Source organism: Myripristis murdjan, chromosome 10, assembly GCF_902150065.1.
Source record: "Myripristis murdjan chromosome 10, fMyrMur1.1, whole genome shotgun sequence".
Lineage (NCBI taxonomy): Eukaryota > Metazoa > Chordata > Actinopteri > Holocentriformes > Holocentridae > Myripristis > Myripristis murdjan.
Window position 1 is genome coordinate 14686283 of NC_043989.1, and position 113732 is coordinate 14800014.

At 42.5% G+C, this 113732-nt stretch overlaps 7 protein-coding genes and 1 non-coding gene across 12 annotated transcripts; 2 read left to right on the top strand and 6 right to left on the bottom strand.

The window, feature by feature from the left end:
* The first annotated feature begins 571 nt into the window (after positions 1–571).
* Positions 572–8447, top strand: foxo4 (forkhead box O4). The gene is made up of 3 exons (XM_030062044.1): positions 572–2688; positions 3071–4633; positions 4838–8447. Exons 1-2 carry the CDS (start codon positions 2257–2259, stop codon positions 4601–4603), a joined length of 1965 nt encoding a protein of 654 aa, XP_029917904.1. The 5' UTR covers positions 572–2256; the 3' UTR covers positions 4604–4633; positions 4838–8447.
* A 1013-nt stretch (positions 8448–9460) lies between these two features.
* sesn4 (sestrin 4) lies at positions 9461–23710 on the bottom strand. The gene is made up of 9 exons (XM_030062045.1): positions 23517–23710; positions 15527–15724; positions 15070–15252; positions 14647–14892; positions 13906–14020; positions 13557–13681; positions 12660–12826; positions 11940–12084; positions 9461–11758 (listed from the first exon to the last, which is right to left on the bottom strand). The coding sequence occupies exons 1-9, from the start codon at positions 23580–23582 to the stop codon at positions 11669–11671; spliced, it is 1335 nt and encodes a 444-aa protein (XP_029917905.1). The 5' UTR covers positions 23583–23710; the 3' UTR covers positions 9461–11668.
* Positions 23711–26880: 3170 nt separating this feature from the next.
* On the bottom strand, positions 26881–34423 carry zgc:92907 (UDP-N-acetylglucosamine transferase subunit ALG13 homolog). Its single transcript, XM_030062707.1, has 4 exons — positions 34267–34423; positions 33155–33317; positions 30325–30463; positions 26881–30212 (listed from the first exon to the last, which is right to left on the bottom strand). The coding sequence occupies exons 1-4, from the start codon at positions 34345–34347 to the stop codon at positions 30101–30103; spliced, it is 495 nt and encodes a 164-aa protein (XP_029918567.1). The 5' UTR covers positions 34348–34423; the 3' UTR covers positions 26881–30100.
* A 747-nt stretch (positions 34424–35170) lies between these two features.
* rap2c (RAP2C, member of RAS oncogene family) lies at positions 35171–39487 on the bottom strand. The gene is made up of 3 exons (XM_030062706.1): positions 38390–39487; positions 37283–37568; positions 35171–36641 (listed from the first exon to the last, which is right to left on the bottom strand). Exons 1-2 carry the CDS (start codon positions 38660–38662, stop codon positions 37290–37292), a joined length of 552 nt encoding a protein of 183 aa, XP_029918566.1. The 5' UTR covers positions 38663–39487; the 3' UTR covers positions 35171–36641; positions 37283–37289.
* Positions 39488–40865: 1378 nt separating this feature from the next.
* On the bottom strand, positions 40866–70904 carry mbnl3 (muscleblind-like splicing regulator 3). Of its 2 annotated transcripts, XM_030062704.1 has the most exons (9): positions 70628–70904; positions 63460–64630; positions 56432–56596; positions 55325–55528; positions 54992–55231; positions 53499–53652; positions 51225–51335; positions 48290–48384; positions 40866–46866 (listed from the first exon to the last, which is right to left on the bottom strand). In XM_030062704.1, exons 2-9 carry the CDS (start codon positions 63631–63633, stop codon positions 46864–46866), a joined length of 1146 nt encoding a protein of 381 aa, XP_029918564.1. In that variant the 5' UTR covers positions 63634–64630; positions 70628–70904; the 3' UTR covers positions 40866–46863. The 2 variants fall into 2 exon arrangements, with proteins under 2 accessions (XP_029918564.1, XP_029918565.1); XM_030062705.1 differs by lacking the exon at positions 51225–51335.
* Positions 70905–72592: 1688 nt separating this feature from the next.
* On the bottom strand, positions 72593–75653 carry hs6st2 (heparan sulfate 6-O-sulfotransferase 2). Of its 4 annotated transcripts, XM_030062757.1 has the most exons (3): positions 75405–75653; positions 74615–75264; positions 72593–74054 (listed from the first exon to the last, which is right to left on the bottom strand). In XM_030062757.1, exons 2-3 carry the CDS (start codon positions 75208–75210, stop codon positions 73226–73228), a joined length of 1425 nt encoding a protein of 474 aa, XP_029918617.1. In that variant the 5' UTR covers positions 75211–75264; positions 75405–75653; the 3' UTR covers positions 72593–73225. The 4 variants fall into 4 exon arrangements, with proteins under 4 accessions (XP_029918617.1, XP_029918618.1, XP_029918620.1 ...); XM_030062758.1 differs by having other exon boundaries at positions 72593–74051; positions 74615–75653; XM_030062760.1 differs by having other exon boundaries at positions 72593–74051; positions 74630–75652.
* A 162-nt stretch (positions 75654–75815) lies between these two features.
* trnaf-gaa (transfer RNA phenylalanine (anticodon GAA)) lies at positions 75816–75888 on the top strand. The gene has a single exon. It is a non-coding gene; the product is annotated as a tRNA-Phe (tRNA).
* A 5523-nt stretch (positions 75889–81411) lies between these two features.
* gpc4 (glypican 4) lies at positions 81412–113426 on the bottom strand. The gene is made up of 9 exons (XM_030062284.1): positions 112600–113426; positions 93335–93493; positions 87218–87615; positions 86459–86624; positions 85427–85557; positions 85182–85328; positions 84781–84905; positions 84020–84192; positions 81412–83930 (listed from the first exon to the last, which is right to left on the bottom strand). The coding sequence occupies exons 1-9, from the start codon at positions 112754–112756 to the stop codon at positions 83704–83706; spliced, it is 1683 nt and encodes a 560-aa protein (XP_029918144.1). The 5' UTR covers positions 112757–113426; the 3' UTR covers positions 81412–83703.
* Positions 113427–113732: the final 306 nt, after the last annotated feature.

The window sequence follows — 113732 nt, forward strand, 5'->3', positions numbered from 1 at the left end:
TTCTGACGGCTTATTAATAGCAGTGTCCATCTATCCATATTCACCAAATTAAAGTTATATACATACATATGTCAAATACTGATGATCTTCAGGGCTTATAGGTCGATTTCCATCCATCAGACACTATTATGAAAAATAAAAGCTATGCAGAGCAGTAGTAGAAGTAATAATAGGGTACTAATAAAACACGAAAGGGTAGTAATAGTAATAGGGTAGTAATAAAACACAAGGTTAACCAAGTTTTCTAAAAGAAAAGAAAAGAGAAGTACCCAGAGGGGATTTCTGACCCAGGGCTTGTGTGCTGTGTGGTTGGTAATTTACACTTCTCTGGTGCCGTGATCTAACAGTCAATCATTAGTTTCAATGCCCTGGATCGACCCGGACGCTTTAGGAAACTGTTACATAACACACACGCCGGCCGAGGTGCTGCTGGCCGGCGCTCAGTCCGCCTTAAACTGGAAAAGAGTAACAAGTTTCCCTTGACTCCCCGCTTGTTTACGCCTGTGCTGTCACATGACTAACTCCATTTCCCAGAACCCCCTGGCGCGCAGGCGCAGAGCGCGTCGTCTGACAGTGGTAAACAGACGTCAGAAGGGAGTCTTCGCTTCGAGTCAAAACAAAACAAAACAAAACAAACAAAACAAAAAAGATACTGGATGTATGGCTGTTTGGAAATCCGCCATGTCAGGAAGTTGTACGAAACATACGACTAATTAAAAGCGGATACTTAAAGGAAATTATCGGAGCCTTTTTACGGACTTTTTCCAAGGATTTTTAAACTCTGAAATAGCTGGAGCTCAACCAGCTAGCGTTAGGTGGCTACCGTGGTGTTTTCAAAGTGCGGCGAGTGGAGCCGACAGGGCTGAGAGACGTCTGAACTTCACCCAACACGGAGCAAATCGCCTTGTGGTCGGATTGCCGAGGCCACGGGGCGAAGATCGGTCCAACTCCGGGCCGGGCCGAGGGGATTTTCTCCCCGCATCGAGCATCGTGCGCCGCGGCGGAGTGTCGAGAAACATGGCAGATGGTGACATGCGCCTGCCCACAATGTGGCGGAGCGTACAAACCTGAGCCAGAAAACCACGGACTTCTCCCCTACAGTTTCGCCTCTTCTCTCCGTTTTGTTAACTCGGACGTAATCAAACAGTTTGAAGCATTTCCCCCCCTCGCCGTTTTGCCGGGTCGGTGGCCTGAGTTTACTTTTGGTTGTTTAGTTTAAGCAGCTAATGCGCGTAGGCCGGAGAGACGGCGGCCAGCGCACCACCAGTACTGTTTTTATACTTTTCCACAGTTGGCGAACAAAACCGCTGCTCAGATAATCAGTCGTGGTACAGTTTTTACACGCGAAACTTGATGTAGTTTGGCTTTGAGGCTGTTTTTAACTCGTTTGTGGGGATATTTAAGTGGAAAGGGGTTAGTTTTTTAGCATGTGGAGACTCTAGACAGCACGTTGTTTACAAGTGGAGACGGGAGGCTCTCCTAAGAAGCTCTTTTGTAACAGTGACCCACTGCGGCAGCTAAGCTAATCCGTGCTTGTTGGCTTCATAGCTTTACAGTGGGGGGAAAAGGTATGTTTTAAAATCAAGAAAACGAATTGGGCTAATATATATTTGACGAGTACGGTACAAAAAATAGTTTTGTAACTTTTGAATTTGCGCGTAAATGATTGGATAATTTTTGAGAAGCATTTTCCCCCTCTCATTTGATTTTTAAATATTTTTTCCCCACACACCGGTTTAAAATCCATTAACATATTTAGATTGGGTGATTAAAAAAGGCGTGATTGTAATATATTTAGTTCAGTGATTTATCAGGTGAATCAAAAGTTGTAATAGTGTGGCTGTAATTTGCAGATCCAGATGTTTTGCTGTTCTCTCTCCACTTTGCCTCACTGTGTTTTTTTTTTTATTCAAACAAAGAAATTGTCATGCCAGCCCTCCTTTATTCTATGTAAATCGGAAGGTTTATGATAGTTACTATTAAGGAGATTATTTGGGTTCCCTAATCTCCAATCTCAGGATTAACTGAAGCTATTGGTGTATCCAGATTATTGTGTCTCTTTTCTACTATTTACCCCCCATAGTGGATGAAACATATTGTTTTTGTGTCAGGAAGTTAGTGGACTCACAACATTGGCACTGGCTCCGTCTGGATCCACTTTGCTTATTATTCCTTTTAACGTTAAATGTGTTAAGTGATACCAGTTTGTGTTTGGAGAGTCCAGTTTTGGGGTTTTTCACTCACCAGCCTCTCGCCATGGAGGAATCATCGGTACCCCCGATTGACCCAGATTTTGAGCCGCAGAGCAGACCTCGGTCGTGCACATGGCCCCTACCGAGACCCGACATCTCAGCTGTCAAAGCGGAGGGTGCAGACGGCTCGGAGTCCGCCGCCGGGACCCCGCCCGCCGACGAGGACAAGCAGGAGCCACAGCAAATCATATCCGAGCCTGAGAAAGTTGCGGCGTCCGAGGGCGGAGTCGTGGCCGGAGTGGGCGGCGCAACGCCCCGAAAAGGATCATCTAGGCGTAATGCATGGGGTAACCAGTCCTACGCTGATCTGATTAGTCAGGCGATAGAAAACTCGCCTGAGAAGCGCCTCACCTTGGCGCAGATCTATGACTGGATGGTGAAAACGGTGCCTTACTTCAAAGACAAAGGGGACAGCAACAGCTCTGCAGGGTGGAAGGTAAAGGAGAAGGGATGATGTCACTAAGGTCACAACTCTTCTGATATAAAACATCTCACTGTCACTACATCATGTTAGTTATTATGGGATAGAAGTAAAGAAAGTGAACAGAACCTTGCCCTTATGCATAATCCTGACTCTAATGTGAGGAAGGCAGCACTGTAAGTCATTGTTGTACCCATTCACAGCAACTTATCCTGTGAAATGATTAATTATAGCCATCTCATGCTTATTTTGTGATTGAATAGTTGAAGAGAACTTGTGCACTCCTCAATTATATTCACTAAGTTTGACTAGCTGTCATTAATTTGTTAATAACACAGTGTTGATGTGAAACCCATTTATAGTCTACATTGCCTTTTTTTCCTCACACTCTTTTCAGAATTCAATCCGCCACAATTTATCACTCCACAACAAGTTCCTGAGGGTTCATAACGAGTCTACTGGCAAGAGCTCATGGTGGATGCTCAACCCAGAGGGCGGCAAGACCGGGAAAGCCCCCCGCCGCCGGGCCGCCTCCATGGACAACAGCAGCAAACTGCTGAAGAGTCGGATGAGGGCCAAGCAGACCAAGAAGCAGGCGAGTGCAGCAGGCCTGGGGGGCGCTGGTGGGGCGCTGCAGGGTGACGGCAGCACAGGATCAGGAGGTGCAGACAGCCCTAACTCATCCCAGCAGTTTCCTAAATGGGGGGTCAACAGCAGCAGTCCCTCGTCCCGTGGCAGTCTGGATGACCCCGACATGTGGACCAGCTTCCGCCCACGAACAAGCTCAAACGCCAGTACGTTGAGTGGTCGTCTGTCGCCCATCGCAACCGGCCAGGAAGAGGAGGACGACCTGCCTGAGGAGGGGCTGCTGAGTAGCTACTCCACTGGCAGCTTGCCCCCCACCCTCACCGAAACCCTCATGGAGGAGTTGGATCTGATTGATGGGCTGACGCTGATGACTGGACAGCAAGGAGGGGCCAGTCCCAGCACGGCCCCCCCAGCACCCCCTACTCCGCTGCCCTCTGCCTCAACTCTGCTGCCCCGAGGTTCCAGCTTCCCCTCCTTCCGCCAGCTACAGCCATCCAACCTGCAGCCGCCCACACAGACCGGGACCCAGTCCTCCGTCTCGCAGTGTGGCCCCAACAACACCAAGCCGTCAAACTTCGGCAACTCTCTCTTCAACCCCATGTCCGGCTCAGGCTCCTGTGGGAGCGGCCACTATGGCACCCATGTACCCTCCAGCCTGGAGGCGCTGCTCACCTCTGACTCCCCTCCTCCCAGTGATGTCATGATGACCCAGGTGGACCCTCTCATGCCCAGTCCTGGAGGGGTGGGCTTGATGGGCCTGGGCACAGCTATGGTGGCCGGGAGGCCCAAACCTAACCAGCTGATGTTGGGTAAGGGGCTTGAGCCGAACACGGTGGCACCCATGGCGCTGCAGACGCAAATGCAGCCACCGCAGCAGCACCACCTTCACCACCAGCAGCAGCCACAGCAGCAGCAACAACAACAACAACAACCACAACATCAGCATCACTCTCAGATGGGGCTGGGGATGATCCTCTCAGGCATGACCCAGGACCCCCCACAACTCTCAACCATCAAAACCCAGCATACCCAGGTGCCAGCTGTGGGTCCTCCTCATCACGGGGGCTCCATCGCCTCAGCCAATCCCAGCGGGAACCTGCAGGGCATGGGCCAGTTCGGAGCTCCATCCTGCTTCCTACCCAGTCAAGACCGGCTGCCCACAGACCTGGATATAGACATGTTCACCGAAAACCTGGATTGTGACGTGGACTACATCATCAACAGTGACCTCATGGAAGACGGCATCGACTTCAACTTTGACCCCATACTGCCTGGAAGCCAAGGCTACACCGGCCCACCGGCCACCACACAAAGCTCTGCCCACAACTGGGTGCCCAGCTAAGTTCTCAGCGAACCAGGCAAAGTTAGCCAGGTACATTCATTATCCTCAGGCTCTCTCATCAGAAAAAAACAACAAACAAAGCATGCACAGCAGTACACAGGGAATAGGCCAAGCTGATTGTTATAGTCTGATTGTTATAGTCACTCTCAACTTTGCCAATTTAGTACATTATCTGGATTTATTATTTAGTCAACAATGACATTGTTGATTGCCTTTTGTCATTTTGTCTTGCAGGAACCGATCTCCAATCAAGATAACCTCACAAAACGACAGAAACGAACTAGATAAACTGGTGCATTCCTCCTCCCTACCGGCTGAAGATATATTTTCAAAGATTTCCGTTCCTGTTGGATTTTAAAGACAAAACCAGACCTCACCCACATCGTGTGCCAAGACATGCAGAAGACAGGGAGGGGACTTAGGCTACTCTACACAGTTTTCTCCTTTTTTTAACACTTGCAACTTTTTGGCTGCTGGCCCCATTTTTTCTTTATTTTAATCTTGACAGATGTTTTTGAGAAATGTGTGCCGAAATGTTTTAGAGTGAAAAGACAAATCACAGCTAAGAACTATTTGCTGCGAATTAATATTACAGTTAAGTTACACCAAAATAGCTTTAGGGTGGATATGGTACCTCTGCTCTTGATGGTATTGGAAGCCTCGATGGATTGTGCATTTTTGGACAAATGGCCAATTTTCCATCGAACTTCGATTTGTGAACTCTTCGCCTTGCATGAAATGCCAGGCCTTCAGAAAGCCGTCAAGATTAAGGTGTAAACTTTCCTCCTCTGCCCTGTCCCCGGTGGAGAGAACTTAAAAAAGGGGGCTGTTGAAAACATTTGTGGTATCGGCTTCTGACTTTGTCGTGACGTGGAGGATAAAGACTGTGGATGATACTGAGGTTGCAGATGCTTGATTGAACATTGGCTGCACATTTTGACCTTACGTGTACTTGGATGATTCATATGATTTCATTCTCCTTTAGAGTGAGAGAGAGGATACAAGTTAATGCATTTTTTTTCTCCAATGAAATTTGGTGATTGATTTAACAGTAAGTGGGTATGTGTTTGCAGTTTGGCATTTTTGACTTCAATCCAGTGTGTTTAAAGCGATAGGTAGATGTCAGTTAGAGGGACTTTATTTTTTAATCCCTGATGTGCAGTTAAACTAACAAAATGAAGAAATGTGATTTGTGAATTTACACACAGGGCATTCAAGGATGAACTTATTTGCCAACATGTGATTGGTTGGCCAAGTATTAATATTGTCTTAGACAGCAGTATGCCTCCACTGTTAAATGGTCCACCGGATGTGTTTCCATATTTTTTTTTTTCCTTGCAGCTTCTGTGCATTTTCAAAGCACTTAGCGTTTCCTGTCATGTGGCTCGCACACGGGGACCCGGAATAGGAGACTACATCCAAGTTAGGTTGTACCATTTCATTAAAAGAGAATTTTTTTTTTTTAAAGCAGAATACATGTTATGTACACATTGCACATAAACATGGCACGCTATGCAGATTTGTCAGGAGAACTAAATGAAATCTTGAAGGAAATTTAAAAATCACTTCTTGAAGGTTTTTGCTATTTAACGTTTTCCTGATAATTGTGGTGTCCCTTTAATTCAGGGGCACGGGGGCTTCATGTGAGAAAATCCTCTCACACATTACACTTTGTTATACAGTACTAACAGTCCTTTTCGAGAAATTAATACAATGTGTGAGAAGTAAAAAAAATATATATATTTGATTATAGTTTTAATATACAATTTAGATGGAGGTAATAAATGAAATAATACATATGAATATATTACTAATCAGAAGCAAAGGTTTTCTTTTTTTTTTTTTTACATTGGCGTAAGCAATTTCAGATCATTTTTAACGGTAATTTTCTATACTTTTATTTTTGTAAAGGATGAGATGCATGTAGATTTTTTACATAACCAAAGGAACACTAATATTTGCATGGCAGTTAGGGAGCGCTTGGGCCTGACACAGTATCTCGGTGTAGATAAGCTTTGCAAAACAAACAAACAAACAAACAAAAGATGCCTGTTTCGAGGAAATCTGACGTCGGAAGACACGGCTGATGAGGCAAAGTGCATCCATACTTGACCAGTTTGAACTTAGATTCCCTACAAGAACTGCCTCTTTAAGTGTTTTTTTTTTTTCCTTTTTCTTGTTTGCATAAATGAATCCAAGTAAAAATCAGCTTGAAATGTGGCGGCACAGAGCATCCCGTGTTCCCCGCCTGTCAACATGCCGAATTCTCATCTCAAATAATAATAATAATGAAAAAAAAAACAAACAAACTGAATGCAACAATTAACTCTCAGGGTCACTCAAAAGAGTAAACAACAGGAAAACAATTGTGTACAGGAGCAATCAAGATGATACTTGTGAGAGTAGCGAGAATATTTATTTTACTTTTATTTTCTGTGTTGAGACAGACTGGAAACCAGCACCCCGTCTCGTTCTGTTTTCCTGGAGACATTAACTCTTTAATTGTTGACGCAGAAGAGTTGATCCAAATTGGACTTCCATTTTTATAGCGAAAAGTGCAAGTGCGCTCTAGCACATTTCTATCAGTTACTAGCCTGTCCCTTGAGATTGATTGACTGCCAATATTGAACACTATAGCATGTCTCTCTGTAGCAAAACGGACTTCAAGTTTTAACCCCCCTCCTCCTTCCCGTTTTACTTAAATGTTGTGTTTTGTGTTAGCCTAAAGTTGGTATTTAATTATTGTTCATAAGTGGTGAAGGTCAGGTAAACTTTTTACTTTTTTTTTTTTTTTTCGTTTGTGGATCAGAATTTCAAACCGAAATGAATCCCTACAGTTATTAAACTTCTATATTCATCATTTCACTGTAGCTATATGAATATGTTAGCCTCTAATTTGTACAAAGCACTCTTTCCCAACTGTTTTTTTTTTCTTTTCTTTTTTCTGGTGCTAGATGTCATCTGTGGCATATCACATGTATGCCGTGAGGCAATTGGGTGCGTATTTGCATAGAAATCAGGGCCTTTTAAATCTGTATACAGCACAAGGGTCTTGATTTGGTATTAAGGTAATAGCACACAATCAATCCCTCTCTATTTTTATATATTATATAATCCCCAACCTTTTCACTTAAGGAGTAGATTTGGGAGAGAAATGAATGATCAGTTTGTTTCTTATCCCATGAAATCATGATAAGGAGATAATGATATAATCATTTTAGAATGTTTTATATGCAGAAAACCCCCAGTTTTTATATACTTTAGCTAAAGGCCGGCCATTTGGGATCGTTTCCTCCTTTTTTTGAGTATCAGCTGTTCCTATTAACGTCTGATAGGAAAGACTGCACCTTAAATTGGGAGTGGTGGTTGATTTAACATTGTGGATGGATGTGCATCACTGTAGTATTGGCCAGGCCAGGCCTTGATGTCTGCATAGCGCACTCTACTACTGCCTCCTAAGCAGGCAGCTGTGGTGTTATTCCCCTTGTATCTCCCCTTTATATAATTACAGCTGTCTTTATATTCTTTTTCCTCAGTTTCCTTCATCTTCTTATAAAGTAGCATTTAGTCACTGTATGTTTCTTATTTTGAAATTAAATTTGCCCCATTTGATACAGTATTTTAGTATTTTGGAAAGGGTTGTTTTCTACTTTTACTTTGAAAAGGGGTGGGGTTCAGGGAATGATGAGTTGTGCATAAGCCAATTATGTTTATTACTTTGAGTTATGTTGAGTTTTTTTTTCTTTCTTCTCCCCCAATCTTTCTTTACATATTGTAAAGTCAGCCAGAGATGACAGTAAACACAGTTCTGAACAGCAGAAATAAACTTAATCTGTTTAACCCATTTGGTCCCATTCATTGGTTTAAGTCACTGATTTGTACACTGTAGTCACATGAGTCATAAGCCTCTGAGAGTCACACCACATGCAGTTGGGTATGTCTGCCACTAGAGGGCGCTGTTGCTTCATGCATTGCTCACTGTGGACTTGGCATGCCACACCACATAGTAGGGGTGACAAATTAAAGGAGAAAACATGAAGTGGCTTCATAAGGTGCAGCCAGAACAGCTTCAGTGCTCCTCAGTACAGTTTCTCTGAGGGTCCGAACTCTACTGGAGGGAGTGAACACCGTTCTTCTAGAAGATTCTGTACACTCAGAGGGAAATTACTGTAGGGTTGCACTGCTTAGAGCCCTAACTACAAAAAGAAATGCACATTTGAGGGCAAACACCACTGGTGCAGAGATGTGGAAAAAAGTGATGTGGTCAGATGAGTCATCCATCACCATTTTCTGGACAAGTGGCCACCAAGAGAACCAAGTACCAAGTTATTCAGAGTGATCACCTTCATAATGTGATGAAACATTTCTGTCCTGATGGGAGTGTCGTCTCCTCCATAATGACGCTCATCACTGAACGGTTTGATGAGGATAAAAATGATGTAAATCAGATGCTGAGTCTTTATAGTCTGCAGATCTCAGCCCAGGTAGACACCTATGGGAGATTTTCAAGTGACATGTTAAGGCTCTCCACCACCATCATCAAAATGCCCGATCAGTGAATACCTTCTGGAAGGATGGTGCTCCATCCCTCCAGTAGACTCTCAGACTGTTCAGCAGCACTGAAGCTGCTCTGCTGTCTTGTGGTGGTCTATCGCTTCTCTGTGCCCCCCCCCCCACCTAATGTCACATTACATTTAACTTGCATCATTTGCTTTTACATGTGTATTTCTATCCAATAAAACTCCTTCTTTAAACATTTTGCTTTCTGATTTTCCCTCAAGAAGTACCATAATCCTGAGGTTTTAACAGGACAACTGCATTGTTTTGTGAAGCATAATTAAACACAGACAACAAAGGTTATTGATATAGCATCTTTATAGAAAACAATTCTTCACATTTCCAAAAAAACAAAACAAAACAATTTTTTTGTCTTTTTCTCACTTGTTCATATTTTTTTTTAAATTTATTGTCCATTCATTTATGTGGTAAATCTGAACAATTGTAACATCCATCTGTGTCAGAGGCTCTTGCTGAGTTGCTGGGGCTTGGTAAGAGGTGTCTGATAGAACCACAGGCATTCACAGCCGTGATGATGTTGAAAACGGTGTTGAACACCAAAAGAGGTCCATAGCACTTTGAAATGGTTCCCATCAGTGCAGGAAAGTCCCCACTTACTTTTGTTAGGAGGGTATGTTTCTTAGTCACCACCAGCGATGGCAGCTGCAACCAAAGCTCACATTCAGCCCACAGTAGTCACGTCCCTCCACTTCAGCAACACTCCAGTTTTAGCCTAAAGGCACCTGTGTTACAGCGCTTTTGCTTTTGTCGATATGCACTTCTATTTCTCTCTAAGTCCTGCGGTTCCTAACAGCTAACCCTAAAGAGTCTCCCACACCACTACATCTATCCAGGGTGCGGCACGACGAGCAGGACTTCGCTTCAAACCCAGAAACAAGAGAACAATCATAGTACGCTATAGTTTACAAAACTTTGTAGAAAAAAAAATAGTGACAGAGAGGAAAAATAAGATACAAGTGTTTTAAAAAAAACTAGCCTGCACATTGTTCTGCTTTCCAAACTGTACCATGGATGTGACTGGTAACTGGTTTTAACACAGCTGACCAAAAATAATAATAGTATGACAAAACAGATTTGAGCATTAATCTTTACTATTGAGTAACTGTGAACTCAACAGCACTTGCAGATCTACTTTGGGCATATTCTCACTCGTCCATGTGTCATAATTTTTGTGGTTGGCTGAGGTGTTCTTGACCTTTGGTCTGAGATAAAATCTCCTTCATTTGATCACTGCCAAAGCATGTCACTATATATTTATGATAAAAAAAAAAAAAAGAAATTGCTAATGGCTCAGCTTATTCTTCACTGTACAAAACAGTTCACCAACCACTGTGTGATTATTTTTTTTTTACTTTTGATTTTTAGATTGTGTGTTTTAAATAGCTTGGCAAACATGTTTGCCTGCCAAGTCTGTCTCTGTAGCACAAATACCAATAATTCCATTAGGAATACCCTCTTAATAATACACTCACAATGTGGGGTTTATAATTAGAGCCAAGCCTGAAAGTTGGGAGGACAAACAGCCTCAAGAAGCTGTGTTACACATCATACAGTGGACAAGAAAGGCAAAAGACACAGACACACACACACACACACACACACATACACACACACACACACACATACATACATACATACATACACACATACAGTGGGTCTCAATTTTTGCTAGAGCTACCTTGCATTATAAATATATAAAGTTAAAAAAAAAGTGCTTATTAAAAGAAACTATAGTGATGTGATAACTTCCAGCAGTGTCACTTTTCTGTTTGTTCTTGACCAGCACTAATATGAAATGTTAGGGATCTTTTAGAGGAAAACAACGACACCACCCACTTGAAGTTGTCCGCCAACACTGACTTGGATTGTCACAAAACAAAAAGGAAACAAAAAACAAAATTTGGCCAGCTCTCCCAATAACATTCATTCAACTTGTACAAAACCATTAATTTCTTTTAGAGGAACGCATAGCTGAATACAAAAAGGACTGGTGATCCATCAAACGAGAGTGCCGGCCACTGGTAACATATTGCTACGATGAAGCACTCTCTGCTTTTGTCACAGATTTAAGTTGGAACACAAAACAACAGGTACAAATTAAAAACAATTAAAATAATAATAATTGCACATAACCTTTGAGAGACGAAATGTTCGATATGAGGACATCACAAAGCCAGAATTTGAAGATCGGGGCCCATCCTTCCAGAAGGGGGATGGGGGAGAGAAAAATGGTTTCGCATACAGAGGTTTCACTCACTGCAGTGCCCGAGCCGCACTCTGACAGACGCACAAACCTGTTTGCTTTAAGAATTACAAGGGAACACATTCATGAGTCGTGGCTGCAAATGGATGATTCTCTGTATCCTTGTAAGTGCCTCTCTCCTCCCCGTTTCATTGTTTGCTGCTGAAAACAATTTAATCCTCATATCTCCAAACTTGGTCTCTCCGTACCGCTGGAGAGTTTGACTTTGTGTCGACTCCGAGCACTTAGGCAATCATGTACTGAGTGATGGCTCTCAGGGCATAGAGGAGCTCCGCCTGCAGCCGGGCCTCCATGATGAGTAGATTCACATGTATCTGAAGCAGAGAGAGGGAGACATTGTTCAGACAGAGCAGCAAAACAGGATTTTAAAAAGCTTAATAGATTTTGATTTAATGAATTATTTTAACAAAATACATAACACACAATATTGCATATAGGCAAATGCTGCAGTGTGTGCTGTATTATATGGAGGTGTCTTGGTGAAGGCTGTCTCACCCTCTCTGAAGGTTTGAGTGGGGCCCACGGCAGCGGACAGACTGAGGTCTTGGTAGCGTCTGGAAAGCAGGCCACTGCCTTGATGTAGAGCTTCAGATCTCTCTCCAGCAGCTGGTTGACTTCCCCATAATCATAATCATCATAGCTGCAACCACACCCACATGTATATACTGAGTAAATACAATTACTACAGACATTTCATCAGCAATGTGGAGAAGAAAAAAAAGGTTAACAGTGAACATGATGCCCTCAGAGGTTTACCAAATTTGACTCAACAGTGGCCGAGATACTGAGTGTGAACCTTGTGGACCTGTTGGCCTGGTGGTGGCGCTGTGGTGGCCAGTCAGGTTTATAGTCAAAATGTAAGACCCCAGAGCCAAAATCAACCATTCCCCCACATTTCAACCAAAATAGACCACCAGAAGCCAAAAAATCCCATGGGACTGTCGAAAGGATGTACACATGGACCCCAATCTTAGATCATGGGGGACACAATCAAAACACTGTTTCTAGCATGATGTTGTTTTTTGCTATTCTTTCCTTCCTTCAAGGAACACTTTGGGAATAAGAGTTTCTGTAATTATTTTATCCTCTGGAATTTACTGCCACAATTCTCTTGAGCAATTTTGTTTTTGAATTGATAAAAAATTAATTTCACTGCATAAAATGAATTAGCATGCCAGAATGTGTATGGCGTTGGTCTGGTGCGTTTGGTCCTACCGTATTCCTAGTACACAGTGGATGTAATTCCAGATAGCCCTCTTCAGATCGGCGCTGTGGGATGAGGGAAGGGTTGTGACGCTCCGGAATCGGTCATCCAGCAGGTGCCCGATGTCCGAATACAACCTGTTGACCAAGGAGAAGCCGTGGTCCTCCCAAGAATAGTCCTGCACAATAAATAATAAACACATTCTCAAAATGAACATCATGCAAGCCTATCCGTCAACACACAGTTCACTTCAGGGTCACTAAGTGAACTCAAGCCTATAAAATATTAAATGAAGCTATTACTTTAATAGGACTAGACTAGACTGTAGCACGAGAATATTTTGTAGCATCTTTTATCCACTCAAAGATAAAAAGGATATACAAATATTTGGATAACAGTAAAACATCTTTACATTAAATTCACTTTAATATGCTCTTTTTGCTCAAATAAGTCAAGGAAAACAAATAACTTGAACAAAGCCCAGAGTTTGGAGGAAATATAGCCACTCAACATCATTTGTAGTCTTCTCTTATAGAGGGTTTGAAGTGTGTGACAAATCACTTAAAATATGTCACATGTATGATTGTTTTGCTGGCTCTGGTTGGAGCTCCCTGTCACCAAATTTACATCTTTATTTGGTCATTACACACTGAAATTAATACAAGGAGGACCATCTCAGACGTCCTCTGACTTTAACACGGGTGCATTTTCAAAGATTACCGGGCATGGTAAGGTAAATTGGTAAATTCAACTACCAAATAATAGTTACGAAGATGGACCTGTTTTGCCAAATGGCTGAAAAGGAGTGACAGTTATTTGGCACTGGGTCGCAGTAATATTTACACTTTGTACTGATACAAGTACAGAAACATGTGCCTACCAAGAATTTCCAAATGACCTGTCCTCACCTGTACTCGAAACACTTGGAAGTGGTCCTCCTCCCGACGGGCAAACTCCTGATAGCAAAAGTCAGGGTCTGTGATAAAACGTGAGGGGTCTGCAAAGTACATCATCTCCTCCTCTTCCTCCATATCTAAAAAAGGGACGATGGAAAGGAAAGAGGAGAGGGCAGGCAGAATGCATCAATAAATTTAGGCTAGTTGATGAGTGATAATTACTCAAGTTTCACACCACGTGGAGTAAATTTAACTCTCAAGACAACGATCAGAATGTTGTGTGAATGTGTGTGGCAACATCCAAACAGCGCACGTATGTGTGTGTGTGTGCGTTCCTGTACTCGTCTGCCAAGTAGGTTACCTGTTTGCTGGAGTGTCTGGGACTGCAGGAGCCGCTCCCCTCTTTTCTCCCTCTCTTCCTGGGACTTCTGAATCTTTTCTTTCAGACACACCATGTCACAACTGGAGTCCAGAGACTATCGAGACAAACAGCAGACACAAAAGGTCTAATGAAGTAAAATTGGCTTGAAGTATGAAAAGCACCGATTATTTGTCATTTGTTCTATGAAATGTTGTCTAAAACAATTAAAAAATGTATTTCTCATATTTCCCTCTGATACCTACACAAAGAAGCCTAATAAATCAAAGTGAAACTAGTTTTGAATATATTTTAATACAGGGAAACATGGATGCTTGTATAAATGAACTGTCTATTTCACAGTATGAAATTAATATTCTAAAGCAAAATCCATGTTAAATGTTAAATCCATGCTAAACGTCAAGGTAAAAGGTTTTTTTAGTACAAAGACAAAATAGGGGTAGTTTTGTTCAATGATGAAAATAACCTTCAAAACCAATATCTGAATGTAAAAGATGCCAAAGTTAAACAGCACCACCACCTCCAAAAAAAAATTAAAAATTACAAATATTATTGGTTGAAATGTATACATTTCCTGTTATAAAACTTTTATAAGATTTCTGTGAGTAGATTTGTGAAAATAAATGGAGGCAAGAGTGGAGAGATACTTCTGTAACACACTGCATTGTGCTCTGTGAGTCTCTGGTGCTTTAATTTATATGAAATAAAAGCCTGATTTGTTACCCGTCGTCGTGTCATGTGCTCTGAGGGAGTGGCGAGGGACAGAGGCACATTGGCATTGCCGTTGGCAGCATCAAAGGGGCAGAAGGTCGGTGGTGTGCCGTTGGGAGATTTGGGGAGAGGGACAGAGTCGGTGTCTGTGCCGCAGCCAAACACAAAGCTACACAGGGAGTGGCAGTGAGCCAAGAGCACGACCGCCTGCACCAGCTCAGCCAGTGACCAGCACTGCTCTCCTGTCTTCAGCAACGTCTGGAGGGACAACAGATAAGAGCTCAGCTCAGTCAGACAGCTCTCCTGACAAGCACGCAAACACCATGGATAGGATTTCGGTTATTGATACGGGCAACCTAAACTTCATGCTGCCTTATGATGATTTACGATGTTAAGCGTGTCTCGTCTGCATGTTGTTCTGGCGCTGGGCTGTACCTGGATGTGTGAGCAGGCAGTGAGCCAGGGTTGGTGGGCCAGCACCTTGTTGATGTGGTCAAGCAGGCGAAGGCGAGGAGGAGCTGCCTCCAGACCCTGCAACCACAGTGGGTCCCCCCCTACCCTCAGGAATTGGGCTGAGTGGAGAGACACTAGGTAGCTGCAGTGATGCCGTGCTGCAGCCTGGAAAGAGGAGAAGATGAGGATAAGGAAAAGGCAAACTGAGAGCAACAAGAGCATGTTATTCTTTAATTTTCCTGTAATATTCTATTGATCCCTGAAGTAGAAATTCATCCTCTGCCCCGCCTCCCTAAGATGGTCAAAAAAACGGGTCAGTTAAAGAAAAACATCTCGTGGCTCCTGGGGATTCAGTGAATGCTTGTTGCCATAGCAGACCAAAGAACTGTTTCCAAAACCACAACAGTCCTCAACTGCACTTAAATTATGTGTCACTGACCATGATGGCGATGTAATGGCGGTATGGCAGTGGTAGGGGGCCATCCATGTGCAGGATGTAGTGCTGTGTGCGCAGGAAGCTCTCCAAGTACTGAGGGTGAGAGGCCATCTGCTGGGACACGGCGTCCACGCTCCCCCTGCTGACCAGAGCCTTCATGAACAACAGTGACACTCGCTCCTTCTCAGTGTTCACCATCACCTGTGCAAAAAGCAAGGACAAAGGAGGAGGAAACCGTTGGTTTATGAGGACATAAAAAACACTGTTGTTTTGCAGGCAGCTCATTCGTTACTGTGATCATGTTTGTAATGCTGAAGCAGTAGCCAATGGCATCATGAAAGCACCAGTGATTACGTTAAATTAATATCAAGGATGTTGTGGGTCGCATTCAACTACTGAAAACATGCTGTCTAAAACGGCTTTCTTCAAAAAGAAAGCCTTTCTTCAAAATACTGTACAATCAAGAATGAAAAGCTTGAAATTCTTTCAGACTGTAGGGCTATGCAATATATCAGTATTATACTGATATTGTGACAAGAGATTAGGTATTGTCTTGGATTTAAGATAATATCTGTAATATCTGGCATAACTGATGTCTATTCCTGGTTTTTAAGACTTCATTTAAGTAAAGGGATGCAATTTTCTGAACCTGCTAGACTGTTTCAACTGTTCCATTATTTGTTATTTATCAAAAATCTCCCTTGTGTATATATCCTATGAAAGCACTAAAAGTCATCCCTTCACCACTGGCACAATATTGATATTGAGGTGTTCAAAGATATTATGAGACTGGATTTTGTTCATATCTCCCAGCTCTATAAAATGGAAAACAAACACACAGCCATTCTTTATGAGAGTTATCAGAAGCATGTTTGGCCCTGAGGTGTTAATGCTGCTGCAATGCAGGACAACTGGTAGCCTTCAGTGTCCACTCCATGTGTTGACAGGCTGCGACTGGACTTTGGATTAGAGCTGTGTTATACACCTTAAATCAAGTCTGAGGCAGCACGGTCTCAGGGAAACAGCAGCCGCGATGCTGTAATAACTGCGCCACTGGCAAGTGGGTGCATTCCTCACATTATTCTCTCTGCAAACACAACAAGCAAACAAGCTAACTCTGCAGGGAGCTCACACAGACTCTGACTCATGGTGGCTTCAGCAATGTCAGATCTGATGAGCTCATATGAATGATAGGTGCAGATAGATGACAAGCTAACATGTAGAGCACATAATGATTTAAATGTCTATGTAACAAAAGTGGATGCTGCAAATGAAAACAATAAACTGCCTTCTATCTAGTTGAAAACGGGAAAAAATACGCAAATTCCTCATTTCAAAGGGGATTTACATGATGGGAAGAACCACAGATGAAGGAACTGATCTGAAAGTATTGCTTAGGAGGCCTTGCAGAGGGAAGCTCCACAGCAGCAAAGGAGTGAGGAGACCAAACACACAAACAGAGGAACGACTGGGCCGTGGAGTCTGAGGCCAAGAGAAACAGACCCATGCAGAGAGGGAAGCTGGACTGCCCTCATAGGCAAAGCCATTTATTACTTCTCTCGCCCTCATACAATGGCCCCTAGGAAAAGGTGTTTGGGAGTGCAGCCACGGGTGAGGACCCAGTTCTCCCGTGTGTGAAATCTGAATCCACAGCCCGCCTAAAGCCAAATGATTCACTGCAGCTCAGGCTATATAACTGCTGGCAGAGGTTTTTCCTTTTAGCAACATGAATTGCTATCTAGGATTATTACGGGCCTTTCATATCAGAGGCACTTCAACTTATGTCATGGATGGTTGCGGCAAATGGCGACTGGCAGAGCTTGTTACTTAATTTTAGCCCCGTGCAGCTCTTTGGCATTCAGCACCATGTTTATCTGGCTGGTAGCTCCATGTGGTATTTCACTTCTCCCTGCAGCAAATGAGAACTTCCTCCCAATCCTGCAGGAGGCTCCAATTCCTGACTTATATAGCACTCAAGCTGAGATGTTAAAGGCTCGAGACGGATCACATAACACATGATTTTGAGAACAATATACTAGAAGTCTAGCAATTCTCTCACTTTAATTTCAACGTCAGTTATACAAAGTAACGTATAAGAGTCTGAAAAGAGAGGGCGAAAAAAGGGTGGGAGAAGGGCATTAGCATTGAACCAAACCTGCTCAGACCCTGACCCACTTTTCTCTGTCAGTGAACATGGGAATTGGTCTGGATAGGACCTCGAGCACACAGGTGCCTGCCAGTCAAAGAGCTATTGACATTGGTGCATTCACACAAGTATCTGTCTGCAAAAACAAGTGCTGGTGAACAGCAGGGAGCCTCATGATCTAGTTACTCAAATGGCGTTATAGTAAACATATTTAGGCTGTGTGCAAAAGAATAAGGAGGAGAAAATCCAGTCTAAAACACATTAACATTTTTAAAAATTATTTATTTTGCAATAACTGTCTTTGCTGTTTCAGTGTATAAGTGTTTTTAGCCATGCCACATAAGTGTGCCAGTTCTAGATCTCTGGATGTAATGGACTAAGAGAGTGACTGCTCAAATTTGCATACTGCATGTTTTTGACAAAGCTGCAGTATGCGATTTTGAGCAGTAGGTAGTGCCATCAGTACAAAAGCTGTAAACACACAAACCGTACACACACACACACACACACAGCATGATGTACGTTCTACTGAGCCAGTGTTAGTTGTCAGCCACTGGTTGAAAAACCTAAAGTGAAGAAAACGAAAGTGTTTTTTTATGATGTAAATTGTAGATTTATCTCTCATAAGGCTTTCGTTGAATTACTCTGTCTCTGAACATCAGTTTGCAGTGAAATGGCACACTCTGCTACAAGGTAAGCTCCGAATGAACTGTTTGTAACACTGCATCACTGACTTTGGAGGCTTTTTGTTCTTTTTTTTTTTTAGGAGGGTTTTTAATTGAGGGATTTGAACTTAGCTACACACAGCATATGTTGCTTACCTGAACGACAAACATAAAATCCGGTCATTACTTCCATAAATGTGGTAAGTTTCCTATGATAATATTAGTCCAGACTGAGAGAACAAGTCTGGGCCTTCAACAGCTTGAAATGAGTATGTGTTAGCCTTCTAACACCAGAGTCGTTGCCCCACAAAGCTGGCATCAGCTTAGCTCAGAGTGTGTTGGGGAGCCCAGGGAAGGGGATTTAGCCCCTAACAAATCAAAGCAGCCGGACAGGCTTGGCTATTTTCAGAGCTCAAAATACAACAGTAACTGATGTAAATTAACAACACTTGTGAACCCCAGTGCTGTGGGGGAAGTCATTTTCACATTTGAACATGCAACTTATTACATTTCGCACCTAATTATGAGTAGCACAGCTTGCATGACGTCCACTTAGTCTTGTACCATAAGTAAAACTGCAAAGTGATGCTGTGCAGTTTCAATGGAGCTTACTGGGAGAAAAAAGCGAGTTCTCTTCCTCTATGGTGGATTTCTTCCTATATGCTTATTTAACATTGCTGCAAACAGCAGTGTTTGCAGCAATGTTTCTATTTCTCCCTCCATAAATTGCACTGCAGCTATGCTGAGAGTATCTCTCAATGGCATAACAGGATTCAAATTTGTTTTGTTTGCTGCAGAATAGCAAAAACTATACCTTAAAATGAAAAAACACTACTAGAAATACAATGAAAATTTCCAGTCCTTGTTTTTAAACTTGGATTGGACTGAGATTTTTAGGCTTGATTTTTCAATACACACTTTACACTTTATAGAGCCAGTACCTTTTTATTCAGTCACCCATAGCTTGTCTGTTCACTTTGGCGGCATCACAAGGGGGTGAGGCAGATATAGATATATTACAAATAATGGCCATTATGGTTTACTAAAATGCTTTTGGCACATGGTAGCATTACATATTGACTGGCAAAAGCCTCCAGCTTCATGCATCATGGCACCAGAAATGAATACAAAACAAGAAGTTGTTGGCAGTATATTAATTTACCTAGACAGGCAGCCCAAATATTAACATTTTTTGGGGAAACACTGTAAAATCCTTCAGTGCGAAAACATAAGGGTTGACAGTTTCTTATGAAAGACAGAACAATATCCCACTGTAGCCATGATGCAAGCTGATCATGGTGGGTCAGGGCGGGCAACCGGATGGTGATTCAAGCTCATATTTTGGTAAGCATCCTTCCTGCTGGAGTGTCCAGGAGCAAGGCCATGATTCATGAACTGTGTCGGCAGCTGACTCTGCACTCTGACCTCCCAGTGGAAGTAAGCAAGTGACAGAAATTACTTTACAGGGGTCACAAAGCAACACTTCATTCTCATCATCAGGCCTATTAAAGCTTGATAGGCATCCTTGAGGATCCCCATGTCCTACTGGGGTGCTGCATGTGATTCCACTGCCCACTCCCCTGTAAATATATCAGCTTTCACTGGGGCTGCAGAGCCAGATAGCACACCGACTGATTTCACAATTCAGAAAACAATGCATCCAGTAGAAATGTAGAGACAAACAAAAAACACAGCAAATGTCTACAAGACAGAATTTACAACCACAATTTAACTGACAAATCACTATAGGCCCTACAGTAATATTTAGCCCTAAGCTTTGAGAGGAGCAGTAAAATCAGTCACAGCACCTTCATGTGTACGGTCCATGGAGACAGAATTTGCCGCAGTGTGAATGTCTCGCCATCAAATTAAAAAAAAGAAAAAAAAAAAAGGTGTTTTTGTCTCAGCTCATAAACATGTCTGGACACAGTCTAAAGAAAAAGTTATATTGAAACAGGAACTACAGTTCCTCTGAGCATTGTCACAGCCGGAAATGACACATCCTACAGTTTTCACCGAGTCTGCTGACGGCTTAACACTACAACTAAAATCAAAAGCCAGACAAACCTACTGTTCAAATTGAGACTTTTTTTTCACAGCTTATGTCTACTATGGATTTTCAAAATTTTCACACTCACAATATTCTGTTATTCAGTGACTGTATCTGAAACATGTAAAATGAACCATCAATATAAAAGTAAAATGCAGCCAATTACAAACATTTATGCCTATTACACACTGTTAAAGAGAATGTTTCACAACAACTAGTCAAAGGGTATAGATAATTTACACCAGTGGAGTAAGGGTGACCACCCAGCTACGCAGCTGTTATTTCTGCACCCTGAGCACAGGCTCCAACAGCTGCACAAAACACACCTTCTCATAAGGCTATACACATTATTTACCCACGTGAGGGGAAAAAAAAAACTTGGTGACAAAGGTGTGTGGATATATAAAATAAAATCAACCTGTCATTATAATTTTAGGTATCTCTGTATGGTATTATGAGGCATACGGCAGGCTCAGACATAAATAGAAATGCACATGTTCTGTCAGAACACAGGCATATTAAGGCCTTGTATGAACAACTTGCTAAATAAATGACATAGGTACTGATATTGAGAGGGAACAATTGCTCTTGTTAAAAAGGCTAGAGGATGACAAAGAGAGATAGCGATATTTATATTGAAGCACTTCTGTATTCAAATCACAAGATAAATTCAAACTTGTGGCCTGTAGAGAAAAAAAAAAAATCACAGGTGCAGATCATTTGACATTCAAAAATCACACACACACACACACACACACACACACACACACACACACACACAAAAAAACCTCCCTTCACAACACACAAGAGGTCATTTGTTTATTGATCAGAGCAAAATCCGAGGCAGAAATGACATGAAAAACAGGAGTGACATCACTGAAGGGAGGAAAGGTAAAGGAAGACAAAGAGAGGCTTTGATAACAGGCTGACAAACAAGACTGCAGCACTGTATGCACAAGAACATGAACAGAAGGGTGCATGACCAAGACAGAACAAAGAAGTGGAAAATGATGCCAGCAGTCTTCCAAGGGTAAATGTGTCAGCGGGAGATATTGGGGAGGGGGGCAGGCGGTGGGCTGCAGATACAGGAGAAGGACATTCAATCTGCATTCCAACTGAGCCTGAAGGGGTCTGTCCTGATCATGCGCCAGTGTCCTGACGGCATTAACTAACTCATCCCCCCTTCAGCACCGGAAACACAAGCAGCCAGGCCTGTTTTTGGCTGTGCAACCTGAACTCAGGGAGTAGCGCAAAACAACCAGCTGCAGCCCAAAGAAAGGAGAGGGAGGGAGGAGGGAGCTGCTGGGTAGGACAGGAGAAACAACCAAGACAAACAAAACACTCAGTTGCATGATGAAGAAAGCAGGGCAAGCCCAACATGAATGATGAATCTGTCTGTCAAAACACAGCATTCAGGTAGAGCAAGGTGATGCAGGGTACGGCAGACCTTTGCCAGTGCATCAGAATAACAGAATAATTTATCCCGTGCCCTCTTCATGAATAGGCCAAAGACATGTATGTTAATGTAATGTGCTAAAAAATTCCAGTGCTTGCATGCCTGCAATGAAACAGTTTTGTTTCTTTTAAGAAATAGAGATTAGGGAAGCGAATGTTTTAAGTAGGCGTAAAGTCAAACTTTCGTTTTCATTTGTGTGGCCAGTTGTCTAAATACAAGCCAGCATCGATAGTTAACCCCAGTAACGGTAAATTTCTCTTTTCTACCTTCGTGCTCTTCCTACATTTTCATATCACAAATAGATAACAAGGGGGTGGCTGCTCCTCCAACTAACAGCCTGATCCAAATGTGGTCTGTGATACTTGCTACATGTTGATTGAATAAAACTGAAGGTACTGGAGATAAACAGCAGGCCCTGAGCAGCTGTGCACAGTAGAACTCAAATTGGGCATGAAACAACAGTCAAAAGATGTGAATCCCTGGCTGCTCACATTCCTTCCTCTGTTGTTCCATTTCTGGATGCTAAGCTGCAGCAAACATGTCTTTGACGTGCACTGAGAACAGCGCCCCCTTTCTGTTGCAGAAGCAAGAGCACTACAGAGGAGAAAAACAACTTTGATTGGCAGTTCAGTTCACCCAACATAACAGCACAATAAAGTCGTCTACATAAAGGAGGCAGAAAAAAACGAACATCAATCCTCATTGGGCGATTTATCAAAAACATTTTCATGGCTGTATCCTCTAGGCCAGTCATAAAATAATATCCAGTGTCAAAAATGGCACTGCATTACTTCACAGCCATACAGGCAATTTCTCCCCCTGTGTAAATGTTCAGATGATGTCATCCTCACTTATCGCCTTCTCCAACACTGCAAGTCATTTAACATTAACTGTACATTTCAGCGGGGCTATTTAGCCAAATGGAATCGACATAAAAGTTATAAATGAATACACAACGCAGCACAGTGGACTTGTGGAAAAACATCCTTGGTGAAAAATCCAAAGATAAATCTTTTGGATGTTGTGTGCTCATGCAGCGATTGTGATGGTGATGTTACAGCTCACAGCGAATAATCAAACACACGTACGATTTCATCTCACAGCAAAATGCACATTTAAACCCAGATAGGCACATTGGCGTAGGTGCTGCGTGCGTTATATGACAAATGAATTGTCGGGCATGGAAACTCTGTTAACGCTGAGCAACATATCAGTTCCTAGCCATGCATGAAGCTGTAAAATAATGTCTTTAGCATATGAAAGCTATGCTAACTGTGGCAGGACACTACTGGCTGATTGGATAGATAAACCGTTAGCTAAGTTAGCTCAGTTAGAAGTTCGCCACGGCTAGCCTGCCACTGTTAAACGTTAACACCACTAGTTAGCACTATGTGAAAAGTTGAAAGAAAATAACAGGCTCTCTATATTTTATTGCACTCGTTGTTAGCCGACCAAACAATTGGATGAAAGCGGGCAAAAAACCTAAGTATGAGAGCTGGTTAAGTGGCAAGTGAACCATTGTGAGGGAAACTAAAAATCCCCTCGGCAAATGAATGAACGTTAGGACTTCAGTTAGAGAATGAAGCTAACCTCGGTAGCCGCTAGCCTCGATTAATTAACGTTACGTGAAAAACCCAACTGACGTGAACGTTATTTGACGTTTGCGTTCGTCTTACCTGTTTTTGGACTCGCTGGCATTGGGTTCTAAGGGGGTATTCCATTTTATTCGTACAGATGATCATTTTCCAAAAAGTACGCTAGTGCATGGATGCGGCTCTGTCTTTCTTGGTACCTTCCAAGCTAGCTAACAAAAGGCGAGAAGGCTGCCACAGCGGTGCGGAGCTGAGAGCTGCTCTGAGCGGCCAGCAGCAGCGCTCATAGGAGAAAAGCTGCCAGGCTCGCTGACAGCTCCAGTAACAGTGCGGCCAATCAGAGCGCAGGGGGGCGGGGCCAGCCCACAGACAGGGTTATCCAAATGCAAATGAACATCTGCAAACAACAGGCTCAGAGGCAAAAACAGGCCAGGGCACAGCCACTCAGGCTACCAAACTCTCAGAAAATTTACTTTTTCTGGGACAATTTGTCTAAAAATAAATAAATAAATAAAATACCAAATTCTTGCACGGTCTACTTTATGGTGGCTGAACTGTTTTACAGTGTTTCCAAGTGAATTTAATTGCAAAATTCAAGCCCGACAGATTGTCCTAGACTATCCCTTGCTCTGCAGTCACTTCTCCTTGCAGACAACCCCTTCACATATTGGTTTCATCCAAGTTTCGTAAGATTAAAAACTGCTATTAAAGGCATGCAACTCTTTCAGTGGTCATATTTACACATTACTTTTGAAATGGGCTGGGATGATATGTTTATCTCCCGATTTGATACCATCATGGTACCTGGGTGCCGATTCAATATGTATAGCGATTCTTAAGTATTGCGGTTTGATATTATCATTTATTGCGATTTTAGTTTTTTGACCTGTCCTCTTGTTTGTGGATGTGAAGTTTCATGAGGCTGTGATTATCCTAAAGGTCACAAAAGGTGTATACACCAAGGCCCAAACGCCCGTATACATTGAGAGGTACAAGTCCCCCCCAATGTTCAGGCACTCCCAAAATGTCCCCCCCCCCAAAAAAATATTGCTGCAATATATTAGCAATTCAGTGTTCAGGCATTCCCAAAATGAGACAAGAGTCTCAGCTTTCCAGTCAGACCCAATTTATGCAACTCCAAGACTATTTAGGCCCCAGGATGCACAAATGCACAATTTTAGAATCGACCAAAATAACACATTTGTGCTGCATGCAAACAACTGCATGGGATTAGATTACAGTGGCCATGTCTGCAAAGGGGAGACCTGTGGGTGCCCAGAGACCCCATTTTCTTGCAGATACTGTATATGGAGTTCAGAGGTCAAGGGACTCCTTTGACAATACCCAAATTTAGCCTAACTCCGGGGCAATCTTAAGTCCCCTTGCGGACAACCTGGCAGGACATGCTTGGTACCTTTAAATAAAAGAATTGCAATACCACAGAATTGCAATACTTAATCAAATCAGTTATCTTAATCAATAATCAATTTCCACTCCAATTTTTCCACCCCTACAATTGAACTACAGTCTGGAATTAGATCATACTCAGGGTTGCAAATCACATAAAACAGAGTTGTAACTGGACTCAAGAGGGATAGATTCTAAGTTGGCTGATATGGACAAATTCAAATATCATATCATCTTTGACCAAGTACCTTTATCAGTACTATAACGCTTACTATTGGTGCTTTTCAAATATACTTACACACAAGAGAACTTTGATAAACAATCATTAGTCATGATGACCAAGCAAGTAGAAGCAAAGAACTACAACTTTCTAAGCAGTTCAGAAAACTGTGTCCCTTTACTGCAGCCTTTAAAACCAGGAAAACACATTTATGCCACATTATAGTATCCAAAATCACAGACAACATCAAATCTCACATTGACATGATATCAGTATGTGGGCAAAGTTTAATCCAGAGGTCAATCATGAACACCTAGATCTATATGCCTTCCAAGGTGGGAGAGGGATGTAGCCTGGAGGCGGTGAAAAACCTCTACCTTCCTGCTTGTTGCATCAAATAGAAATGCCACAAAATGCAGAGGAAAGTTGCATCATGTGTATTAACTTTCATGCTCCCCTCTGCAGTTGAAGTAAACACGACGCACTGACTGCAGTCTCTCTTTGCCATGTGATGTCTACAAATGACCATTTGGATGGAGGGCTTGTTTAACTGACCCTCCAGTCTGATCCAATTGTTAACTTTTTGTATGGACTTATTCAGTCCACTCTAGCCTTAATGAATAAGACTTTTGTTCTTTGTCAGAAATCTGTGTATTGGCATTGAATCAGTTCATATCAGAATGTTGTTTTTCCCTTCTCTCTCGTCACACAAGAGCCACAGGACAATTACAGTGTCACATTAATCTCAGTTACATTTATTTGCAATACCTTCGATCTCGGTTTTTATTCTTTCCTGTTCCGATTTCACCATCCCCTCACTGGAGATAATCAGGTGCACACAGTTCATATTAGATGTTCATATTACATTGTGTAGAACCTGTGCAAGCCACGACTACCGTGATTCAATCTATTTATTTTTGTGTAACAAGGTTACCGGTGCTCTTTTATTTTTGTGCAACAGGACTCTGTGTCCTTCCACAGAGAAGATACATTAGTCGCACGAAGGCTCAAGTAAATGGAGGAAACAATTTGACTAATTCAGAGAAACTTCATTTCTATGCGGCTACAGCAATGAAACTTTAATTGAATCTCAACACAGCAGTGCATCAAAATGTGGAAATAGGTTAATGCTGTTATGCAAACTATTATCACTTGTAAACAGTGGGAAAAGGGCATCTGTTTTTTTTTTTTTTTTTTTTAACTGGTTATTGCCTATAAATGAATCCTCTATTTCTGGAGACAAACATCCACCAGTGAATTGATGTGTGCGGGAGAAACTTGTTATACTCAAGGACAAACAGTTTTTAACCCTCTTGGGCACAGATTCGATGTTCTTATGACTGTCTAAAATAAGACGTAAAAACATTAGTTGAAATAAAACAGACTTTATTTGATTTCACCATGTTTAGACAGCCAGATACAGATCAGGCCCGGATCACAAAAGTTCAACCAAGCCCCTTTGTGCTTCTTTGAACTCACCCACAGCCACTTGATTGTGGCCTTGTGCAGTTTCAGTGGGAAAGAGGACTGGTACACATGCATAATAAAACATTTTGAGGCTTTCAGCTAAACAGAGATAAATTCTGTTAAAGTCCTGCTGCCAGAGTAAAATGTTTAGAAAAGGATAACAACATATTTGAATGAAAAAAAAGTAGAGCAAAGCTCAAGCAAAGCCGTGGCCAAAAAAAAGGTGACTTGTTCCAACGTCCAAACAACCCTTTATTAGATTAACATGCAGCTCCTCAAAACACCATGTGAAACATACTGAAGATTAGCCTGCTCAACCAGTCCAAAACAAACCAGGAAGCTTGTTTAAGGATCAGGCAAGAAAACAACCTTTTCACAGCTGAACTCAACTGGCTGGGACTTTTTTTTTTTTCTAAAATATAACATTCAATATGAAATGTCAGACCCAAGAAAGGAACTGAATCATGTGTTATCATGCGTCCCCGACTGTCCCGCATTTCAGAAACTACATAACAGAAAACTAGTTTATTTAAAATGTGCCATATCTAAACCATCCTTAATTTAGGCTACTTTCTTGGACCTAAAAATTTATTTTTATTTATTATTTATTTTTCTCTTGATTAACCTGATAAAGTAAGTAGCAGCTGCTGGTCTGCCCAAACTGGATTAACAAATGACAAATGATTGACTGAGCAGCAAACTAAACATATCTGGACCACGCAGCAATAAACTGCAAGCTATGCTAATGCTGCAGGATTTGTCAATCATTATTCTAAGATTATTATTTGGATGATTCAACACCCAGCTGGAGATGAAAACGTGCAGCTGGGCACAAAACTTCCCGAGGTAACAGAAAGGCAAGAGTGAACTATTTCATTGTGTAATATGATTTAGTTCCTTTCCCTTCAAAGAGAAGAAAAAACAAACAACATGACAACAGTTTTGAAAGTCTTACAGAAGTACTTTTTGGTAAATGACAAGAACCAGTGTTGCTGGTGTGTGTGTGTGTGTGTGTGTGTGTGTGTGTGAATCCTGCACACTTTCTACAGAAATTCACCAATGAGAGGGAGGGAATTTCCTGAAAGGGAAGTTTGTTGTATGCGTTCTCTCCTTTACCGCTCTTCTAAACCACTGAGACTTCACCTCAGTTTCTGTGCTCTCTCTCACACACACACACACGCACACACACACTGTGTTGATCTAACAAAACCTACCTGAACTTGCCACCTTCACTACAGGCAGGGTAGACAAGTATCAGCACTCCACAATAAATACCAGCAGGTTTGGACCGTGTCTGATCTACCTGGCAAGATACCAGGCTTCATTTGAATGTCCTATCACCTCTCAATGAAATTCTAGTTTTTTGTTTAAAACAGTTATTGTGAACTTTTTTGATTTTCCAGCCATGGGGGTCAATGGACAAAAATGTTGTCTGCTGACTCTCAACACCATTTGGAGCTTGTACTGTAAACTAGGTTACTTGCATCATTTCATGCATCATTTCCTGTGCCACAACAACTCCGCCAAGTAAAGCTATTGTAACCTGAAGACAGCCTTACAGTCGCTCTGCCCAGGCAACAGCCACAGCGCTCGGTGTTGTTCCTCAGGCCTTTCTTAGCTGCAGTGTCACAGGGATCCTACATAAATGACCAAACGCCTATTACTTGGGTCCAAGTGGTCACTCCACACAGCTGAACAAGGCTGAGTGATGACACTGACCTTTGTCTTCAATATAAAACAAACAATATCAGAGCTTTAGTTAGAATTTCATACCCTTTTTACAGGCTGCAAACATACATACACACTCCTTTCTTTCCAACAGGATTCCCAGCAGCCTGTCAGACACTCTGTTCACTGAGTCACATGGCCATGCCTCTTATCTTCCACCAATGAAAGATTTTTAAATACTCCTTCCCTGTTATGGCACTGACAGATGGACTCCTGGATCCTACTTCAAATAGGAAATCACATGACCTGGTATCACATGCAAATTTGTCTCTGGAAAAATTGGGTCAGGTGCATAAAGATGACAGCCTCTGCTTTGCAGTCACAAAGTAGCTGCCCTATAATGCAATGCAACCAAATGTCAACATCTGCATTTGCCAATTCGGACCGGGAAAAGATGGGTTGCTGCATCCACATTGCACTGCGGGATGAGGCTGGGACGACAGATGATGTCAACCCACAAGCCCCCAGTTTTAAACATCATCTCACCCTTGTGGTAAGATTTGGTACAGCTTGCCTTACTGTGGTGTATGTATTTTATTGTTGCTTTGCCAGCCTGTGGGCACAGAATGACTTCCCCTTCTGAGAGAATAGAGAAGCAATGAGTCAATCAAAAGCCCTTCAGGTCTTTGTGTACATCAGTCCAATTATATACACACCACTTTTTTTCAAATTTATTTAATGAGTTGCAATAGCCCTAAAGTAAAGCTGTTTACTCCATAGGGGTAGGTATTATTCAGTTTAACTACGTGACATTAAGGGTTAGGGTTAGGGTTAGCTGACCGAATGACCCCTGTGCTTATATAAGCGAAAATTCTTTCATGCAATTTTGGATTTCCTCTGCCTGAAGTGCAATGCTGGGCTTCCTCATGCTGCGTATCAGCATGTACTTGAGTCTGCAGGAAATTAAATGATGAGATGTTTGCCCGCAGAACTTGCAACACACAGTCCACAGCACGGACAAATTTATAGCCTTTGGTGTTTACCTACATAAAACTCCCGTGGGCATTACAGTCATCAGATAAACTTGAATAATGGCACTAGTGGGAGTCAAACAGGGACCTATGGTTTGTTGTTTTAAGGCTACGTAATATAAAACCCCAAGATGAACAATTTAACATGGTGCTTATAAAGTAAATCTTTAATCAAGCGGATCACAACACATTGGCCATTTTCCCACCTGGATTTGGAGGGCCAGTCTCTGTTCTCACGCACTGAAACAGCCGGATCAGAGGGCAGTTGATGTTGGCAATAAGTCGCTCACCGTCTGTGTTACAGGGATAAAACGCATTGACAGAATGAACACTAAAGTACTGTCAGCAAGGACCCTAGCAACCAAAAGGATAATCAAGGATAATGGAGGATCTTTAGTGAGAATTCTGATTCATAAAGTCCATGAACTGTTGCGTGCTAACAAGGTGATAAGGTCAGTCAGTTGCTGATGAAGGAATGCTGACTTCCCTCGTGGTTTGATGACTACTTGGTCCTTTGTCTTTGCTTCCTCTACCCGTTGTGTTCGACTGAACAAACGCTGTGTTTGTCTCCATCTCAGAGAGCCCATCTCCATCACAGTATTACTATGCCGTTCATATCTCCCAGGCTGGGGAAGGTCTCTTACATTTTGTCTACAAGTGTTCAAGAACCAAAGTCGGCAAATAAGTGTACAAATAACTCAGACAGCTCAAAATGTTTTGAAATCAGGCTTCTACTGTTGACAATTCATTGTATACAAAAATAAATTAAGTCGGAATGCGTAACAGTCGCAATTGTGCCTAAATGTGCATAAATGCTATGATAATGACATTCTTAATTTGGTTGGCCTTCAGTTTGACTGAAAACAAACAAGTTTTCACTGAACACCGAGGGCCTTATCCAGAAAGTTGGCAAAATTCTTCGGCTGTCCAGGCAAGAAGGGCAGCAGAGCAGAGAGGTCCATCGTCCTCAGGGTGTCTGTCAGGGTGCTGAAAGGTTTGTGAGGAGAAGAAATGTTACTGCTGTTTCGCTGAATGTCCTCAGAGCAGAAACCATGTCTCATTAATGCATATACCAGGTCAGTGAAGAACAAACACACACCTGCAAGTGCAGTACAGCAAGTGAGAGTCCATGTGAAGCTGCCTGGCCAGCTCCAGCTGGTGGTTGTTCATCAGCTTGTCGTTGATGACAACCAGCAGAGGCTTTCCTGCACCGAGAGCCTCTAAACAACTCCCCGCCCCTGGGGGAAAAAGATCAAGATCCTTATTTATGACTGTAGCTCAGTTTTTTCTCAAGGGATTTTATACATTTTTCAAAAGTAAGGTTCACGCTTTCCAAACGGTGAACACATCCATCAAAACAAACTTGTATCCTGAAGCCTAACAACAGCTCAACGCCACAGCAAAATTAAGAGCTGTGTTCCTTTAAGATCACATCTTTATAAAACATGTTGTACCAACAACAAATCTATACATCATCTATTAATAATGCATTCAGATATAGTTCCACACTCCTTCCATAATCCAATTTTATTTTTTCCCATACAATTAGCAAAATGCCTTCTCTTCATATTTTTGGAAATACTATAATACACAAAAGTTAATGGTTCAAATAAAGGTTTGTCAAATTTGAGAATGTAATACCGTACATTTTTATGTTTGTTGATGTGTGACAGTGTAAGGAGGTAGAAGCACTGACAAACTCGATGAATCACACGTTTCTCCAAAGAAGCCACAAACAGATTTACTGATGTAACCGGTGACGTGCCTCAACAATCCTTTTCTTTCTGAGATTTCTGGGATTCAGGCAGTTTTGGGATTTGTGTAAAACCAATGGCAGGGTATCATCAGACTATTACTTATCTGAACAGTAGGGTTTTACGTAGTTTAGACAGCTGAGTAAACTCCTGCATGGCCTTGATTTGGGAAAGATTTGCATTTGGCCACTGGAAAAATGACATACACAGTCTTGTGTTTTAGGTGAAAACAATTAAAATTAATAAAGGGACTAGATGGCGGTGTAAACGGTTTTGAGAACATGTTTTTATTTTGGAAATGTGTCACAGCATTTTAGAAAAAATAGTAATCCACCCCAGTCTTCTCCTACTCTGTTAACGATCTTGGCTCACTAATAATCAAATATGCTTTATGTCTTAACTTGTCTCTCTCTTGTCTCTTGTCTCTCTGTTTGCACCTTGTTAACAAGGATTGCTGGCTTTGTAAATATTGTCCTCTGGCTTTAGCATTATTGCTGCTCGTGGTATGAGTGCCATCTGAGGACTGAGGCTTCGGCAGAAACCACCAGGATCAACCGTCCACCAGCGAGGGGGAACACAGCCTCTCTGGCTCTGTAACAAACCTCCACCTCTGAGCTCGCTGAAATATAGCTGCAACTGGAATGAAATGGGGCCGTGTCTTAATATCAGTGAGGCGTGTGGTCTGCTAGCGGAAATCTGATCAATCTGGAAATCCTGATCCACCCCTCCTGTCTTCACCATTAAAACACAAACCACTCATAATTACAGCTGGGCAATATAATATTGTATGGGATTTTGGATATCTCAATATCATGATATGGCATAAATGTTGTGTTTTCCTGGTTTTACAGGCTGCACTACAGTGAGGGGATGTCATTTTCTGAACTTACCAGACTACTACAACTGCTCTATTATTTGCCTTTACTGACCTAATTATTATATAGGCATTAGTGATGACTATTTATCAAAAACTGTGTAAATGACCAGCAGTCTTTCCTGTAATATTCTCATAACATCTATATCAAGGAATTTGGTCCAAACACATTTTGATATTTGATTTTGCCCATATCTCCCAGCCCTGTTCACAGTAGCTTTGTCTTTCAAGCACAGTGACGGTACTGTCTTGGTGGGCCGCACCTCTAACCATGAACTACAAAACACCTTTGGAAGCCCTGGCTGTCTTTGACAAACTGAGATGTGGCGACCTCCAACACAAGAATCTCTGCCTCTGCATCTGTCTCACCACATGCCTGTCCAGCTGCAAAACCTTGTGCACATACAGTCGCCACGAAGACCACGAGTGCTCAGGATTCGTGTATGGACGCTGCACAAAACACTCGTGGGCAGAATTCATGTGCACCTGAGCAAACCGACTACTTGATGATCAAGGAAGCACTGCAAGGACGAGCTGGAACATTCCCTAAAGTCCCTAAAGAAATCCATGGAGGGTAGTATCTAAAACCTCATCAGCCTCATCTGGAATAAGACAAGCCACCAGACACGACGGACCACCATAAGCAGGTCAGTTTGCTATCTGTGAGCATGCTGTATCCTGATGTGTTTTAATATCTGCTTTTATGCATTAGTTGTTTCCAGGCCTCCACTACATAACTTTGTGGCTATGGCTATGGCTATAATCTATAGGGATGGACTTGATGTACTAGTGGACTATTATGGCCAATATTTTATTTTAAAAAGCCATATCTGTATCAGCACAAAAAATGTTTTTTACTGCACATATCTGACTTATTGTGAAATTTGGCATATGGTGATTTTTTTTTTTTTGGAGTGTCAACTATAAAATTCACAACCGAACAAAACTAACATGCTATTTTGTTTTAAACAAAATCTGAAAAGCTGACTCTGCTTTGCATTAACATTTGTATTACATTAACTAGAAAGAAAATCCATATTACTGTTGGTATCGGCTATTACGGGTGGAGCGGCGAGATAGTTTATGTTGTTTTCAGGCTTATGAAAGCATACTGTTCCTTCCCTGGTCATCTGGATCATGGAGCGAACTCAGTTGACTGTGACACAGAATAAACCCTGTCAGATTTAGAGCTTGGAGTGCGGCTGAATTAAAATGCAGACGCCATCTCCTCCTGCTGCACTGAGGAGGACGCACAGCCGGTCAAGAGGTCACGTTCTTGTGGTTATTGATATGTTTCACACCTGCGTGGCTGATGACGAGATCGGCACCCTTGATGTCCTCGGCTATGGAGTCTTTGAAGCGAAAGGCCTCCAGCGTGATGTGTGGACAAACCTCTGGGCCGGGAAGAACAGACCCTCTGCCGACCTGGAGAACCAAACGGTCATATCCTCTAGATTTTAAAGCCTGTCGGGATCGGGGGAGAAAAAAATTTAACACTGTTATGAAATTCACAATGTCTATTTTGATTAACAGCAGAGAGGCAGACCACTCTGTTATTCCAATTTCCAAAGTCCATTATTTGTGACCATGAACCTGAAACCAGGGCACTGAGACTTCATTAAGGTCACCTGAGGTTAAAAGTTGCTCCATTAATCATAAAAGCCCTTTTCACACTTGGGCTCCTAAGCACTGGTCTAACTAGGCCCAGGGATCAGGTTAGCCTCCATTCACACTGGGACTTCTTAACCTCGGGCTCTGGGTTAATGTCTCCTGAACACCTAGCACAGTCTTTTGCTTTTCAGAAGTATTATATTGCTCTTATTCTAAATCTGACTCTAACCTTGATCACACTACAGACTTTAACCCTGACGTCTTCAGAATCTGAAATATTTCAGTGATCCCTAAGGAGAAATTTGGTCGCTTACAGTTGCTGTAATTCTCAAGAGAAAAATACATATAAGCATAAGTGAAATGACACGAAATGTGCTAATCCTACTTGTGAATTAATCTTAGTTGTAAAAAAAAAAAAAAAAGTAGGCGACTCATTTGCATTATCTATAAATATATATACATTCATCCTACAAAAATATGACAATACAGAAATAAAAAATTAAGCATATGTAAAAAGTATACCTGTATATACACCATATACAGACATGGATATTGCACTAAATTATTCGCTGTGAGGTCCTACAGGTCAAAATAGACTGCAGTTTGTGGAGACAGCCCTGTTGCGAAGCAGGGTTGACTTCTGGGTTTAGTGTCAGAGGTATTGTGAGATTTTAGGTGTTCATGTTTTGTTGTAGCTATAACCGAGACCACAGAGAAAACGGGGGCTGGTGTTTGCCGTCCGCTGGTTGGCGCAGCTGACAGGGTGACAGCCTCAGACTGGAGCCGGTGAAGCTCCACTCACCTGAACGGCAGCAGAGGAGGTGATGCTTCCGATCAGCTCGTCAAAACTCGTCGTCCCGACAGTGACAAACACCGTCTTCATGGCTGCTGAGGAGCTCCTCCATCTGCTGCACGTCCACTTCCGCGTTCAGAGAGCATGACGTCAAAATCCTGAATTGAACGGCCTATGCTGCCACCTAGTGGTGTGGAGCTTGTAGCGCTGTTTGGGCCATTTTCTTAATCCTGATAAAATGTGTCCAACCACCTCTTCTGATATACAGACCTGTGTTTAAATGAGGGGGGAGCTGGCTTCTTACATGGAAATATCTGGGCTAAAATTGAGTGAGATACGTGCGGTGACAGTTTTCAAACGGATCAGGCATTTTCTGCAATTTTCCACATTATTCTGAACTTTTACAAGAGCACAGGCAGAATGATAGATACTCAGGAGAATTTATGTAAGTATTAATTTTAAACTGTTTGGTCTGATTTGTAAAAATTTCCTGCACATCCAGTGGCAACAAATACATAAATGACAACCACTCAGTTGTGTCAAAGTTTAAATGTGATCTTGATCAATTTTGAATTGGTAATACCCAGAAATCTCTACATTCTGACCACGTTCAACAACTTTCACGGCAGCATGGCCAAACTGATTACAAAGAAAAAGTGATTATATGGCCACTAATTCTATTACTTCTCTATTCCTTACATACAGGGACACACTTGAGTAAAACAAAATTATGTAAAAAATGTGACTAAGCAGTCCATCCCATAGATTTGTAGAAGCTTATGTATAAATCAGTGTAGCCTAATATAGTGATTTGTTTTGCTTTTCTTCTGGATAAAACTGTTAGAGCCAACACAAATATGACCAGATGACTGTTGTTTATGCAGGAGAAAAAAAGAAAGACAAAGAGACTGGGTTGAAACAGAAATGATTTAAGGCTCTGTTCTCAGCTTCAAATACAATATACTGTAACCTGAAAGTCACAAAAGCAAACAACTAGTATAAAATTAAAAGTTTAAAATTGGCTATCCATGTCGTTAGTTTTTTAATAAATAGGTTACCATGGGAAAACCAAAGAGAGAGAGAGGGAGAAAAAATACCATGTTAAATTTTATCAACAGGGCCAAAACTGTTATCAAACCACATTGCATCAGGAGTTAGATGACAAGAAATCAGCGACTCCTGAATTTGAAGCAACTCACATCATATATTCAAACACAAACAGGTACTATGAGTTCCTTTGATCGCGTCACACTTGGAGGCACATCCACAGCTCTAACCGTCCCGCAAAGAAAACCCGAAATGGAAGACCCTCGTCCACATGATGTAGGCCTTGCGGAGTAAAGCACTGTTTTCCCAGATTTGATAGAATTCAGGCTCAGACAGTGAAATGGCTCGTCCTCATCGCTTCAAGTTGAATTTAGCGGAACATTTTCAATTTTGAGCATGCACATTTTTATATGAGTTTAGCCGCCCCAGGTAACAGCAAACAGGCAAAGTAAATTCTTGAAAGGTATGACGCAGGGCAGCACAGCGGCCGAGCCGATAGTGTGACCGTCCTCTTAACGAAAAACGTCACAGGTTTGTTCTGCGTGACTGCCTCGTGTCCTGCTGGAGGATCCTGCAGCTACACACCTCACTCGCTCTAATTAACTCAGGGTTAGGAGTGTCAACTGTATCCCTCGAATACCGACATGCATACACACAGAAGAAACAAAACTACCAGGGTTCATAATGCTGCAGTTTGAGTGGAATCATGTAAGTATTATTTTTAGAGAAAGATTTCAAAATAAAATGGACAGTAAAAACTAACCTATGCCTGGGACAGCAAGTATTTGTAGCAGATTGTTCATGAGCTCATGGAAATGTGCATACTTAAAAGTAAAAATGTGTCATTGTTGTGAAACACTGATTTTAAAATTATATTCCAACCTTGAGACATGATACAAGTAATAATTAATAAACAATACAGTGATTAAGCAGCTTTTAAAAAGCAGCTGCAGCCCCACAAACACTCCTGGTTATTACTTCAGGAGTACTTCCAACTTAAAAAGAAAAAAAAAAAAAAAAAAGAAAAAAGAAAGGAAAAAAAATTCACAGATGGCCGTTCTGGCTCATTCCAATCAGTACTGTGAAGAGTAGTTTCATCCTGGGTCACCACAAAGGCCATAAAGGTTGCAGCAGAATGTGCTCTACAGTCACAATATCAAAAATAGGACTGACTTCTCTCCTTGGAGATGGTTTGTGGTAGACAGTCAAAATCCATCCCAGTGGTAGAAACATTGCCAGCTGCGGTAAGTTAATAGCAGGGTCAAACTCAAGTTGGCCCAAGGTTCATGGGTCATCAAAAAGGAAAACAGCTGTGGTGATACTGACACATGATGCATCTATGAAAAGAAGAGAAATACAAACTATTATTACAAGAAATTGGCCCATATCACTAAAATTATAGCAATTCACAAAGAGCATCTGTGTGGGCAGCTGTTAACTCTGGCAGCATTTCTCAGCAGCACTGAAAATGAACTTCCTGTTTTGGAACATCATTTCATTTTCAGGATGTTACATTTTCCTCTCTCTTTGTCTGGTTTGTGCCGTCTGGCTCGTGGGCTGCTGCTTGCCTTGTGCACTCTTTAGGTCTTTTCCCCCCTCCCTGCCGCGGCGCTACTCAGACAGTTGTGTTCTTCATGCTACATTCTTTCTGCGATCCTATGATAACAAGCTAAACCAACGGTTTGCACAGAGCAGCACACCCACTCATCTTTCTCACTTCCAACGGTTGCTGAGCACTGAATACCAATTCTCTGTTCTCCCTCACACTGAGCTGAAACACTACAGTCATCCATGTGTCACATTTTTCCCTCAACTTGTGAACGGTTTTTACATTGGCACCCCAGGGACATTTTGTCACATTTTGTAATATTAGTGGGCGGCCAACTGTGCTTGAGAGCTGTTGTGTGTGTGTGTGTGTGAGAGGCGTTAGTAGGATTGTAACTTGGGGATACCAGGATGGGGACAACAATGGCCGTACCTATTCCTCACTGTATCACACAGGCTGTGCAGCACTGTTCCTGCTTTTCCGGTAGTGTGGAATAGTTCATCTGTCGGACAATCTCAGCGAACAGCTCATCCACCATGGTCTTGCTCTTAGCGGAGGTTTCAATGAAGGGGCAGCCCCACTCTTGGGCCAGAGCCTGGCCGTCTGTTCCAGAAACCTCACGCTCAGACTCCAAGTCTACTTTGTTCCCGACCAGGATCAATGGCACCTTCTCAAAGCGCTTCACGCGCACTATTTGGTCTCGCATTGGTCTGATATCCTGCAAGAACAAGAGGGAGTACAACATGAGTGCATGGCTTCTCTTGAAAACCACAAGCCTATATGAAAAAAGTAAAAATATAACTGTCTAACAATCCTGCAACATAGATTCTAGTTAATAACTCCATGAAGATTTAAAATGCAGATTTAATGTTCAGTTTCAACATTTGCACAGTGCACGATGGTATGAAGTGATTAAGCCTCCTGATACCTTCAAATTTATTGACACTTACAACACTTAACCCCAGTGGATTAAACCTCCAGAAAATGATTATAACAAAAACTGTTACCCAAGTTTATGTGTCGGGTACTATGCGTGTCTTGTCGACTAGCTAAATAGGTCTTTGAATAAAACATAACTTCATCCACCCACAATAAAAGGGGGTGAGAATCATAATTTTCCCTCACAAATGTCTGTCAGTGGTTCTCGTGCTACTGCAGGTGAGGTTAGGACAGGTGAGGGCCCGTTTTTGATGATTATGAATGGCATGTTATGCTTCCTCAGTGTCAACCAAAACAACTGAAGCATGTGTGTGTAAAATGTTGATATTTCCTATGTTTTTATGGTCAAACTAACCCAAAAGAAACACAGAGGTGTACAGGGCACTAAAAGCATGTAATGTTAACTTTATGTTCGTCCCCATTAAATGAGGAGAAGTGATTAAATGTAAGGCGCTAAACACTGAATGGGGGTCAAACTAACCCTAAAGATAATAGGAGTGTTGTAATAGAAAACCATAGAGGCAGGTAAGGTTCAGTTTCAACATCTTCTGCACGGTGCACGATGCTGTGAGGTGGTTTAGTCACGATCGGACGAGCTACCTGAAAAGACTGCTGGTTGACGAGGCTGTAGACGAGGATGAAGCCCTGTCCGTTCTTGATGTACAGGTCTCTCATGGAGGCGAACTGCTCCGTCCCGGCCGTGTCCAGGATCTCCAGCACGGACGGCGACGAGTCCACCTCGATCTCCTTCCGATAAAAGTCCTCAATGGTCGGGTCGTACTTCTCGATGAACGTGCCCGTGACGAACTGAACGGTGAGGGCGGACTTGCCCACGCCGCCGCTCCCCAACACGACAACTTTGTACTCCTTCATCGGGGCCGCGGAGCTCGACCCGGGCCACCTAGCCAGCTAGCGGGTTAGCTAGGCTGCTAGCTAGACTCGTCGCGGAAACATCTATCAAAGCGTCCGAATGTCTCACAAGCTCAGTGGCAGACGTTGCGAAATACAAAATAAACACCCTTCATTAACAAAAAACCGGGCCCTCCGCTCGGCTGGTGGTTTTATTTAAGTTAGGCGGCTGGCGAGAAAAAGTTGTTGACCGTTAACGCTAGCTAACGCTAGCTCGCTTGTGGCTAAGCCCGCACCGTCCCATGCTGCCTCACAGAAGAAGCCTCCTCGAGCTAAACACACGCACACTCACACACTCACAGTCGCATACACACACTCACACACACACTCAATCACAGGCAAACCTGCACGGCAGCTACGGAGAGCGAATCACAGTGCATTACATAAACATACAAATCAGTACCTCTACACTGCATGTCAGTTCCTGCAGCTCTTGTATACATACACACACTCACACTCTCTCTGTGTCTGTCTCTCTCTCTCTCTCTCTCTCTCACACACACACACACATACACACACAAACCAGCCCGCCGGTGTCGCAAAAATGCAGCGCTGCTCCCGCTGAACACTGCGACTTCGTCCCGGGCCTGGCTCTGGCTCACTGCGCCGGTTCCTTGTCCGAATACAATCGGTGAAACCCCCCTAGCTGCTCTTGTCCAGCGGCATGTCTGATCACCGGAGCCCTTAGTCACCCAGTCACCCAGCGGCCGCAGTCCCGCTGTGTCCGCCCCGAGAGGAGCCTCCAGCCACTGCTTTCCTCCACTGTGTCGAGCCAGCAGCACAGGGATGTTGGACTTCCGGGTCTGCCCCCCCCTCCCCTCTCTCTCTCTCTCTCTCTCTCTCTCTCTCTCTCTCTCTCTCACACACACACACACACACACACACGCACAAAATAGAAGATGTAACTTGACTGCTCGCATTGCAAAACTAACAGTGAAGCCAAGGCAAAATGCACTGTTTAACCATTTAACTATTTTACTGTGCAGTAATTTATACCTGTACAGATGTCAACAATTCAACATTACTATATGCCTCAAAATATATGCTGTATACAGGTAGACTTTTTTTTTTTTTTTTTTTTTTTTTTTTTTTTTTTTTTTTTACATATGCTCAGTTTATTTCTGTATTTATTGTTGTCATTTTTGGTATGATTAATGCACATATTTCTACATAATGCACATACTCTTTTTTTTGTTTTTTTTTTTTTTTTACCAATTTCTAAGGCATATAGTTTTATATATTTTTTTATTTATTTTTCTGTTTCTTATTATTGTATTCTCTTGACAATTTGAGCAACTGCAGCTGACCCAGTTTCCCCTCAGGAGTCAATAATGTACTCCTGATTCTGATATGTGACATGAGCTGAGAATGTTAACATGTTTTAACTCACTTTACAACTTCACATTTAAAATCTGCGTCATCAGTGATTTATCCCACAGGTGGTTTGGGTGAAAATAAAATTGTTGGTGATACCGTGCAGTAATGATTCAATGTGCTTTTATACAGCTGCAGGTATCGTTTCCCTCTGTTTCAGTGGGAGTGATGTGTTTAATGTTTCCACAGGCAGCAACATGGTTTATTGATCTACACTTTGTTGTGGTTCTCTGTTTCTGTTCCTAACACAATTGGGGGGAAAAAAAGCAAAATTCAGTACAATCCATCTTTTTATTTAAGCGTCAAATCATCACACATCTTGAATAAAATATTGCTGATTTGAGGAGTTGGCTGAAACTGATTTTAATGCACAGCTCTGCTTTGTTTGCAAAAAGTTTGCTCTCACTGGGGAAATTAAAACACCAACTGATGTATTATTGGTTTGTTATGCAGTATTTCACATAGTGCAAATCTGGTGCATTACATACATGAGTTATGTTTTTGAAATGCAAACAAAAATTAAAAGAATAAAAGTTTGGAGGCTGAGCTTCACAAATGGCACCTACATACCAAATATTACTAATTTCAGTCAATCCAACTAAGCAACTTACAAATCCCACAGTCTCTATTGATTATATAGCCTGTTAATGAATACTAATGGAGGAAGACTTAAGGTTCCCTCTTGTACTCTAATTGGTGTGATTTTTGTACAGTATGAGGATGTGCCACCACTTTTTGACTTGTCACAGACACTCGTTGATTACACAAATAACAAACCACATCACAAGAGGACCACAATTAAGTGATTTATTAAAAGGTAAAACAAAAAAAAAATTGCAGAATTCATCATAGGCACAGTAACCTACCTTTAATATCTATACACGGCAAAATAAATTGGCATGTAGCACAGTAGCACATACAAGCACGACAAGCAAAAATATAGAGTGAAACAAGAGGCGACTAAGAAACAGCAGTCACTATCAAGTCTGTCCTAGAGTGGCAGAGAGAGGAGTTTTTCATATGGCTTTGTCCTGAACAGTCTTTGGCCCTCATCACCGTCCCCAAGTCGCCATTCAAGTCTGGCACTTCAGTCATCGCACCCAGTTTAGTGACAGCCCACCGACTCATCACGGGGATTTTAAATAAAGGGTTAGACACTCAGCGCAGATGCTGTTCTTGTGACAAAACATTGGTCTTAAATGTAAAAACTACTGGGAAAAACACATCTCGCATGATAAAGGCACAATTACAACTAAATTGTTTTCAAATAATAGTAAATACGTTGGTTTAATGATAAAATCACCATCTAATATTCACGTGTTGGTAAGGTGAAACCCCAATGGTGGGTAAGTGCACTCCACAGCTCCAGCAGTATTTTTACCACATATTGATACTGATAATAATAATGAGGGACTCAGAGCAGGTGAGATGCAGCAGAGAGGCTTTGTTTTTTTTGGGTGCACTTCACAGAGACGTGTGGCTCACACCCAATCACACCGTCTCTGACTGCAGACGTTTATATTCAACAATCATCGGAGGGCCTTGAACCAATTCACCAGGATGACTCAGTCAATCCACCACTAGGACAAGTGCCATGGCAACAAAATCATTGGCTTCAAGAGGAATCGAAGAGCATCAAATGTCCAAGTTTTGCAGAACAGTTTTTTTTGTTTGTAAGGGATGTTGCTGCTACAAGAATAATATTGGAAAACCAGGTCTTGTTCACAATTTCGACTAAAATCCTGAGGAGAATTCAGATTTATTGTTGTTTTGGGTAATGACAGTGAGTGAGCAAAGAATAATCCACTTCACATACAACAGAAATTAAGTTGAAACTTGAAACCCTTTGTACAGCGGTCACGTCCATGTCCTCCTATTGTCTGATCCTGATATCTGCTCTTTTTTATTTTACTCAGCTGCTTCTCTTCAGACAGCCTGCAGGTGGAACCATGCTGTGATATCTTGGATTTACTGTAGGACTGCCTGTAGGGACCCGAGTTCCGCATTTTGTGTGATTATATATTATGAGATATTTATAGTCAAGGTCCCTTCTGGTTTATCACATATGTTCTAGTTTGATTTTCTTTTTAATCACTGAAAGTATCAACAAAACCACCTTTCTTTTTTGATGTCAGGATCAGATATAGTTGGACCAATTAAATGTTCCTCTTAAAAAAAGAAAAAGAAAAAAGAAAAGAAAAAAGCTTGTTTGAAGCAAACCATTCACTGTTTACAGCTAGGCAATGTCATGCTTGGCAAAGAATAGAGCTCTAGCAAACAGAGAACAAAAACCAACAGATTCCTCAAAACAATCTTTTGTACTGTAATAAAATGATAACTGTATACTCATATCTTTAACAATACAGTGATTTGATTTTTTTAATCAATTCTTTTATCTATATTTATTCAAAATAAATTTTGAGTATTCTGACATAGTTATGTACATAAGTGCAAACAAGGTGAATATCACACATTCGTACACCCCAGCAAGGATCGACATCGCCCAGCACAGCTGGGCCGGCCGGGGGGGAAGAGACTGCTGATGGAGCGCTGCGGGAGAGTCTGAAATCAGCTCCTCTGGGCCACGACCGGAGGGACGAGCAAATAACAGCACTACAGAACGAAAGCACACACGTCTGGTTAAACATAAGAGAGCAATGCTCCTCTGGTCCAGATGAGGTGAACAGAGAGCAGCTCCTCTACTTTGATTTTACTGAGAAAGCGGAATCTTTCAGATCCTGCACTCGGTCCAGAAGCCTCTTCCCCTCCCTGACAGATAGGTGTTTGCTTTAAAAGCCAACATCCATTCTTACTTTTGAAAGACAACACAATGTACAAGAACAACCAAAAAAATCAATTAAGACCAAATAAACAAAACAAAATAAACACCTGATCTCCCCAAAGGACCTTTGGATGTAACAAGGATTTATACGTTTTCCATACAAAATATTCAATCACATCGCAATCCAAGACAAACTAATTAGACATTCCCTTTCTGAATAAGTTAGTGTTGTACGTTATTTCGATTAATGTGAAAAAAATTTCACAATTAGGATAATACAAAGGTAGCCATGTTGTCATTTTGTTGCCATAGCAACAGCAACTATTATCATTAACAATGACTCCATCATTGTGTACAAATGTAGATTTTTCATATTATAGTTTTTTTCCTTGTCAGTCTACACAAACTATTAATTATGTTAAAAAGTTTTAATATTTTTTTTTTATTATTCCCATGCAATGGTTTCTTATGTCAAATAAAATTTATTAACTTACCACTAATACATGTTATTTTCCATACATAGTTATCACGTCTTTATACAGTGATCGAGAAGGAAGTAAGGCCCTTTGACTGTGTCCTGGAAAACAGAACTAGGCTTAGGACCGAATTCGCTGTCCACATGCTAAAGGATCTGGTCACTGCACACAATGATCAGAACATTTTGCATATTCTAGGCAGACACAGAGGCGGCTCAAGACGGTACAGCAAAATACAGTGGGGCCTAAAGGAAATCAGGTACGAGAGAGAATGAGAGAGAGAGAGAGAGAGAGAGAGAGGGGGAAAGAGGGAGAGAGAGAGAGAGAGAGAGAGGGAGAGAGAGGGAGGTAAAAACAGATCAGAGTAAAAGTCTTCTCGTACCTACATGGCAATTCTCCTTGCTAACTACGATCTTTTCCAAGGAGTAGATACTTCTAGAAGGACTTAAAATTCAAATGCCCCAAAGAGGCACAATTTATTAATCAAGTATTTTGTTATTTCCAGCTGGATAGCAGTTAGTGAAGGCATAATGATGTGACAGAGAGGGAAAAGACAGAGGCTAAGGGATTTTTTTTTTTACTTGGCAGGACAACGCTAGTCCTTCAAAGCTGTAAGATTTTAGACAAAACAATTTGCCTGGACATTCTAATTATCAATTTCATTGAGTAAGAGAGGAACATTTCAGTTTAAATTCTTCAAAGAGATGAAAAGAAAAAAATGTAGGTACTGCAGTTTCTCAAGGACATTTCTAAAAGTAGTCACACCACCCATTAACATTAAATATAAATCTATATAACAATACACATACTTTTATATGTCTTAACACAGTATCAACATGGTATTTAGGTGACCTCTTAGAAATAGTCTATATATAGTGAATCATTACATTTCAACATGCCTATCTTTCAGATGGGCAGGTTTAAAGTTTTTGCATTAGATACATTCACGACACAATAACATGACTTTTAAAATGAACGACTTTCAGTGGGAAATGCCATAACATCTGCAGCATTTTCAACTAACCAAATAGGTGATTCATTGTCTCTTTCAACACATTTACGTATGCACAGAACTCACAGAGTATTTTTTTAACATTATTAAGACAGCACAGCTGTCTGAACGAAGAAACTACAGAGATGTGGTTTACTACTGTGATTAAGATGCCAAATAACACATCTACCTTTGAGGACTGGTCTGTTCTTGTATGGACAGTGGTGGCTTGAGGAGACTTGAGAGAGGCACATTTGAATTTGACTAAAAGTGATTTCAACCCAATTTCCATAGCCATTTCATCCAATTTTATATGCCTACTGAGCAATTCCTTGACAGAAATTTGAGGACCAAAAACCTGACTGGTAAGGGAATTTTTACCACCAGACTTCAAACGGTCGGCTTCTTTTTTTCCCTCCACCTCCTGACCTTAGTACTTTTTTTTTTTAAACCACTGTGGCTGTAGCATTTAGAGTCTGACGACTTTTGAAAGAAAGGACACAATCAGTGAAAAAGTCAACACAATTTAAAGTCAGACAGGACAATTTTCAAGTTCTGAGCTTTCTCCCTGAAGAGCCATATGACAAAAATCTTGTGCCACTAATTTCTCACTCCAAGAGCCTTACAAGAGACACAAACACACAAACACACTTCTTTTTTGTACATCTTGACATTTGAGAGGGAAACGTCTTCTTATTTGGAGGAATTATTCTGGTATCGCATTAACTGGGGCAGTTCTTTGCATATACCACTGCTTGGCACATACAGACTTTGGTGAAAGAATCATGGGCGCAAAGGCGGCAAACAAATCTAGCTCCCAGTTTCTGATGTGACATCAGCTGTGAAAAGTCAAGAAATGCCAATTAAAACGTCACTTATTTTATTTCAGCTCTGATGTTCACAAGAACCTTTTTGGCTTTGTTAATGGCCTCAGATGACTGGAGGGCAGGAATCGTTCCCTCACTGTACACAGGGCTTTTGACAGAGGCCAAGATCCCGAGTTAAAGTAGGGAGTGCCCTTGACTACGCCCACAGATTGTCATTCTTCAACATTGCACAAGAAGCCGACAACATGTTTGGATTTCAAATCATGGAGAAAAAATGAAAACAAACCCCCATCGAAGCTAAAGCAAATGGCTTCTCAGTTGCCATACGAACTGCTAGCACAACAATCACTGATCAAACGTCACCAGTCAAGACACTTCATCACTCAAATCTGATGTGTAGTTTTACTAATTTGTCTAGTCTGCTCCTGTTTTAGTGATACAGACACAGGCCTTCACGCAGAGTACACGACCTCGCCTGCTTAAGGCAGTTTATTCCTTCAAGAGAGGAATGAAGAACCACATTCTTAAAAGATATCTCGGCTCCATTATTTTAGTGATAACATCATAACCTTATGTCTATGTCAATTTACAGTTGATTTGATAAGTTTCTCACATGTTAATTATAAAGGCTGTGGATCATACAAGAGATATAATGCCTCATCTTCTGTTGTAATCCAATTATAACTGATTACCAGAAGAGTTTAAATGCAAATTAACTAAGATTTTCAAACTTTACTTTTAAAGATATTGCCACTGTAATTATTTGATTTTCCTAGTACTGGAGCATAACACATTATATTTGGTATTACAAATATTGCATTTAGTTGCACATGGCAATGTCTTTTACTGCACGCTGTAATCTAGCAAGTGATTTGAGTTGTTTTGGGGTATGAAGCCTCTGCAGCCAAGCAGATAAACCAAAGGCACAAACAAATCAACAATGAGAGAGACTTTCATCAGGCAAGACAAGAGTATACATCATGAAAACAACTGTGTGGTACAACTGAAACTGAGACATCAAATTTGTAGCCTTCTTGAAACGTAAACAAGACATGATATGAATCGCTCTTTCAAACATCTGTTTCAAGTGACGTCACGTAATGGTTGTAGACCAGCGGCGGGTCCTGTTGCTTGTTGTCTGATCTGAATTTCCATAATTAGCTCCTCAGACTTTCTCACTTTGGAAGAGTCAAATGTGTGGGGTCGCCTTACATAATGGCTCCAACCCTAAAGGGCTTTCAGTTGCTAATAAGTGTGTGTGTGCGTGTTACGTGCACAGGTCTGCTGCGCTTTTAAGGTGTGGGCATGTATGGCTGTAAGAACAAGGGAGCTCTATTGCCCAGCCTGATCTTCACGTCCGTATGCATCAGGATGGCTGCCTTATAGCAACAGTAATGGGTCCGAGCTGAAATATTGCGTCTTTCTTGACTTATTTGAGCTTTCTTGATGTTTTATCCAGTGGAGGTTCACATTGCCACTCAGTTAGTGTGTGTACTGTGGGTTAGGCACATGTTTGCTGCATTCAGAGAGATGACGGCCCTGGTAGGGCACAGGAGGAGGACTGTTGATGGTGCTTTAACTGGGGTTTCGGGAGAGGCTTACTGAGTTTAGCGCCACTGGAGCTGCCACCAGCAGTTTGGGGACAGGACAGAAGTGGGTTTCCATCGGGACACACTGGAGCTCCACTGGATCAGGACTCAAAAGCTCAGAGGGGTCTACTGGAAGAGAGAGGGTGGGGCAGGAAGAGGAACAATGAAGCCCCTGAGTGAAACAAACACAAGCTCTTCAAAGCAGCGAGTTTCAGTAGAGGGTGATTCAGTTTGTTTGTGTACAAAATATTAATGGTGTAAGGCCTGCATTCTTCAATAACTCGGATAAAACAAGATAACTGAGCTGAAACAGTAACAGCACTCTTTTTTCAAAATAAAGGCAACAGCAAGTGATCGAGTACTAGTGGGCAGAGATATGAACTGAATACCCCATACTGACATTTGGGATTGGATCTGCTTATGGATGTTACTTTGTGACAATGTCCTGGTTATTTGCATTTGACCATTAAAGAAATAAAGAAAAAAAGGTTTTCTCCCAGAGTTTTATTCTTTGCAGGGCGGAGAAGCCTCTGAAACAGCATTCAGACCATTATGGGACACAAAAACCCTGTGCTGGAATGAAATTCTTAACTGTGACAGACGTTTCTTAAAAGGACAATACCAGTGGCCAGTTAGAGTTATAGTCCATTTGCTACTGTGTACGTCTACTTTACATTTTCCTCAGTCATTCTGAAATGCAAACTTTACTTGTTTGTGGTGGGTGGGAATGGGATTAAAAAGACACCCCTAATAAAAAGATGTAGACGTGACCATTAAGTTTGCTAGGTGACATGTTTTTTGATGATTTTTTTTTTTTTCCTGGCAGAGACTTCCATCTCCACCTCTGGGTGTCATCTGATTGACGGTAAACAGAGCGCGCTGATGTGAAACAATCAACTCAGGCAAAACAAAACAACGATAAACGGAAACTTCGACAAAAATCAAATAAAGGCAATTTACTGTGATGATTGCTGAGCTCTGGAAATTTTCAAGAATGTGGAAGTTGTTTGTCACTGGTATTGTCTTTTAAAGCAGGGCAAGGCAAGATTCTTCAGAGGTTTTTACAGCTTTCCACCCTTAAAGCTGTTGAGTAAAACTATCTCCTCACCTGCATCACACTGATAATGAGCAACACAAATTCTGAAAGGGTGAGAAGGAAACTGACTCAAACTGTTGGGAGAGAAAAGGCATTTCAGGTATTTCAGGCTTGAAGTCGCTGTACTAAAAAGCCAAACCACAGACTGTATGTCCACACATTACAGAGAGCAAAAATGAGGACTGAGAGAGACAACGTGGTGTGATATGGTTCAACATGAAACTAAGACAACGTGATGAAAACAGTGGCCTATTTTAAGGTTTCTCTCAAAATATATCCTGTTTTCATTTGCTGATGTCACAACAGATTGAAAGGTGAAGAAAGATGGAATGTAAACATAATACATGTGTGAAAGTATAGGCAGGTGTGTTTTGTTTCTCCTCATAAAGGAAGACTGTGGACAGGACTGAGAGCCTACAGCTAAAATAAAAGAGAACCCAAAATGAAAGAGCAAACCTGATTCGAGGCGGCGGATTCAGCGAAAGGAACATTGGTGACTGGGGTCGAGGCCGACGAAACAGTGGAGGTGGTGGCACCGTGCATCATGGGAACTTTTATTCAGGCGAGTCAGACGAAAGACAGAGGACGAGGATATGGGCGGGGAGGAGGGGGAATAGGAATGATAATGGTTACCATGGCAAAATGTGTCGGACCAAAAGTCATGGCACAAAGTCATGTGATATTGCCAGGATGAATTTGTACAAGAATCAAGACACATGCAAATGAAATAAGAGATAAAGAAAATTACATCTTCAGTTGGAGCAAAGCCACCAAGTTATCAAACCAAAAAGAAAATATACTGCTCAACAACAAATGACACTTAACAAAACATGGCAATATATAGTCATACAATCCAATCAGAGTATCTGATAATTGTATTCAAATGAACAGGGCATGTATATGAAGGGAGCAAATGAACAATAAGAGAATATTGAAGCGAAGCTTTTTTTTTTTTTTTTTAAAGTAATGACAGAACTATACTAATGTGACACATGTTGAACTTGTATTTACATTGAATTTATCATAATGAATTGGATGAATCCTGAAACATATGATCATGTCTCTAGATTGTGGCTATAACTTTTATTTCACTGAAACTTCTTGTGAAAAATCATCTCACTCTTTTGAAATGACATTTTACCCATAGCATTTGGGCTTTGCGAGGTATATTTCAGCATTTTAGCTGCATATTGAGCATAAAAGTGCTCTGTGATGTTAGAGAGTTGCACTTTAAAGGGAACAAAGGAGGAATTTCCTTTAAATTCATCAACAAATAAATTAACTGCAAAACTGCTCTTTTGCACTATACTCAGTAGCTCTTGTTACCTGCTTTCTATTCACAAATTTCATTCTACCTTCCGTTCTTTTTAAAGATTCACTTTCCACTGCTCTTTCCCCAGCCATTCAACATAGGTTTGTATTGATGCTCACACAAAATATCGGTTAACACCAAAATAACAGAGAGGATCTCTCAGCTTTTGGGGCAAATTGTGCCCTATAACTCTCAAATATAAGCAAAACTACACAATTTGACAACTGTTTACAATGGCAATATCTGTACTTGACAACTTATTTTAGTTGGAGTTGCAGTGATAAAAAATTCTGCATGCAGAACCCTTTGTCTTTTGATATGTCCTGATTTCCAGCTTTTCTTGAAAAATGAATTTGTCCCCAGAACAGGGCTGTTAAATCATCATAATATTATCAGCATGCTGTAGGGGGTAAAAGGGCTATGGATGAACAGCACAAAGACAAGCCAGGGAATGCATAAAAACGGGAGGTTACACACAAACGCACACACACGCACGCATGCACGCACACGCACACACACACACACACACACACACACACACGCACACCATTACAGAAAACTTTTCTAATTACCATCTGCGAGTGTGAGACTACAGTGACTACAATGAAGACCGTCATCGCATCACCACAGCCAGTATGTATGTGTGTGTGTGTGTGTGTGTGTGTGTGTGTGTGTGTGTGTGTGTGTGTGTGTGTGCATTCAGGAGGCTCTGCCTCACAACACTTCTTATTGTAGCTGATATTATTGTTTTTTAACTAGTACACTGTTCAGATGTGCCTTGAAGAAAATGTGAGGAAATTCAGTGTCAAACAAGCTTATTATCCTACTCATCTTCTCCAGTTTGAATATTTGAATATCTTCACTCAGGCATGGTGCTTGGTATGTATGATGGAACATGTCCTCAAGATTTTGTTTGGCTCCCAAACTACTGATTAGGGCTGAATAATATAGTAAAAAAACAGCAGTATCCGGATTGTGATTTTCATATAATTCACAATTTTAGTGGGAATGATTTGGGTAGTTGTACATTATAATTTTCATTTTTACTGAAAAAAAATTAAATGAAATGATGATGACAATGTGAATTTTGCTGGAGCCTGCACCAAACAAACATGTTTTCTTACATCTGGAGGATACAATTTGCAGGCCAGGGCATCTCTTTAGCCCCACAATAATTCATTTTTAATGGTATTTTGTCACATATTTTATTTCATTTATTTATTAAAAATATTTTTTGGGCATTTCTGTTTTATTCACCAGTGACAGTAGAGAGAGACAGGACAGGCAGGGGAGAGAGGGGCTGACATTTAGCAAAGGGCTTGGCTCAGAGTCAAACGTGGGCCGTTGTGGTAAGGATGTAGCCTTGATATGTGGTATGCGCTCTACCAGGAGAGCCACTGGGATGCCCCACACATTTTTATCTTTAGCCAAAAATTGCAGTTCCTGCAATTTGGATATCGCACATGACCATACTGCATTTTCAGTAGTATTTTAATTAATCATTTCAATCAGCCCTAGTATTGATACCACACTGCTCCAGAGAAAAAGAATTATAAAGGCTGAATGTGATGTCGTCTGCAAAGACATAATATGGAGTCATGGATAAAATTCTGCTTCCTATGGGACAGCATAAGGACAATATAAAGCATGCTATTCATATGTAATAAATCTTCAATTCATTGTTAATGGACCAACACCATACTTCCACAGGTCAGAGGTGTGGTTGTCTGGTGTCAATTGTTCAGGTTTCACACATACTGACTGTACCATTTAGTTTTTCATTTTGACAAAAATAATAGGATAAAATAATAGGGTTTGATGCAATGTGCATCTTTTTCAGCAAACTGTTGCTTCTGCTGTCTTATTATCTATTATTTATCCAGGATTTACTGTGACATTTCTGCTCTGTTTGTGAGTATCTGTGCCCCAAAGTGCCAGTTAACACTGAGCAACGCTGGTCTACACACTGCTCCCTACAAGTCTGCAATTAGAGCTCAAGTGGAGCTCTGAAGGGTGTGTTTGAAGAGGGCTGATACAGGTTGGGTCTGGGAAGGGAGAACCTATAGGGAGTCCCCTCACCAGTGAATCCAGGCACTGACAGGAGGCGGCTGGGGATTTGCCTGCAGCTGCTCCACTCCCGCCTCTCCCAGCGGCCCTCCGCTGCCAGCGGGGCCTGAGTTTTCATAAGCCCTACAAGAGACAGGAGGGAGGCTTACTGCAAGACCAACGAGTACTCGCTCTCGCCCTGCTTCCTGACCCGTCTGAGCCGGCGCACAAACACACACACACACACACGCACATGCACACATGTATGCACACCAGGCATGCTCGCACAGTGAATGAGTCAATGAATTGCCTACACAAAGAAAGTGGTGTCAAATTTGTTGGAATTAGATGGGAACTCCTAGTTAACAGCAGGGAAGCAGACAGGCAGATGAAAAGACACACAGACACGTGGTGACAAAGCAGGCATAAGGCTTGACAAGCAGATAAATGGCCTCAAAATTATTGTCTGTTATATAGCCCTTCGATGTACAACAAAATAACAAAACGTCTGCCTCTAAACGCGTGGATGGATCACAGTATTGATAACCTGGCTAAACTTGTTACTGTCCTCCACTCAAGGTCATTCCTATTGGCCCATCCACAGAGAATTCTCTGCAGCACCACCTTCTCTTTTGTCCCCTGCAACAAGAGATCTGACCTACCCATGGCTCCTGAGGGCGCCATGCACAGAACTGAGCCTGCCACGTCATGCACACACACAGGTGGGGAAAATGAGACGGATGATGAGAGGAGAAGAGGAGGAAGATGGCAACAGGAGAACAAAGAAGCGAGGGGAGGACAACGGTGGCATAGAGGAAAGGAGAGGCATAAGGAGATAAAAACGGGGCGGGGGGGGGGCAACAAAGGAGGTGTGATTGGCAACAACAGGTCAAGACAAGTCAACAGATTCAGGATAGTGCAGGGGATGCAAGCTGCATCAAGGCTGTCACAGCCAGCTAGAACACAGGAAGGACACGCGAAAGGTGGGGGTGTGCGCACACACACATGCACACACACACACACACACACATAAGGACAAGGTACTATCAGTTGGGGACATGGGCTGCAGCTCAAAAGTGAGCTATAAAGCAAACTGCTTCAAAGACATCAAAGTTTAAGCTGGTATCAGCACAGAGTAGTAATGGTACCAACCAGCTGCAAAAAAGAGGATAAAAAAAATCTGCATAATAAATGTGTCTGTGTAATAAATTCTCCCTTTTGCACTGAATGGATACATGCATGTTTTGGATCCAGACCTCTTGACCTCTATGTTGTATAATTTAGGTATGTGGTATGTAAGTATTTCATGTGCCACAGCCCTCTGGTCTTTTATTATCTTTAAAACAGGTGGAAAGGATGTTACCTGGCTGCTGTGGATGGGCATTATTAATAGAGGTTTAACAAAGAAAACAGAACTGAAACCATACCTGACTGAAAAACATTCAAAAGGTAACCTTGGGTGCTTAGCTTGAGGCAGGAACTAATACAACAAGAAGGAAAGAAGAATCTACAAACCAAGCTGAAAGAGCTGGGAAGCCTCATAAATTGAAAAAAAAAGATAAGATCTGACATATATATTTATTTTTTGTGATGTGCAGTGTGGTCAAAAGTGAGGTTAAAACAGCAGCAGATGTTACACTAGATAAAAAAGAATCATATGTAATAGCTCTACTGTACATATTAACACAGACCCCTCACTTTCTCACTTTCTTCCTTTTCCCCAGCTCACTCGTTGCTACTTTCCGTTTGTTAATTTCCTGGAGTTTACAATTAAACACTTTTGCCCGCACGCTGCTATGCTGATATACACATCCTGTCCTGTTTATTCTCTATTTTATGTTTTTTTTTTGTTTGATAAAATCAACTCCTCATTGTTGTGTCATGTGGTCTCACTCTTGTTATGGCTTCAGTGAGCGGTTTTAACACATCAGTCAAGGGTGAACCAAATGCAGCACAACAGCCAAAGTGGGAGAAAAGGAGACGTGACATGACAGTAGGAGCAAATGCGAGCAGCTACACCGCAGAGAAGCTTTGCACAGACAGAACATGCACACTGCTACCACTAGATCTATAAAACCCCAGAATTTCCACAGTATTACTGAGCCGTCCAGTATAAAAACCTCTGCACAGTTCTTTTTATCGAACAGATTTGTCTGCCCTGAGTGTAGCATAATTGGTCAAATCTTATACCAAGGTTTCATGATCTGTGGTTCCTTAAGACCGCAGAATTTATTACATACTTATGCCTTTATCGAACATTTCATCCAGTGTGTCTCAGTGTTGTTGGTGTGTGTATATGAAACTCACCGGTGGGAATAAAGGCTGGCTGTTGGAGCTGCATGTTAGCCAGGGCCTGCTGATAGTGGAACATGCTCGGGTTGAAGACAGTGGCGGTGGCTCCGTTGCTTTTCTCTAAGATGGGCCTCTTTGGTAGCGGCTGCACGGCCCCTGGGGGCATAGCCTAAGGAGGCAGAGGACAAGATAAAGAAAAATGTGAACAACAGGAGAAATCAAGTCAGAGACAGAAATATAAATCATTTTACAGAATATATTCCCAATAACAAACTGCAGCATCTAATATTACCTGAGATTAAATACAAAATCTTCCTAAATGCTCTTTAGACTCAACTGTGACTGATGGTGCTATGCACCACCACAAGAGGACACTGCAGCATCTAAGACCAGCAGAAGGGATGTAGGCCAACCCAGAGGTCAGGCCAAGAGCAAAATGGGATCCCTATGATTCCATTTTCTAATGGGACTGGTGCTGAACCATCAAACAGGGATTGTGGATTACCAAAAAAACATTTTCAATCATACAAGACGAGTGGAAATAAAAAATAAATAGGGCAAAAGTTCAACATATCATATCATGGTTTATGATGCCAGACAGTCACTGTACAGTAAATTAATTTGTTCCTTTAACCTTCCTTGTTAATTTATGATTAAATGAGGAAAATGAAAATCCTGATGGCTGCATGACTAAGGTGGCTGTGACGGGGTTAGCAGGCAGTGAGCACATGATGATATCCAGCCAGTGATGACCAAGCAAAACAGCAGAGGGTGAGGTCTGAGAGAAGATGAATGAATAACAATAGACTAACAGCTTAGAAATGAAAGTAAGACTGGGTTACTGAAAGTAAGGAGGACATAAATAGATCAAAACATGCAGCATTACATAAGCATGATAGTCACGGCAACTGTGATTAAACAGCATGCAGCAATTACAAGCCACTGCAACAAACAGAACGAATGAAAAATTAAGTTAATTTCCCACAATGAATAAGCCTTGAATGCACTACCCTCCTCATTCCATTCATCTCACTGCTGTGTGTCTTTATCTAATACCATGTTTCTTGTTTTTCTGTATCTGCATTGCAGATTGACCTGATTAGATTACAGCTGCTCACAATGCTAACTTTAGCCCCTGTTGCTTGTTTCACAAAGAGTACAGGCTAAAATACAAGCAGAGTAACACACACTGGAGAAAAACAAAACATAATCCCTGGAATACATTATCAAATTTCAAGCCAGTCGGGGACTGGTATGATGCCCTGAGCCCTCAATGCATCAGTAAACAATATCCAACTGGAGAGCACAAAGATATTCCACAGTGGAAGGCAGTGTTTTGTTAAGCAGACATTGTATATGTTTCATCGCTGTAACTCTTAATAAACAGAGAAATAGTTGAAAGTGTATCAGCTGACCCCTGGACCTGTGTTTGTCTTTAATGAAAGGAACAAAGAGTCCATGCTCATCTCACAGTATTTGCTGCCGTTACTGAGTTGAGTCGGACTCACCAAGGTTGCAGATGCAGCGTTTTGACTGGCTTGGTGCTGTGCAGCCTTGATCCTGGCCTGCAAGTGGGCAGGGGGATGGAAGTACTTGCACTTATCCCGGCTGCAGCGGCCCTTGATGTAGTCCATGCAGACGATGACCGAGTTCTCGCTGCAATCCACCATGCCTGCCTCCAGGGGGTGGGCGTAGCGGCAGTCGCTCTCGCCTCGTGTACAGTTGCCACGCTGGAACTCTCGACAAACCTGGTAAGGGCAGGGCAGGCACCGATCAGCATTTACCTTTCATCATACCTCAACTAAACATAGAAACACACCAGCTGCACATAGGCCACATACCTCTAACTTGTCTGTGCGCACATGTTTCTGTGTGGAGGTGCCGTTGCCCATGGCTGCCAGGCCAGTGGGACTCCCAGGGACCAGCAGAGGCGTGCTGGGCAGCAGCTCAGGCATCAAGCCCATGCCCGGGCCCATGTGGCTCAGATATGGACTGAATGCCATATTGGGACTGGTTGCCAGGGAGGGCGTCACTGGGAATGTTGTCTAAGGCAGTGAAGGAGACAATGATATATAGGAGGGAGACAAAACAAAGTAGGTTATAGCTGGATTCTTCCTGTTTGTTAGAGAGGCTTTGGTGATAACATCAGCAATGTGGTGAATTCTGCACAGGAATGAGGACTATGCAGAAGGACTATGCAATCAGGGAAATATGAGCAGGAAGCCACTTATGCGTGGAAGATATGTAAAACATTTTGCATGACGCTTTCGGGATTCAGGAAATTTCACATTTTCACTGAGAAAGCTGGATAACACTAAGGTGAGCCAACGCCTGCTCCATACTGAGTGGCAGAATAAAGGCATACCAGCGAGAATCACAGAATTTCTCTCAACCACAACTGTAAACTGCAAAACTGTAGAACTTCAGGTGATTTTAATAAGCAAGAGGTTAAACTATTATAAAACAAAAACTGGTGAGCTAAATAGTATTGAGTTAATTGTTATTTTAGATGTTTCATTTAATTTCAAAATGCCTTAAAGGTTATATTTTGCATAAAATATTAAGTATTTCCATTATAAATTAATAGGAGGCCAAGCACACAACTGGAATAAACCAATTTAGCAATAGATCTTTTTTTGCTGACAGCTCTTGCTTACCCATTTAGTGAAGTTGTGTGCTTATTCGCTGCTACATTAGAAGGCAAAACTTGGGAAAATGCAGCTTCTAGTACCAAGTCCCATCTGCAGGCGCAGTAAGCGGCACATTAAGCCATTGTTGCCTGAGATTCCCGTCATTTTCCTGCTGAAAACAACTACCATCTGGTTTGCTGGCTACCACATACCACTGCAGTCTGCATGCAACATTAGTGTTGAAGAGTTTGGTAAATGCCATTTCTTCAAATGCATTTAACGGTTTGAAGGGATAAAGGTTAAGTGGAGGCTGCTCACTATCGGCTGCAACTGTGCTCCAGGCAGCATGAACTGCATCTGTTGAGCCAACATGGCTGCTGCTGTCTTCTGCTGGATCAGGTTGTTCCTCCCATTGATCTCCAGCTGAGTCTTCAGGTGTGGAGGGGGATGCAGGTATTTACAGTTTTCACGCGTGCAGCGCCCCTGAGAGATGAGGAGAAGGGAGGCATAATGAGTTCAGGAGCAGGTAGGCAGAACGATGAATTACAGAGACTCTTCGTTATCAGATTTGAGAGATGAAGTCATGGAACAAGGAGATGAGGATAATGTAATTGAAGACATAAATCAATCAGGGGCATGCCTTGACTAGACAACAGGACTGTCCATCACTGAACATAAAAAGCTCATCTAATTGTAGCACTTGATCTAGGCCTAGTTTAGGGCTTAACCATACAATGGAGTACAATTTGCTTTACCAAAATAAGGAATGAAGGACCTTTTCATAACAACCTAAGAACTAATTGCTGATGAAACAGAGTCCTAATTAAGTCCCAGGAGACTGTATGATGGATAATGATGAGAAGCACTTTCTAATGATGCCATCATTAAAATATGCTAGATTGGAAGCATCAACGATCTGTGCAAAATAAAATTAAACAAGAAATTAAACTGGCTCTCATTGTAACTTTTTGTTAATGCAAATGTCTTCGGTGATTACAGTCTGCAAATTAGCACATTTCAGTGGCAAGTTATATGTATATCTTTTTTTCAATCAAACTACTATTTAATTCATTAATATGTCTGTTTGCAAAGCCTGGTGCACATGTGAATTTACAGGTGGAGGATTTGAGCCAGGTTTGGATTTTTCCACAGTGGCACAGTGCAGTCAAATAAACAGTGTAAAAAGATAAAATAGGAATAGTGAAAACACATGTTCAACTCTCACCATCCTACTAGCCAGATTCCATATCAGTGCCTTGCAAGTTATCAGTCTAACAAATATACTCCTTTCCAGACAGGGAGAAAACAAACATTTCTGAGTATGTGACTGACTGTGGCTCAGGCACTGAGAGCTTTTTGTATAGCAAAGACTCAGGATGAGATAGAGACAGAGTTAAATAAAAATGTTAATAATAATACAATACTATGTTTATTCAAGTAGGTAAATTCTCTTTCATTCGCCTCCTGCAGTAAAAAGAGTACTAAAATGTCATTTAATCAAGGAGAATTACTTTTACTTTGCTGATTTAGTTTAGTAGAAGTATTGGTATGAAAATCTACATAAGTAAAAATAGAAGGTAGCTCATTTAAAAGGTACTCAGAGTGGAAGTGACTGAATCACATTTTCAAAAAGAAAACTTGCTTTTAATTGGAAAAAAATTCAAATGACAAAATAACGTAAAGAAAAGTTAAATTAGTCTTCTCTTCTTTGCTGCCTGAACCCTTACCCTGTTGTGGCTCAAGAATTTAGCAGGTTACAATGGTCTAGTTTCTGATGCTTATATACCAAATTTGGAATCTGTAACAAATGTAAGTTGAGATGTAGTGGGGTGCAATAATACAGTAAAAACAGATTTTGAGTAGAAGTATCTGAAAAATACCCAATAGATTGCAAGTATACAGAAAAAGCTACTTGATAGAGTAACAATACTAAATGCAGTTAGTTTCTTCCACCCTTGGAGGTCAAAGGTCAGGCCTAGGTACAGCACAGTGCACCTGACGCTTGTAACATCAATGTCTTGCTAAAGGACACTTCGGCAGACAGGATACTTGCTGACACAGGGTTTGGACCCAGATCTACCACTTCAAGGACATTTTATATAAACATTAGCCAACAAAGCTGCCACAAAAGCACACATGCACACGCACACACACACACACACACACACACACACACACACACACACACACACACACACACACACACACACACATCAGATTTATATATTAGGGCACTGTGGCCTAATAAGTATCTATTTGTCATGAAAGAGGCTTGTCGCACTTTGACTTGATAGAAATGACTGTTTAGTTAGACGGAAAAGCAGCAACAAAGCGTTAGCTGAACAGCCAGTATGTAAACAAGTGCATCTTATGTTCACAGACAAACTCCTTTTGTGTATGTCCTGTATGCAAAGCTTGCGTCAACACATAGGGGCTCATACAGTGGCAACAGTAAGTTTGTGAGACTGCAGGCAAAATGATACACTTGTTCGAGCAGAGTATAAGTCTAGTGTATGAGTTTTATGAAAACATGAATGAAGAATCAAAAAATAGCCACAGAGTATAATTTGACATGTAAGCACACAACCCTTATGACAGGGCTATTCAATTACAAATTCAGTTGGGCCAGATTTTTAACCGAGACCTTAAGCTGGGCCAGACATTTTCCAGACATTTAAAACGGCGGTTTTCATTGTCAATTTTTTGTTTAAGGGTTGAAAAAGACATACTTTTGAGCCGCTAGCATCAGTAACTTTCAAAACAACGCGCTGCAGTGTGAGTTGGTTGTGTGTTGCTAGGCAACGTGGAGTGTTGCATTCACTTTCTGAACTACTGCAGGGATTTCGAGTTCATTCTCGTGAATGTTTTTCTCTGCTTTTATGGTTGAACCATGAGCTGGGCCACTCGGGAATTGCTTCTGGGCCGCATGTGGCCCGCGGGCCGCCAATTGAATAGGCCTGCCTTATGACAATGAATAAACTAAAAATGACTGAATGGGTCTGACCAACTGAAGCACCTTGAAAAGCAGGGGTCAAGATATAAAAGGGGTTGTGGTTTATTTATTCCCCTGATAAACTTAAAATACTCATGTCTGCACTTTAACCCTGTTAGTTGCTGCAGTATTTTGCATCCAAATTCAAGTGAAAGGGTATAGAGCCAAAACTTCAAATAGCGTCTTGATAACACTATTTGACAGTTGCTGTAATTCTGTAACAGCTGCCTCGGCCCCAAGGCATTTTGGGGAGAAATAATTCCTTAAGTTCCCTTGTACCTGTCATTTTTGGCTTCTTGACAAACCCTAAATCTGATTTTAGCCATTTATATAAAAGCAATTAATTTAGTCCCCAAACGACCTTAAAGCGACGTCCTTCCTCTCTCTGCTCTCCTGTCAGAGTCTGTGGGGGGGCTGAGGATGGTGCAGGAACACTGCAGGTTAACACAGATCCAAAAGAAACTGCAGTCTCCATTAAACCCCTGGGTCGACAGCAGCTGTCTTTCCTGTAGATGAGCTGTTAGCCCCCTAAACTTCCTCCCATAACCCTCAGCCTTGTGCCCTGTCATCAAGCCATGCCCACCTGCCCGCATAAGTGTGCCACAGGACCACGAGAGCAGAAAGCAACATATATAAATAAATAAATAAATAAATAACAAAGCAAAAGGTCATGCTATGGACGTTTGCTTGTCGTGCTTACAACCTTGACACGAAGGGCACACACTGTATGGAAAAGTGAGGCAGTGATGTTGTGGTGCAGAGACGCTGATGGTGATGGATGATGTCTTGCTGCGATGAGGACATGTGGAAGAAGATGTCTGTGCAGAGGTGCTTAGCAGTGGCAGAACAAGCACTATACAGGACAGGAGGAAACCGCAGTGTCTCCGATAGCAGAACCTCAGGAGGGATTCACATGATCTCATATACCAGGCTAAAAAAAAAAAAGCATAAAAGCTAGCATGTAGCGGCCTGAAAAAGGCCCTAGGTACAGACACAGACATAGCCTTGCATAAACACTCTCGCCTACACGAGAGATGGGAACAAGCTTTGCATCAGCAAGTGATGTGTTTAGGGATGAGCTTGTAATGAGGAGTGAGTGTCATGAGCCCAGAGAGCTGGTAAACTAACAGGAAAGGAACACATGCCTTGTGATATACTCTGTACGTAGTGTGCAATACAAAAGTTAGACCAAATGAGAAGTGTTTCACCTCTGAGTATATTGGAGTTTTTATATTCTGATAGCACAAACATGATAAATTAAATAAAGGAAACTTTAAGTGTAAATGTGTAAACTGGGGTAATGGAGGAAAATGAAATGTAGTGTCGAGGAGGATACTGGGTCAGGAATCTCCTTTTGGTAGCCATAGCAACACACTAAGAAACAGAGAGAAAGTCCCTCTTAGCACAGTATTAGTGTGTTGTCTATGCATTCAGTAAGAGGAGAGAGAAAGGACATTAAGCATGAAAAACAAAAACAACATTTCTAACTACTACGAGGCTAACCCACTTGAAAAACATACGGTTATTTTAATTTTCAGCTGAAATACTGGAAATATGGGGTGAAAAAATCATTTTTCTTAAGCTATAGCATAACCAAACTCCTCTGTGGACTCATTTCCACGCATGACGATGATGTCATCTAAAGGAGACGCTGCCGTAGAATCTCCAGTGTTTATGTTAAAGAGTGTGATGGGAGCAGATGTGGCAGCCACACTCATCATTTCAGATGACACCAGCACTCCAGTTAACAGGGTAAAAAGAGCTGGGCGGGGAGCCCTGCCCCCCTTCTCTATCCTCTTCCTCCCCAAGCAGGTTCAGATTGACCAGACAGAGCTAATGGAGGAGCAACAGGGAATGACAGCAGCTTTGACTGGGCAGGAGATGCCAGATATGGGAGGGACAGCAAGGAGGCAGACCATTAGCAGATAAATCCATAAAATTAACAAAGAAGGGAGGGGGAGGAGGATAGCACGAGGAAGGAATGATGCTGTAGAATAGCTCTGGTGGAGGCAGAGCGTGCTTCTTTGTTTTTCTAGTCAGTCACTCAGCAGAAAGTCTGTCTGCGGAGAGGCAGTGTAATCTAGACTTAAGAGCAATGGGAATGTAAACACCAGTGTAAAAAAGGTGTTCGCTGACATATGCTGTGAGTGTGAAAGCCCTGCTGTGGCTCCAGATAAAGAAAGCCACGCTGACCTTCAGCCATTGCGAACTTCACTACTTTGCCAGACCAACAGTGCGACCCCGGGGCTTCAGACAGCCAAACATGGCCTTTAATGCATGTTCGCTGCCTTTGGTACAAAGCAGCTTGCCTCTTTCTCCTATCAATTCAACCAATACAGACACAGGCTGTTGCTCTGTGCTAAAAACAGCCGTGCCACTCAGGAAGATCAAACTATCCAATGGGTACGCACTCCTGTGCTGTTGCTAGGCCCCCCTCTCTCCCTCTCTTTCTCTCCCATCTCCCTCCTGCTCCGGAGGACATAACACAGAAAAATGGCTGAATAATAAATTCTAACTCAATAAACGAGGAGACAGCAGCTGCACTCAGACAGAGAGCCCCTTGTCTGGGTCTCACTTTTTCACTGCAGGGAAGCTGGTCAAGCAAAACCACTCATACACACACACACACACACACACACACACACACACACACACACACACACACGCACGCACAAACACAGCAACAGTCTATTTTCAATTTTAGCACAATTGCCCATTGATAGCTGTAGCTGTGGCTCTTCTAAAAGACAGTAAAGCATCATCACTTCACAGAGTGTCAGATTTGCCGCTGCGCGTGTTTGAGTTCTGCAGCAGAGAGGAAGGGGACAAGTCTCGAGAAACAGCTGCAGCGATGTTGGGGCAGGGCAACTAGCTGGCCCACATCAGAAATGGAGGAACACACTGTCCACAAAACCTCTATAAAACAACTGAGTTTAGAAGACAGCTGTTTTTAAAAGTCTACATAGAGGTCTCCCAAACTTAAGTGTACAAATTAAGGCTGCAAGTAATGTGGCTACTAGTCCCGTGCATGTTTACAGGCAGGTGACACCCAGGCTCTACTTGCACAGCAATCAGTTAGTTAGGCCCCTGTCCTCTGGTAAGAGGGTGCACTTGATCAGTTCATCCAACAACCAAAACAGCCAGTGCTCATTTTCAGGTTGTGGTCGGTGACTAGGGGCCTCTGGTTGTTTGATAAAATGATCAAGTGAACCCCATCACTAGAGCACATAGTAAACTGATTGCTGTGCATAAAGAGCCAGTGTGTCACAATCAACAAACTCTGTGTATCTAAGAACCCTTGAATTGGACAATTATTTAATATCAGAAGGACTTCTTGTAGATAAGTCATGGAAACCAAGAACCTTGCAAGTTTGCATCAGCACTGCACATCCCACGATTAGGGCTGGACATTATGGACAAAATCAAAATATCAAGATATTTTTGATCAGATATGTCAATATTGATATTTTGATAATATTGTAGAGCAAACTATTGGTGCTTCCACAAAATATTTTTGATAAACAATCATTAACAATGTGGATATGATGTTCAAACAGGTAGAGACAAATAATATAACAGCTAGAACAGTCTAATACATTAAAAAAAATTGCATCCCTTTACTGTAATGCAACCTTTAAAACCAGGAAAAGACAACACCTATCTTTTATGATGATATCCTGATATCCAAAATCCCACACAATATCTAGTCTTATATCACAATATCGATATAGTGTCAATATATTATTATTATTGCACATGCGCCTATTGCGATGTTGATGCTGAAACAATGTATTGTGGAGCCCTATAAAGTGCCAAAGTAATGCCAAATGCTCATGGGAGTGATGCCTTCAAACTGTTTCTTTTTTCTGAGCAGCAGCCAAAAAACCCAAAACACAGATGTTAAGATAATAGACAGACAGAGAACAGAGATGGAAGAAAATCTTCCATCTTAGTGATCTTTGTGAAGCTGAAACCAGAAAATATTTGGTGTTTTTGCTTGATAAATGACTAAAACAATCAATTATTGAAAAGATACTTCATTAATTTTGTGTCAGTTGATGAATCTATTAACTGACTAATTATTTCAGCATCAGTTAAAATTATGTAAAACTAGCTAAGCACCTAAAGTAAAATTGTTATAGTAGCCTTGTTCAAATGCTTCAAGGCATGTGTGTGTGTATGTGTGTGTAAAAGGGGGGCACCTCTTTACATTCTGTGACTAAACAGTACAATGCACAGCCAAAAGATATTAACCATCATGACAAGGCCCCCACTACAAGTGTGGAAAGAAACAGAAGGCGTCTGGCTTCACAATCAGGCAGGGCCTGGCGTGCTCTGTCTGTTGCGCTGTTACCTTGAGTGAGTCAAAGCAGGCAATGACTCGGCCGTTCTCCACATGGCAGCTCCGGGAAGGGTGGGCAAACTTGCACTCGGCATCAGAGCGTGAGCAGGTGCCTCTCTGAAACTCGCGACACACCTCCAGGGTCAGCCATTTGGTGTCCCGTCCCATGGTCATGCTGACCGCCATTACAGCCACTCACAAAAACGAAGCAGAGGTGGAGGCAGGTGGGTGGAGAAGTGCTTGAGAGTGTAAGTGTAGGAAATAGAGATGCAGAAAAAAAATCCAGGCAACACAAAAGGGAAACAGAAGTAAAATTATTTTCCTGTTTCCTTGGCACGAACAGGCAGCAGGTCCTTCTAGTTGGCTGATTTTAGGGGAAATGCTTAAGCCTTAGTTGGTCCTGGGAAACGTGACAGCTGAGGGTTCACTGCGTGGGTTGAGATAGTAGGGCTTGACAGTGAGCAGAGGCCAGCTCTGGCTCATAATAAAACAGAGACTAATTTCAGAACATTACTCTGGCACGCTGGGGTATGTAGTTGAAACAGACACTCTTCCAGGAGAGGGAGGCACTGTGATAACTGCGTCTTCTGCCCTCTGCCCTGCTGTGTCTGTGTCCTATTCTTCAGGGTCGCCGCCTTCCCCCGGCCTCTGAATCACCTGATGCACACAGTAAGTCACTGTCTCATTCACGTCAACATGGCCAGGTCTGGGACAGTCACCGTAGTGCTTGTTATGGCTGTGCTGGCTGGCACAGATACTGACAAAGAGGTTTTTTTTTTTTTTTAAAGGCAAACCCTTGTAAAATGATGTCCTTGCACTGGTGAGAGGAGGTGGTGGCTCAGGGTAGGTGGGGACTGCAGATCAGTGGTTGGATGAATGACTCTCTCTCATTGTCAGGGTAAAATATAGCCCCATTCAAGGCCAAACACGCACCACACTCTGCCCTGCTCTCACCTAGCTGGTCCAGCTCAGAGGAGCAGCTGAATGCAGAGTCAGACAGCAGCCAAACAGCAGTAGAGGACTCCTCACAGTAGGCACTTTGGACTTCCACTTCCTCCTCTTATTTCAGTCTCGTTCTCATCCCTCTTTCTCCGTAGTCTGACCAGGAGTTCTTTTATCCTTCTGTTGTCATCCTCCTCACTGCCCTCTCTTCTGCATGTCCTTGCTTGATGCAATAACCTTGCTGTGGAGCGTAAAGGCAGAAAAAATACATCAATTAAAAATTAAAAACAAAAAGAAGATAGCAGCCTGTTGAAGAGAAAGAGTTAGAAATATACTGTTAACGCGAAGCTAGAACTTCATCACAAGCTTATTTCAAGGCTAGCCGGAGTGTGACAGGGACGTGAGGCAGATGGTGGAAAGGAAAGGGAGAGAAAGAATAAAAGCAAGGAGAAACAAACAGGGGAGCAGAGCATAGAGGAGGGAGGGAGGCAGCGATGAACAGGAAAGGGCAAGCTATGTCTTGATTAAGTGATACAGAGGAGAGAGAGAGGAAGAGAGAGAGAGAGCGAGAGAGAGAGAGAGAGAGAGAGAGAGAGAGAGAGAGAGAGAGAGAGAGAGAAAGGATGGAGACAGGACAGAGACGTCACTCTAATTCCCCTGAGCTTCAAAGAGCAAAAAGTACTTCACTAACTTGACATGAATCATAATTCTACACACTGTGGAAATGCAATGTCCTTGAAACACCATGGGCTGGCACATGTGGTCAACACCGGCGATTCGCCACTACAACAGACAGTTATGAATTTGAAGGGGAGAAGAAGAAGAAAGGGAGAGACAAGGAAGAAAGAGAATGGGTATTTCTCACAACTGCAGCTGCTGTGCTCTCAATGCAAGTCAAAGCCAATCAGACAGGCTGTTGCAGGCAGGCAGAACACGTCACCGGCCAATAGCAGGGCAGGTTCCACATCGGCTCCTCCCTCCACAGAGCCGTCCTTGTTCCTCCCAGCCCCTTTTCTCTGGCACAGCACAGCCGTCATGGCTGAGCCACATAGCTAGATTCAAACTGTACCAACTCTAGACCGTCAGACTTAGAGCAGCTTTGTCTCTTGCAGGTGTGGAAGCTCTTTTGCCGGGTCTTGTTTTAAACATCGTACTTTTCAGCAGCAGTGTGTGCCTGAGTGATGCGAAGGTGGGGTGGGGGACCACACAGTGTGAGGGGTGCAGAGTGACGTGTCTGGACACTAATAGAATATAGATAGCAATCAGTGAGGTGACTGGCTCAAAAACAAATAACCTACGCAGAGAAGAACCAGCTATTGAGCTTCATGGGGAAGCATTGGGGATGTCTGGACAGCATTGTGGACTTCAGATATTGTGAGGAGAAAGGAGGGTTACCCTGTAGAAAACATGAGGTGCATGCACAAAGTGGATAAACAAAAGGCCAGGAGAGCAGAAATGAAAAAAACAGGAGGAGAAGGGGTTGGAGCAGATATTATCAGTCCCCGTGTCTCATGGCGGCAGACACAGACGGAGGAAGCGGTGGGGGGCGAGTGTGAGGGAACGAGTGTCTGTGTATATGAGAGTAAGCAGATAGACAGCCCAGAAGGAGAACACCGCAGTGGAGTGGGAGAAAGAGGGATAAGAGGTTGGGGGAGGTGGGAACTGAACTGATACACCCACCTTAAAACATAAGAACAAAGACACATGGCAAGCAAAAAAAAACAGGAATGAGAGATGAGCGCATGCAGCAATTGCTTTGCTTGCTTAACCATGATGCTCATCTATCCCTCCTCCTCCTCCTCCTCCTCCGCCTCCTCCTCCCTCCAGCCTACCTACAGATCAATAGAAAGTTTCCTCAGGGGGGGACAGGCGCTCTTCCTGCAGCTCTGTCTATCCTGCATTCAGGTCCACATCGGCGTCAGGCGCCCTTGCTTACGCACAGCCTGACGGTGCAGCTCAGCAATATGCAACACTGCAACCAGGCATCATCAAAACGCTCCTCAGCAACGGACCGCTTCCCCTCGCTGCCTCTCCTCACTCACCAGACGCCAAATGTCACACAGCTCCCACTATAGCCGCTCTTGGACAGTTACATAGCAGACACTGGCTCACCTCCAAGACCATTATAGTCTATACGGCACCTGCCCCTTTGAATATACACCACAAGCACCTAATGACCTTCCACTTGCTAGTGCTCCCACAACTCTGTTCAATTGCTTTGCCACAGTTACATATATATTTTTTACTTTTTCTTTTAGCATTATGCCTCTATCAGTCCCTCTACATATATTGCAGGACAATGGGGACATTTAAAAATAGAGAAGCTATGTCATGCTGTCATGAATAAGTAGGTTAAATGTGACATATCCCCCCATGGGTTTTGTTTGTTTGAAAATACTCACAGAGAGCATGTGAAATCTATTTGTTTATAGATCTATGATTGAAGAGACAGCTCTCAAGCGAGGATGCAAATTTGTGGTTTCTCAAAAGTATAGCAAGCAACTATATCCCACAGTCAATCTAGAGATGTAGAAACAAAGTGAGGAGGTCACTTTGAGGCCATAGTTTCTATGTCCATTGTCACGTAGTAAGTAATGTTTTGATTGGCTCTATTCTCTGAGCACACCATGGGACTAATCACCACAGTAGTCAATGAATTATTTAGCAACAGAAGGCCGATATAACCACCAGAGTAAATGCATCAGTACATTGCCTTCTTTACCAAAAAAAAAAAAAATGTAATTTCATTCCAAAATGCAACATATTCACCCAAGGGAGAAGACTTACCAAGCTTTCATTGTTCAGCATAAAAAAAGACATGATTGCATCTTCAAAAATGTCTCTAACTTGTAAGCAAAACCCTAAAGATAGCAAGCATTTTAATAAACATTAAAACACATCAATGCTTGTATTGCTGATGATCCAACAATGAAAACTTATACTAATTTTCATTTTTACAACTATGTCAGCATTTTTTTTTCTTTTTCTTTCCTTCTTTCCTTCTTTTTTTTTGACAACAGACTTTTGGAATGGAAGATCTATTAGTTTGGAATGAAAACCTCTAACTGCCAAGCACCAATATTGCACAACACAACACGTCATATTAGTAAAATGAATGGATTGAATCTGCAGTGGGAACCATAAACATTCTTCTGAGACAAAACACGAGAAGGCCTGGTGATTCGTGACAGTAAAAAACACTGGAAGCAGAAAATTATTAAAAGGTAAGAGTGGAAGAAGTGAACAGATAAGGGTAAGATGGAGAGAGAGGGGGAGATTTGGCCTATACTACTCTTACTTCTAAATACTGAGGGACAAGAAACAAAGTATTTATGTGTACTAGTAGACCACATTACTTTGCATTGGCAGCCCACACACACACACACACACACACACCAAAGCTACTCTCAGTTGTCTTCCTCTCAACAGCAATGAATGGGTTTAAGCTCTGAAATATAAAAATTAAGGAAGCGTGGAAATAGGCTTTAGCTATGCAACCATCATACTATATGACCCGCGAATTTGTTATATAAACCAATAATATAATCTACTTAGAAATTCATACAAACCGCCCAACTGTTTTCAATTGTAGTTATAAAGGAAATTTAAATTTTGTGACAGAAGTATTCAGTCACTCTCGGGCCTATTAAACATGTTTAACCTTAACAACACAACAAAAACAGTCACTTGCAAGGATTCTGCATGGTAAATAAATACAGAGTGCCCCACATATAACAGTTATTAAGCTGTTCCCTGTCCTCCAGGTGTCTGCAATGGGGAGGTTGGGTGTGGGGGTGGGGGGGTATAGGTGGGACAGGATGGGAAAGTAAAAGGGGGATGGGGGTGATTGCTGTTGACTCCAGCGCACTGCGTCCCTCATCAAATATGGTGCACCAAAGAGCTACATGACAGTATAACCTTCACCGGAGCGCTGACGTCTGCATTATGGTGAGTATAGGCTAGGTGCCACCTAGACAGTCAGCCCCAATGCACCTTATCAGCTTAGACTAATAGATAGCCTTTAGGCCTTATATCAATAAACTGTTGCTGTAAAGTGTCAGCTTAACATTCACTGAATGGCAGGGTAATACATTAGCACTTGTGAGGGGAAAAAAATGTCTCCAATCTCTCTCCTGAACCCTTATTTTGTTGTGTATCCTTGCACTTTTCTCTTCCATGATCATTGTAAGGTCACAGGAATGTTAAAAGGGCACTTCATGCTACTGGTTGTTGGCAATTTTAGCAACCTTGGAATTTAAGGTTATTCTACTGTTGCTCTAATTTGTAATTGCCATATGGATAAGAACATCAGCAGCAAAGGAATAAACTCTAAATAAAAAATGATATGAGCTAACTCTAACATGGCAGGATTGACAAGTAGAACAAATGGGTTTCACTATTTCATGCATTGGGGATAACCAATGAAGCATTTACAACATTAGAACAGACTTTAGCCCAGATCTTTGTGAGTTTCACACATGACGCTTGCTGGAGTTTCCCCTTCAATCCCTCGCTTACAACGCTCATACAGGCAGGCAGAACAAATAGCTGTGAAAATACATGTGATCTCCAAGCTTGAAAATAAAGAATCAGAGTTAATTGTCTGTTACGGTCAACTAAACAGGCAACTCTTTTGAGCAGTGACAGAAAGACAGGAAGGGCGAGAGAGCAACAGGGGAACAACAATGATCAGGTGATTGATTAAAAAGCACAAGGTGGAAGATCCGAACGCAGCTATGAATCACAATGAGAGCAAAAGCCTACAGCCTAGAGGGAGAGCAAAGTAATTAGGTTAAGTATCTGTAATCCTTTCAGCTCATTAAAGCACCACAGTACCCATTCAGAAAAAAAACAAACTCAGTCTATTCCATCATACAGGAGGTCGCAGCCTACACAATGTATTAATTGCTTGAAAAGACGCAGCTTTGGTATCCTGATGTATTTGCACTTATATTAAGGAAACAGATTTGTTGGTTGCTGAAATATCCTCAAGTTGTAATGGGCAAAAATTTTACTTCACCATTGCACTGGGTTAGAGGTGGAGTTTTGAGCCTAGTGTTTTGCATCCGTGCAGTGAGCTAATGGACACTACTGAAAGTTAACTGCGTGAAAAATATTAGACATTATGGCTGAATCAATATCGCATTGCTAACATAAAATTTTGTGATTTGTTAATATTGCTGCATTACTGGTGTGAGGTTTTATTTGCACCATAAAAGATAAAGCATCCTGGGTAGTTCAGGCGTGCATGAGAGGGAAAATGAGGACAGGTTGTGTGGGAGTTGTGGCTTTATGCCTGTGTGTGCGTGCGTGCGTGTGTGCATGTACGTGTGTGTGTGAGTGAGACAGTTTATCAGTTGTTTATACTCAGTAAAAGAAAACTAGCTAGACTGGTGCAGAGTCCACTGCCTGTAGGAAGCATAAACGAGTCTATACTTGCTGTGCTGCTAAATGAGGCAAAACGATGCCAATACATCTACTGGAAATGCATATCACAGCCACGTAGTGAAAACAGTGGGCAATGGTGGCTCTGTGTCCGCCTGACCCCTTACCTGGTCCCCGTTACGGGAAACTAGATTCAACCTTGTTGCGTTGCATGCAAGGAGACTGGTGCGCAGTTTCCCTCAGACCTACGGCAAGATAACCAGGAAGTAACCTCCAGCTGCTTGCTGCTCCTATGAGGCAAACTGTAAATTATTTAAATCTAATAAAACACTGCGTCGCAGTAAGTCGTTTCACGATGATTTTTAACAGTTCTGCTACACATGTGTAACTTGCACATAAAATCAGACACTGAAAACTACTGGAAACTCTTCAAATAAAACATAAATAGGCTTCCAAACCTCGTGTGCAGATCCCTGATTTGACAATGCGCTGAAATATGACAGCTCCTTACAGCCTCATGTTGTATCCATATGCCCATCGTTATAACCCTTACTTAATCGCATCAGCATAGCAGTCACTTCTCAGCAGACACAAAGCAGGCCAGGTGTAAAGTGATTACATTTTTGTGCAACAGTAATAAATATTGGTCAATAATAAAGGCAGCTCGAGCTTCCAAGCAACAGGCACAATGGAAGAGGCATCCTTAAATAATACATATACATGTAATAACTGCATCCTGGCATAAACATGTAGCTGATGGCTACTTGCTTGAATGCGTCAAGTAGCATTAATGTAGCCTCTGAGGCACACGAGCTGCCAACTGCGCCAGACATGATCATGTTCAGCTTCTTACCTGTTATCGCATGCAAATTCAAATGTCCTCTCTTCTTCAATTAACGCTGGCTCAGTATCTGCTCATTATTTACACACATACACACACACAGAGAGACAAACGTGTTGTTAACTATTCACTTAGCATCGCCTTGAGGTGATCCGCCGTGGATGATAAATAATAAAAGACAAATCTATGCGGTGCATCAACATAAAAAAGCGCGTGTCGTGAAGTCAAAGCAAGAGGAGTCTGGCGACTGAAACGTAGCTGCAACTAAATTTGCTCGGTAGCAACACGGACTGAGCACAACAGAATACCAGATTTAAAAAAAAAAAAAAAAAAAAATCGAGGGAGGGCAAAATCATGAGGGAGGGGTTGGGAGAGAAAGTGTATTTGCTTTCGTCTATTAGATAACATCATTACACCCCATATGAGGGAGCAGTTTCACGACATAAGGACAGCTGGTATCAAGGTATGCAACCACATATGACATTTTCAGGTAGGATGTATTACATATGCAAGGCGACTAAACGGCCTCTCTGGACCCGAGTGACTCATTTCCTATAGTTTTTATTTAGGGTCTGCCCAGTAAGCCCGCCGCTGAGCGTTTGCCGATTTCACCCTACCTGAGTTAACCTGATAAAATTACATAGTGGAAATCTATTATCCACCCACAGGCCAGCTCAGTGCTGCGAATAAGACTGGGTGACTGAAAGCTCAGTCCTTTTGTCTTGTTGAAATATTAGGGATATGCAAGGACATGGATCCTTGCATGAAAATTAGGAGTTTTGCAACTTTATCTGCACTGCATTTTATATTTCCCAGTGTTCACAAATTCCATAGCTTCTAAAATAATCCATATTATGTTAGTCATAAGATGAAGATAAAATCATGAATGCTACTCTATATAGCATTTAGACAGCGTGGCACATGGGGTATATAGCCTATTTTTGATTTTTGTAGTTATACTTGAACGAGATTGTGTAGACCTTGATGAATGCTGGAAAACTACAGGTTCAATGACACTTTGCTATAGTACATCCGGCCGCCCTTTCACAATGAAAGTTCCGCTTGGCCAGTAAAATTCATATTTACTGGCATGCAATGTGGCTGACATACTTTGCCTTAAAAATGCCTACTTACGAGTTGGGAGAAGTAGGTTCATAAATATTTGCTCTTCTGCTCTTTTATTCAAAGAAGAACAGGAGTTCCCAAACAAAAGGTAAATAGTGCTTTTAAGCTTTTAGCAAAGGGCCTCGTAGATGGGTCCACAATATCGATGTGTAATATTGTGAAACATATTATCAGATTTTAAATTTGGGGAACAAATGTGACAATAACTGTACACTGGATTTAGCCTTCAAAGGAAGATCCCACTAAAATCGCTTTAGTTGTTTATATTGTAACCATATCCTAAAATTTACGGAGAATAATTTCCGCTGTTTAGAGTTCAGTTTTTCTGAGACTGTCAATTACTATCATACTTAACTGCATAGCCTGGGATGATGTGACGAAAAACCGAAAGCCATGTCCTTGCACTCATCTTTATCATATTTTCATCTTCGTCTTCATACCTCTACATTACTAGCAATAGGAAATTGACTGCACATGTTGTGTCCATCTCAACTATCAACCATTTCAGGCAACTGGGACAAACCTAGGACTGAATATTTCTTTACAAGATAACAACTCTGTAGTAGCAAAAAAATTCTCAGTGAAGGTCTGGAAAATTATTTTTTGCAGAATTCTGTAAAACTTACTAACACCTGGTCCCGCCATTAAGACCTCCTACACAACTATATAAAGGGAAATTTGTTTTCAACTGCTACTTATCTCCACGCAGGATTGACTTTCTGTAAAATTAGTTTGGCGCCCACTGCTGGTGTCGTAGAAATTTGCATGTAGAGCATAAAGCCACCTCTCAGTCTCATGGCCTTTATGACCGGTCAAATGGACATAAATAGGAGTAAAGAACACAATAAAGGATTCGGTAAATGTAAAAGTATTTTTTATATAAAACAGGAGACTTGGGACACATTCAGTAAACACATGACGTTTGCAAGTATGCTACATATTGAGGTAAGTATCTAAACTCCATTCTCCTTTTCCATGGTTATACACAATCACTTCACAAGACTTAAGCACACTGTTTAAGTGTAGGCTATTCCATACAAATGAATACGGCCAACATACACATAGTTAATGACACATAGTAGTGTATTTCAAATTTAGAGCATATATTTTCTTGTTCAGTCAAGTACCATATCATTTCATTTATAAGAAAAAAAAGCCCCATTTACAATATGCTACATTAGAAGAGTTCAGATCTGAGCCAAAGTGATAAGAATATCCTGGAAGGCTTATGTGATTGTGGAGAGTTATGGGGACCTTTACTTTCTATCAAAGAAATTAATTGATTATAAACTTAAATTGTGACAAACAAATACAAACAACATCAATAAATAAATGTGCGTTGATTAAAATTGTTCATGATTGGCAAAATAATAATTTCAATGGAAGGCTTATGCTAACGGCAACTGGTGACCTTTTATTGGCAATAGACAAGGCAAATCTGGCACACAGAACCTTTTAAGACACACCATAGCCACCAAACTCCCACTACCACTGTTCTACAATGTCAATGTAATCCTCCACGGTGTCATTCTCCTCCAGATCCCACCAATCTGGGAGCAACAATTCAGACTCCACAGCCTCTCCATCTGTCTTCCCCCACCTCCTCCCCTCAGTCGGGACAGGGGGGCTCTCAGGCCGATGGAGCGTTTCTGTGGGCTTTGGTGGTCTCCCTAGCCTCGGTGCAAGCCTTCCACGGAGCCGCCTCCTCTCCTGTTGACGCCTCTCCCTGGCCTGCCGGCGCTCTTGCTGTCTTGCCACCTGGAAGCGCTGCAGGAAGAGATCCCGGGCGTACTCGTACAGCTCCACATCCCACCTGTTCAGCTGCCGAATCCTGTGCTGCGTCTCGGGAGGTACCTCCACGCTGGTGGCTCGCGTGCCATTGAGCTGTGTGAAGGGTGCAATGAACTCTAAGTTAAAGGTGCGCTCGAACAGGTATTGGGTCTTCCGCTGATACTCAGTCAGCCCAAAGAAGGCCATGCCACGCAGGTTACGTTTGGCACTCTCCAGAAGTACGGCCCAGCGCTCTTCCTCGTTCATAGCAGAGACGTTGTAGCAGCCCACAAGGCTGAGGTCAGCCAGCATGCGGGTCTGCCGGTTGTTGGCCAGGTTGTAGGGGCAGTCCATGAAGTCCTGCAGGGAGCAACCTGACCAGTCATCTCCTGAGTAGCAGCTGGGCAGCTCAGACAGCGTGGGTGCACGTCCATCACACACATGGAGAGAGGCCTTCCACGTGGCACCACGTTGCACATGTCGCCACTCGCTCAGATAGCGCCACACTGGGTCCCGCAAGATGGTTATATAGTAATAGTTCCTACTGGAAAGAAAAGAGAACTTTAGGCCCACATTTAGCTACCCTAGAGATATCTCTGCTACTCATTTATATTATTTGAGCCTTGAGTCAAAACACAATCAATTTAAAACCTTGGATACAACAGAGTGATACAAGAAGTGGATGATCAGCTGAGGGGAGGCTGATTGGACATGACACTGTCATTTATATAAAGAGTAGGGATGGACTGATATACCAGAGTATGAATACTGCTCAACTTTAAAAAGGCATTATTGTGACCTTGTATTTATAAATTTATTTTGGGAGTTAAGACAGCCATCTGAAAAGCTATTTTGCTCCCGTATTTGAATTCCAATGCATACTAGTATCTATATGAGCCCTTATGGATGGGAAGTCCTAGCAATATGGTGCAACAGGCCAGGCCCACATCTGATCTGGTTAAGGAGTCTGTACTGATTATAATGATACTGATAGTCTATAATACTATCAAGGGTTTACTTGAAAGGTAGTGAAATGCGTGACATGGAGATATAGTGTTTTGAAGTGAGACACAAATAAAACATTACAGAGTCATTTCCACTCACACTTCTTTCACCAACCTTGGCAGGTTTGGGGGGGTGTCCCGCGTGTCCATGACAGATGGGACACAGCTGGTCAGCTCGGTCCAGTCCGCGTGAAGGCCACAGCTCCAGCCGGTGGAGAAACGGGAGAAGAGCCACGTTTCTTTTTTACCTGGTCGGTAACAGGTACATTTCTTCTGCCCTGCGTGACACTCACAAGGCCTCTCCAGTTGAATATTGCGCACCAAATGACGACCGAATGTCGTGCCCCCCGTTTTTTGAATGTGTAGAAAAACTATGACATCGTCACCTTTGATATTAAAGTCAACAGCGCGGTTTAAGTCCGCTTTTGTGAAGTTGAAACGAGGAACAAAGCGGACCAGAGCGCCGTCCTCTGCAATATACGGATCTTTTGAAAGTCCGTCTCGGATTTCGTTCCCAGCACCGGTTCGGGACCCGGTGGCACTGCCAGTGCCTCCCGACCTGAACAAGGATCCCAGGTGCAACAGCTGGCACTCGGACCTACTTGGGCAAACATACTGAATGACAATGACGCCAAAGAGCAACACCATAAGCAGGACGATCAGGAACCGATGGTTACTGCTGGACTTTTCATCCATCTTCCCGGGACAAACAGAGAAACATTACTCAGGCAGTCGGATCCCCTGCCTCGGCTGGGGAAAGTCGGAGAATCGTGTTTATTTGTCTACCAAATAAAGAGCAGCCGCGACCAAAACAATAACAATGCAGCTGCTAGCTAGCCAACCTAGCTAACGTTAGCTACCGAGATCTCCTAACAAAGGGGCAATATTACCTTACGATATCACAATACTTCTAGTGCAAAGGTAGCACAACAGTCAGGTCACTGATAGAGGTTGCATAGCAGGCTTGTAGAAACAGTTACACCGAAACTGTTTAGCCAGCATACAAACGGTAAATTCTCCGTCTCCTGCTCCTCCATCACAGCTAGGGCTCCTTAACCTTTCTTCCCAGCAGTCTCTGCGTTGAATCTGGGAGTGAAAATGACGTCAGGTCGATGTTTTGGGTGGTGGTTCTGACAACCCAACAATACGCTTGTCGTTACGTTTTTCCTGTTGCACTGCGCGATGACACCATTATGGTTTTGTTGGTTTATGATAAGCACTTCTAACCACATTGAGATAATCAATAATGTTCACTATACGTGTATGTGGATGAATACGCCACACCACAAGGTAGTTTCATCGCCGAAATAGCTCAGTTGGGAGAGCGTTAGACTGAAGATCTAAAGGTCCCTGGTTCGATCCCGGGTTTCGGCATTTTGATTGTGGCGGCCTCATTAACAGAAATACGTTTTGGTCGGCAATACAACAAAGTGTCCGTATTATCGAAAAAAAAATGTTTAGTGAACATAGATAGAATCAGATTTTCATGCCTTGGTTGAGGTCCAGGTTTACATGTATTTTATGACATCTGGAAAGATGCTATTAAGAATCAAATAAGGCAGTGTAAGAAGCAAGAGCACCCTTCTTTTCTAATTTAGTTTAGTAAATCACTCTAATCCCAGAATTTTATACAAGGTAATAGATTCAGTCATCACTACCTCTATCTGTCATTTTACCAATCCCTCACAAGAGATGTGTGAGAAATGTTTTATATTTTTTGTGACTAGATTAAGGCTCAGTCACAGTAGGGACATTCAGTCATTTTAGCCATTTTAAACCTTTTTTGTTGTACTTTTTAGCTAAAATTATATCCAATATGAAATCAAACACTTGCAGCCTTGATATTATTCCCACTAAAGTTTTTTAAGATGTTATTGATACATTTAGACATACATAATAACTTCTTAGTAACAGGCATTTATCCATCTATATTTAAAAATGCTGTGGGCCCACTTCTTTTTAAAGAAACCTAACCTTGATCCCTCTTTTCCTAACAATTTGACCAATTTCATTTTTATCAAAAGTTGTAGAAAAAGTGGTTTCTCTGTTTAGATTTTATGTTATAAAACCTTTTTAGAAGTTTCAGTCAGGTTTAGAGCTTTGCATAGCACATAAGCTGCACTCCTCAAGGTAACCAATGATCTCCTCCTAGCTGCTGACAAGGGGGAGAGCACAATTTTAATTATTTTAAACACCATGGGTATTTACTCATCTCCTACAGCTCACACTACCTGTGGTGTTCCACAAGGTTCAATTTTAGGCCCCAATTTTATTTTCTATCTACATGCTCTTACTTGTCCGTATCATCGTCACACAATCTTACTGGTTTTAACTGACGACATCACATCGCCCCAATCCTGGCTTCTCTCAACTGGCTCCCTGTTTGATTTAGAATTGATTTTAAGATTTTACTGATCACTTATAAAGCACACCAGGGTCTGGCCTCAAGCTACACAATAGAAATGTTGACCCCATATGAGCCAGTTTACAGCCTTAAATCCTCAGATGGGTTTTTCTGTCCGTTCAAAAGTCAAGGCTTACATCTAAGGGCGACTGTGCTTCTGCCAAAATACTGCTTTATATTTATTTTACTGTCCTTACCTTTCATCATCCTTCTTCCTACAGTGTTTTGCATCTTGTGTTTTCCTGTTTTAACCAAATCATGATTTTTCCTTAATTTTGTATTGCTCTTATTTGTCTTTCGGTTTTTATTTTGCTCTCTTGTTATTCTGCTCTGCTGTGTCTGTCAAAGCACCTTGTAAACGCTGTTTTTAAGGGTACTGTATAAATAAAGATTAATATTATTATTACAATTATTTTTAGTATTACTATTATCAGTAGTAATAGTAGTAGTACTATCAACAACATCATCAACCTACTATACACTGTACATGCCAGCTCCTTTTCACTACCACTGGGCTCTTGATGCATCACTACCTCAAAAGCACTTGTGCTGGCAAAATCTCCACCTTGTAGAAAGAGGAAAGCCTTTTTTTATATATTCACTATAGTTATCTTCCAGAAAAAAAAGATCTGTAAAATACAAAAACTGTATGTCATCTGTCACACACACACACACACACACACACACACACACACACACACACACACACACACACACACACACACACACATCAAGTTATTCTCAGTTGGTCCAGACAGGGAGCTAGCTAGCTAACGTTAACTCAAGTTCTAGCTGTAACTCTAGCTAACTCCACATGCAGCATGTTTGGACTGAACAAACAAACACAGAGCTGCCAACTCTCACGCATTGGCCGTGAGACTCACGCATTTGATTGGTTTCACACGCTCTCACGCCACACCCTCAATTTCTCACGCTGAAGTGCTCATCAAGAGCCTTTTTTTCTTTTGACTAAAAACGGTTCTGTTTATCTGTGATCTATCTGTTGAGCCTGAAAAAAAAGCCACTTGTAATCGATAAGTTATGCCTACAGAGCGGAGGCGGTGGCGGCTGGGCCACTTTTACAAGAGGCTCAGCCAATCAGAAAAATCTTTTCGATCAATCAGGGACTTCCCCTCACCCCACCGGCATATTATCCAATGAAATGAATGAGTTAGAGGCTACTCACATTACAAAGTTTGTACCGCGCCCAAGCATTCATGCACGAGCATATGCACGGTCACGCACGCAGCGCGAACGTGGATACGGTGTAAATCATGCAACTTTCCTCCTGCCTCTGCAAAACCGTTTAATGCGCACAGTGCGATTACCGGTGAATCGCCGAGTTGCGCAATCAATAATGAACCATGTTGTCTGTGTTGTTGTCCGTTGTGCTGCTACAACCACATATAAACAAAAGTCGGTTTATAATGAAAGTACGGCAGTCTGTGTGCGCGGCGCACCTGTCAGAGTCGGCAGACCTGGTGCCGGCCGGCACCGCGTCGGCGGACCTTTCTGAAGGAGGAAGTTACCTCCGAAACTTAAGGTAAATAAACATCCCTATGTCTGATTACAAGGTACAAAAATGTCTTTTAGTTAAAAGGAAGACATGATGAATGTATTGTATTTTTTTTTCTCTTTTTTTTTGTGATATGGATCCCCTGGGTCTGAAATAAAGGGATAACTAACTAACTAACTAACCAACTATTTGAACTAGGCCTATATTGATTTATGATGACGCCCAGCCGGCCTAACCCTAACCCCACCACCCCCACCCCGAAATCTCACTCAAAGGTTTTTTGAAAAGTTGGCAGCTCTGCAAACAAACAAACAAAAAATCACGCCACATACATGGTGTGCATAGCATTTAAAACGAATAATCACGATATGTGATAAGTAAGGCGTTGTTGTTGTTTTTTGATTTTTTTTTTTTAAATTTTAGTCTTCTCATCTCAACTTTTCCCGCTTTCTTCTACTTGGCTCCACTTTGTAACCGCTACAACACGATCTACCTGTTTTCTTCACAAGTTAACCACCGTTAGGAATTCATCCGCTATCGTACTTGTAACCATAGCAACATAAAAAACAAAAAAACAAAAAAAAAAAAAACAGTAGCGCCAGTTATAAACTGCGGCAAGCACAGCTGTATTATCGACTTGATAAACTAACGACCGGTAAGGAAAACACACCAATGGTATTTTAACGTTTCCCCCAACTTCTCTTTGCTTTATATTGTTGGCAAACGACCACGGTGTAAGCGGGGTAATCAACTCGGCGGTTCGCGGAGGACAACCGAGGCGAGCCACCCGACACGAAGCAAAGGTTGGTGTTTTGCCTCCACGTCGTGCCTAAGTGTCTAACACACACCTGCTCGTTGATTATCCTTTATCCAGTTTCCACTCGGGGGTCAATAAAGTACTTCTGAGTTTGGTCCCGGGTCTCCCTAGGCGCTGGGAATCTGTAACGGTCTGTAATGAAACATGTCCGTCCTGATGGGGAAGGCCTTTCTATGTGAAACAGTGCCTCCTCGTGGCCAAATGGTAAAACTACATCTCAAGTAACCTCAAGTCAACTAAATAACAAAGCACCAAGTAATGGCATTTTCTCATAGAAGAATAACATCTGGTGTCGTCTCCAGTACGAATAGCCCTAATAATATAGATACAAAAGTTGAAACATCTATGCTAGGGTGCACTTAAAGGTCATCTGCCTTGAAAATGGTAATAATTCTGTACTAACTTTTAGGAATATTTAGAAGGATATGGTCCAACTGCCATAGAGACTATTCCATAAAATAAAAAAATAAAGACACAAATTGCCTATTAAGTCATATCACAGTCACGCTAACATATTCCCTATGAGAATGTTTATTATTAATCATTAAGGCTGACAGCTCAGTGCGGTCAAAATTTCTTTTAATATGCATGCTGTTGTTTTGTTTTATAAGTAATATTTTTGAGGATTGGGCATGTCAGACACCTTACTGGCATAAAATGTTTATCTGAAATGCAGGCTTCTCGCTCTACTATATAGAGTCCCAATATGGCCACTTATGTACAGTCCGTGTTGTATCAATGAAAAAGGATGACAGCATGATCCTTTTTCTTGCACTGATATGCTTTCAATGCCTTCAGATATTTTGGAAAAACTGAATTCCGTACTCAGAAATTTCACATGAACACCATTCAAAGCTGATTAATCAAGTCTGCATTTCCAAGTTCCATGACCTTTAACCCTCTTGCTATGGCAGGGAAACCAGGTTTTACATTATTGAAAAGGAAGAAAACATACACATGCACCTTAAAACGAGACCTTTACACTCCTTCAAGATATATATCCTTCCCACCATACTGGAATGCATCTCCTCATTTTTATTGCCATGAGGACATCAAGGCCTTACAAAATAAATCTTAAGCCTCCGTTTAATATTCATAGCATGCCAGTCCATGTCTCAAGAGCTCTACAAATAAATTAGTGGAAAGTCTGCCCCGACAAATTCATATCCATCTACTCTAAAGCGCTTTACTTGGAAGTACACAGTTTCATCATGTGGCATGTGGCATTTTTAATTTTCGGTGTCAAGGAGTCATTCAAGTACCACATAAAAAGTCTTTCAAGTAACTTACTGAAATTAAAACATCCACGACTTTTAAATATTGGCAGTCTTTATTTCAACAAGACTAGGAAATGTTGTTTAATATACATTTTCTCTTACAATTTAACATCTATCTCATCTTGTTTTTCCATAACATTTAGGAGATACTCTGAAAAGTAAAAATCTGGTGTACTGTTACGGCCTCTTTTAGAGACATCTAAAACGGCTGCTCTTTATTTACACATTGTTTACTCTTTCCAGTCACTCATTTTCTCCTCAGAATATGAGTCCATTCTGTTCTTGAGGGCCAAAGGCAGATGGAAAGGTTTCAACATCTGTCTAGTTCAACTTTAAAGTCGCTAGACTACAGTTGCTCTATGGATCAGATGAACAAATATCCAGCAGCCGGACCAACTCCTGCCAGCTGGAAAATGTTGTTGCCCTGGCCTGCAAGCACAGACATTTACCATCATCACGTCACCCAAAACATTTCCTCTCTTGAGTATCAGAAAGTTGGGTTTCATCACACACAGCACGACTCTCCCACATGACACTAACACATGCACAAGCCCTTGTAGAAATGTTGGTGGAACAAAAATGTTGGTGGAAAAATAATTGAACCAGTGACACACATAAGTAATGCCACATTGAGCTGTCAAATCACAACTTCAGTATTTTAAAAATCAACATTTTGTGGGTTGCATAGATGTTTCTGCTGCTTGGACATCAAACCCTTCAAAGTCTGATTCTTATTTCCGATGTCCTCACTGATTTGTTTCCTAGTCTTCGCAACTGAACCGATCATTGGGAACATTCATTTTACAAAGAGAATATCATGTAAGCTTAGCATGAACGTGACAAATTCAAAGCCAAACAAGAGGCACAAAGGGTTGTGAGCACATTGCCATGTCCAGTATTTACCACATAGAATAGCCAATTATTTTAGACCTGCAGACAAATCTGACACATGCAAATCCTTTTTTTTTTTTTTTTTTTTTTTTTTTACATTTTTACAAAATGATATTTACCCCCCAGCCTCTCCCCCAAATCTGATACCAGTAAAAATAAATCAGTTAATTTGTAAAATTATTAATATTTAGCATCTAAATTATGTATACCAATGCATTCTGAATACTGTATTTTTTGAGATACTTTTGTCAGTTCTATAAGCATGTCTGAACAGGCATTAAAAAATACATGCATAATTTACTGTACAAAAGCAACTTGAGGCAGCATAAGGTTAGAGATGAAATGGCCAGGCAATGCAATTTATAGACCAGATTATCAAATTAAAAGAAAATCTATGTTGTGCTTTTACAGTTGGCTACAACATACTTACAAAAGGAGGAAAAAAAACAGATACAAGTGACTGTCTTGAGCAGTCCTGAACATCTACATTCTTTTTTTGTCTTAAAGAAGTAGCTAACAATGTACCAAGGTTAAAAACAAACAAACAAAAAAATAAAACATCAGGCACCATGTATCAGTTTTGGTAGCACTTATGATAAACCTCAACATTCAACATTGAGTTGAAATGAGAATGCGAGGATGAAGGTAGACAGGATGGTTCAGGATGAGTCCATTTACACTGACGCAGGCCATAATAATAGAGAGGTACAAGTGTGTATTGTGGGATGGGGTTTATGGGCAAAGAGGAGCCCTTAGAAGCTGTGCACACTGACCAGAAGTGCCCCCAAAATCTGTGCACATTGACCACTCCCACCAGCGCCTAAAAACTAGGAGTAAAATCCACTGTAGTACCTAATATACGTATATCTTCATACCAAAAATAGCTAAAAAAAATATTACACCTGTTCAACATACAACCCTGTATTAAAATAATCTTACTCATCTTGAGTCAATTTGATCAAATCCCTGTCTTTTGTTCCTCTTCTCTAGTTTATCTGAAACGCTCTGAACGTACAAGTCACCCTCTAATCCTTTTCAAACAAGTAAGACTGTATAGAGTCAGATACTCTGCGCTGAACTGAGCTTACAGTACCAAAAGGGCATTCAGGACTTGTCAGCTTTGCCTTCTTCAGGGGTAATGCCAGGGGAGTCCCTCACCTTTCAAGCCATGGTTACCACACACCAGGATGCCTGCCGTATATCTAATTCTACCAGACGCTTTCACTTCCAAACACTGCTAGTTTGCATTGACAACGAGAGCATGCATGAGGTAAGATCTTACTAGTGAGCTGATTTAAGCTGAGAAAAAAAACATAAGAACAAAAAAACAACAAAAGCTGTCCTTTAAGTTGTGGTAATCCATGTAGTATTCATATATTATTCCTGTTTGGGTGCGCAGAATGCTCCAAAAGCTTTGTTTGTTCTTTAGAATTAATTCCATCTCCAGGTCAACCAGTTAAATGCCTGTGCTGTAATTTCTCTTGTAGTATTTCTGACAGACGAGCTAACGTGCACTTTGTAGCGCCGAAAAGAGCTTTAAGGCTTCTCAAAAGCAAAGTGGAAGAAAAATATCCTGTTATCCTGATCCTAACTCAGGACTGATGCCCTCAGCCCTGATCAGTCTCATAATTTCTGACTGGCAGACATCCTAAAATGGAAGCGCAGCCACACACGTCAGTGCACGTGTGGACGCAGACACACACAACAATCACAAATAAAAGGACTATTTGCTACATTATTCTTTTGTTGTTCTCTGTATAATGGAAATGCATTTGCAGAAAGGTAGCATAATTAAACTCATCAGAAATACGCAGATATGTCCCACCACAGGCACTCAACATTCAACCAAACATCTAGCGTCAACTCTGACGACATTCTTTTAGGAAGGCACAAAGATGAACTGGGATTTAATTGCCAAATAAACACGATTTATAATGTTGTGAGAAGAATCATAGCTCCAAAGGGCCATGAGGGGAATAGGTTTATCCCTAAAAGAAAAAAAAAAAAAAAAACACATATGGGAAAGGAGTGGGGAAAAAATTGGTGGATTTCTTTTTTTGGAAAGAACAATGTATCGCTGTACACTGATGTCCTTTAAAAAAAAAAAAAAAAAACATACAAATGAATAATTAAAAGTGAAGTTATTGTAATATTAATAAGAGTCTCCCCCCCAGTGGCGGACAGACCAAGGTCCTGAAGGCAGTCTTTTCAAAGTCTCTCTGACAGGTTTCCCCTTCGCTCCAACGTTCCTTCTCGTTCTCTTCCTCGCCCTGCCTCGGCAGTTTTATCTCAAGTGGGGAGCAAGCAGGGCCAGCACCAGCCCGCAGAGCGCCAGTGCCATGCTTCCCTGTGACATGCGGGCGCCACTGGTTGATCCTGGTTGTCTGTCCACCACCGGGACAACTCGGGGTTTGATAGGGGGTGGAGTGGAGAAGTAGATGTCCCGGTCTGTTTCACAAGATGGGGATTCACAACCGCTTCCGCTCTCTTCTCCTCCACTCGCATCTTCATCTGTTAAAAAATACAAAAGGGGGTCAGATGTCTGCAGAGAGGGAAACGACAAGAGCAAGCGATGAGAGTCAGAAGTCGACAGTCCTCACCATTATCGATGGAGATGTCGTTGCCACTGTGTGCTGCCTTGAGCCAGCTCGTCATTTCCTTCAAAACCGCAATCTGACTGCGAATCATGATGTCTGGCTTTGTGATGTCCACATCCACATCAGGGTTTGACACCTGATTGGCTAGTCCATTGCCAATGACAACTGACTCATACCTAGGTAAAGCAAGAAAGGAAATTCATAGAGATGTCAGATAAAGCACAGAGTTGAGCAGCTAACAATGCTGTGTTTTATTTTAGTAATTTATTTTACATTAGTCTTGGTAAAGTTTTAGTCAGACGCACTTCAAATCATTTTTGTTAGTTTAGTCAAATGACAGCTTTGTTGTCTGTTATTTTTTCTGTCATTTTGGCCAAAGTGGGGCAAATTTATGTTTTTTGTGTCTCTGACATTTTCGTCTAGTTATTTTTTTGTGGGTCAAATAAAAAATATTTTGTGGAAATTTTTGTTTTCACAGAGCAACTCATCATCATCAAAAAAGGGTCGTCGATGACTATTTAGTTCTTCAAAAATCCGTTGACAAAATGAATGGCGCGTTGATATGTAGCAATAAGTCGACTAAATTCCTTTACTAAAAATTCCATTTACTGTCCCACAATTTAATGTCCTGTTTTTTGTATATTTTTACCTGCTGTATTTTGTCTCATTTATTTTACTTACATTTTATCTTGTTTTATTTTATCTTCCGCTTTATTTTATGACTTGTTTATGCTGTTTTATTTGTGTGTGTGTGGTTCTCTTACCTGCTTTTTGCTGTTCCGTTCCAGCACTCGTCCCCAGGTGCGATCCTCTCCCCAGCACACACAGTGTCTGGCAACGTGGACCAGAACTTCTTGGCATGCTTCAGCTTCTTCTTCACATCTGCCGTCTGTGTAAAAAATACACGAATGAGGAATATCTTTTGCACGGTGGGACCCAATGGGGTCAAAGTTTTACACATAAAACATTAATCAGAAATTGTATTGTTGCAAATGCTGAGGGAGGTTTCAACACGATAATGTCAATACAGTTTCACTACTAATGCAACAGAGCAGTGTACAGAAGTTTAACAGAAATTTATTACATATGCAAGGAAATAGAAACATTAATATTTAAAGTAGATTAACATAAGTCTTGTTGTAACGTGGGTGTTCATAGATCCTACCAGTCTATCCAGGCTGGTCCCAGCAGCGGTTGTAGGCCGTGCATCGGGGCTGTAAGGACGGAAGCGACCTGTAAAGCCAGTTTCTTTGACAGAGCGACGGGAACGGAAGGCCATGTTTGGCTTAGGCTGGCCACATCCCTGGAAGACCTGGTGGAGGAAGGCAAGGGTAGAGCGGGGTGAGTGCAACATGATCTCACACCTTTCACTCTTTCAAACTCTCCCACAAAGACTGAAAAGACACTGACCTTCTGTGACACTTGCATGCTGTTCTCCTGCATGTTCATGATGGCCTCTGAGATTTTCACATCGATTGGGTCCATGACAGATTCAAAATTAAAGGGACCCTCGAGCCTCTCAGCCAGACTCAGCATGGCATCTGGAAACCACAAAGGTTAAAAGAACATGTTTTTTAAAAAATCACATATTAGAAATTAATTTAAAGGCAAAATAGAATGGATTTTATGAATTCAATCCACTTCAAGTGACATTTAACCTCCACTAGAGGGAGGCATATGCTATCTGCTACTGTTTCCTAGGGCAGGAAACTGTAAAACAGTTGATGCTGGTATACAGTCTTACAATTAGAGCAGAGTATACGTGCTACACAGGCAGGGGGCAGCAGAAACCAGACACCACCACAGAGAGCAGCAGTGTCAGCAGACAGGAACTATGAGCCAGGAATGGACATGTTTAATGGAGGTAGAGGCCAGAAAAACTTACAGTGTTTCACACGTCTGCTATAGCATGCTATTTTTTAGAATGAAATATATACAGAAAATAGTGGATAAATGTACCTCTCCGTATTCACTGAATGCAATGAATAATGTACTTGAAAATTTATTTCAGTTCCTGCATGAGCAAGAAACTCAAAACAAAACAAAAACAAACAAAAAAACAGAGCTGCATGTAACCTGTAGAAAAGTTGTGCAAGAACTGACACTTTACTTAAATACACAAAGGGAAGATGACATATGCATCAACAACCGCTACACATGTACATCAAGTGGAGAAGCAAAACAGAAAGTTAGCACAGTGATCCACCAATCCCATCATGTCAGATTGGCTTTGTGCCACAAGACTATGGAGGGTTGCTTGGTTAGATTAGATGAGAGTAAACTGTACTGATAATGCTGGGAAGGCTGGGGGTTGCAGCAACAAAGTGGCAACAATAAACAACAGAACATTAGGCTATAATTTAAGAATAATCATCATATCTGTCAGATGGGGCAAGCACGGTTGAGTTAGAAATCGTTCTTGTTGAAATTACGACTTCTTACCAAGGAAGTTGTTCCATTCGGTGTCGAGGTCAGCCTGGTTCGCCAAACAGCCGCGCATCACGTTCAGACAGTAATTCTGGCAGGGCTTCAGGGCCACCTGGCCCGAGCAGTAGGGACAGTACAACATCTTCATAGCTGCTCGCACACAGCTGGGAGACGCACTGACCTGAGGGGGGAGAAGGGCAGAAAACGGTCTGTTATCATTCTGCTGCAGTTCACAGGAAAACACTCATCCACCACTGCCAAACACACATTCTCAGACCCTAAATAAGCAGAACCATTTGTTTTATAAGCTTAGTCAAGTCCACAGTATAATCTAATCATTAATGAATCACCATGGCAAAACATGTCATTCCAGAAAAGTCCAAGTAGTTTACGTTATCAGTTACACATGCACACAATCAGTCACAAACACACGCATAATCAGTCATGCATACAAGTGGAACCTTGACCTCTTGAAACAGCGTTAGAGTTGAAATTAGAACACATAGGAGTGAGGCACGGTTAACGTTTTGCTGCATGTGGTCTTATGTTTCACCTGAACTCCCCATACCTGCTCAAACACTGCAGATCTTCTGTAAGTAAAAGGCTGTATGTACTCAGATTCATACCAAGTTCCCCTGACAGAACTGTCATGCCAAAAAAACTGCCTAGGGCAACACTTTTCAGTATCCAGCAGTAGTTAAAATTAAAGACCTCATAGAGGATTGCTGTCAGCTTGCACACCAAAAACCAAAAAGTCTGACATGCAGCTCTTACCGTAGAGACTTTATTAACCACCTCCGGCATGAGCGCCAGCCCACGTGTGAAAGTGCGTGCAGCAACGAAGGCCCGCGTCAGCTGGAGACGGAGCTTGCGCGGCACATCGCCAAAGGGCTGGAGCTGCTCCGTGTGGCGGCTCACACACTCCATGTAGGCGTCGGAGAACTCATACTGCACGTTGACCAGCCGGAACATCCTCTCCAGCAGGTCGGCCCAGAAGTCTGACAGCATGGAGTCCAGGTTGACGGCGCTGCTGCCTGATATGTAGTAGCGCTTCAGTGCCTGGAAGAAGTTCTTGAAGAGCTCTGCATTCTGCACGTACATCATCCCATACGTCCGCACAAACATGCTGTTCAGTGAGCGTTCGGCATTGTCCAAAAGCTCACGGAAAAACTCTGAAGGAAAGGGGGAGAAGAAGAGGAGGATTAGTCTGATGACTAAATGCAAAGGATGCCAAAGATCCACAGCAAACAATTCTACACTGTTGGCATTTCAGTGTGCTCCTACAAAGCAGGATTTATTTCCGAAGATGTTGTGAAGGAAATTTAATTTGCTCTTTTCCCAGAATGATGGATAACATATTGCTTGGGACATACTCAAAAATAGACTGGGGGCTGATTTTATCATTCCTTAACCTAATACTGCATCTTTTCATTTTACTTGTTTGGACAAAGCAGATCCACACCATATTATGTTATAAAACTTTAGGCTACTGGCAACACACACACACACACACACACACACACATAAAAAGAACATAATCGTAGTGTGCCAGTAAGGAATACAATTGTAAAATATTACTATTGTATAACAGTCTAAACAACTACTTCAACAGCATATTACTTTTAGTACTGAATTGCATTATATCTCTGACGTTATCTTTTGCATTCAGGAGATTCAGAGCCCTCCATCCACCTATAATTTGTAACCTTTTCCTTTAACTGAAAACCTGCTGCCGTTTCCAAACACACAAGTTTACAATCAGAATGATGCTGATTCCACTTAATCCATTTCTCGATATTTTGAGTATCTCAGAATAAAGAAAAATGATTAAGCTAAAAAAAAATCTTGGAAGCAAAAGCTGCAAAGGGGATGCCTTATGGGAAGGGAAGATTTGGAAATGGAAGGGAGAAGGTGTGGACAAGAGTAAAGCACAAGAAGAGTAAAAGGTGGAGTCGGGTGTCTCTGTTGAGGCCGAGCGAGCGAACAAGTATGGGAGGGGAGCGGCGCAGCACATCGTCCCTGTAGACTTGCCATTCAGCAGAAACGTCTCTCCACATCAAGCTGCTTCAAACTGACCACCATCAATGGCATTTTTCTGTTGTCACATTCCATTCGCTTTCCTTTCTCCCAGCTTCTCTTGGACTGTCCTTCAGAGGCATTTTCAATAGGATTACTGAATAATGCGCCCCCCCCCCACCCCCCCATCCCGTATAGGGACCTGTATCCCCCCCTCAACCCCACCAAGCCCCACATCTCTCTCCCTCTGCTGCTTTCACTTCATCAGTTCCTTCAGAGAGCTCTCTTCAGTAGAGACAGGGAACAATGACCTACTTCATCCTGAGGAATGTCCATCACCCCCCCACCAGCCCAACGCCTCCCCCACCCCCCAATAATCCAGCCCCCTCTCCCACGAACACCCCTCGTCACCCCCCACCCCTCCCCACCCCACATACACACTTTCTTAATCTGAACAAAATGAGAATTCCACAGAGTCTCTGAAAAATGCTTCACCTCAGTCTCGCGTGCATGCAAGCATACACTCGCCCCTTTCACTCGTCTCCCTTTTTTTTTTTTATCGACTCCCTTTCTCCCACTCACACACAAAACTTCTGTCCCGCTGCAGTTTCTCTGGGTGCCCTCTGCTTGGCTTTGAAATGTAAAGTTCCCATGCTCTCACAGAGGGAGTCACTAAACGCTCTCTGAATCTGCCACCAGTACATGCACACGCACGCACACACACACACACACACACACACACACACACACACACACACACACACACATATATGCACACACAGTGCCCAAGTAGTGCTGTCACTTCCACTTCAGACTGACACACTAAAAAGAAAAAATGAGGTAGGGGAGGGGTGAGGGCGGCTTGGGGCGGGTTAAGTTGAGGGCTTTTTTAACTCCAAATCCCCACTGTGTCGCCAAGGATACCGGAAACACTGCAGCCCCTCCATTTACCCCCTCCTCCCAATGCACACACACATACACACAAAGACAGGGGAGAGAGCACCAAGTTCCACGCTCCATTGACAGAGATTAAAACAAAAGGCCCACCCCTACCCCAGGAATGTCATAGTAGCCACAAGTTTAAAGTCAGTGAAAAGAGACATAGGAGGTGAGGAGGAGGAGGTGGACAACCCTACACTTCCTCTACTTCCTTTCTACATTACACTGGCAATGCCTATATGTTGGCCAGATAAGCCCTGTAATGAGTTTGGACAAACCCACTGCTTGTTTTCCAGAATGTGGCTTAAAAAGCAACGTAGCCTGTGTGTGTTTGTGTGTGTGTGTGTGTGTGTGTGTGTGTGTGTGTGTGTGTGTGTGTGGGTGGGTGGGTGGGTGGGGGGGATTAGAGGGGGCGGTGCGGAGGGTGTGGGGGCTCTTTGGCCCAAGCCAAGGGCCTGAAGTATGAGCAGCATTACACAGGCATCTTGCATTGTCATTAAAAACAGTTTATGACATACAGCCGTCTGCCAACAGGCCGAGGAGCTGAACACTCCCTCAGGATTTTTCCATTAAAAAATGCGCCTGTCGCTCAGCCAATGGTCTGAGAGAATGTGGGTGAAAGGTTACACGGGAGAGAGCATAACTTGTAACAAAATGTAAAAAGCAATGCTCTCCGGGAAGAAGGACAACTTCTGCCTCCATCGGTGCCTGTCTTAGTCCCCCCTCCCTTCACTCAGCATCAGCGTTTCCACATGTTCCAGATGAGCCTTAAATTATGAAGGATGATGTTAGGCCAAATCCATCACAGCAACAGAGGAGCTGACCGCTCTCCTCCCACTCCTCATCCCTCCCCTTCTTCCTCCAGCGAGCACTGAACTTCTCCTCCCTGACCCCCAAACCCCCCTCCCCCCTGTGTCCCTATAAACTTTGCTCCTCCCAATCCCAGTCCAAGCAGTAATTGCATCCTATTTGTGCCAATTAGTCCCTGCGCTTCTCCCTTTTCTTATGGGATTCCATGCCTCCTGCTGTTCGGCTGCAGTGGAATGGATGGATGTGTCTTCTTGTGTGTGTGTGTGTGTGTGTGTGTGTGTGTGTGTGTGTGTGTGTGTGTGAGTGAAGGAAAGGGGCCTTAATCCCAGTGCTTAAATCCCAGACATAGGCTTGCTCTGCTGGACAGGGTCAGTGCAACAGGACAGACAGGCGAGGCTAGGACAAACACACAAGAGGCAGAGAAAGAAGAGGGGAGAACTATTCCTGGCCCCGCTCTTAATTGGCCATGACTCCTACCTCCAGGCGCATGATGAGAGTCTGCTTAATCACATACACCACTTCCTGAGTTTGTTAGTGTGTGAGCAGTGCATGTCGGTGTTCCTGTGTTCATGTACATTAGCAGCTGTGTTTATTTGCGTGTCTACGCACAGATACACACAAGCGCTCAGCTCACGTCACCATCGGTACCGTCCTCTGCGGTCGAGGCAAATAAAGTGATAACCACTTCCTAAGCTCAGTCCGGCAAACAGGAAGTGTCTGCTCCTGGGTGTCTCGATGTGAGAACAGGAAACAATGAGAGAGCAACCTGAGCCTGTCACCATATCCAGTGAGAGAATGGTCTAATGGCCCAGGTGGAAGAGAGCACAGCAGGCCTTTGTAAAGGGATCCCACATCTAACAGTTCAGAGACAGGCAGGTCTGCACCCAGACAGCAGACAGGACCTGTGCTGATGGGGTGGGGGTCTCAAAGGGGCAGGAGGACAAATGAAATTCAGGCTGCAGTTTCACTCTTGAATCAAAGGCTGCCCCCTGTAGGTCAATTAGTTGACTTTTCAGTCATTAGTGTTCCCGCCAACTACTGCATCACTTTTATATGATTATTCGTGGACTTATGGTTATTAATATTGTGAAACAACTTAGATATTACCTGCTCTGGGTATGGGTACAGATTTTGTGAATGCAATATGATTCTCAATTTTAAAGGGGATTATAACTTTGGATTAATTTTTTTATTTTCAATTGAAAAGCTATTAAAAGTGAACATGGTGTGATTTTTGCTGGGGTCTGTACAAAAAAAAAAAAAAAAGTTTTCTTATGTCTGGAAAAATATAATTTGTTGGCCAGGGCATTTAACACAATGTTTTGTCACACATTTTACTTATTTAAAAAAATTGTAGCGCCTGCAATTTGGATACTGCAGTTTGCCATTTGACAATAATAATATTTTCATTAATTGCTCAGCCCTATTTGGTGGCTGATATTTTATGCACCATACAACTAATCAATTAATCAAGAAAATAATCGACAGACTAATCGATAATGAAAATAGTAGTTAGTTGTAGCTACGGCAGCCTCAATAGACCATGATCCAATGCAGATACAAAACATGATGGTTTTTGAGTAAGAGATGTGATTCTTGCTTTTTTGACCAGAACACCTCTCATTCTCTTGCTCTTGCTGTCACTGTTGCTCTCGCCACCTACACAGATAAGCTGCAGCTGAAGGAAAGTTCATATCTGTTCTCTGGCTGTTGGGAAATTAAATCACCAAATGAGATAGAGATGAGGACAGTTGATGCGAAGTTTCCATGACTACATGAAACTGAATGGAAACAATAACGTAGAAGACATTTTGCGCAATTCTACATTATAGGGTTAATTTAATTACTTGAAAAACAATCCTGTGACTATTAGCCATCAAAGAATCTTATGACTAAATCCTTTGTCTCTAAGTCACCGTTACAATTTTACAAGATGTTGCAGAGAGCCCTAGTTGAGAGCAGCAAAAACATGAGAAGAGAAGGGAGGGTAGAGCTTAGTGCAAGAACAAGAACGTGTATTTGAGAAGTGAGCGCAGTGAAACATTAACAGTGGGACACAGGAGACAGTGGGGTGGGGCGGGGGCGTCCACTGGACAAAGATAGGGATTTTTTGGTGAGCGAGTGAAGCATGAGATGGGGACGAAGGGCAGTGAGAGAGAGGGAGAACGAGGGGCGGGAGGGCTCAAGCAGCCGCTGCATTCCGACACGTCACATTCCTGTTCACATCTGGCTGCAATACACATGCTCCCTGTTACTGACTATCCTTCTCTCCCCTTCACAGACACATAAGATCTTAAGGTCTTTCACCCACACACACACACACATACACACAGATGTATATGTGCACACACAAACACACACATGAAAACACACAACTACAACCACCTCACATCTCTGCAGCCTTCTTTAAAAACATAAGAACCCTTTCATCACTTCCCGCCTTGACAAGCAGAATCCCAAACTATTTAGCAATTTGAAATTCTACTCTTCCTCTGTCTTTCAGTTCATCCACTCAAGTATTAAAAAAAAAAAAAAAAAAAAAATCACCCTGTCATTCCTATCTCATCAAACCCGCTTCTGCAACAGAGCAACGATGGTGGCACGGTTGGGTGACCGAGGGTATTCAATGCCGTCCCCTGCTTCCTCGGTGACTCAGCACTGTTGCATGTTCCCATGCTCTCCCACCCACCGCAAGGGAAACATGATCCCAGTATTTACAGGCATGCATGCATGCACATTGGTGCTTGCACACACACACACACACACACACACACACAGAGGAACAGAGAGAACAGAGAAGACTGGATCTGGAAATGTGTGTGGTCTGTCTGGGAGCGTGCACGCCTCTCTGGAGTGAAGGGAAGTGGGTAGCGGGGGACTGGGCGGCGAGGGGGAGATGAGGCAGGGAGCTGAGACATTGAGGGACAGGTGGACAGGCCAACAGACACAGACTGACTGTCTCCGCTCCGAGCGGCGCACTGGCAGGTGGGAGCGTCTGTCAAAATCGGGCAACACAAGTGCTGCAGGGACGAGACGCTGCAGCAAGCCCAACAACGCAGACTGATGCACGCAGTGGTAAAGACGGCTGGTATGTATGTGTGTCTATATGTGTGGGTGATTTCTTACGGTCAAAGTGGCTGTGCCTCTGTTTGAAGGTGCTTTGTAGGTTTGTGCTAAGCTGGGAGACAGGCGCTTTGATCTCCGAGTGGCTCTGCTGGCTCAGCTTCTCCTCCATCTCCACGGTGCAGCAGGAGAAACCCTGCGGACAGACTTTCAGGGGAGCTCCTAGGGAGAGAGAACAGGAGAATGTTACACACCACACTCTGCAAGAAACCATCCATCACTGCTGGTATTCATGAGACACATTATCACTACAAATCACACCCCATCAGAGTTTAAGGCGCCTCTGCACCTGTTTTATTTGCAGGATCTCTGCAAGTTTCATTAGGTTAAATTTCAGACTTTTCAAGACCTTTTTTAAATGTCAATTAGAATGAAATATGAGAACAAGTGTGGGCCCGTCAGAATAGAGGTCTGTGTGGCTGGACTGACTTCTCACAAAACATACAAAGAAACCTCAGTGTATGTAAGGTCTCTAAAACTGGTCAGAAGACTTAAAATGCTATATTTCAGCATAGTCGACAATATTTAAGGGCTTCAGATTACATGAAATGAAGACAGTTTGAAATCTGGACCTGCAAACCTGCACAGCAACTCAAGTCAAAATCTGTAATCTGAACATTTTGCCTTACTATTACATATTGAACAAATTTATATGCATCATATGATTTTTTCTTGTTTTTTGGCTTTGTTTCAACACTCATTTTCAAACACTGTCAACATTACTTAGCCATCACTATGACTTTAGGTGCCAATGAAAAACAATCCATAAAGAAAATTACAATGAAGATAACGTGTCACAAATTCATGGTAACATTCTCATGCTTTAAAGAAAAAAGAAGAAAAAGAAAAAAGAATGATTTGACTTCGATAAACCAAAATAGAAAGAAAGAAAAAGATGTAAAAGTGTCATTTCAAAATGAGAAATTGCCACTAAAATAAATCCCAGTACTGATTACTATTGTTATTATCTATGCTGAATGCTATATATGCTTTTACTGAAAAAGCAGCAACACGCTGATATATATGATTAGATTTTTTTTGTTTGTTTTCAATGGATGTAAATAGTGTTTTGTAATGACAGCCTTCAAATGTTCAGTACCAGCTTTCCCCCTGACCATACCAAATGCACTGTAGGTGAGAAAAGCCCCTTAACTGCACTTAAGTGGATTAATTACATCATTCAGCCCGAGGCAGTCTTTAGCCTGCCACTTTATAGCTTCATGCTTATCCTGGCACTCACTGTCAAGATTGATAGTTCAGCTCTGTAGCTTCTTTTAAGTGCTGTGTTGTTGTAAAACAGACTTTGTACTCGGGGCTCCTGTTTAAGTTCCCAACATGAGGGCTTCACGTCTAGACTGAGGGTGAGACCGATAAGATGAGCTACAACCACAGAGCAGGTAAGAGGGCTGATGTAGGCTAAGCCGATACGACCTGAAAACTCAATACGACCCACTCTGAGGTATCACTCTGTTTTCAAAATCAGAGCCATCATTTAAAATCTACACACAGCCTTTGGTACAAGACTAACGGCCAACTTTGACAAAAGTGAGTTTAACATCCAATTAAAAGGAGGGTCAGGTCAGCACCGCCGAATACAAAGTTGCAGCTGCAATAATGTTTTGTTTTAAACGTGGCTGCTGGAATTTGGGGAGAACACAGGGATCCTTTCACTCCACCCAGGCACCAACGGCCTGTTTAGTTTTCCCCACCAGCTAGTGCTCACTGACGCGGGGCCTGTATGCCTGCACAGCCCCGCTGCAGGTCCTCGCTGCTTCAAGACTGCTTATGTGCCATGTATGGAGCTTCAAAATAAATGTTTTATTGCAATTTTTAAAGACTCTAAAGTTTCACAGAGCATTCTAGATTAATATAGCCTTGATTTAATGTTAAAGCTGAAGTGATGCATGAAATGTGCTTGTTCCTTATGACAGAAATGTTAAATTACATCACTTTATTTAAAAGCTAGAGGTGTTTTGTTAGACTATTAAACTACACACACACACACACACACACACACACACACACACACACACACACACACACACACACACCAGGGTTAGGCAGACATAATTCAATATGGCCTCAGCCAACTAAACCGCTACACAAAACTGAGAAATGCAACCAAACAATTTTACAACAAACCCCTCCAGGCTGGATGCAATGGCTAAAGATTTTTTTAAATACGTGAGGAAATTTTATATTTTGTAATATGGCAATATGATCACCTCACCAAAGACAAGGAAGGATCTACCTCTACCCAGCCCACCCCCCACCTCCACATAAACTGGACCCCTCTGTCTGGGATCAAGTCCAAATAAGGCCCAAGTCACTCTTTCTCTCACTAAACCCTTTCCTCAAACTCATCTCTCCCTCTCACTCATTCCTCTGTCACTCATTGCACACAACCCCCACTCTCTCGCTCTCTCTCTCTCACACACACACTACTCACAGGCACAGTTGGCAGCCCCTACCTAAACACATTCACACATCACATCACTGCTCAACACATAGCTCTTTGTACCAGCATGATTGGAGGTAAAGGGAGCAGTGGGTACACACACACACACACACACACACACACACACACACACACACACACACACACACAGTGAACTTTTAGGTGAAACAGCCATCCAGTCTCTCCTCCACCAGGGCCCCTGCTTGCCCACAGCACCGGCGCACAATCAAAAGCGCTATATCCACGTGGAAAATCGCCGCAGTTACCAAAGTACACAAATAAAAGCGAGATGGTCAATATTTCACAGGAATGTCTGTACAAATGTCACATTGTTAACTCTAAGGATTAAGTCTCTGAAAAGTGAAGATTCTTAGCTAATGCATACTTTGTGAAAACATTGTGGCAGCCAATTTCTCAAACCGCTGGGAGAAAATGGCACATACCAAGCTGGAACACAAGCACACGGACAGCTACAGGAAGAGCTGGATCCTATAAAAATCAACATCACGCTGGACCTTGTGTGACATGTTCCAGCCTCGCCATTTCACAATGCGGCAATGCATCGGTAGTTTCTTCACCGACATTGTCATGAATAGTCTTTGTGTGTTGGGTGTACTCGGTCGACTCTCAACTGCCTTATGGAGTTCCTTTTAGGGGCCTCTCAGCCCTCCAGCGTCCCAAGTACTATAAGATCTAATAGGGCAGAGAGGCAGAACATTGTTTGAGTGTCATTCACAAGAGGAAAAACGGCCATTTATGGCAGTCAAAACAAGGGAGCAGCAGCTTGTAAACAAACATGTGACTGTGTGTCATGGTATTCATCAGCAGTCCACTGCCTCTCTGCTTTTCCTTTGTGGAAGACCACCATCCCCTTTAAATGGCTCATAAAATAAGTCACTTCCCTTTGACATTGCCCTGCCTCTCAAACTGTGTTCTCAGAGGAAGGATGGTGGGGGAGGTGAAAACGCCTCATGGACAAAAACCAGATTAGACACCTCACCGCCCCCTCTGCCTGCCATCATGTGCCCCTGAACCAGACGGACCTCCAAGTGCCCCCCCGCTTTGCCTCTACCACCACCACCCTGCAGGCTTAACCAGCGAGGTCAAGGGTTAACAGCCACTCCTCTGAGAGAGGTCCTGTCCTATGACCCCCTCTGTCCGCCAGCCAACATATCCACCACACACAGTAACTACACCCCCCCCTGCCCGTCACCCCACCCAAGCCATCCTCAATCACTCCCAATATTAACAACACTAATACGAAAAAGCGCACATGCAATTCAGCACACACACAAGCACATATGCCACACACTTGGGCACACATGCAATTAAGAGACGTAAAAGTCGCAGACGCACACAATACATATAAATAGAACCATTACCAGCCACACACACGCTCCAATCTGAAGTCATAAAAGTCCCTCAAGGATTATTTCCGTACCCTCCTAAACTCAAGTCACCACCGAAACAGCTACACAAGAGCCGCCAAGGAGGCCCTGAAGATACGGCCTACCCCAACCCATTCACCAGAACCTGTCATTAACTGGAGGGGGCCTGGTGGTCCGCAATGGAACCCGACTCTTGAGAATTCAGAAAGCCGTCAATGTTTCGTAAGTATTTCTCAGATATAATTTTTGCTTCCTGTAGTTCATCTAGATGCCAATTTAAAAAAAAAACCCTGGAATGCAGAACCACCGGAACTTTTGGATCACGGAAATTTAACATTGGAGTAATTTAAATATACAACATCAAAAGCGCGTGCGCACACGTCCCAGTCGCTCTGTACAGTTCATAAAGTGAGCGGCGCAAAACGTGCAGCTCCCAGCGCCGTCCACAGTGAAGTTAAAAGCTAAAATAATTCAAGGTTGCGCATGAGTGTAGACACACACCTAGACAGAAAGCTGGCAGATTCCAAGTTCTACTATTTCTACATATATTGGTATAATCTGTTCCCTGCAGTCATACACAAAAAAGAGGGCAACGAGTCAACTGAGCATTACTCACAGTAACGGGTGTAAATCTACACACCCTGTAGCCATAACATTCTCCCCTCGCTCCTCACCTCCGTCTAGGCTGTAATTATCCTTGGGGGTGGGGGATTGATGCCATTTGTTGGGTAACTTTCTGTTCTGCTCCACATCGTGTCATGCACAGTCACACTTACTGATCCTGTGGTCACTTTCAGATAATGAGGCTTCAGCAATAAGCATTAAGTCAGTATTTGTCAAGTGTCACAAGGAGGAGAAATTAAAGGGGTGTGGCGTGTACCCTCAGCTGAAAGAGGAGATGAAAAAAAAAAGCAGCAAACCGCTGGATATTTCGTTTCTAAAATCACAGCAATTACATTTTCTAAGAGTCATTCACTCCTTAAGTTCTCTCCTGTTGCAGCTTGTCGTCAAGGAGTCTTTGATGCAATCTCCTTCTTTTCCTTTTCTGTCACTCTCTGTCTGCAGATAGTCTGCAGTTGTAATCCTTATTTGGACAATGAGTAAAAAAACTTATAATTTACATTTAAAGATTTTTCTTTATTCATTCAATTGACAATCTTTAGAGTTTTTTTTTTTTTTTTTTCAAAACACCATTTATCGTTTAGGGAAAAACTAACTTAACTTATTAGTAGCTTTTTCAGTCAACATTTCAAACATCTCATGATTCTGTCCTCAAAGACATTAGACATCACTAATTTGAAAGCAATGCTCTTAAGATGTTTGGCTTTGATCAGCTGTCAGCAACAATTTTATAAGATGAGGCATCATTTTGTTCAAATGTCAGATAACTCATTTTGAAATGAAGCTCATTTCCTGACTATTCAAAATGATAGCATGCACGTTCCAAGTCTCCATGAAGTACTAATTCTGTGGAGCTTAGCGAGGGACTCTCCCTTATGAGATCAGCCAAGGGCTATAAAGACGCACACAAATATGCACTCAAGTACAAACTGTGAAGCAAAGTCCATATCTGAGCAGAAGCCACTAATGCGCCATTTTCATACCACTTTATACACTGTCACGGCACAATAACTGATTAAGTAAAACTGTAAGTGAAAATGTATTTTCTCCTACATTATAAGAAAATCCTTTAACGCAGCAAGCTGAATGAGAGCCTATTTTATTTACAACCTAGGGGAGTAGCTGCGGGAGGAGGGGGGGATTACAAACATTCACACATACACATCAGGCCACTGCTCAGTAAAACCACAGTCTCTTGCTCAAGGGCATCCTGCCAGAAGTTGCTGAGGGAGGAGAAAGCATCTTGTTCACTTTCCCCATCCAGATTTTCCAAGTCGGCGTGGGGGAATCAAACTAGTGACCTTCTCATCATGGGCAACCTAAGAGTTACATTACTGCTAGAAATACTGATGAAAGAGGTAAACTTTTCAGATTTCAGTACTACAAATGAAAGACCATTTAACAATGTTCTGCCAAGAAAAAGGTCATTAAAAGTTATGCTTCAATGTGTGGATTTTTACTGCCCTAAGAGATTGTTCTGCTGAGAAATGAAAGCCTAATAAACTTGCAGCAGTCAAAAAGGAAAAATAAACTCTAGTACCACACTAGGTAATGGCAATACTGTAATAATTGTGCACTGCAAACCAAAAACAGATCAAAATCTTAATGTACCATGGCTAAAATTTAATAATAGTAATATTTTACTGGGAGCTCTGAAAACTTGGTTTGCATAAGGACAAGAACTGCTCCTGATATTACGCTACATTGTGAGTGCTGCACAGAAAATGATGCAAACAGTTTTCTAGTTGCGTTTGGTTTTGTAACTGGTGTGCTGGGAATGTTGGGCTGTACTGGGCTAAGATAAATTGAGTCAAAATTTGAATTAATGTTTTTAAAATCATCATCGACTATCGAGGGAATTTCAAACTCACTTTGTACACTTTTGCAAGTAGCGAGACATATAGGTGAAAAGGCAAAATCCTTAGCTGGAGGGGGATGAAAAGTGAGCCAGGGGCCCCCCGTTTCCACCATGTATGCCCCTATTTAGCTCTCAGCTTTCTAAAGCATGTGGAGGAGAGTGAAACCACTGTCATTCTCATTCAAAAACAGCAAGAACTATTAATATACCAATTTAAAAAGCCAAGATAAATAGAACACACGCCCACGCACATGAGCACACACTCGCGGCACAAAAAGCTGGGACACAATCACCGCAAGGGGGGAAATGTTCAGCAACATTGTGCTGTAAGCGGAAACCATTATTAAAGACTCAACTGCTCATATGGAGATAATCAGGGTAGGGCATTACTTCCACCTACTCTGTTTCTACACTTCACCGCCTTGCAAGAATAGAGTAATGACAAGTTTATAGCAGTTTGGCCAAACCAATAATGCTTTTCAGCTCTTAATTCATAAAGAGAGTCCAGAGGAGCCTGAGCAGATTGGCAGGGGACCTCTGAATCTGCCTCAAGCGTTCAACACAAAATGGTGGTACGAAACAGCTCCACAATGTCTATTATTTTGCAATAATGTGAAACTGCTGCTCAGTAGACTGCCCAGTGCTTCCCAGCACGTCTCAAATGAAAAGGTGAAGGACGGTTAAGTTTACACCATTACAATGAGCGTTGACAAATGTGTTTCTCACGAGCAACACGAAGGGCATTCATGTCACAAAAATCCAAATCTGTGTTGACACTGGAAAACTAAGGCGATGAACGGTAGCTTCTAGTATCTTTGTGGTATTAATGTTGGCCCGGCCATGTTTGGACAGACATCCACCCATCTCCCCCAGAGGGAGGGCAGGTGCCGTGTTGAACCAGGAAGTCTGCTAACAAGCAGGATGTAGATCTGCTGACCCTCGCAGGTAGCAGGAAACTGTTTTCAGCGCAAGGCTCCATGACTTACACCGCTGTCAGAGCCGGCTTACAGCTTGTAAGAGCTGTAACTTCTGAGTGGGCAGCAGCTTTCAACGCTGAGAGTTAAGTTGTAAACTCGGTTAAAAGGAAACGTTGTTAGCTGTGGCCTTAATGACTGGATGTGAGCCACAAAGTCTGTCTCAGCTTTTGCGCACCAAGTATATTTGTATGTTTTACATACATTTTCATTCGTATATTTTAATCAGTGAGTTCTAATGTTTAAATTTGTTATTCATTAAAAATTCATTGTCTAGATCTATTATAGCAACTACTGACCAAGAGCAGCCATACCTCACGCAATGACCCTTGACACTTCTGTTGTTTCAACATGTGACTCAGCCCTGGCATTAAGTTGCAAAAGCTATTACAAAAACCGAGACATTCTGTACCGTTTCTCTCAAATGAAATTAGGGTTAAGGCTGCAGGCCAATGTTGCACTATAACTCACTGTTCTTATTCTAATGTAATATGTCTATGTCTATATGTTTAAATACTTGAAACACAAAGCTTCTGTGTGTTAATGTTTATGCAAAATTTGTAAATAAAAGAGTGTGGGCCAAATGAAATTTGTGGTATGAAATCAAGTATTGTGAATTTTGGAATTTCACTGGCATTGAAATCAGCTACCAAATTTCTGGTATATGGAAACATCCCTGCCAGTAGCAGTTTGTCATTTCCTTTTACTAGAGAAAGGCCTTGGCAGTAGTGGAGAGCAGGGAGAAAATTAGCGTTGCTTGTGACGTGAGATTTAGTCCATTTAAAAGAATGCTCACCATCCATGTATAGTGCCAGGACTTCTGGGTTTCGCAGCGTGCTCTCTAGAGTGAATATTTTAAGTTACCCAGCCAGCCACAAGACTTTGGATAATGTCTGTGTGAAATGATGTTTCCTTAAATAAATCAGGGATTAAAATCTCTTCCAAAGCACAGCTGTCAAAACATCAAACTGCCAAAATTTGCTTTTCAGATGGCATCACTATGATGAAAAAGGAAGGCATGTGTGCTGCAGCGGAGCTCAAGGCAGGGCAGAACTCATTACGATCACGCCGCCCCATCTTCTCCTTCGACACCACAATGCTGATCTGACACAGCAACGGCTCTTTAATGTCAATGCTCGCTGCCAACTTTTTATTCACTGTGAGAGAAAGTCAGATTAAAAAATGTTATCGGTGCAAAAACCTCCACATTCGTCAAACACTGCACAAGCAGGAGTGAATTATTTTCCTAAAAGGCACACGATCACACAAACAAGCACACAGTGGGATTCATAAATCCGAGCCCTCTGCCACCACAGTCCATCTCTGATTGCTAAACCAGTCGGGGCCTCTGGCCAATTAAAACTCTCCATTTGTGAACATTCCAAAATGCTGTCATCCATGAACATTTACCCAGAAGCCCCTGGGGAGATTCCACAACATGGCCCTGGCCTCTCACTCTGTCTGTTTCCCTCTCCCTTCCCAGCCCTGCGTCTCTGGCTTTGTCTCCGCACACAAAAGCTCCCTGCCTACACCACTTCCCAGGTCACTGCTTTGTCAATGATTTAACTCGCTCCTGCACTTCCCCAAGTACATTTTAAAAAGTCAGAAACCAGCGAAAAACCACGGGGGCTATTCACAGGGGACTTCTTCAATTTCCACTTGTTGCACACTTGCAATCAAATGACGCGTCTTGTAGTCAGTATAAAAATACTGGAGGACAGTCTCAGACTCTCTGACCTCGGCATGCAAAGCAGTGCAGGGTAAATATAGCTCCTGATTAATGATTGTGCATGCAGCATGAAAGACATTTCCATAAAGTCTGTGATAGCAGATGAGAGCTGGTGGCTCTTAAGAGGGGAGCTGGAGTGTTAATTCAACCGTGCAGGGCCACGTTCAGGTGGTAGCAATTACAACCCCTGGTACTAAACCTCAACAACCAAGCAGTGAAGGCAAAAACAACTCTTCTGGAAAGAATATTATGTTGAAGGAAAATGTGTAAGTGAGAGTGAAACAGAGAAAATGAAAGAGATGGTGTGAGGGTGAGAAATACAGGTTTTGCATGCATGGTGGGGTGCAAGGACTTTGTGGTGTGTCACCCAGACAAGTTAATCCAGTGTTGCTGCTGTGTTAATTATTCAAGTAATGTCACACAAGCGAGCGGGCAATCATTTCCCAAGCATATCCCAACATGATATTCTTTGCCAGGAGACGGGACAGACAACAATAAACATCTGCCCCAAAGGGACAGCCAAGGTCTGCCAGAGGTCAAAAAATATACAAACATAGCAGCCAAACAATGAGATCATAAAAACGAAGGGTCAAACTCCCCGCTCTTGCGCAAGTAATGTCTCCTCTAACTACAAGGGAGCTGTAGGCTGTGATTCATGTTAACAGAGTTATGGGGAATTCAATTTTCAAACAGAAGTGGCTTGTTTTGGTAGACTGCGTCAGCTACTTCTGTTTGGGCAGTTTGACGTGCCATTTTCGTGGTGTGCCACACACCAACATGTTCACCTTCTTCCTGACAAATACAACACCCCACTGGTGACTGGCCACTTCACTCCCATTCATATATACAGCTTGTCTGTTCAGCCAGATGGTTTAAAAATGGCACTAATTCACACCCTGAGGTTAAAAAAAAAAAAGTGATTTATTTGTCCTGTGATCACGACCTTGCAAGGAAGCACAAATCCTTTCTCAGCATCCACATCATCTATTGAGTGTTGTAGGCAATGATTCATATTAACTTTTGGTTTGATCCTTTGCTCTCTCCAGAGCTTTCTTTAAGGTACGTGCTTTTTAGGAGCCGCCGACTTGCAGTGTTTGATCTAGTGCCTTTAATATGGATTCCACCTTGACGCTCTGGCTGCGTGTAAATGTATGAGTGAGCAAGCGAGTTTGAGTTAGTGAGAGAGAGAGAGAGAAAGAGAGAGAGACAGTGTTATCTTCAAGATTCGCAGAGACAGGCAGACAAACGGAGAGGACAAGTTACAGCACAGCGTGATTATCACAAGGGAAGCGAGGAGGAGGAGAAAAAAGGAGGCACAAAAGGCCTTCCTGGCTTGTCCCTCTCCACCAGCCCTCCCTCTTTCCACTGACTCACGGCACACAAATGAAAACAGACTTTAGAGGAGAGGATGAAAAACACTCTTTACTCAAGGCCAAGTGCTTTGCCATGGGACCCTGCGCAAACTGTTGTGCTGTCAGAGAAATGGACTACTGTTGAGTTTGCAAATAAGGCCTCTCTGAGATGAGCTTCACACACCGCCTGAGAGCCACAGATTACCTAGGAAGGCTTTACATCTAAAAACCGTCTTTGTTGTTGCATGGTCATACGCATTTACACACTCACCTTGTGCATAGCAAATTATGACCCCCTGCCACCACCACAGACTCACACAAAAGATTACAAAAAAAAAAAAAAAATCAGTCTCTGTTGAAACATATGAGAGCTTTTAAAAGACTTAACACACAAACAATACATTTCATCACTGCCAGTAAAAGCCAGCGAGCCCCTCCAAAGGACAGGGAGCTCTTTGACAATGTTTATAACAGACATCCAAAGCAGCTGAAGTCCACCAGATGTTGAGGCAGGACGGGGCCTGGCGAAGCCCCCCAGGCAGAATGAGGTCAGGTACAAGATCAGGTTTCTGGAACCTCAAAGCTACAAAAGGGCAACAATGATTCTGATATACCTGTTGGGCCTTACGAAACTGGACACCGGCGAGGGCGGTGGGAAGAGAACCGCTCATAGCCGACTGTCAAAGGAGCTAGAAAGCCTAAACCTAACGGTACAATGGTTTAATGGGCTTCAGTCATGGATGGCTCAGTCCTCTCCTGATGATAAGCAGTGAACATGTCAATAAATCAGAGCTACTTGCCACACTGATGACGTACAATATTTCAACCCCTAGCGGGTCAGCTCACATTCCCACATAAAGCCTAATTTTTCTGCCAGAAAGAACCACCCTCAAACTCACCGACCAAATGATTTGCAGCTTTGGAGCTTTCATTTTAAAATGTATTTGATCTTTTCAAGTGTGTGTGTGTGTGTGTCTGTTTTTTTTTCCCCCTCCCTAATCGGCCTTCAGCCAGCAGGACCTCTGCCATTGGTTCCTTCATGTTTTAAATTTGAGTTTTGATGGCCCATTTTTAAAACATGGCATTACCTCGTCCGTAAAAATTCACAGAGCTACGTGAAGAGGCCAGAAAACCACCGCCTACTGCTTTCTGTATGACCGACTTAAAAACAAAGCAGAGCAACCTGGGTTTTTTTTGCTCTCCGACAATTGTTTTAATATAAGTTCAAGAGCGAGCAGCACACAGAGGGATTAGGTAAATATTAGGAGACCTATTAAGCTAACTGTACTCTGGAAAAGTGAGCTAAGTGTGAGTGACTGCCTCGTCAGTGGGAGACTTGATGTAGGCCTTGGGAGTAATTAGCAGGGATTACATCTCATCTGGCCGGCACCCAGCACTGGAGTTGCAGCCCAAACACCCAGGCAAGTCCCTGGCTTTAGACCCTCGCCCCTCTCCCTAACCACACAGGCGTCTGGCGGGTCGCAGAAATCTTATGATGACCGTGACTATCAACACGGTCACCGTGCCCGCTATGTCTTCATAGGAATCAATAAACCTTGGCTGAATTACACACACATCATATAACCGCATTCCCTCACTGGCAGCCATGTAGTGAGATGACTTCAGTGCGTGTGCAGCCTCGCTCTGCCAAGCGCGCACAAGGGGGGGGGGGTTACACAGTCCACCCCTGCAGTTTGGGATCAGAGCCCGCGGCCCTTCGCCACACTCCTCACAGCTGGCTGAGTGACACCAGCGCTGAGGTGATCAACACAAAGGAGACACACAGCGGCTCAGATATCAGAGGCACAAGAAAATACACCACCCAGCATCACTCGCACAAAAGGAACTCTAGCAGCCGGAGGAGGCAAGCGATGGAAAAGGGGGGGTATGGGTGAGGGGGGTGGGTATATTGGAGATAGTAAAAGCCTTGGCATAGGAACAGGAAGTCTGCGACAATAGTAAACAACTCATTGGTATATTGAGGTGTGATAGCAAAGCCTTGGGGAGACGTGTGTAAACAACAGACGTAGCCTAGTTTTGGCATGCACATCATCTGGAAGTCTTCCCACAGAGAAAACCTGACGAGGGCAAAGACAGGGAGCTGGACAAGACAAGTAGGCTTAACGCAGTAGAGCTGGAAAACACACCCGTAAACCACCATGGAACGACGGAAAAAAGTGAGAGGAAATCACCAAGGGATGAGGAAGGAAGTAAGGAAGGGCTAAAACTGAAACAACACCTCCCGGAGGAGCTGCTGCAGAGCGGGCAGAGGCAGAAGGAAAATGAACCGATATGTCAGTCGGGACAGAGGGGGAGAGGGAAACTGCCGACTTAACAGCATGCAAACAGGACGTGTTAACAAGGAGTTTCAGGGGTCGCTCCGCTCAGCTCAGAGTGCGGAAAACCACAAAGCCCAGATCCAGATTTCTCACAGTTTGGCTGAGACAAAGATCCACCAAAGAATACAACCAAGCTGGTGGCTAAACTGTGCCTGGCCAAGCCAAAAAATGTACACAACAAGGCTATGGGAAACTGCTCGCCAGATGACATATTCTGTCTTGCACTGGGCAGACACGTGTGTTTACTTAAACGTGCATTTAGAGTGGGTGACTGAGAGGAGCGGGCGATATGTGCATGCCTGCATGACTGAGTGGAGATGATTCACAGCGCACGCATGCATCTAGCCCTGAGCCATGCTGCCTCCCCAGATTCCCAGAGCTTGTGTGACACACTTTCACTCTCTCATGCACAGCCCATCATTTTATCTGGAGATTCAGTGAAACTCGCCCTCGTGTAAAACTCTTTGCTGCACTTTTCTGTCAGTCAAATCCCCCCCTCGCTTTCTCTGTATGACTCAGTCAGTCCCTCCAGCCCTCTCTTTGTTGTCGTGTGTTCCCAGCTCCAGGGCTGCCTGTGTGCGGGTCTTGGTGGTCCAGTGTGGAATGTAGTGAGGAGGGGGGGCAGACTGGCCTAAAAGGGGGTGCTCAATTGTTCCCACACACAGCAACCACCCCCCACTGATCTGTCGCTCACTCGGCCATTGGGGTGGGGTGGGGTGGGGGGACTGAGGGGACAGGCCAAAGCAAAAGGATGAGGAGAGATGGAATTGTGGACACTTGGTTCACACACACACACACACACACACACACACACACACACACACACACACACAGACGCTCTATTCAACTGCTGCTACACAGAGCATACTAAATGAGCAAAAGTGGAAAACTCAACATTCCACAGCCCTAAATGTAAAGAGGACTACTCGAGGACCAGGCCAGGAGTGACAGCATCATTTTTTCCATCCAGGCGACAACAACAAAACCCAGGCAGGTGCAACGCTACGCTTGTACGGCCACGTCGGCCATGCACAACCCAAAAGTTTCTTATGGCGGCTGCGAGATAGGCTTATTTGTTTCTGAACAATGATAAGGCAGCTGTTTGCTGGCAGAGCAGTGCGGGACGCCACGAGGAGCCCTGATTTCATAGCTGCCGCCTTGCGATCACAGGAAGCAGATAAGAACGCCAAGGCAGAGCAGAGCTGGCAGGCACGTGTGGCCGCCCTCCCTCCCTCCTCTGCCCCATCTGGATGCTAGCAGTCCCAGGCCGGCTTCCTCTGGGTTCACAAGACCTCAGCCTCATGATACCTAAACTCAATTATGCTGAGGCCTCACTGAATGTTACTGAGGGGACGTCACACAGAGGGCTGAGAGCAACATGAACTCTCATTAATATTGCTTTTAAAGGTTTATGAAGAAGCCCACCCAACTGTACTGGCAGATAGACTGATGTGCTGATTGTGCCCTTAAATTTAACAGAAGTTATCTTAAAAAGGTGTCCATCAGCCATGCCTGACCAAAAGCTCACAATCTGCTTCCTGATCAGGCCACTGCCAGTTTTCTGGAAAACTATGACCTCCTGTGTTTGTAAATCTTCACTTCAACATCAGTCATAATTCATATTATTAGGTAACCCACCAACTTCAGTGTCCCCAAAATCCAAACCATTCTGGGTATTGGCCTCAGGAACTTCTCCTTCATGTGTTCACATAACCATATACAGTCAGGGGAAAAAAATGGTGAGGTCAGCAATTATGGCTGCACAATTGAATAATTGTATATTACCAGCAAGAGGCATTTCTAAACGTTTTTGTCACTTAGCAATTCAAATATATTTATTGTAACTACAGGATTTCTCATCCTGCTGCCACCCAAGTGGATTCTGTGAAGCAGAAAATGCAACATACTCAAACCTGATAACCACTACACAGGATGTTGCACTGAAATTCATTGACTACGGGTGAAAAACCACAAATGCTTTCTGGTTTTTCATCAGTTAAGGTCTCAGTTTGAAGTAAGTAAAAATACATCACTACAGCTGGTATAGAAAACCTGTTTTTTCAAGAGTTATAAATGCATAAGAATGTTGGGGAAAAAACACACCTCTTGACTTCAAACATGAAAAATACCTTTCTCTGATGCTTGCTATATATTATATTTCCTTCAACATTCTCTTGTATAAGAAATCCTGCGTTAGCCACGCTGTGACTCCTCTATGCTCTTTGACACACAGCCAGCCTCTGGTGTCTACTAGTACTATCCTTTAAAGTGTCACCAACAAGGGATTTTCTATAAATAAATCACTGTCAAATTAAATGTGATGACAACCTGTAATTCAATATCACCTACAATATTTAGCCTGTGAAGGACTTTCTACCAGCATTAAAAGCTGTACTCCCTTCCTTTCTTTTGATATGCAGCTTACCAATAATCAACTAGACTAGTGGACTTATGAACTCCCAAACTGCACCAAAGCAAACTTTGTTTGTGTGTGTGGGGGGGCTGTGACAAAATCTAAAAATAGGATCCTTAGTAAATAGATAGATGCTTCTTATCTTATTTGGGAGTACTACTAACTGGAAAATTAAAAACTTTCACATAATCCTACAAATTATTGCAAATTAATTGTCATGACTAAGTGCATCAGATAAGTTACCATAGAACTGAGAAAAGTATTTTTAGGTTTCATGAGACTGACCTTGACGTACTGGCAACCTAGGATTCATAAGTTAATTATTACAGATGTTAAAATACTGGGCTACAGGCGTACAGACCACAGCGACTCAAATATTGGCCTTCAGGCAATAAAAGCTTCGACAGATTGCCTGTGCCCTAGTCCTCTACTCTTATCTTATCTGCTGAATGTCATTGCAATAACACAACCTGTTATTTCCCAAACCGTAACGATGCAGGGCAAGCAGCCACTGGCTAAGGGGTGGGGTGGGGGGGTGGAGGAGCTCTCACAATGCTCGACTGCAAAATGTCTTGAGCTTACTAGGAGGCCAAAGCGCTGAGGTCATACACGCTTTGAGTTTCAGTCATAATGCACTGAACTGATTATGAGTAGGGGATGTTGCTTGTGCTTAAGGGAGGGAAAACGACCTGCTTGCCTCTTCTCTTTGATCTTTGCCATTGTCCCATACCTGAGGCATGACATCAAGCCAGGCGGCCGGAGTAAACCAAAACAGATTTTGCTTGAAGGGTTACAAAACGAGAAGTGCGGTGCCCAGTCCTGGAATGAAGAGCCGTTGACATGGGAGATACCAATCTGGTCAGTGTTAACTGCTCTGTTTTCTGGCTCTTTTGAAGAGCTTGTCCCTCTTGCAACTGTGCAGCAGCACTTAGTAGATACCTTTTAACACATGTCACAGTATCAAGTGTAACTACCAGAGGAAGGGGAAAAAACACTGCCTACCACAAACATATATACACACAGACACATTAAAACACCCATTTACATTCTGTATGATTACTGGCAATAATAATCTGTCATCGTTATGACTGTGAGCCTCATTTATTTCCCATTACAGTGAGGTATTCAACCACAGGACCTAAACAAATCATCATCCAACTGACAGGAGACTTGGAAACTAGGTCTTGAACCGTTTCCACGTGAGGGGTAAAAGATTGATATCATGGGATCAACACGGAATTTACCAACTGTGTCTGCTGTTCCTCTCTATCACTTCATTTTCCCTATGCTGAAGCACGGAGGTTTTCCATTACAATTTTATTGCATTAAAACATGTTTATTGAATCTTGAGTTTGGCTTGGGCCAAGCCGTCACTAATTTGAATGGTAACAAACATTGTTATTTCCATGCTGCCAACAATAACAAAATATGTTTGTGGTTACAAAAAGGCAGTTTTGAGTGCTGCATCTTCAATAAGCCACATATTCCACCAATCTGCTTTGTGATGACTATATCTGAAGAGGCACAACAGATAAATAAACTCTGCTTTTCTAATGACGCAGCGTTTGGGGAGCCAAAATGCACAGCAGGGAAAGCACTAAGTGTTCCTGAATAGTAATAATACCTTTGCTGGTTAACTGGCGAAGAGATGGTTTAATTTTATGGTAGGCTAGGTCTGCTCTGGAACCTGGAGCTGCACAGTCATGGCTAAAGTAAAAAGCCACTTCATTTTGTTAAACATTGTGATTACATTTGTAAGTCCTCATGATTTGGGAAACAAAAATATTTTTGCATACCTTCTGATACTATTATCTGAGGAAACTAGGACTGTTATACATATGCCTATGTAGAAAATTAATTGCACAGCACTCCTGCGACACTGTGACCAATTAAACCTAAACACAGGCCGTACTATGGTAAGAAGAGAATGACTGACATTTGATGACAAAGTGAAGAGGTAACAAACATGACAGAAGTTGTTCAAATAAACTTCCCATCTGGAGCAAGTTCTTCCCAGCAACATGAAACATTGTTTTCCCGTAGCAAAGGGCTTTTGTATCTTTTTTTTTTTTTTTTTGGCTTTTTGGAGACCCCCCTCTAACCCTCTCTGATGACAGTAGACCCTGTTGCTTTCTATGGATCAATTATCTCAGTCTCTATCAATGACAAAGAGCTGCTCATTGAGGTTGGCCCTGTCTAAAGCCAAGGCATACACCAGGAAACCATTGTAAGGAAAAGGCACGTGTGTGTGTGTGTGTGTGTGTGTGTGTGTGTAGCACGCAAACCTGCACAACAAAACTGGCTTCATTCACATCCCTCATTCAAAACCCAGAGATGCAACACAATTAAACACAACAAATGCAGACATGTTGGGGTACTCTCAATGACGTTTAGCATCACAAAGACATACAGGCCCAAGACAAAGAGGCCATAGGCAAGTGTGAAATGCTGGAAAAAAAAGTTCTCGGCCACTCTGTCAGTTACAGTTAACTGAAATTGTAATGAGCCATCATGGCCTCAGCAGAAAAGACAGTTTGAACATCCTTTTACAATACAAAAGTAAGCTGCTGAAGGACTTTGGTACAAAAAAGATCGTATACACAGGCTAAGTGGTCATAGCTGTCAGCTGAATTAACGCTTTGCTATAAAAGAAATGCCTGCAAGGTTTAGAGTGAGGAAATAAATGGGAAAATGAGTGAGTAGCTGGTTTATCTGTGGTAACAATGACTAATTAAATACATTAACTCCATTGAAATAGAGCTGTATTGGGAAATGTATTTAACATGGGAAACAAGACTCCAACTTGACAGTGACCCTGCTTGCATGACCTACTTCTATACTTTAAATAAGAACATCCCAAAGCTGCTCCGAAACTGGCAGTCCAAGCGGGGCTGAGTTCAGGGGGGTTTGAATATATATACATCTGCATGTGTGTGTATATTGATTTTAACCACCATAAAAAATGGCAAGGAAAGGAAAGGAGAGAAGAGAAGAGAGGGCTGTAAAGTATGCAGGGCACAGTTGAATTTCAATCCCCAACCCCCTTCCCCTGCCCCCCTCCAGCTTTCACTGTAACCCCCCCCACCCCCCCTTAAGTTTTCCATTACTGGAGTTTAACTGATGATTAGCTAAATGGATCTGCCTTCTCACCTCCTTCTCACTATTAACACAACAGCATGTATTTATTGCCAAGCGCTCTTCTCTGGCTCACAACAACCTGTCCTGCAAACCAGGGGCAGACAGCCTGGGCCTACATACACAGCCACCGTTAAACCACAGACTGTGCTAACACAATATTATTATATTAACTCCTAGGTCTCATTGCCAATGCACAGGAATGTTTACCAAATCACTGCAGGTGGCCCACACTTCACAGACAAGGCAGACACTACTAAGGAAGCCTGGAAATAAACACAGGGGCTAGTTTCTCTTAGTGCAGTGCGGCGTTTGTATATTGATAGTGGCTCTTATTGTTGTGAATTACTTGCAAGTGTTTCCTAAATGAACACTGTATTTGCCCAGTGGAGCAGGGAACAGTTGCCAGAGCACGTTTGCCTGAGGAATGTATCCCAAAATCGTTACAATGTGGCCAAATCAAATCGTTACTCTGTGACTTTTAGGACTTGAAAGAGCAAAAAAAATGTTTTCTGTATGATTAACTGTGATGGCCTTGAAACAAGAGCACAAATTATGCTTTTTACCAAGGTGACAGTAGCAGCTGGGAATACTCCAGACCAGACCGGGAGGGGTGGGGGTCACAAACTTTTTCATGTCAAAGACCCCTAAATAGATTAGAGCACGGACTTTGCTGCATTTGGCAACATTTTGACCTAAGAAATCAAACTGAGAAGGCTGTAAATGTAACTGTAATTTACTACAGAGGTGAGTCATAGTATTTGAAGGTGCACAGACTGTAGATGGCAAGCTACCAGTGGGGTAGCAAAGGGCAAAAAATTAGCCTCTCTCTTTATGCTAACTTGTCGGGAAATTAACTAATCTTCATTTTGCTGAGGACCACCTAGAGACCCCTGAAAGGCCCCCCCTGGGGGTCCCCAGCCAGCACTTTGGGAAACTCTGCGTGTAGGCTACATTGTATGCGGCTGGAAACAGGCCTAAAAGCGATAATTCAAACTCACCTTGTACTCCTTTGTTGGGCACATCGTTGACGTTGAAGCCTTTGGAGCTGTAAGCAGCACGAACTTCATTGCAGTTTTTCGTCTTGGGCTCTGCCCTCGCCGACACAAAAAACACAACCAACGTGCAAACTGCGGAGTACACCAACATAGTCTTCATTGCGTAGGTTTAAGTAAAAGTTACCAACACAAAACTCGTGGAGAAAATAGTAATAATCGCTCAGGTGGGTAAGGAAAAAAAAAAAAAAAAAAAAAAAACTCTAGGACAAAGTTTCAGCAGCTCCCACGTTGAGTTTCCTCATGGAGACGCGGTTATTTCTTTAGCAGTACTCAACAGATACTTCATTCACAGCAGCTCTGTTAGATAGGCCACCTCTGAAATACTTGAAGGAAAAAAAAAAAAAAACACACACACAGAGAGGGAGAGAGACACACACACACTCACGCCGAAAATAACCTTAAACACAGTTCAAAAAGCAGCCCGTTTCAAAGATCGGGTGTTTCGCACAAATGTCGAGTTCCAGACTCTGTCGAGAAAACATGGAGAAAGCAACGAAACATTTGGTTTAAAAAAAAAATCGCAAAAAGAAAAAACTTTTCTTCACATGCAAGAATTTCTGAATCAAAGAGTCAAAGTATTTCGTTCGGCGCTTGGATTTCGACGAAAAGGAAATCACGACAGGAGCGTAGACATTAGAAAGTTGCCGAAGAAGTTTTTTTTCTCCTCTTTTCTTCACTCTTCTGTGGTTTGTGTAGGGACAGGACACTAAACTGTATGCTATGCGAACCGAGATCCAGATGCGAGTAGAAAACCCCGGTGCGGTGGACAACCAGGGCTGCAAGTTCCGGGGACAAAGACCTGGGAAGTGTGAATACCAGGGGTGGAGAGTGGAGCAGGCACTTCAAACTTTGGACCTTAATAGGACTCTGCCTCTCTCCCCATGTCTAATGGCAACCGGTTTTGAAAATCAGGACTGGAGCAGAAGGTGGAGCTGCACAGGAGTGGGCTACAGAAATGCAGGATGGTCTGTGCTTTTCCTTTGACAGAAAAAAAGAAACTTCAAAATCCAAGATTAATTACCCCATTTGATCTAGGGTTTGTCATGTTTTATTATCTGTGTGTATTGTTGGTGGGG

What these genes read in the sequence shown, in the direction of transcription:
- foxo4 (XM_030062044.1), top strand. Translation starts at nt 2,257, where the DNA reads ATGGAGGAATCATCGGTACCCCCGATTGACCCAGATTTTGAGCCGCAG. An exon ending in ACAGCTCTGCAGGGTGGAAG is followed by an intron (nt 2,689 to 3,070) that starts GTAAAGGAGAAG and finishes CACTCTTTTCAG; the next exon opens with AATTCAATCCGCCACAATTT.
- sesn4 (XM_030062045.1), bottom strand. Translation starts at nt 23,582, where the DNA reads ATGATCATCTGTACGAATAAAATGGAATACCCCCTTAGAACCCAATGC. An exon ending in GCCATTACATCGCCATCATG is followed by an intron (nt 15,253 to 15,526) that starts GTCAGTGACACA and finishes TCCTCTTTCCAG; the next exon opens with GCTGCAGCACGGCATCACTG. An exon ending in AGCACATGACACGACGACGG is followed by an intron (nt 14,021 to 14,646) that starts GTAACAAATCAG and finishes TTGTCTCGATAG; the next exon opens with TCTCTGGACTCCAGTTGTGA.
- rap2c (XM_030062706.1), bottom strand. Translation starts at nt 38,662, where the DNA reads ATGAAGGAGTACAAAGTTGTCGTGTTGGGGAGCGGCGGCGTGGGCAAG. An exon ending in TCAACCAGCAGTCTTTTCAG is followed by an intron (nt 37,569 to 38,389) that starts GTAGCTCGTCCG and finishes TTGTTCTTGCAG; the next exon opens with GATATCAGACCAATGCGAGA.
- zgc:92907 (XM_030062707.1), bottom strand. Translation starts at nt 34,347, where the DNA reads ATGAAGACGGTGTTTGTCACTGTCGGGACGACGAGTTTTGACGAGCTG. An exon ending in CCTCCTCTGCTGCCGTTCAG is followed by an intron (nt 33,318 to 34,266) that starts GTGAGTGGAGCT and finishes CGATCCCGACAG; the next exon opens with GCTTTAAAATCTAGAGGATA. An exon ending in TTGCTGTACTGCACTTGCAG is followed by an intron (nt 30,213 to 30,324) that starts GTGTGTGTTTGT and finishes CAAACCTTTCAG; the next exon opens with CACCCTGACAGACACCCTGA.
- hs6st2 (XM_030062757.1), bottom strand. Translation starts at nt 75,210, where the DNA reads ATGGATGAAAAGTCCAGCAGTAACCATCGGTTCCTGATCGTCCTGCTT. An exon ending in CCAAGGTTGGTGAAAGAAGT is followed by an intron (nt 74,055 to 74,614) that starts GTGAGTGGAAAT and finishes TTTTCTTTCCAG; the next exon opens with TAGGAACTATTACTATATAA.
- mbnl3 (XM_030062704.1), bottom strand. Translation starts at nt 63,633, where the DNA reads ATGGCGGTCAGCATGACCATGGGACGGGACACCAAATGGCTGACCCTG. An exon ending in CCTGCTTTGACTCACTCAAG is followed by an intron (nt 56,597 to 63,459) that starts GTAACAGCGCAA and finishes CTCATCTCTCAG; the next exon opens with GGGCGCTGCACGCGTGAAAA. An exon ending in TGCGCACAGACAAGTTAGAG is followed by an intron (nt 55,232 to 55,324) that starts GTATGTGGCCTA and finishes TGCCCTTACCAG; the next exon opens with GTTTGTCGAGAGTTCCAGCG.
- gpc4 (XM_030062284.1), bottom strand. Translation starts at nt 112,756, where the DNA reads ATGAAGACTATGTTGGTGTACTCCGCAGTTTGCACGTTGGTTGTGTTT. An exon ending in GAGGCACAGCCACTTTGACC is followed by an intron (nt 87,616 to 93,334) that starts GTAAGAAATCAC and finishes CCTTTCCTTCAG; the next exon opens with AGTTTTTCCGTGAGCTTTTG. An exon ending in GGACCAGCCTGGATAGACTG is followed by an intron (nt 84,906 to 85,181) that starts GTAGGATCTATG and finishes TTTTTTACACAG; the next exon opens with ACGGCAGATGTGAAGAAGAA.